The sequence below is a fragment of the Salmo trutta genome, chromosome 36 (assembly GCF_901001165.1).
Source record: "Salmo trutta chromosome 36, fSalTru1.1, whole genome shotgun sequence".
Taxonomy (NCBI): Eukaryota; Metazoa; Chordata; class Actinopteri; order Salmoniformes; family Salmonidae; genus Salmo; species Salmo trutta.
The window spans coordinates 27,943,783-28,087,961 of record NC_042992.1 but is presented as its reverse complement, the minus strand read 5'-3'; the positions used below and the strand labels follow the sequence as shown (position 1 = coordinate 28,087,961).

General features: G+C 43.0%; 1 protein-coding gene across 8 annotated transcripts; it reads left to right on the top strand.

Annotated features, from left to right (window-relative positions):
- Positions 1 to 30,611: 30,611 nt before the first annotated feature.
- LOC115175774 (ras/Rap GTPase-activating protein SynGAP) lies at positions 30,612 to 141,574 on the top strand. Of its 8 annotated transcripts, XM_029735259.1 has the most exons (22): positions 30,612 to 30,962; positions 71,733 to 71,866; positions 75,046 to 75,163; positions 108,497 to 108,591; positions 109,672 to 109,793; positions 110,028 to 110,181; positions 110,369 to 110,467; positions 110,604 to 110,843; positions 110,956 to 111,291; positions 111,427 to 111,571; positions 111,874 to 112,018; positions 112,178 to 112,414; positions 114,170 to 114,371; positions 119,313 to 119,503; positions 119,800 to 120,004; positions 120,214 to 120,831; positions 125,483 to 126,028; positions 126,669 to 126,836; positions 136,890 to 137,101; positions 137,331 to 137,358; positions 139,832 to 140,143; positions 140,810 to 141,574. In XM_029735259.1, exons 1-21 carry the CDS (start codon positions 30,941 to 30,943, stop codon positions 140,132 to 140,134), a joined length of 4,320 nt encoding a protein of 1,439 aa, XP_029591119.1. In that variant the 5' UTR covers positions 30,612 to 30,940; the 3' UTR covers positions 140,135 to 140,143; positions 140,810 to 141,574. The 8 variants fall into 8 exon arrangements, with proteins under 8 accessions (XP_029591119.1, XP_029591121.1, XP_029591123.1 ...); XM_029735261.1 differs by lacking the exon at positions 139,832 to 140,143 and having other exon boundaries at positions 30,613 to 30,962; positions 137,331 to 137,412; XM_029735263.1 differs by lacking the exon at positions 139,832 to 140,143 and having other exon boundaries at positions 30,614 to 30,962.
- Positions 141,575 to 144,179: the final 2,605 nt, after the last annotated feature.

Sequence of the window (144,179 nt, the reverse complement as noted above, 5' to 3'; positions counted from 1 at the left end):
GCTGCTGCCACCACAACTGCAGCCGCTCCTCTGACAGCTGATGCCACTACAACTGCAGCACCTACTACAACTTCCCTTGTAACCACAATTGCAGTCGCTACGACGACAGCTCATGCCACTACAATTGCAGGTGCTACCACAACTGCATCTGCCACTACGACAGCAGCCGCTGCCACCACAACTGCTGCCACCACAAGTGTAGCTGCTGCCACAACAGCATCTGCCACCACAACTGCAGCCGATAGCACAACAGTCCCAGCCAACACAATTACATCTGCCACTACAACAACAGCCCCTGCCACCTCAACTTCCAAAACCACAACTGCATTTTCGACTTCGACAACTCCCAAAGCCACCACAACTGCAGCCGCCAACCCAACAGTATCAGCCACCACAACCGCCACTAAAACACTCGCTGCCACCACAGCTACCATTGCCACTATGACAGCAGCTGACACAAAGACAACTGCATCTGCTGCTAAGACAACTTCCACTGTCACGACAACAGCAGCCGCCACTACAAAAACCACTGTCACCACAACTGAAGCCCACACTAGGACAGCCGGTGCCTCCACAACTTCAGCTGCCATTACAACAGCAGACACTGCCACCACAACTGGAGCAACCACTACGACATCCACAGCCACCACAACCGCCACTACGACAGCCGCTGCCACCACACCTGCAGCCCCCAATACAACGTCCCCAGCCACCACAACTGCAGCTGCTACTACGACAGTCCCTGCCACCAAAACTGCAGACGCAACAACGACAGCCCATGCCATTACAATTGCAGATGCTACAAAACCTGCAGCAGCCACCCCAACAGTACCAGCCACCACAATCAAAACTACAACAGCCACCGCCACCACAACTGCTGCTGCTACAACTACTGCAACCACCACTATGACAGCTCCTGCCACTACAAGTGCATATGCCACGACGACAGCAGCCGCAGCCACCACAATTGCTGCCACCACAAGTACAAACGCTGCCACAACAGCATCTGCCACCACAACTGCAGCTGCCACCATAACAGTCCCATTCAACATAACTGCAATCACCACTACAACAGCCACTGCCACCACAACTGCAGTTGCCACTACCAAAGCCCCTCTCACCACAACTGTAGCCGCAACTACGTCAGCACCTGCCACCACAACAGCAGTTGCCGCAACCACAACAGCATTTGGTATTACGACAACAGCCGCTGTCACCACAACAGCATCCGCCACAACAAAAGCCTCTGTAACCACATCTGCAGCCCACAATACTACAGCAGCTGCCGCAACCAAAACTGCAGCTGCCACTACAATAATAGCCACTGCCACCACAACTGCAGCCCACACTACGACAGCCGCTGTCAAAACAATTGTAGCAGCCACTATAAAAGCCCCCAAAACCACAACTGCAGCTTTTACTACGATAGCCCATGCCACCACAATTGCAGTCGCTACTATGACAGCCCCTGCCACTACAAATGCAGCTGCTTCCACAACTGCAACTGCCATTATGACATCCCCTCTCACCTCAACTGTAGCCACAACTACATCAGCCCCTGCCACCACAACTGCAATAGCCACTACGATAACAGCCACTGCCACCACAACTGGAGCCATCACTACGCCGGCCCGCGTAGTGGTGGCTCCAGTTGTGGTTGCAGTGGCTGGAACTACAAAAGCCCTTGTCTCCACAACTGCAGCTGCTTCTACGACAGCTGCTGAAACCACAACTGCCGCTTCTACCACAAGAACAGCTGCCGCAACCAGAACTGCAGCTGCCAATAGGACAGCAGCCACTGCAGCCGCAACTACTACACCTGCTATCACCAGAACTGAAGCCACCACTACTACACACCCTGCCACAACAACTGCAACCACCACTACGACAGCTCCTGCCACCAAAAGTGCATCCGCTATCACAACTGTAGCCACCACTACAACAGCCGCTGCCAATACAACTGCAGCCACCACTAGTACAGCCCCTGCCACCACAACTGCAGCAGCCACTACGATAACAGCCACTGCCACCACAACTGGAGCCATCACTACGCCGGCCAGCTGCAACCAGAACTGCAGCGGCCTCCACAAGAGCCCTTGCCACCAGAACTGCAGCCGCTCCAATGAAATCTGCTTCAAGCAGAACTGCAGCTGCTACCACAACAGCAGGTTCAACAACCACAACTGCAGATGCCACTACATCTGCAATTACAACTGTAACCACAACTACGACAGCCCCCGCTACCACAACTGCTGCCACCAGAACTGCAGCCGCAACTACGACCGTCCCCGCAACCACAACTGCAGCCTCCACCTCAACTGCATCTGCCACCATAACTGCAGCCGCCACCACAACTGCATCCACCACTATGACAGCCCCCACCACCACAACTGCAGCCTCCACCACAACTGCAGCCTCCACCACAACTGCATCTGCCACCACAACTGCAGCCTCCACCACAACTGCATCTGCCACCACAACTCTAGCCGCAACCACAACTGTAGCCACTACTCCTACAGCCCCCGCCCCCACAACTGCAGCTGCCACCACAACTGCTGCCATCAGAACTGCAGCCGCAACTACGACAGTCCCTGCCACCACAACTGCAGCCTCCACCACAACTGCATCCGCTACCACAACTGTAGCCGCAACCACAACAACTGTAGCCGCAACCATAACTGTAGCCGCCACTATGACAGCCCCCGCCACAACAACTGCAGCCTCCACCACAACTGCATCTGCCACCACAACTGCAGTCGCCACCACAACTGCATCCGCCACCACAACTGCATCTGCCACCACAACTATAGCCACAACCACAACTGTAGCCGCTACTCCTACAGCCCCCGCCACCACAACTGCAGCCGCCACCACAACTGCTGCCACCAGAACTGCAGCCGCAACTACGACCGTCCCCACCACCACAACTGCAGCCTCCACCACAACTGCAGCCTCCACCTCAACTGCATCTGCCACCACAACTGCAGCCTCCACCACAACTGCAGCCTCCACCACAACTGCATCTGCCACCACAACTGCAGCCTCCACCACAACTGCATCTTCCACCACAACTCTAGCTGCAACCACAACTGTAGCCACTACTCCTACAGCCCCCGCCCCCACAACTGTAGCCGCCACCACAACTGCTGCCATCAGAACTGCAGCCGCAACTACGACAGTCTCTGCCACCACAACTGCAGCCTCCACCACAACTGCATCCGCCACAACTGTAGCCGCCACCACATCAACTGTAGCCGCAACCATAACTGTATCTGCCACTATGACAGCCCCCGCCACAACAACTGCAGCCTCCACCACAACTGCATCTGCCACCACAACTGTAGCCGCCACCACAACTGTAGCCACCATCACAACTGCTGCCACCAGAACTGCAGCCGCAACTACGACCGTCCCCACCACCACAACTGCAGCCTCCACCTCAACTGCAGCCTCCACCTCAACTGCATCTGCCACCACAACTGCAGCCGCCACCACAACTGCATCCACCACTATGACAGCCCCCACCACCACAACTGCAGCCTCCACCACAACTGCAGCCTCCACCACAACTATAGCCACAACCACAACTGTAGCCGCTACTCCTACAGCCCCCGCCACCACAACTGCAGCCGCCACCACAACTGCTGCCACCAGAACTGTAGCCGCCACCACAACAACTGTAGCTGCAACCATAACTGTAGCTGCAACCATAACTGTAGCCGCCACTATGACAGCCCCCGCCACAACAACTGCAGCCTCCACCACAACTGCATCTGCCACCACAACTGCAGTCGCCACCACAACTGCATCCGCCACCACAACTGCATCTGCCACCACAACTATAGCCACAACCACAACTGTAGCCGCTACTCCTACAGCCCCCGCCACCACAACTGCAGCCGCCACCACAACTGCTGCCACCAGAACTGCAGCCGCAACTACGACCGTCCCCACCACCACAACTGCAGCCTCCACCACAACTGCAGCCTCCACCTCAACTGCATCTGCCACCATAACTGCAGCCGCCACCACAACTGCATCCACCACTATGACAGCCCCCACCACCACAACTGCAGCCTCCACCACAACTGCAGCCTCCACCACAACTGCAGCCTCCACCACAACTGTATCTGCCACCACAACTGCAGCCTCCACCACAACTGCATCTTCCACCACAACTCTAGCTGCAACCACAACTGTAGCCACTACTCCTACAGCCCCTGCCCCCACAACTGCAGCCGCCACCACAACAGCTGCCATCAGAACTGCAGCCGCAACTACGACAGTCTCTGCCACCACAACTGCAGCCTCCACCACGACTGCATCCGCCACAACTGTAGCCGCCACCACATCAACTGTAGCCGCAACCATAACTGTATCTGCCACTATGACAGCCCCCGCCACAACAACTGCAGCCTCCACCACAACTGCATCTGCCACCACAACTGCAGTCGCCACCACAACTGCATCCGCCACCACAACTGCATCTGCCACCACAACTGCAGCCTCCACCACAACTGCATCTTCCACCACAACTATAGCCACAACCACAACTGTAGCCGCTACTCCTACAGCCCCCGCCACCACAACTGCAACCGCCACCACAACTGCTGCCACCAGAACTGTAGCCGCCACCACAACAACTGTAGCTGCAACCATAACTGTAGCTGCAACCATAACTGTAGCCGCCACTATGACAGCCCCCGCCACAACAACTGCAGCCTCCACCACAACTGCATCTGCCACCACAACTGCAGTCGCCACCACAACTGCATCCGCCACCACAACTGCATCTGCCACCACAACTATAGCCACAACCACAACTGTAGCCGCTACTCCTACAGCCCCCGCCACCACAACTGCAGCCGCCACCACAACTGCTGCCACCAGAACTGCAGCCGCAACTACGACCTTCCCCACCACCACAACTGCAGCCTCCACCTCAACTGCATCTGCCACCATAACTGCAGCCGCCACCACAACTGCATCCACCACTATGACAGCCCCCACCACCACAACTGCAGCCTCCACCACAACTGCAGCCTCCACCACAACTGCAGCCTCCACCACAACTGTATCTGCCACCACAACTGCAGCCTCCACCACAACTGCATCTTCCACCACAACTCTAGCTGCAACCACAACTGTAGCCACTACTCCTACAGCCCCCGCCCCCACAACTGCAGCCGCCACCACAACAGCTGCCATCAGAACTGCAGCCGCAACTACGACAGTCTCTGCCACCACAACTGCAGCCTCCACCACAACTGCATCCGCCACAACTGTAGCCACCACCACATCAACTGTAGCCGCAACCATAACTGTATCTGCCACTATGACAGCCCCCGCCACAACAACTGCAGCCTCCACCACAACTGCATCTGCCACCACAACTGTAGCCGCCACCACAACTGTAGCCACCATCACAACTGCTGCCACCAGAACTGCAGCCGCAACTATGACCGTCCCCACCACCACAACTGCAGCCTCCACCTCAACTGCAGCCTCCACCTCAACTGCATCTGCCACCACAACTGCAGCCGCCACCACAACTGCATCCACCACTATGACAGCCCCCACCACCACAACTGCAGCCTCCACCACAACTGCAGCCTCCACCACAACTGCAGCCTCCACCACAACTGCATCTGCCACCACAACTGCAGCCTCCACCACAACTGCATCTGCCACCACAACTGTAGCCGCCACCACAACTGTAGCCGCCATCACAACTGTAGCCGCCACCACAACTGCAGCCACCACCACAACTGCAGCCGCCATCACATCTGTAGCCGCAACCACAAATGTAGCCGCCACAACGACAGCCCCCGTCACCACAACTGCAGCCTCCACCACAACTGCAGCCTCCACCACAACTGCATCTGCCACCACAACTGCAGCCTCCATCACAACTGCATCTTCCACCACAACTCTAGCTGCAACCACAACTGTAGCCACTACTCCTACAGCCCCCGCCCCCACAACTGCAGCCGCCACCACAACTGCTGCCATCAGAACTGCAGCCGCAACTACGACAGTCTCTGCCACCACAACTGCAGCCTCCACCACAACTGCATCCGCCACAACTGTAGCCGCCACCACATCAACTGTAGCCGCAACCATAACTGTAGCTGCCACTATGACAGCCCCCGCCACAACAACTGCAGCCTCCACCAGAACTGCATCTGCCACCACAACTGTAGCCGCCACCACAACTGTAGCCGCCACCACAACTGTAGCCGCCATCACAACTGTAGCCGCCACCACAACTGCAGCCACCACCACAACTGCAGCCGCCATCACAACTGTAGCCGCAACCACAAATGTAGCCGCCACAACGACAGCCCCCGTCACCACAACTGCAGCCTCCACCACAACTGCAGCCGCCACCCCAACTGCACCAGCTATCACATCTGTAGCCGCCACTATGACAGACCCTGCCACAACAACAGCATCTGCTACCACAACTTTAGTCTTTGACACCACAACTTTAGCCACCATTACAACAGCCCCTGCCACCACAACTGCATTTGCCATTGTAACAACAGTCGCAGCCACCACAACTGCAGCCGCCACTACGACAGCCGCTCCCACCACAACTGAAGCTGCCACTAAGACAACAGCCACTGCCACCACAACAAAGTCTGTCACCAGCACTAGTGCAGCTGCCATTTCGACATCTGCCGATTCCACCACAACTTCAGCTGCCCCCAAAACAGTCCCTACCACCATCACAACTGCAGATGCCATTTAGACAATAGCCACTGCTTCCACAACGGCAACCTCCATTACGACAGTGTTTCCCTACCCTGGTCCTCGACAGTACACCGTTTCTTTATAAAACACCTCATTCAACTTGGTGAAGGTTTGATGATTAGTTGACAAATTGAATCAGATGTTCTGTCCAGAGTTACAGTGTTACCACAGCCCTTGCCACCACAACTGCAGCTGCCACTACCACAGCCCCTACCACCACAACTGTAGCTGCCACTACAACAGCAGCTTCTACCACAAAAGCAGCTGCTGCAAACAACAACTGCAACTACCAGCACAACTGCAGCCACTACAGCCTCTGCTAAAACAGACCCTGCGACCACAACTGCAGCCACCACGACAGCTGCTGCCACCACAGCTGCAGCTGCAACAACAGCATCTGCCTCCACCACAACTGCATCTGCCACAATGACAACAGCAACTGCCATCACAACTGCGTTTTCTATTATGTCAGCCCCTGCCACCACAACTGCAGCTTCTACCACAACACCCAAGCGAAAAAAGTATATTAATGTATACTTAAATATATTACATTAAAATAATATACTTAAAATACAATATGTATTTTTCAGATATATCTTAAGTATACTATACATATAACAATTACACTTCAACACACTTATTAAAAGTGTACTTTATATTCATAGTTTTTTTCAGCCTTTTACTTTCAGCCTTTTACTCTATGCAATCATCACACTTCAATACACTTATTAAATGTGTAATTTAAATTCATTGTTTTCAATCTTTAAGTATAAAATATGTTCACTATCATTCAATTTAAACATAATCATAACTGTACTTCAATTTCAAACGCTTTTATTGTATTTTAGTATATTCATATAAATACACTTGAAGTTGTTTTTAAATTGAAGCATTGCTTTTTTATGAAACTCTGCTTCTGAGTGATCAAGTACACTACGAGTATACAGTGTCTTGCAAAAGTATTCATACCCCTTGGATTGCTTCACATTTTTTGTGTTAAAAAGTGGGATTAAATGTATTTAATTGCCATTTGTTGTCAGCAATGAACTCAAAATACTCTGTAATGTCAATGTGGGAAAGAAAAATAATAAGATTAATAAAAATGTGATAACTAAAATATAGTAATTGCATAAATATTCAATCTTTGTTTAGGCAAGCCTAAATTAGTTCAGGAGTAAAATTTGGCTTAACAAATCACAGAATATGTTACATGGACCCTTCCTCTGTTCCCCATAAATATAACATCTGTAAGGTCCATCAGTCAAGTATTGAATTTCAAGCACAGATTCAACTACAAAGACCAGGGAGCCTTTCGAAAGCCTCATAAAAGGGCAGTGATTGGTAAATCGGTAACAATATCAAATCAGACATTGAATATCTCTTTAAGCATGGTCATTACCACATCCCCTGCCACCATAACTGCAGCTGCTACCACATCTGCATCTGCCACTATCACAGTAGCCGCTACCATCACAAGTGCTCCAAACACAATTGCATCAGCTACCACAACTTTAGTCACTGCCACCATAACTGTTGCCACCACTACAACAGCCCCTGCCACCACAACTGCAGCCGCCACTACGACAGCCGCTGTCACCACAACTGAAAGTGCCATTACAACAGCAGCCACTGCCACCACAACTGCTGCCACCACAACTGCAGAAGATACCACTATAATAAATGCCACCATCACAACTGCAGCTGAGACAACAGCTGCTGCCACCACAACTGCAGCTGGCGAAACAATAACAGCTACTGCCACCTCAACTACAGAAACTCCTAGAACAGCAGCTGCCACCACAACTGCAGATGCTACCACAACAGAAGCTACCGCAACCACAACTGCAGCTGCTGATACGATAACAGCTACTGCCACCACAACTGCAGCCTCCACTACGACAGCCTCTGCCACCACAACTGCTGCGGCCACTACGATAGTCCCTGACACCCAACTGCAGCTACTACCACAACTGCAGCTGCTACCACAACAACAGCTGCTTCCACCATAACTGCAGCTGGTACAATGACATCCCCTGCCACCACAATGTCAGCAGCTGTTTCCAGAACTGCAGCTGCCACTAGGAGTATAGTCACTTCCACCACAACTGAAGCTTAAACTACGACAGCCCCTGCAACAACTGCAGCGGCCACAGACAGCCGCTGCCACCCCAAATGCAGCTGCCACTAGGACAGCAGACACTGATACCACAACAGCTGCAACCACACCTATAGCTGCTACTACAATAGCTGCTGCCACCACAACTGCAGCTTCTACCACAACAGCCGCTGCCGCAACCACAACTGCCACCACAACTGCAGCCACCACAATGCCAGCCCCTGCCACCACAACAGCAGGTGCTACCACATCTGCCACTACGAGAACAGCCACTGCCACCACAACTGCAGCCGCCATAACGAAAGCACCTGCCACCACAACTGTAGCCACCACTATGACATCTGCTGCCACCACAACTTCTGCCACCACTACTGCAGTCGCTACCACAATAATGTCAACTATCTTATTTTTTGGCCGTCATCTCGCGCAGTCCCTGCTCAAATCATGTTCTATCAGCCTGCAGGTTTTCCACTTGAGCCTGGAGGATATCTGCTTTATTCTTCCATTGAACCAATTACTGGTTCATCGGCTTAATTTAATTTACTTGGTAGAACATGCAGTGGCAAGAAAAAGTATGTGAACCCTTTGGAAACTGCTGCATAAATTGGTCATAAAATTGTATCTGATCTTCCTCTAGGTCACAACAATAGACAAACACAGTCTGCTTAAACTAATAACACACAAACAATTATATACGTTTTCATGTCTTTATTGAACACACCGTGTAAACATCCACAGTTCAGGGTGGGAATAGTACGTGAACCCTTGGATTTAATAACTGGTTGACCCTCATTTGGCAGCAATAACCTCAGCCAAATGTTTTCTGTAGTTGCGGATCAAACCTGCACAACAGTCAGGAGGAATTTTGAACCATTGCTCTTTACAAAACTGTTTCAGTTCAGCAAAATTCTTGGGATGTCTGGTGTGCTGCTCTCTTGAGGTCATGCCACAACAACTCAATAGGGTTCGGTCAGGACTCTGACTGGGCCACTCCAGAAGGCGTATTTTCTTCTTCTGTTGAAGCCATTTACTTCTGTGTTTTGGGTCATTGTCCTGTTGCCTCACCCAACTTCTGATGAGCTTCAATTGGTGGACAGATAGCCTAACATTCTCCTGCAAAATGTCTTGATAATCTTGGGAATTCATTTTTCCGTCGATGATAGCAAGCTGTCCAGGCCCTGAGGCAGCAAAGCAGCCCCAAACCACGATGCTCCCTTCACCATACTTTACAGTTGGGATGAAGTTTTGATGTTGGTTTGCTATGCCTTTTTTTCTCTATACATAGTGTTGTGTGTTCCTTCCAAACAACTCAACTGTAGTTTCATCTGTCCACAGAATATTTTGGAACCTGGAACCTCCAGGTGCACTTTTGCAAACTTCAGACGTGCAGCAGTTGTTTTTTTTGGACAGCAGTGGCTTCTTCCGTGCTGTCCTCCCATGAACATCATTCTTGTTTAGTGATCTACCGTAATTTCCGGACTATAAGCCGCAACTTTTTTCCCAGGCTTTGAACCTCGTGGCTTAAACAATGATGCAGCTAATATATGGATTTTTCCCGCTTTCAAAAAAATTTGAAGGCGATTGATCTGGCTGTTGGAAAAGGAAATAGAGCTGCTGCACGGGAGCTTGGTCTCAATGAGTCGATGATAAGACGTTGGAAACAGCAGCGTGAGGAATTGACTCAGTGCAAAAAGACAACTAAAGCTTACTGCTAATTTTTAATTTTTTGTTACAAGCCGTGTTTCGTTAAAGCCTATTTATTTTTGTTACAAGCCGTGTTTCGTTAATGCCTATTTATTTTTGTTACAAGCCGTGTTTCGTTAAAGCCTATTTATTTTTGTTACAAGCCGTGTTTCGTTAAAGCCTGTATAAAGTTAATTTGTTTCAATGTACCGGTGGGCACCTGTGGCTTATAGACATGTGCGGCTTATTTATGTTCAAAATAAAACAAAATACAAAATTCAGTGGGTGCGGCTTATATTCAGGTGCACTCAATAGTCCGGAAATTACAGTACATATCGTAGACTCGTCAACAGAGATGTTAGCATGTTCCAGAGATTTCTGTAAGTCTTTAGCTGACACTCTAGGATTCTTCTTAGCCTCATTGAGCATTATGCACTGTGCTCTTGCAGTCATCTTTGCAGGATGGCCACTCCTAGGGAGAGTAACAACAGTGCTGAACATTTTCCATTTGTAGACAATTTGTCTTACCGTGGACTGATGAACATCATGGCTTTTAGAGATAGTTTTGCAACCTTTTCCAGCTTTATGCAAGTCAACAATTCTTAATCTTAGGTCTTCTGAGATCTCTTTTGTTCGAGGCATGGTTCACATCAGACAATGCTTCTTGTGAATAGCAAACTCAAATCCTTGCTGGCTCATAACAAAGCAGAACGCCTTGCCGTTAACTGCACACACACAGAACTAACATCAACAACATGCATGCTAGTCTTTCATGGTTGAGGGATGAGGAGAAATTGGATACTTCTCTTCTAGTCTTTTTAAGAAACATTTGTGTTTTGAAAATGTCTAACCATTTGTATAATCTATTTGCATACACTTCAAACAGACATACAGTACATACCCCACCAGACACGCCATTATGGGTTTCTTCACAATACCCAAACCAAAAACAGATTGAATGCGTCGCTTAGTTATGTTTAGTGCCATGTCATCCTGGAATTACACAGGCAAAAAGCAAGTTTATCTTTAAAAAACATCTTATATTAAAGCAACTCTCCTCTTTCTAAAGAACTAATTTAACTCTATTGTATATAACATTACAATATTGTTAGATTCTGGGTTAAACTTGGAACATTGTTATAATCAGAAGTTAATGGTTATCTGTAGGAGTCAGATGGCTTTGGAATGTGTAGGGGAGATGGGTGGAGAGCGTAGAATATAACAATGTCACTGAAGGAGAGAGGGTAATGTATATCGTTTACATTATGTCAGGATACGTTATTGTTAGCCATTAGGGATCCTATGGGTGGGTGGGATTATGTAAATGTGATATATATAAATTTGCTAACATTTCTAAAAAAAACATTTTTACTTTGTCATTATGGGGTATTGTGTGTAGATTGATAAGGGAGAGAAAATATTTAATCAATTTTAGAATAAGTCTGTAACATAACAGAATGTGGAAAAAGTTAAGGGTCTAAATACTTTCCGAATGCACTGTATGAGCTGCATGATAGGCTATTGACCATTTGAAAAAGTTGCAAAAAAAGCTTACATTCTGTTCCTTGCCTTAGGCTGCACACCCTGTTCTGACATCAAGTGATCATATGTTCAACCATCAGACTATTCTCAATTGCATCTTGTCTTGACTAATATGCAAAAAAAATAAAACATTTAGAATGACCAATTTTCAAATGGGTAGGAACATGGGCAGGGGAAAAATACGTCATCCAGGGGCAGGGGAAAAATACGTTATCCAGGAGGCAGGGGAAAAATACGTTATCCAGGAGGCAGGGGAAAAAGACGTCATCCAGGGGGCAGGGGAAAAAGACGTCATCCAGGGGGCAGGGGAAAAAGACGTCATCCAGGGGGCAGGGGAAAAAGACGTCATCCAGGGGGCAGGGGAAAAAGACGTCACCCAGGGGCAGGGGAATAAAACGTCATCCAGGGGGCAGTGGAAAAAGACGCCATCCAGGGACAGGGGAAAAAGACATCATCCAGGGGCAGGGGAAAAAGACGTCATCCATACCCGCCTAAAACCTTTTTTAGGTTAAAAGGCTAAGATCACCATACAGCATTTAGGATCAGCAGAAGAGATAGGCGAATCAATAGTTTTTTAATTTATTGATTTAGGTAGCTAGAGGCACACAAAATCCCAGACTTAACACAGGAGTCATGACACTGGACAAGTAAAATGATAAAATCTATTGACTTAGCCACGCATGCCGTTCAAAAATGTATACAAATGTAACAACTTACCATCTTGGTAAGGTTCCTGTTGTTGAATGTCCTTTGCAACTTGCATGATTTCCTCTTTAACAGCAATTCGATTTCTGGCCATCTCTTCATCAATCAAATTACCATTTGCCCACAGAAGGCTCTGCAACATGGTCTCTAGCCTGAAAAATAGAAAGCAGACCCGATTAGTCAAGTGACTTTTTATTTTTTATGTAGCTACAGTGATTCCTCCTTTAAAAATTGTGAGCTTACGCTGCAGGACTTAGAGGTCATTTGTGGTTTAGTACGGTACCCTGCGTCACCACTTCATTGCTCCAGACCAGCGCAAGGGGGAGTTAGAGAACTGATATGCTTTCAGGTCCTACTGTGTCTCTAACTGACAATGAATGGGCGACATAAACCTAATTAGAAACTGATAACTTCAGTATTACTTACTAAAACTGTTGTTACACTAAGGATTTTATTATTTTATTTTGTTTGGATTATTTTGCTCTTATTGTAGTACTGTAGGCCACTCCCGACCGTTCACATTGCACAGAGCCTAAGTATTGCAACTGTCTAAGACACTGCATAGTGTTGCTACAAATGCTGATTCAATACCTGTGCTGGCTCAACTGGGAGACCCATGAGATGACTGTAGGTTTTTGGTTTCTCTAACTCTAAAAACAGAAATAAATCATTCTAAATAACAAATTGGCTTTATTTACAAATTAGTAACAATGTCTCACCTCATGTTTAAAAATGGCCCTTTTCCTCGCTCATTTTACTTTATTTGAAAACAAAATCATCTCCGAAATATACTTTTAAACAAAGCGATTATTATTATTTTTATTAATTTAGAATTATATAAAAGCCTGTTAGATATTCTCACAGATATATTATTAACCCTGTTATTAGCAGGACAATATATTTTGGTCATATTGGTCATGGCTCCCGAGTGGCGCACAATGGGACTGCCTTGAAGTTCTCCAGCTGTATCCACTGAAAGCGCACAACGTTCAACGCACGAGGCGCACGAGGTTCAAGGCAAGAGGGCAGGGGGCACGGGATGGGCCGCAGAGCCGCGCACAGAAGACTGACCTAGCCCATGGGGAAGGGGGAGGGGGTGGTACTGCTATAGGTTTCGGGAGTTTCAGGCTGCTTACCACTCTCTCCCAAAATATATCATCCAGGGCGATCCTCTTGATGGGGCTGTCCATATTTGCAGACTGTGAAATGGCCATTTCTTGGAGACTCCTTCCCCTCCAGGAGACTGTCAAGCATGATGACAACACCACCCCAACGGGTGTTGCTGGGCAGCTTCAATGTGGTGCTCTTATTCTTCTCACTTTGCTTGATGAGGTAGATTGCTGCTATAACTTGATGACCCTTCACATACCTAACCATTTCCTTGGCTCTATTGTAGAGTATATCCATGTTTTTTTAGTGCCATGATGTTCTTGAGGAGCAGATTCAATGCATGAGCAGCACAGCCAATGGGCGTAATGTGAGGGTAGGACTCCTCCACTTTAGGTGAAGCAGCCTTCATGTTCGCAGCATTGTCTGTCATCAGTGCAAATACCTTCTGTGGTCCAAGGTCATTGATGACTGCCTTCAGCTCATCTGCAATATAGAGACCATTGTGTCTGTTGTCCCTTGTGTCTGTGTTCTTGTAGAATACTGGTTGAGGGGTGGAGATGATGTAGTTAATTATTCCTTGCCCATGAACATTCGACCACCTATCAGAGATGATTGCAATACAGTCTACTTTCTCTATGATTTGCTTGACCTTCACTTGAACTCTGTTGAACTCTGCATCTAGCAAATTAGTAGACAAGCATGTCTGGTTGGAGGGGTGTATGCTGGGTGAAGAACATTCAGAAATCTCTTCCAATACACATTGCCTGTGAGCATCAGAGATGAACCAGTTGCATACACAGCTCGAACAAGACATTCATGAGCATTTCTCTGACTACGTTCCTCCATTGAGTCAAAAAAACGTATGATTCTAGGGCCATGAGCTGTTGCTATCGATAAGGTGTCTGATTCATAATTTTCACCTCAAATAGAAGTAGAGGGACTTTTGTCAGAGGTTGCTTGTTGTGAGCACTGAGGGGAACTGTATGCACTTGGCAGGTCATTCTGCATCTTTGTTGCATTCTTCACATATGATTTAGCACAGTACATTTTACATTTTAGTCATTTAGCAGACGCTCTTATCCAGAGCAACTTACAGTAGTGAATGCATACATTTCATACATTTTTTTCCCGTACTCAGCTTTTCCTTCTACATGTCTCCACACATTTTTTATTTATTTTTTATTTAACTAGACAAGTCAGTTAAGAACAAATTCTCATTTACAATGAATTCCTACCCCGGCCAAACCCAGACGCTGGGTCAATTGTGCGCTGCCATATGGGACTCCCAATCACAGCCAGATGTGATGCAGCCTGGATTCAAACCTGGTACTGCAGTGACACCTCTTGCACTGAGATGCAGTGTCTTAGACCACTGTGCCACTCGGGAGCCCACACACCTCAGATAGTGCCCGTGGCATTTTCCTGTAAAGATTCAAGAAAAAAATTGTAAAAAAAAAATAGAACTCCATGTACAGATAGTTAAGCAGTTAGATTAAACAACTCCTTTGTAAGATACATGTTTTAAAATGAAACATGTATGGAAACAGGTGAATTAACACTACTCAGTTAGCAGGCTCAAGCAAGCTAAAACCCACATGTTATCAAAAACTAACTAGCAGAAATTGTTAACAAGTTAGAAATGATTTAAACACACTTTGCTCTAGGCTACTATTTACTAGTTAACAAAACATCATGCATGTCATATAAAATATATTCACCCCACCCCGTATTGTAATCAAAACTTACCAGAAAGCATGTAGTCATTGGCACAGACAGTGTAGTAGTTTGGCTCAATAGCATCTCATTTGTGTGCAAGATGTTGAGAATCATTTGTACATGTGATGGAAGAATGCATTGTGAGGGTTGCAATTCCATTGAATTGTGGATAGTTTAGCCAAAATATGCCACAAGACCTAGAATTGCCTTATGTGTATCCCACAAAAAAAGGTTCACTGTTATAAGCTAACTTTTTTTGATGAATTTAAGCAAAATTCCCCAAATTCCCGGGCTTAACTTTCCATGGTGTCATGGGTGTGTGTACTGGTGGCGAAGTCAGGTGCAGGAGAGCAGAGAGTTGTGAACAGGTGCACACTTTATTCAGGCTGGAGTGAACAAAGAGACAAAAAGGCAAAAGTGCAAAGCGCAAACACTCACCAAAGCTAATGTACCAAATAAACATACAACGTGCACAAACACAGAACATGGAAACATAGCCTGGCGCGTCACAATAACCACATAACAATAAACAATTTCACACAAAGACATGGAGGGGAACAGAGGAATAAATACATGCAGTGTGATTAAGGAATGAAAACCAGGTGTGCAGGGAACAAGACAAAACAAATGGAACAATGAAAAATGGAGCGGCGATGGCTAGAAAGCCGGTGACGTCGACCGCCAAACGTCGCCCGAACAAGGAGAGGAGCCGACTTCGGCGGAAGTCGTGACGCATGGAAAGTTTCTGACCCTTTGCAACCCTACTCATAGCATACATATTGGTGAATCGCTGTGACATGAAATACGAGTGAATGTGTAATAACTACGTAAAAAATTGTATGAACGTATTCAATTATTATGTGAAGTTCAGTCATATTCAGGTCCTCATTGGTCAACTAGCTTATTTGACATGTCAAATAGTGTTATTTGACGTGGATCTTTTTTAACACGAGCCCACCGGATCTCCTCCCAGTCCAAACGAGGGGGTGAAGATCATACAAGAACACTGATCTTCAAGATTCATAGTTTTATTTTTGTCCAATATTTCACTCTCAAAATTACAATTATTTATAGATAAACAACACTTTATGTAGAAGTAACTGGCTACACAAAGTGATACACAAACGTGAGCACCACACAGACAGACAGGGGCAATATTGTTGTAAATGAATTGGCAGATGTGTTACATTTGGGTTTTTAAGCCAATATTGTCTAGGCAGGTGTGGGATAATGTCAATGTGGCTTCGATTGGATAGTAGCCGGGAGCTTGCCGTGTCTGATATTTGAGAGATGTGATTTTGACTGACTGCGATGGAACACCAGAAAATATATGTACTTTCAGAATTGTTTGGCGAGCTATTCATAGGTGGGCTGATAGCTACTGGCAGATTGCGATCTATCTATTATATCTCAAACTAATAGATGTCCAGTCTTAATTATATCACTTTAAATGTGTTCTTCTCCTATTATAAGAACAAGATGTTTGGAGCTATTCAGACATAAACATTTAGATCTTCCCTTCATTCAAGAGACACCTGAAGACATCAGATATTAATCGATTTCAAAATAAACATTTCAAGGTTATCTCTTATTCCTGTGATGCAAACAAAACGAAAGCTTAATGTGAAGATTGGGGTGTCTGGGGGATATGATGATGGAAGGTATTGTTATGTTACAGATATTATTAATGGCACTAAACTCTGTGTGTCCTCTGTATATACACCTAATGTGTTAAATTCCAATGTTCTATTACCTCAAGCACACACTGCTTGAGTGCTTTGACTCTGTCCTCGTTCTCGGTGCTGACTTACATTTAGTTGGTGATCCTACTATAGACTCCTCTAACACTGATATCTCGACTTACACTACCGTTCAAAAGTTTTGGGTCACTTAGAAATGTCCTTGTTTTCCATGAAAACATACATGAAATGAGTTGCAAAATGAATAGGAAATATAGTCAAGGTTATAAATAATGATTTTTAATTGAAATAATAATTGTGTCCTTCAGACTTTGCTTTCATCAAAGAATCCTCCATTTGCAGCAACTACAGCCTTGCAGACCTTTGGCATTCTAGTTGTCAATTTGTTGAGGTAATGTGAAGAGATCTCAGCCCATGCTTCCTGAAGCACCTCCCACAAGTTGGATTGGCTTGATGGGCACTTCTTACGTACAATACGGTCAAGCTGCTACCACAACAGCTCAATAGGGTTGAGATCCAGTAACTGTGCTGGTCACTCCATTATAGACCGAATACCAGCTTACTGCTTCTTCCCTAAATAGTTCTTGCATAGTTTGGAGCTGTGCTTTGGGTCATTGTCCTGTTTTAGGAGGAAATTGGCTCCAATTAAGCGCCATCCACTGGGTATGGCATGGGGTTGCAAAATAGCCTTCCTTCTTCAAGATCCCTTTTACCCTGTACAAATCTCCCGCTTTACCACCAACAAAGTACCCCCAGACCATCACATTGCCTCCACCATGCTTGACAGATGGTGTCAAGCACTCCTTCAGCATCTTTTCATTTTTTCTGCGTCTCACAAATGTTCCTCTTTGTGATCCGAACACCTCAAACTTAGATTCATCTGTCCATAACACTTTTTTCCAATCTTCCTCTGTTCAGTGTCTGTGTTCTTTTGCACATCATAATCTTTACTTTTTATTGGCCAGTCTGAGATTTTTCTTTTTTCTTTTTCTTTGCAACTATGCCTAGAAGGCCAACATTCCGGATTCACCTCTTCACTGTTGACATTGAGACTGATGTTTTACGGGTACTATTTAATGAAGCTGCCAGTTGAGGACTAGACACTCTAATGTACTTGTCCTCTTGCTCAGTTGTGCACCGGGGCACAACTGTTTCTAGCCATTTTGAGCCTGTAATCGAACCCACAAAAGTTGACGCTCCAGATACTCAACTAGTCTACAGAAGGCCAGTTTTTTTTGCTTCTTTAATCAGAACAACAGTTTTCAGCTGTGCTAACATAATTGCAAAAGGGTTTTCTAATGATCAATTAGTCTTTTCAAATTATAAACTTGGATTAGTTAACACAACGTGCCATTGGAACACAGGAGTGATGGTTGCTGATAATGGGCCTCTGTACGCCAATTTAGATATTTCATTAAAAATCAGCAGTTTCCAGCAACAAAAGTAATTTACAACAATAACAATGTCTACACTGTATTTCTGATCAATTTGATTATATTTTAATGATCTAAGTACTAAGGTCTACACTTTTTTTCTTCATATCATCATTCATTCTCACGAATGTACTATATTTTTGTTTCTCCATGTTTTACTCAAATCTATTTCCCATGCTATGATTTTACCTATGCTTATCTCAGACCACAGTCCAGTCCTGATTTCTTTAGAGGTGACGTTTAAACACTTCCCTTTTACAGAACAGAAAGTTTTAAAAAAAAATTACAATTTCATCAAATACTTTCTTGATCAATGTTCAGCATGGTGTCAAAGCCCATATTTTATGGGAAGAAACTAAGTGGGGCTTAAAGAAATCTGTACCTCTTTCTCTTCACACTTAATAAGAAGTGCAATTTGAAAGTGCCTTTAGAAAAATAAATATCCCACCTTGAGTCGCTACAGAAATCCCTACTATAAGAATGACAGACAGAGAAATTAAGCCATCTTGAAGGCTGAATACCAAACTTTTACAAGTTCTTTAGGCAGAATTTCTCCACCTGTGAACAATATAGGAAATGTATGAAAATAGAGAGGGACCTAATAGACTGTTGGCACTAAGACTAAAGCAATCTGAACACCTGGCAGGAATTAAAATGATGATACATTTTTATTAATGAATATAATAAAAATTGTATTTTTACCCCTGCCCCGCATCTGCCTGAATTTCTGCTACAAAGAAGTACAAGACAAGGTTGTCTGCTGTCCCCAGGTTTGTTCGTGCTCTAGCTTGAACCACTAGCACAGGCGATAAGGCAAAATGCTTATATTTTGACATACAGTAGAGGAACAGAACACCGTATTTTGCTTTATGCCAATGATATCTCTCTGCATCTCTCTGACATTTCTAATTCATTACCATCTGTTCTTGTAACGCCCTGGCCATAGAGAGGTTTTTTTTGTTCTTTATTTTGGTTAGGCCAGGGTGTTACATTGGGGTGGGCGTTCTATGTTATTTTTCTATGTTTTTGTATTTCTTAGTTTTGGTCCGTGTGTGGCTCAGCTGAAGTTCGTTGTTGTTGATTGGGAGTCACACATAAGTGCATGTTTTTCCGTTGGGGTTTTGGTGGGTAATTGTTTCCTGTTTCTGTCATTGTGTTTCACCTGACAGGACTGTTTTGCTGTCAGTTTCTTATTTTGTAGTTGTATAGTGTTCCGTTTAATAATTAAATATGATGAACACTAACTCCGCTGCGTTTTGGTCCACTCTCTCTCACGGCAGTCGTTACAGTTCTCAATCTTTTTTGAAGAATTTGAGTCTCTTTCTGGATCCAAAGTAAATTGGTTTAAATCTATTTTACTCCCACTCAGTAAAACTGCCAAATATGTTTCAATACCTTCTCTGACAATTACTTTTGTTTCACCTACTTGGGCATCCAAATCAGACCCACCATTCCTTTCATCATCAAAGATCACTTCAGTGCCTTAGACATAATCAGAACAGTACTAAGTGAATGGTGCCCTCTCCGTGTCACCCTTTATAGAAGAATTTCCGTCATAAGCTAGGTTTCCATCTAATTTAAGACAGATTTTCATGCAAATACTATCAAATCTGCATAACAAAATATGTGAATTTCTCCACCAGAAGTGTGTTTCCATCAGGCACCGTATGTCTTTTCTGAATTTTGATTTAAATAGCAGAGAAGTAGAGAAATATTTAATATGCTATAAGTTCTTGTCCAAGATGTTGAGAAACTGGTCAAAACGGCAGTTGTTTCTGAAAGTTGAGATAAAAGTAGTTGACACAGTTACTAAAACAGCTATATCGTTTGATTGTAAGAAGATATGTCTCTTCTGATTTCAGATTTGACTAGCAGATACGTAGACAAAAATTCCATACACTCTAAGATTCTAGATCTGGGAAAGTGGTTGCATAATAATACAGCCATTTTCACATTAAAGCAAACCTCACCAGGTGTTGGAAGTTGATGGCTGTATTTTCAGTCGGTATTGATAAATGAGTCTAATCCTTGATGCTGATTGGTTAAAACCACGTTCCAGCCAGTGTCTATTTCACAACTTACCACCGGATAAGACTATGACGTTGAAATGCCTTTTTACTGTTCCATCTCACTGCACAATTCACTGTCTCATCAGACCAGCCAGGCAATTTATAACCTTAATTTCCACTGTAAAAAAATATCTAGACAATAGCTCCCTTTGCTTTGGCTAGCATTCGGTTTGGAACAGCGGAGATTTGTAAAAACGTTGCTGTCTGTCTCTCCGACCTTTGCAATATTGTTTCAATATTAAAATACGATCTCCACCATCCCATAGAAAGTGAACATGTCCTAACGAGACAGACAGCAAGTTGAGCTGGTCGTCATAGCACCATACAATAACTTTCAGTTGACTGGCTAAATGGATACTCTGTTATGAAAATGTATGAGTGAAACATTTCTTTTGATCTTTTTGATGACTATGAGAATGGGAGAAAGGGATAAGGAACAAGATGACAATACCCAGGCAAGCAGATTTGGGGGATAGGCCTACTGCATTGAATGACCCAGAGCAAACCGTAATGAAGAAAACACCGTTAGGAACACAAACTGGGCTGTGCGGTGCTTCGAGGGCTGGCTAGCAAGTAATGAAAAACTAAATGACTTCAAAACTATCACTAAGGAGGAGTTTAAAAACCTTATCCGACAGTTTTATGGAACTGTACAAAATGGGAAGGGGGAGCAGTACAGCAAAAGTAGCTACCTAGCACTCCAGAGTGTGCTTGAATGGTTTTTAAATGACCCACCCATCGGTTGCAGCTGGTGCCTTATGAAGGACACAGAGTTTACCACCACGAATCGTGTATTTCTGGGCAACATCAAACAACTAAGATGACAAGGAAAATGTATCACAAACAGCCACCCTCTCATCACCAATAAGGACATGACCCAGCTCCGAAACTCACAGGTTCTGAATCCCGGTACACCAAGGGGGCTGGACCAGAAAGCGTGGTTCGACCTCCAGTTACATCTGGGTTGAAGAGCAAAAGAGGGGAACTGACAACTAAAACCCAAATCATTCCTCTTAAAAATAGACGAGAATGGTCTAGCACCAACATTTTCTAAGTAAAGATTTAATTTTGAGTGAAAACGCATGCCGAGATCTACCACTTTTTTTTTTACATGACTAAAAAAATCGTAAATCGTAAGCCTATGCAACATGAACACATTAAAAACAGTACTGTAGCAATGAGACCAGTTGTTGTATTACTTGTGAGGCACAGCTGAGTGAGCATTAATTTCAATAATTAGCTTTTTATTTTACTGGAATGATGATGCCTGCATCTGATGGTCAGAGGAGGAAGAGGGAAGCAGACTCCGCTCTCCCCCGCTGACCAAAAAGGGACACAGCTGATGGTTCAAACATCCAGCTGATGGGGAAACTCAAGAAGTGCCGCATTATTTCTGCCTCATGCACAAATTCATGTTGTTGCTCCTATGAACAGCGAAAGTGAAATATTCCTTGATATTAAAAAAGACCCAAGCCACTAATAATAACAACACAAGCCTATCGATACAATATCGATACACAAATTCATACTCATTCGTTACAGTGCTGGTTGTAGTGCGAGTGGAAGTAGGAAGAACAAAGATTTTATTGCTTATAAAAGTGTTGAATAAAAATTGTTGACAGTGCTGAATACGAACTTAACTCAAAAACAGCAGCTCTTTATTCGTTGACAGTCACTCTCTAGTCATCGTTTAACTTTTTTTTCAAATTTCACAGAATTAACTTTGCTGTGTCTTTCTTTTACGCAAGCTACGTTACTGCAGACATGGTAATCTGAACCATTCGATTGGCCAGTGGTAGGCCTATAGTGCACTTGATCTGCTCTCCGGACCCGCCGGGAAGGCAGAGTGGGTACCTTCAGACAACTTCGCCTACCCGGCGCGCAGGGCAGCTGAATCGGGTACACCTACCGCCAACAGTCGACACTGGTCTAAATTATTTTGTTCATAGCCTGTTTGTTATTTTTAAGTTGCAATCACAATTACTGGAAAACAATATTATAACTATAACAATGCATTCTCTCTCTCAGATATTCCACTCTCGCATATAACGAGACCACAAAGAATGATCTGCACCCAATGGAGAAGAGCAGGGAGTCCAAGAGGGGATTCATGTTCGATCAGCCAGGGTACCCACTATGCCCGGTGGCATCACTGCCCGGAGAACACCCCTGCATTTTATCTCCACCCAAGGAGAGGAGAGTGCATCAGGGACTCAATCTGGTACAGGTCAGAGCCGAAGGGTGTAAATTATCTGTCAGCACTGCTACCCAAGATCTCCAGGGCCACAGGAACTGCTACGTAAACAAACACAGCATCAGAACAACTACAGTCTAGAAACTGTCCAATGCTGGTTTAGATACGAAGGAGATCATGTCAGTGAGTAGGCATCGGTGTGAAAGTTCACTTCAGGGCTACTGGCATCCCTCACTTACGGACAGAAACATTGGAGCAACATCCTTGCTGAAAACAAAGAGAACACCGCAGCACCATCAACACTGAAAAGGCTGAAGCAAGGCAGCAGTTCTAGTAGCACAGAACCTGACAGACATGTCAACCAATTAAATCATTTTCAAATAAAATAAAATGTTATTTGTCACGTTTTGTAAACAAAAGGTGTGGACTAAAAGTGAAATGCTTACTTTCAGGCCCATCCCAACAATGCAGAGATAAAGAAAATCGATAAATAATAGAAAAGTAAAACACGTAATAATAGATACACAATGAGTAACAATAATGTGGCTATATACAAGGGGTACCCGTACAGAGTTGTTGTGCATGGGTACAAGGTAATTTAGATAGATATGTACAAACACTACATGACGAAAAGTGTGTGGACACCTGCTCACCGAACATCTCATTCCAGAATCATGGGCATTATTATGGAGTTGGTCCCCCCTTTGCTGCTACAACAACTTTCACTCTTCTGGGAAGGCTTTCCACTAGATGTTGGAACATTGCTGCGGGGACTTGCATCCATTCAGCCACAAGAGAATTAGTGCGGTCGGGCACTGATGTTCGGCGATTAGGCCCACATTCCAATTCAACCCAAATGTGTTCGATGGGGGGTTGAGGTCAGGGCTCTGTGCAGGCCAGTCAAGTTATTTCACACCAATCTCAACAAACCATTTCTGTATGGACCTTGCTTTGTGCACAGGGGGACTGTCATGCTGAAACAGGAAAAGGCCTTCCCAAACTGTTGCCACAAAGTTTGTCTAGAATGTAGAATCGTGTAGCTGCGGGGCTTACAGAAGTCTGAATTTCTTATTGCCTAATTTTCTAGACATCAATGTACAGCAACATTTTTAGACAACACTGCAGAACACCCGCCACCTGCCATATTCTCAGCTGTGGGGCTAACAAGTCCCGAATTTCATATCATTTTCAAGACATCAATGTAGCAGTAAAACAAATATCACAATATCGGAATATACTTCAAATAAAATACATCAATGTAGGCTACAGCAGAACACACATGAGAATATATAGGCGTCCTATATAATATGAAGCACATATTCAGATTACCTTCACAGTACTGAACGAGTTTGTAAAGGAAAAACATTTCCTACTTTAGTTTTCAAAACCTCCCACAATGACTCTGCCCATGTCAAGTCCATTTAACTCCTGAAAGTCAACTTCTTGCTCAAAGCCATACACAGGTGTCCTGTGGCTGTGACGTTTAACATCCTTCTAAGGCTGTTCTGAAGACTCTGGCTGTAGTGTCTATTTTTTCAATTTGAGTGTTAATTAACTATAACCTGGGTGTCCGCTTTAGCCTTCCTGCCACCAAATGCAACTTGTTTCGGGCATGTTCAAAAACCTTTTTTCTGAGAGCTCGTTGTTATTGTTTTTTTGTTTTCTGAGGCATAGGATGTTAATTTACTGTACAACCCACCCACTCTTTTACTAGCGTAATCCCTCCAGTCGTTTCTAGACCCAAGCTCCCTACCTTTTTGCATGTTGTACAGCCCAACTTCAAATTCTGCATGACAAGCCAGGGGTTACACGTTTGCTTGTTCTTGAACAGGCTACGTACTGTAACATGATTGCGTAGGGACGTCTTCACTAACAAACCACCACTACCTAGACCTGTGTCAAGATCAGTTACTTACCCCACCGGCCCTCCCCATAACCTCTATATAGAAATAAGAGAGCAGGTCTGGAATCAGTGTGGCAGGATAGGATGATTACACAAAAAGATCACTGTGCTTTTACATTATTGTCTTTCTGAGGGGCGGGATAAATAACGAGGAGGCAACTTGATTTAATGCTGATCGCTTTTATTAAAATGTCTACAGTGCGAACAGTGAAACAATTAATAAATCATGCCGCAAGAGGTACTGGATCCGGGAAAATAGGTGCCGGAACAAACAAAGTCAAATCTGAGAAGTGCTGGATCCTGCTCAAATTAAGCACTGACCATAACAGCACTTACAGTTGACCAGGGACTGGTCCACCCTGGTCTTCCCCTTGGAAGAAATTTGACGAATTGATAACTAGAAATAAAGTGACAGATAGTAAGCAGTAGCATGCAGTATGTGATGAGTCAAAAAAGGTTAGTGCAAAAATGGTCAATGCAGATGGTCCGGGTAGCTATTTGGTAAAATTATATAATTAACTATTTAGCAGTCTTATGGCTTGGGAATAGAAGCTGTTCAGTGTCCTGTTGGATCCACACTTGCCGTGCGGTAGCAAAGAGAACAGTCTATGACTAGGGTTACTGGAGTCTTTGACCATTTTTAGGGCCTTCCTCTGACACCGCCTGGTAGAGAGGTCCTGGGTGGCAGGAATCTTGGCCAAACGCACTACCCTGTTTAGTGCCTTGCGGTTGGAAGCCGAGCAGTTGCTATACCAGGCTGTGATGCAACCAGTCAGGATGCTCTCGATGGTGCAGCTGTAGAACCTTTTGAGAATCTGAGGACCCGTGCCAAATCTTTTCAGTCTCCTGAGGGGGAAAAAGCTTTGTCATGCCCACTTCACTACTGTCTTAGTGTGTTTGGACCATGATAGTTTCTTGGTGATGTGAACACCAAGGAACTTCAAGCTCTCAACCTGATCCACTACAGCCCAGTCGCCCCCGTGACAGTTTTTAGGGTCTTCCTCTGACACCATTCAGGATGATGTACAGATAAATGTGACATACAATGAGTATGGCTTGGCTGGCAACAATCCAATAGAATGAACAACCAGCCGGCTTGGGTGGCAACAATGCCAATCGACATTACGACCAGACGGCTTGGGTAGCAACCCTAGATTTGTGTAGGGACTATATAAACTCAGCAAAAAAAAGAAACGTCCTCTCACGGTCAACTGCGTTTATTTTCAGCAAACTTAACATGTGTAAATATTTGTATGAACAGAACAAGATTCAACAACTGAGGCATAAATTGAACATGTGACTAACATAAATGTAATAATGTGTCCCTGAACAAAGGGGGGGTCAAAATCAAAAGTAACAGTCAGTATCTGGTGTGGCCTCCAGCTGCATTAAGTACTGCAGTGCATCTCCTCCTCATGGACTGCACCAGATTTGCCAGTTTTTGCTGTGAGATGTTACCCCACTCTTCCACCAAGGCACCTGCAAGTTCCCGGACATTTCTGGGGAAGAATGGCCCTAGCCCTACCCTCTGATCCAACAGGTCTCAGACGTGCTCAATGGGATTGAGATCCGGGCTCTTTGCTGGCCATGGCAGAACACTGACATTCCTGTCTTGCAGGAAATCACGCACAGAATGAGCAGTTTTGCTGGTGGCATTGTCATGCTGGAGGGTCATGTCAGGATGAGCCTCAAGGAAGGGTACCACATGAGGGAGGAGGATGTCTTCCCTGTAACGCACAGCGTTGCGATTGCCTGCAATGACAACAAGCTCAGTCCGACGATGCTGTGACACACCGCCCCAGACCATGACGGACCCTCCACCTCCAAATCGATCCTGCTCCAGAGTACAGGCCTCGGTGTAATGCTCATTCCTTCGACGATAAACGCAAATCCGACCATCACCCCTGGTGAAACAAAACCACGACTCGTCAGTAAAGAGCACTTTTTGCCAGTCCTGTCTGGTCCAGCGACAGTGGGTTTGTGCCCATAGGCGACGTTGTTGCCGGTGATGTCTGGTGAGGACCTGCCTTACAACAGGCCTACAAGCCCTCAGTCCAGCCTCTCTCAGCCTATTGTGGACAGTCTGAGCACTGATGGAGGGATTGTGCATTCCTGGTGTAACTCGGGCAGTTGTTGTTGCCATCCTGTACCTGTCCCGCAGGTGCGATGTTCGGTTGTACCGATCCTGTGCAGGTGTTGTTACACGTAGTCACTGCGAGAACAATCAGCTGTCTGTCCTGTCTCCCTGTAGCGCTGTCTTAGGTGTCTCACAGTACTGACATTGCAATTTATTGCCCTGGCCATATCTGCAGTCCTCATGCCACCTTGCAGCATGCCTAAGGCACATTCACTTAGATGAGCAGGGACCCTGGGCGTCTTTCATTTGGTGTTTTCAGAGTCAGTAGAAAGGCCTCTTTAGTGTCTTAAATTTTCATAACTGTGACCTTAATTGCCTACCGTCTGTAAGCTGTTAGTGTCTTAACAACCGTTCCACAGGTGCATGTTCATGAATTGTTTATGGTTCATTGAACATGCATGGGAAACAGTGTTTAAACCCTTTAAAATGAAGATCTGTGAAGTTTTTTGAATTTGAAAGACAGGGTCCTGAAAAGGGGACGTTTCTTTTTTTTCCTGAGTTTATCTTGGAAGGATGAAATGGTATGAATAAATTCGTAAAAAGAATCATTATTTCAATATGTTGGGAGCCATGGTTTGGAGGATTTGTTAATCAGTTTGGCTCATTGGACAGGTCAAAGTCTATGTTTTAAGTTGTTAAGTGGTGTGGAGGTGTTTCGCAATACACTGTAGATGTATGTGTTCCAGAGTAGAGAGTAGAGAGTGTTTCAGAGTAGAGAGACCCACAGTAGCTACTGTAAATGAGCACTGGCAGTGTCTGCTCTGGCAGTTAGGAAGGTGCAAGTTACCTGAAAATGTGTATCTTACAGTGCACCACATTCATGCATTTAGCTGTTGAAATAAAAATAATTACCAGGGGATGATGTCCCCAGACCCCCCTACTGATTTTGAGCTAAGCCCCCAACATCTTAAAATCGCTCCTGAACAGGAGATGGTGAACACAAAAACAGGTTTGAATAGTGATGGTAAACCGAGGCTTTTTGAAGCCTTTGGGGCTTTCACCAAATTGTGCCAAACGATGGTTTATTACTCTGAGCTTTTAACACAATGCATTTTAGTGACATCTGCTGGTAAGCAATAAAAAGCAGTGTTTATGTTCATATATTCATTTTTTCCACAATATTCATCAATTCTCTGTGGCACAGTGGTTAGTCGTTGGTGTTAATAGCTTACAATCGGCTCCCATTATAAGTTTGCAACTTACATAATGCTTCCCTGTTTCGCTGTGAATCTCATTTTTTAGGGGGTACAAAAATGTATCTACAGTATGGCATTATTTAGGATGCTTAAAGAGATTCTCCGGTACTTTTGTATAGTTTTAGCCAGTAGTTCTGAAAGTATTGCTCACAAGCCAAAAGCGGTCCCCTAAAATTGCTTACTACGTCACATATGTGCAGATATGTGCACCACGCCATTGCTCTCACTCTCGCTTTGCTGTGTTTGCATCTTGCTAGCTGTCACTCAAATGGCGAGGAGCTGAAGCTCATTGGCTAGAACTCAAATTTCTAGCGGGCTGGTCAACATGGGGTGAAGATTTAGGGAAAATGGTGTAGTACAGCTTTCAGAAAAACAGTCACTTTCAAACTAGTGATTTCGTGGCTATTTGAGGTAAGACAGAAATTCTGCTCATAGCATGCAGAAAACTATTTTCAAAATAATATGCCTTGCCCCATTCCCTGTCTTCTGTGAGTGTCCTATTGTCCCGACTCTACCTGCTGAGCTACCATTCAGGTGACACTCCATTGTAGGCCTAAATATGGTGTCCAGTAGAGGTCAGTGTTTGAAAGCAATTAGAATCTGAGAAAGCACCAGAACAAAGTTAAAATCAGTAGGATATCATATTTTGCAATACATGGGCTGCATTCCAAACAGTTAACAGACACACCCTCTCCCCCTCAGCCCTCAAATGAAGTGGAAACTTCTGATGTCGTATCATGACGTCTGACGAGTTTACACTTGCAGAGCAAGGGGCGAGGGAGGAAGGAATTCATTTTAAATGGACCGCCCTTGCCCGGAAATGTGTCACTCATTCATCCCGCGACGATTGTGTTTTCAGTCACCGGTAGCTTGTGGGTGCTTTATATGCGCTACAGTCAATTATGATTGCATGTCTTCTTATATTAACTATATAATTATTAATATACGCCTACTGTGTGATAGCTAGCACATTAATTAGCTAACTAACGTTAGCCTGCCTAGCTGGAACTTCTGAAGAATAAAATGTTTTATTTCTACAATTTCCAAAAGCTAACCAAACAAAAACGTTTACGAGAAGTGTTTGTGTATTAGTAACACAATTTCTAACTTATTTGCATTCGTTTTTACATACACTTGTATGTTGACTTCATATTGATGTTGAGGTTCTAAGTTTTGGCAGACTTTTCTTAGCGGATGTACAATCATCGCGAATTGAATTATTGGCCGTTTCAGGCCACGAAGTGAACATAATTGTACACTCGCAAAGTCGGCGGGGCTTACGTTGCAAACCTCCCTTGCTTGACTAATCTTTTGGACCACGACAAATATGGCCGCCAGGATTCCCCCAAGGGCATAAGGTGAGGGTAAGTGGACAAGGGTGTGTCTTTTGAGTTTGAAACGCAGCCATGAAAGACCATGCAATCAAACGAATCTTCAGACTTCCTTGATCACGTGATAATGTTACTTTTAAACTAGCATCCATTCTGTGTTAGATCTGTAGTGCATTTGTGTTTTGGAGCGGTGGAGAAAGAGTGGGCAAGCTCGATTCGACTTGAGGATGGTGCAGCACAGTTCACATAGCCACAGTTGTTGTAGTGTAGGATATCTACAAATGTGTAGCCTACCACAACATTAGGAGAGGGGAAAACATAAAAACAGGGGAGTTTGAGTAGCCTCTAACCCCTCCCCGCAATCATGCAATCTACTTTCACTGGTGGTTGGTAGGTTATAAACTATTTAAATCCTTTAAAAGTTTAAATTAATGAAGTAGGTATTTAATTACATAAATTACCTCCATGCTTAAAGGGACAATCTGCAGTTGCTACATACATTTACTTAGAAATTAATGGTATGTACCCATTGATTAGTGAAGAATATAACTTATTTAAATCTATCATGAGCTTAGTTCCAGTGTCATACCCCATCAAAACCCCAAATATGAGCTTGTTTTACTCAAATGTTTGTAAACAAAGTAAATATAAACAAACACTATATAGACTCAAAACATGTTTTAAACTATACTTTTGATAGCATGTATTTCTCCAGCCCTGTCCCTCAGCTTTTTACCGAAACGGGCAGGGAGTCCGCTTTGCTACTGTTATTGTAACCGCTGATTACCGCTTTAATAGGAACTGAGAGAAAAGAGACGTGAAATTATAATAGTCAATAGTATTACACATTCACACTACCCGCCAAGCTCCCGGGCACTATTTTGAAAGTGCGTGTGTGTGCCAAGCGTATGAGCGTGCTTCTACGAGAACGCGGAAAATAGTTTAATTCAATGGGATTAAATTAAATGGGCATAGACTTTGTTCTGAGAACGATTAAGATAACATATAACGTGCACTTGGTAGCCTAATGCATTGCACACGCAACCGCTGAAACGCTCCACCTCTTCTTGCTTCTCTCTCCCACTCACTTCGGCTCGTGTGACATATCCTATTTCTATGTAGACTACAATTTACATGCATTGATGTTTATGTCCTTTACTCAATCGTCGGAAATGGTTTCCAAAGGAGATGGACTGAGTCATTTTTATACATTGCTGTTGTATTTTGTCAGTTAACGGTACCTAGGCTTTGTGCGATCATTATGTAGCTGTCTAATTAATGGAATTTCTATACTGACGAGATTGAAAGTGCTGAGAGCTTGCTCTCGGTGACTCCGATGTCTTTGGACAATGTCCTATGTCTCTTCGCAAGGTAAGATACCCAGATATTTAACAGCTCTTACAATCACGCTCCCTCTCGTTGCCTCATCACCCACAGAGAATGAGTAAGTGGTACAGTGCAGGTTGCGAGATTGTTTAGCGCTGTATCATTTTGTAAGGTATAAAATCATCGTGTTGCTGGGTCAACTGGACTATTTGATTTGCTGTTGATAGTGGTGGCCAAATGTTGTGCGTTTATGCACTGTAGCTGAATTGTTACAGTATTTCTTTTTTTTTTAAATGATATGTCTTCTTAACTATTTCAGTTGATGGAAACACTGAGTGTGTGACTAGTTGGTCCTGAAATACTCTGAGATGATTATACAGCATTAAATGTACTTGATGTTCTAATAGTGTGTATAAGTCGGTCATTATTCAATTATTGATTCGAAATGTGTTTTTTTGTCAATGCACAACCTGACCCTTTCGACAGTGCACTTCTCATTTGTATGGGGGAGCTGTTGGCCTCAGAGTATTTTACTAAAGCCTACGCCAGCCACTGCACTGCACACATAGTGTATTTTTAGATTTCAAAATAGCCCAACGGTGAAAAGTCGTGGAATTGAGGTGAGAATATTTGGAGCACGGGGTCATAGTATTACACCGATAAACTGAGGGTCATTTAAGTTCGTGTTTTGCATAGCCCAAACAAATGAAATCATTTCATATTTCTTAAATATGGATATACATAGGATCAAGCTGATACAGGTTTGTGTTATAGCTTTGGAATTTAGTAGTCACAATGTTGGACTGTTAATCGGAACTGTGTATCTGCTTTGTATTAATTTCCTGTTGTAAATATATTGAGATCTTATTGTCACTGGACTAATTGCTTAATCACCCTAGGCATAATTAACATAACTTTCATTCATAGCACATTAAGGAAATCAAAAGGCCTTGATCAGTAAGAACTAATTTGTTTAGTTCATGAAATATACCATTAATCATCTTAAAGTCCATATCAATCTTAGTCTGAGTACTCCCCTCCACAAAAAAAACCCCAGAATAAACATTTACCAATTTAACTTGATTGAGAATGGAGAACATTTGTTATTTGTAAACTGACAAATAATAGCTTGGTTCCTTAACACTTGAAAGAGCAAACATGCAACTTCACTCAGCTTTTCTTTCATGTTTTGTCATTCTGGAGACATTCATTTGAATATATAATGATCTCAGCTCATCAACCGAATTGTCAAACATGTTTGCCCCAAAATATTTTGACATTATATGGATTTTATAGATGACTGGAGACATCAACATTACTGTATGTGCTGTAACCCAATCATTGAGTTTGTTGCTGTAATGCACAGGTACTTCCTTGCAAGTTTGCTTAGCTTTGAGAAGTTCACTTTGACCCTTAAAGTGTCTCATTAGTGTATCAGAAAAGATGTTAGGAATCCTGATACAATTGTTTTTAGGACTAAAACCACTCCTAGTTTTAGATTAGGGTGTTGAATTATGTTATGAAACTGTTAGGACAGTTCATTAGGTGTGATATTTAGATTTTGGTTAACACTTTATTTGAAGGGTACTTATTATAAGGATGTCCTAAAGCAGTGGTATACAAACTTTTTCAACTGGGACCCCATTTTTTTTTTGCCTGAATTTTTCTCGACCCATTTTTTCACAAGAATTTCTCATGACCCCAACCCAGATCTAATGACACAACCTTAAAGTCATTAAATGTATATTTTTACATCAACAAATAACCTTCAATTCATGGCATTTTAATTTCTTATCAACATAAATACATTTACTCAATAAAATTGTATTTTTATTTGCAATTTTTGTTTTGGGGTGGGGTTGGCAAGCCTACTGCAGTTCCCCGAAAGCCCAGTAGGGGTCGCAACCACGACTTTGAATACCACTGTCCTAGAGGGATACTTCACTCAAATGACAAAACTACTTACAGAATTTGTTTCCTTATACTTAAAAAAGAATGGTCAGAGATGTTTTTTTCTAAGACACATTTGCAATAAAACAATAATTCCTAAATTCGTTGTACAACACAATGATTAAGGTTGTAGCATTGTTTTTTAACTTGACTGGGCCTTTACAAATGTATTTGTAATCGTCCATTTACCAAAATCCATTAGGCCTACTTGTAAAACCCTATCAGAGTACAAAATGTGTATGCTTAAGCACAGCAGAGTTCTAGAATATTGGACCGTTAGCTTTCGTACTTTTCGAATTTTCGTCGCTGCTCAAGCAATTTCTCCACACATTCAAATGAATAGAGGCGTAAATGGAGCCGCGTTGGTTGGTAATATTGGGGAGGTGCGCAGTCGGGCTGTGTGGTCTCAAACGTCCCTGCGTCTGTGGACTCTGAATTACTCTTAATGAGTTACTCACCCTGTGAAACAAACCCAGTGTGTTCCATTTTAGCTAGAGAGAAAAGGGAATGTAGTTTTGGTCCTGTGAGATGCAGAAAATAGTAACCTGTCCTCGATTCATAGATAGACTGAAAGGAATGTAATAGCCCTTAGGAAATGCATCATCACTTCCCTGGCACACACCCCAACACACCCACCCCTTTACTGATACAGGATCATGCACACACAAAGAAACAGTTTCATGCATACACTAGACTGGAGTAAATATAAGATTGTCAGTTGAAACCCAGGGCTGACTGAGGGAATCTGAGGTGTGAGGCGGAAGGTTACTGGTTTTAGACACGGGTCCCCATGTAGGGTGACCACATTTAAAATACCCATCTCATTATAGAATATGTATAAAATGCATCTTCCAATTGCAACCTCTGCCTATGCCCACACATATTGTTTCAATAACATTGTCTATTTTTAATACCCTCAAACATAAAGTTAGGCAGACCTCATTTCAAAATAGGCCATCATCCCTGTCAATTGTGAACAATAATTATTATCACATTTTACCGGTGAAACGTCCAAACTAACTTCATCTGCATGCCAGTCATTTGATCTCAATCAGTTTCATGGGAATATGCATTAACATCGTCTTGACTTAATGTTTCATAAACAAATTAGAGCAGATGGTGTTAAACTATAGCTTAGCCTACAGCCTTCCTGTATTTTGTTCAAATACAAGCACATAATGCCTAGTGTGGCGCTCAGTTGTTTTGGCCGCATGCGAAAAAAAGTGACTATTCAGTTAACCATCCTAAAATCTCATGAGAAATTAGGTGTTGTTTTTGATGTAACAGTAAAGTTATACTATTGTATTATATTTGTTTATGTTATGTAGAATACTGATGTGATATTCCAAGACATTGATTCCGCTTTGATCTAACTTTACTAAACGAGCACCATTGTTAGAAGTGGCGTAGAGACACTCCGGTGCTCTCCAGCAGCACAACAGTGGAAGTCAGTGTCGTTTAATTTGAGCATGGCCTTATTTCTATTACAACATATTGGATGACTGTCATTCACATTCCATTCACCCTGTTCAATGTAACATCAATAGGTTTAGGCTACTACATGATACTCAAATTTTCCCTATAACCATCATGAGGTTGCTACAAATGAATTAAAGTTTACAACATAGGTGCACACAGGTTGAGAGAAAAATGTACTTTGAAATTGAAGAGTTCCAGTGTTGTGTTGGATAGGTAGCCAGCTAGCTAACATAATATCCCTCTGTTTGAGCCGGGTGTTTGAGTAGACTAAACTAGCTCGCTAGCCGCATTTGCTAGCTAAGTAAGTGAAAGTCTGAGTGAAAAAAATGATGAAATATAGCTATCTCTCTGGCTTCTCTTTCATTTTTGAATAAAATAATTTGTTCAAAACTGTTCAACTATTGTCGTTCTCTCTCTTTGAGTCAACTTCTCACCACATTTTATGCACTGCAGTGCTGACTAGCCGTAGCTTATGGGTTCAGTACTAGATTCATTCTCTGATCCTTTGATTTGGTGGACAACATGTTAGTTCATGCTGCAAGAGCACTGATAGGTTGGAGGACGTCCTATGGAAGTTGTCATAATTACTGTGTAAGTCTTTGGAAGGGTGTGAGAACTTGAGCCTCCTAGGTTTTGTATTGAAGTCAATGTACACAGAGGTAGAAGGAAGCTTGCTGTCCTCCGGCTACACCATGGTGCTACCCTACAGAGTGCTGTTGAGGCTACTGTAGACATTCATTGCAAAACAGTCTGTTGTTGATCAATTATTCGGTGACGTGAATATATTTAGTATAGTTTTTTCTAAAAATGATATATATTTTTTTAAATTGTAAAACATTTAAAAAGTTAATTACTGAGGAGGATGGTCCTCCCCTTCCTCTGAGGAGCCTCCACTGCACTACACCCCTGCTCCCACTGCACTAAACGAGCTAATTGAAGCGCACCTAGCTTACTCTTTTGTCTTGCATAAAATTTGGTGATGCAGCAATGAGAGACCACATGTGTCTGTTTAATGAAAATCTGGGAATACACTACATGACCAAAAGTATATGGACACCTGCTCATCGAACATCTCATTCCAAAATCATGGACATTAATATGGAGTTGGTCCCCCCTTTGCTGCTATAACAGCCTCCATTCTTCTGGAAAGGCTTTTCACTAGATGTTGGAACATTGCTGCGTGCCTTGCTACCATTCAGCCGCAATAGCATTAGTGAGATCTGGCACTGATGTTTGGCGATTAGGCCTGGCTCGCAGTCGGCTTTCCAATTCATCCAAAGTAGTTTGATGGGGTTGATGTCGGGGCTCTGTGCAGGCCAGTCAAGGTCTTCCACACCAATCTTAAAAAAACATTTCTGTATGGACCTCACTTTGTGCACAGGGGCATTGTCATGCTGAAACAGCCTTCCCCAAACTGTTTCCACAAAATTGGAAGCACAGAATCATCTAGAATGTTTTATTTAACTATGGAAGTCAGTTAAGAACAAATGCTTATTTACAATGACAGCCTAGGAACAGCCTTGTTCAGGTGCAGAACAACAGATTTTTACATTGTCAGCTCAGGGATTTGAACTAGCAACCTTTCAGGTATTGGCCAAGCACTCTAACCACTAGGCTACCTGAATTTCATTATATGCTGTAGCATTATGTAGACTTTTTCTACTGTATTATTGACTGTATGTTTGTTTAGTCCATGTGTAACTCTGTGTTGTTGTGTGTCGAACTGCTTTGCTTTATCTTGGCCAGGTCACTGTTGTAAATGAGAACTTGTTCTCAACTAGCCTACCTGGTTAAATAAAGGTGAAATAAAATAAAATAAAAAATTAAGATTTCCCTTCACTGGAACTCAGAGGCCGAGCCCAAACCACGAAAAACAGCGCCAGACCATTATTCCTCTTCCACCAAACTTTTCAGTTGGCACTACGCATTGGGGCAAGTAGCGTTTTCCTGGAATCTGCCAAACCCAGATTCATCACTCCGAGTTGTCCTTATGTTAGGTCCTGATCTGGCTATGCCAACTGGTTGTGGGCTACACTAGTTCATTTAGCAGACAAGATTTGCTTTGGAATTCCGTGGCATTTTTTATATTATTTTATAGTATGAAGAATACAATTGAACAAAGCTGAATAAAATATTAATATTTATGCGCACATGCTGCTATTCTGTGTTCAGCGGCCAATAAAGAAATAGGTACTCCTATATGCTTAATTTAGAGTTATTAATGTAACTTAGTTGATCGAAAAATGTTGGGCTATGTCTTTAGATTTTTAATACATTGATGCGATTCTAATGATGATTGGAAAAAATTGCTGGAAAGGCATGAGCTCTGCTTTGTTTTTTTTGCGCAGACTGTACACACTTCATTAGTTTCCCATTCACAATTTGACAAGCACTTGATAATGCCTCAAATTTCATGGCGGCATCCCCTTTGTGGCCATAATGCACCCTAAAAAAATCCATGCCCTTGCCCCGGAGTGCTGCATTGTGCCCTTCTCCCTGAGTGCCGCGCGCTCCTAACTCTCTATCATGTGATCTGGTCTTTCTCACAGGATACAAGTGAAGACAGACACATCAGGACGCAACTGCGCGCGTCCTTATCAATTTACGAGGTGCATATTGAAGATATTGGAAGAACTGTCCACATTTACTTTTCGTCAGCTCACAAGATGAGTAAGTCTAACGAACAGCAAAACCACTAGCCTATATCAATCTACTATCCCCTATAGTAGTTGACCTATTCTATTCTGTGTGAGAAATGAAAATTCCAAACATTGTCTGGGACAGTTGTGGGATGCAATAGATCCCAAATTAATACAACCACTAGCATCAAAAAAAACGTTTTACTCAATTCGAAGGAATTGCCCGTAGAACCCAGAGACACGATTGTGTCAAGGCACAGATCTGGGGAAGTGTACCAAAACATTTCTGCAGCATTGAAGAGCCCCAAGAACACAGTGGCCTCCATCATTCTTAAATGGAAGAAGTTTGGAAACACAAAGACTCTTCCTAGAGCTGTCCATCCGGCCAAACTGAGCAATCGGGGAGAAGGGCCTGGGTCAGGGAGGTGACCAAGAACCCAATGGTCACTCGCACAGAGCTACAGAGTTCCTCTGTGGAGATGGGAGATCACTCCAGAAGGACAACCATCTCTGCAGCACTCCGCCGATCAGGCCTTTATGGTAGAGTGGCCAGGTGGAAGCCACTTTTCAGTAAAAGACACGACAGCCCGCTTGGAGTTTGCCAAAAGGCCCATAAAGACTCTCAGACCATGAGAAACAAGATTCTCTGGTCTGATGAAACCAAGATTGAACTCTTTGGCCTGAATGCCAAGCATCACATCTGGAGGAAACCTGGCACCATCCCTACGGTGAAGCATGGTGTTGGCAGCATCAAGCTGCAGGGATATTTTTTAGCGGCAAGGAGTGGGAGACTAGTCAGGATCAAGGGATAGATTAACGGAGCAAAGTACAGAGAGATCATTGATGAAAACTTATTCCAGAGTGCTCAGGACCTCAGTCTGGGGCAAAGGTTCACCTTCCAACAGGACAACAACCCTAAGCACACATCCAAGACAACGCAGGACTGGGTATGGGACAAGTCTCTGAATGTCCTTGAGTGGCCCAGCTAGAGCCCAGACTTGAACCCGATCAAACATCTCTGGAGAGACCTGAAAATGGCTGTGCAGCGGCACTCTTCATCCAAACTGACAGAGCTTGAGACGATCTGCAGAGAAGAATGGGAGAAACTCCCCAAATACAGGTGTGCCAAGCTTGTAGCGTCATATCCAATAAGACTCAAGTCTGTAATCGCTGCCAAAGGTGCTTCAACAAAGTACTGAGAAAAGGGTCTGAATACTTATGAAAATGTGATATTTCCATGTTTTATTTTTAATACGTTTGCAAAATTTTCTAGAAACCTGTTTTTGCTTGGTCATCATGGTGTATTGTGTGTAGATTTGATGAGGGAAAAAAACTATTTCATACATTTTAGATGAGGCTGTAACGTAACAAAATGTGGAAAACTTCCGAATGCACTGTATAGGCCTATGGGCTAGGCTACATGAGGTGTACAACTATAATTTTAAAAAAGGCGCAAAAAAAGGCATCATTTACAAGTCATAATATATCATCTTGTTTTTACATATACTAAATAATATATGTGTGAAATTTGTTTTGATTTAGAATGGACCATTATCATGCACCTGTATCGAAACAGGGGCAGCGGGGGAAAAAAATACATGTCATCTATGCATTTAAATAGTGAATGGAGGATGGTTTTCCGGTGGTTAATTTTCATGCCAGCCAGGTAGGCTATACTCCTGTTGTAAATATAACAATGTGCTTAATATTAGAAAAGTTGAGAAATACATATAGTATGCCATGCCTATAGAACGCTGATGGGATCCTCCTCTTTTTAAGAGAGGCCATCACTGTTTTCTTGCGCAATTGCATAGCCTATAGAAATGTTGCACAACATGAGCTCATGGTCTCTCATGAAGTGTTTGATTCGATTTTCAAACACATTTGCATTGATGTCAGAGTGATTACAGGGACAATAGAATGCTGAGTACCAGGCAGTTAGCAAGTTTGGTAGCCTACTAACAACCAGCAGCAGCATCAGAGCTTGGAGAAGCCTAATTACCATGACTAAACAGTCACGTGGAATTTGACTGCCTTCATGACTCGTGACTGCCAGTGTGGCGGTAATACGGTCATCGCAACAGCCCTAGTCAGAGTAGCTAGTGAGACAGTTGTATCGTGAGTACTGTGTGTCAGAGTAGTTTAGGTCTTGTGATGAAATGTCATCTGGCTAACTAGCAAAGCTAGCCTTCTGTTTCCCACCCCTGCACTGAATATGGACCGCTATCGCATGCATGTGTTACTCCCACTCCCAGAACTCACACACACCCACACACAGACACAGAGAAGAGCAAGGACCACTCTTGTTCTTGTTCATCTAGTCCCATTAAGGAACGAAGCCCAGGCCTGCAATGTAGTAAGATACTTTTTACATTTCAGAGCTCTCAATAGTAATAAGGGGTACCCCAGGTTTTTCAAGTTTGCAACCGGTTTTACTTCATTGAATGATTGTTTTTTCTGATGGTGAATTACTGAGTTTACTATGACTTTATAAATTCTAGTTCTTCTGCATGATACCATACTGATTGGTTCTGTTAATGATTGAAGCCTTTTCTCTTGCATGATCCCATACTGATTGCTTTTGTTTCTAAATTGTAGTGTTTTACAATATACCATTTGGGTTTATTAAGAGTTATATGCCTTGCATTTGATTCCATTCTAAATAGTTTTATTTCTGTATATACAGTGAGGGGGAAAAAGTATTTGATCCCCTGCTGATTTTGTACGTTTGCCCACTGACAAAGAAATGATCAGTCTATAATTTTAATGGTAGGTTTATTTGAACAGTGAGAGACAGAATAACAACAAAAAAATCCAGAAAAAACCATGTCAAAAATGTTATAAATTGATTTGCATTTTAATGAGGGAAATAAGTATTTGACCCCCTCTCAATCAGAAAGATTTCTGGCTCCCAGGTGTCTTTTATACAGGTAACGAGCTAAGATTAGGAGCACACACTTAAAGGGAGTGCTCCTAATCTCAGTTTGTTACCTGTATAAAAGACACCTGTCCACAGAAGCAATCAATCAATCAGATTCCAAACTCTCCACCATGGCCAAGACCAAAGAGCTCTCCAAGGATGTCAGGGACAAGATTGTAGACCTACACAAGGCTGGAATGGGCTACAAGACCATCGCCAAGCAGCTTGGTGAGAAGGTGACAACAGTTGGTGCGATTATTCGCAAATGGAAGAAACACAAAATAACTGTCAATCTCCCACGGCCTGGGGCTCTATGCAAGATCTCACCTCGTGGAGTTGCAATGATCATGAGAACGGTGAGGAATCAGCCCAGAACTACACGGGAGGATCTTGTCAATGATTTCAAGGCAGCTGGGACCATAGTCACCAAGAAAACAATTGGTAACACACTACGCCGTGAAGGACTGAAATCCTGCAGCGCCCACAAGGTCCCCCTGCTCAAGAAAGCACATATACATGCCTGTCTGAAGTTTGCCAATGAACATCTGAATGATTCAGAGGACAACTGGGTGAAAGTGTTGTGGTCAGATGAGACCAAAATGGAGCTCTTTGGCATCAACTCAACTCGCCGTGTTTGGAGGAGGAGGAATGCTGCCTATGACCGCAAGAACACCATCACCACCATCAAACATGGAGGTGGAAACATTATGCTTTGGGGGTGTTTTTCTGCTAAGGGGACAGGACAACTTCACCACATCAAAGGGACGATGGACGGGGCCATGTACCGTCAAATCTTGGGTGAGAACCTCCTTCCCTCAGCCAGGGCATTGAAAATGGGTCGTGGATGGGTATTCCAGCATGACAATGACCCAAAACACACGGACAAGGCAACAAAGGAGTGGCTCAAGAAGAAGGACATTAAGGTCCTGGAGTGGCCTTGCCAGTCTCCAGACCTTAATCCCATAGAAAATCTGTGGAGGGAGCTGATGGTTCGAGTTGCCAAACGTCCGCCTCAAAACCTTAATGACTTGGAGAAGATCTGCAAAGAGGAGTGGGACAAAATCCCTCCTGAGATGTGTGCAAACCTGGTGGTAAACTACAAGAAATGTCTGACCTCTGTGATTGCCAAGAAGGTCATGTTTTTCAGAGGGGTCAAATACATATTTCCCTCATTAAAATGCAAATTAATTTATAAAATTTTTGACATGCGCTTTTCTGGATTTTTTGTTGTTATTCTGTCTCTCACTGTTCAAATAAACCTACCATTAAAATTATAGACTGATCATTTCTTTGTAAGTGGGCAAACGTACAAAATCAGCAGGGGATTAAATACTTTTTTCCCTCACTGTACTGAATTAAGCCCAAAGGTTATTTGTACTGTCCAAATAAGATCATGTATTCCAATTTCCTTAATTTGGTTATTTTTTAGTAAACAGATGAAGTCGGAAGTTTACATACACCTTAGCCAAATACATTTAAACTCAGTTTTTCAAAATTCCTGACATTTAATCCTAGTAAAAATTCCCTGTTTTAGGTCAGTTAGGATCACCACTTTTTTTAAGAATGTGAAATGTCAGAATAATAGTAGAGGGAATACTTTATTTAAACTTTTATTTATTTCATCATATTCCCAGTGGGTCAGAAGTTTACATACACTCAATTAATATTTGGTAGCATTGCCTTTAAATTGTTTAACTTGGGTCAAACGTTTCTGGTAGCCTTCCACAAGCTTAGGTTGGGTGAATTCTGGCCCATTCCTCCTGACAGAGCTGGTGTAACTGAGTCAGGTTTGTAGGCCTCCTTGTTCGCACATCCTTTTTCAGTTCTGCCCAAAAATGTTCTATAGGATTGAGGTCAGGGCTTTGAGATGGCCACTCTAATACCTTGACTTTATTGTCCTTAAGCCATTTTGCCACAACTTTGGAAGTATGCTGTGTGTCATTGTCCTTTTGGAAGACCCATTTGCGACCAAGCTTTAACTTCCTGACTGATGTCTTGAGCTGTTGCTTCAATATATCCACATAATTTCCCTCCGTCATGATGCCATCTATTTTGTGAAGTGCACCAGTCCCTCCTGCAGCAAAGCACCCCCACAACATGATGCTGCCATCCCCGTGCTTCACAGTTGGGATAGTGTTCTTCGGCTTGCAAGCCTCCCCCTTTCCCTCCAAACATAACGATGGTCATTATGGCAAAACAGTTCTATTTTTGTTTTATCAGACCAGAGGACATTTCTCCAAAAAGTATGATCTTTGTCCCCATGTGCAGTTGCAAACCGTAATCTGGCTTTTTTATGGTGGTTTTGGAGCAGTGGCTTCTTCCTTGCTGAGCGGCCTTTCAGATTATGTCGATATAGGACTCGTTTTACTGTGGATATAGATACTTTAGTACCTGTTTCATCCAGCATCTTCACAAGGTCCTTGCTACTGTTCTGGGATTGATTTGCACTTTTCACACCAAAGTACGTTCATCTCTAGGAGACAGAACGTGTCACTTTCCTGAGCGGTATGACAGCTCAGTGGTCCCATGGTGTTTATACTTGTGTACTATTGTTTGTACAGATGAACAAAGAACCTTCAGGTGTTTGGAAATTGCTCCCAAGGATGAACCAAACTTGTGGAGGTCTACAATTTCTTTTCTAAGGTCTTGGCTGATTTCTTTTGATTTTCCCATGATGGCAAGCAAAGAGGCACTGAGTTTGAAGGTAGGCCTTGAAATACATCCACAGCTACACCTCCAATTGACTCAAATGATGTCAATTAGCCTATCAGAAGCTCCTAAAGCCATGACATCATTTTCTGGAATTTTCCAAGCTGTTTAAAGGCACAGCCAATTTAGTGTATGGAAACTTCTGACCCACTGGAATTGTGATACAGTGAAATAATCTGTCTGTAAACAATTGTTGGAAAATGTATTTGTGTCATGCACAAAGTAGATGTCCTAACTGACTTGCCAAAACTATACTTTGTTAACAATAAATGTGTGGAGTGGTTGAAAAACGAGTTTTAATGACTCCAACCTAAGTGTATGTAAACTTCCGACTTCAACTGTATGTGGTCACCTCTGTTTTACATCCTACAATGCTCAGTTACAGTAGAGGCACAGTAGTGGGGTTACATTAGCTAAATAGTTAGCATGATTTGCTAGCTAGCTGTTGTGCTAGCTAGGTAAAGTAAAGACACTGCATTGACACTCGGCAGCCAGCTACTGGCATCTGCTTCATGGAAACCAGTCCATTTTGATTGAATTATAATGTTAGTTCCTACAGTGGCCATGTAGCTAGCTTGGTAAAGCATTTAGTGTTGTGTGCATTGTGCTGCACTTACTACCCCATTCGTTTCATCTGGAGTGTGTGTGACTGCCTTGCTCAGTTAACAGGCTAATGTTAGCCAACTAGCCAGCTAGCTAACTAAGAAGCTAGGGCACATAATCAAACCTATTCAAAAAAAATCCTTCAAGCACAAAACTCCTTAGCTAGATGTAAAATATGTAAAGAATTACTCTAGAAAAAAAGACGTAGGGCCCTATTATGCAGCATTATTGTTTTAGTTAGAACAATTCTGATGAAAAGGGTGTGGATTAGACCAGAAAAAATTGCCCTATTTCTTTCTTCTTCTCACACCTGTTGGCTCCCCCATGTGGAGGTTCGTGCTCTATGATTGGCTCAATGTCAAGTTGTGGGCCACTGTCGAGCATTGTGATGTAGAAACAGCAGGTTCGTCTGTACCACGTCAGTACGCAGCAGGTACATATTTTGTTCTAGCAGGAGAAGGAATGGCCTCCTACTCTGATAATAATTATCGGCAGTCTGATTCTCGGTCTTACTGCTTAAGGAGCCGTCAAGACCTGCATTCAAATAGTTACTGTTTTCTTTCAAATACTTGAAAGATTTAAATTACTCTTTGAATCCAGGTCTGGTGCCAGCCATCCAGTACTGCCATTGTGCAGTACTGATACTCTGAATGATTGGCTACGAAAATCCAACTGACATTTACTCCTGAGGTGCTGACCTGTTGCACCCTCGACAACCACTGTGATTATTATTATTTGACCCTGCTGGTCATCTATGACCATTTGAACATCTTGGTCATGTTCTGTTATAATCTCCACCCGGCACAGCCAGATGAGGACTGGCCACCCCTCATAGCCTGGTTCCTCTCTAGGTTTCTTCCTAGGTTTTGGCCTTTCTAGGGAGTTTTTCCTAGCCACCGTGCTTCTACACCTGCATTGCTTGCTGTTTGGGGTTTTAGGCTGGGTTTCTGTACAGCACTTTGTGACATCAGCTGATGTAAGAAGGACTTTATAAATACATTTGATTGATTTTGGCCTTGAGAAAAGCATTTAACCCCTAACTACAACAGGGGTAGTGCTCTGAGACCCCAGCCTGTTGTGTGTCAGGGGGTTGGAGACTGTGTTTTTTTTGTAGAAAATATTCCCTAAGACTTTTATTTTATAAACTGCTCTCCACTGATAAATATGTTATGAGGGGCCTCCCGGGAGCGCAGTGGTCTAAGGCACTGCATCGCATTGCTAGTTGTGTCACCAGAGATTCTGGGTTCGAGCCCAGGCTCTGCCGCAGCTGGCCACGACCGGGAGGCTCATGGGCAACGCACAATTGGCCCAGCGTCGTCCGGGTTAGGGAGGGTTTGGCTGGCAGGGATACCCTTGTCTCATTGCGCACTAGCGACTCCTGTGGCGGGCCGGGCGCAGTGCATGCTGACCAGGTCGCTAGGTGTAGTGTTTCCTCCGACACATTGGTGCGGCTGGATGTGCGTTGTGTCAAGAAGCAGTGCGGCTTGGTTGGGTTGTGTTTCGGAGGCCGCGTGGCTCTCAACCTTCGCCTCTCCTGAGTCCGTACGGGAGTTGCAGCGATGAGACAAGACATTAACTATTACCAATTGGATACCACGAAATTGGGGGTAAAATAATAAAAAATAAAAATAAATAAATAAATGTGTTATGAATGATACTGCAACACTCAAAGGTGTCATGCCTCGTCATGAAGGTGTTGTGAATTCCTTATGTATACAACCTTCAAATAGTGTTACCACCAAAGCTCACACAGTCATTCATCCTGTGTACAAACAGTATGCAGTAGAGGTCTTCACTGGTCCCTCAGAACCTGAATACTGACCCGAACCGGGATCCAAATGGGTAAAATAAAATGCGTCCCTCCAGGTTGGGTCCTGTTTGACTGTCACGGGTCTCTGGTCTATGTAACTACAGCTGATATACCCAAGTTGATCCGACCATGGCTCTGCATAGCCTATATCTTATTTTTAAGGCAATGTTTTTGACTTACAGTAGGCCTGGCCAACAACAACAGAAAAGACTAGTGTCTGCCACATTGATTTTGGTGATATAATCTACATGCATGCATCAGTTGACACAGCACCTTTTGAACACCTTGTATTATGGAGTTTTGAGATTTGTCACTGGATGCTCCTCACACATAATTTCTTATTGTATTTTATAAGGCTATAACTAGTAAACGTACCACTGTACCTCTGTTCCTTGACCCAGACCAGCCATGGTTCTTATAACCTCAGATCATCCCAACTACACAGTAAATCATGGATAGTTGAAATCACAGTGTTAAAGAAATGTGGGTTAAATTGACACTTCTGGGAGTTATCTTAACCCTCGAGACCCTTGAGTTAGTGTTCATAACTCGAGTTGATTGGGACAGAGTATTTTTAACTCCATTAAGAGTAACCAGAGACAGGGAGTTAAATCTATGGCGTTATCCACAGATATGGGAGGGGCCTCATTGACATAGTTCCCAGCATGCTCTGTTGCAAGTTGATTTTTGAAATTGTTTGTTATTGATTTTATGCTACACAAAAATAAGAAACATACATTTTTCTAAACTAATCCAATCTGTAAATGGTTGGATTTATAGCACCGTTAGTGACATAGTTGTTACAGTTTACACTTTGTAGGTGGTCTCCAAATACTGTATTTTCGTCCCTACAATGACAGGTATTTTAAATGCTATATGTGGGTAATGTAGAAGTGCTGGATATCTTCCTGCAATTTGGATTCCAATAGAGATTCGATATCACATTGCAAACCACTATGTGACATATTAAGAAATATTAAATTAAGGCTAAAGACACAGTTTTTCAGGTCAGGATGACAAGGCCTACATGTATTTACTATGGTGGTGGGTATTTATTTATATTTATGTTTTTAAGCGCTAAAGTTGTTTTGAATGGATCAAATATGCCTCCCTTCGGAAAGAGGTATTCTAACATCAGTGAAACATTCTGGTTTAATAAAGCTGAAATGAAATAAAACAAATTCCGTAGTGTGGAGTTGCTTTTGTCATGGCCTTCTATTGTTTCACACAAGCTCTTTCCTGTTGCAAATCTGGCCACTTTCTTATAACCTTTGGTGAGAATGTCAGATCACTCCTTTTAAACAGTACCCTATGTCAGTCTGTTCCACCCTACTTTCACCTCTGCAAAGCAGTCATGTAAACTCAGCAAAAAAAGAAACGTCCTCTCACTGTCAACTGCGTTTATTTTCAGCAAACTTAACATGTGTAAATATTTGTATGAACATAACAAGATTCAACAACTGAGACATAAACTGAACATGTTCCACAGACATGTGACTAACAGAAATGTAATAATGTGTCCCTGAACAAAGGGGGGGTCAAAATCAAAAGTAACAGTCAGTATCTGGTGTGGCCACCAGCTGCATTAAGTACTACAGTGCATCTCTTCCGCGTGGACTGCACCAGATTTGCCAGTTCTTGCTGTGAGATGTTACCCCACTCTTCCACCAAGGCACCTGCAAGTTCCCGGACATTTCCGGGGGGAATGGCCCTAGCCCTCACTCTCCGATCCAACAGGTCCCAGACGTGCTCAATGGGATTGAGATCCGGGCTCTTCACTGGCCATGGCAGAACACTAACATTCCTGTCTTGCAGGAAATCATGCACAGAATGAGTAGTATGGCTGGTGGCATTGTCATGCTGGAGGGTCATGTCAGGATGAACCTGCAGGAAGGGTACCACATGAGGGAGGAGGATGTCTTCCCTGTAATGCACAGCGTTGAGATTGCCTGCAATGACAACAAGCTCAGTCCGATGATGCTGTGACACCCACCCCCCCAGCCCATGACGGACCCTCCACCTCCAAATTGATCCCGCTCCAGAGTACAGGCCTCTGTGTAACTTTCATTCCTTTGACGATAAACGCGAATCCGACCATCACCCCTGGTGAGACAAAACCGTAACTTGTCAGTAAAGAGCACTTTTTGCAGCCCACTTTTTGCCAGTCCTGTCTGGTCCAGCGCCGGTGGGTTTGTGCCCATAGGCAACGTTGTTGCCGGTGATGTCTGGTGAGGACCTGCCTTACAACAGGCCTACAAGCCCTCAGTCCAGCCTCTCTTAGCCTATTGCGGACAGTCTGAGCACTGATGGAGGGATTGTGCGTTCTTGGTGTAACTCAGGCAGTTGTTGCCATCCTGTACCTGTCCCACAGGTGTGATGTTCGGATGTACCGATCCTGTGCATGTGTTGTTACACGTGATCTGCCACTGCGAGGATGATCAGCTGTCCGGCCTGTCTCCCTGTAGCGCTGTCTTAGGCGTCTCACAGTACAGATATTGCAATTTATTGCCCTGGCCACATCTGCAGTCCTCATGCCTCCTTGCAGCATGTCTAAGGCACGTTCACGCAGATGAGCAGGGACCCTGGGCATCTTTCTTTTGGTGTTTTTCAGAGTCAGTAGAAAGGCCTCTTCAGTGTTCTAAGTTTTCATAACTGTGACCTTAATTGCTACCGTCTGTAAGCTGTTAGTGTCTTAACGACCGTTCCACAGGTGCATATTCATTAATTATTTATGGTTCATTAAACAAGCATGGTAAACACTGTTTAAACCCTTTACAATGAAGATCTGTGAAGTTATTTAGATTTTTATGAATTATCTTTGAAAGACAGGGTCCTGAAAAAGGGATGTTTCTTTTTTTGCTGAGTTTAGTAGAGCAATGGATGCAATCAGATGTACTGTACATAGATCTTTTTAGGCGAATGTGTTACAGATTTTATGTATTTTTAAAAACATTTTTTAACCTTTATTTAACTAGGCAAGTCAGTTAAGAACAAATTCTTATTTACAATGACGGCCTAGGAAGAGTGGGTTAACTGCCTTGTTCAGGGGCAGAATGACAGATTTTTACCTTGTTGATTCGACCTTTCGGTTGCTGGCCCAACGCTCTAACCACTAGGCTACCTGCCACCCTCAAAGATAACAGATAACCTTCTGATTTATACTCCCTCAATTCATTAACAACTAAGTGGTCACAATTAAGTGGTCTGTGGTTCGGCTGCCCAATAAAACCTGATTCAAGTGGCCTGGCCATTGGTCTTGGGCAGTGGAGTGTATTCATCGATGCCAAGGGAAGCTAGGCTTCCCCACAAAATGTACCCCCCAAAATAATTAATCTTTCATCTCTCTGTGTTTTCATAATTTTCCTTCAATTCGTAAGAAGCTGAGTGTATCTCACTGAAGAAAGCATCTGAGCGAGCAAAACAGCGGCCCTCTGTCTCTCTATCTGATGCTTTCTGATCATAAACAGTATGACGTTGTTGCCGCCCGTAGCATTGAATGCATGGGAAGCCAGCGAGCATTTGACCTCCCTTGATTAAAAAAAGTATAAAATAATAGCAAATCAGCCTTGCGCTAAACTGAGTGAGCTCAAATCAAAATCAAATCAAATCAAATCAAATTTATTTATATAGCCCTTCGTACATCAGCTGAAATCTCAAAGTGCTGTACAGAAACCCAGCCTAAAACCCCAAACAGCAAGCAATGCATGTGAAAGAAGCACGGTGGCTGGGAAAAACTCCCTAGGAAAAACTCCTGAGAAAGGCCAAAAACCTAGGAAGAAACCTAGAGAGGAACCAGGCTATGAGGGGTGGCCAGTCCTCTTCTGGCTGTGCCGGGTGGATATTATAACAGAACATGGTCAAGATTTTAAAATGTTCGTAAATGACCAGCATGGTCAAATAATAATAATCATAGTAATTGTCGAGGGTGCAACAAGCACGTCCGGTGAACAGGTCAGGGTTCCGTAGCCGCAGGCAGAACAGTTGAAACTGGAGCAGCAGCATGGCCAGGTGGACTGGGGACAGCAAGGAGTCATCATGCCAGGTAGTCCTGAGGCATGGTCCTAGGGCTCAGGTCCTCCGAGAGAAAGAAAGAAAGAGAGAAAGAGAGAATTAGAGAGAGCATATTTACATTCACACAGGACACCGGATAAGACAAGAGAATACTCCAGATGTAACAGACTGACCCTAGCCCCCCGACACATAAACTACTGCAGCATAAATACTGGAGGCTGAGACAGGAGGGATCAGAAGACACTGTGGCCCCATCCGATGATACCCCCGGACAGGGCCAAACAGGCAGGATATAACCCCACCCACTTTGCCAAAGCACAGCCCCCACACCACTAGAGGGATATCTACAACCACCAACTTACCGTCCGAAGACAAGGCCGAGTATAGCCCACAAAGATGTCCACCACGGCACAACCCAAGGGGGGGGCGCTCAACTGTGAATGGTCCTGGTGCACCAAAAAAAGTTTCAAGGGAAGCCAGTTTGGGTTTGGTTTCACTCCTATCGTGGACAAAATACATCAGCGATAGAAACAATTTGAATTGTTGCATCTTGTTGTGTTGTTGTCCTCCGGTGGCTAGCTAGCTAAAACATGCTCTTGAGCTGACTGGGAATAGACAAGGATGTCATCAAGATAGACAAACACAAACCAGTTCAACATGTCACAGAGCACGTCATGGAGCTTGAAAACTATTACGGACTTGAAAGGGAAAGCCAGGTGTGAGCTGCCCAGTGACGCGAGCCTACCAGATGAGCTAAATGTCTTTTATGCTCGCGTCGAGGCAAGCAACACTGAAGCATGCACGAGAACACCAGCTGTTCTGGATGACTGTGTGAAAACGCTCTTGGTAGCCGATGTGAGCAAGACCTTTAAACAGGTCAACATCCACAAAGCCGCGGTGCCAGATGGATTACCAGGACGTGTACTCAAAGCATGCACGGACCAACTGGCAACTGACATTTTCAACCTCTCCCTGACTGAGTCTGTAATACCTACATGTTTCAAGCAGACCACCATTGTCCCTGTGCCCAAGGAAGCGAAGGTAACCTGTCTAAATGATTACCGCCCCGTAGCACTCATGACGGTAGCCATGAAGTGCTTTGAAAGGCTGGTCATGGCTCACATCAACAGCATCCTCCCAGATACCCTAGACCCACTCCAATTCACATACCGCCCCAACAGATCCACAGATGACGCAATCTCAATCGCACTCCACACTGCCCCTTCCCACCTGGACAAAAGGAACACCTATGAGAGAATGCTGTTAATTGACTACAGCTCAGCGTTCAACACCATAGTGCCCACGAAGTTCATCACTAAGCCAAGGACCCTGGGACTAAACACCTCCCTCTGCAACTGGGGTGTGTACTTATTCCCCTCCTGTACTCAAATCAAATCAAATCAAATCAAATGTATTTATATAGCCCTTCGTACATCAGCTGAAATCTCAAAGTGCTGTACAGAAACCCAGCCTAAAACCCCAAACAGCAAGCAATGCATGTGAAAGAAGCACGGTGGCTGGGAAAAACTCCCTAGGAAAAACTCCTGAGAAAGGCCAAAAACCTAGGAAGAAACCTAGAGAGGAACCAGGCTATGAGGGGTGGCCAGTCCTCTTCTGGCTGTGCCGGGTGGATATTATAACAGAACATGGTCAAGATGTTAAAATGTTCGTAAATGACCAGCATGGTCAAATAATAATAATCATAGTAGTTGTCGAGGGTGCAACAAGCACGTCCGGTGAACAGGTCAGGGTTCCGTAGCCGCAGGCAGAACAGTTGAAACTGGAGCAGCAGCATGGCCAGGTGGACTGGGGACAGCAAGGAGTCATCATGCCAGGTAGTCCTGAGGCATGGTCCTAGGGCTCAGGTCCTCCGAGAGAAAGAAAGAAAGAGAGAAAGAGAGAATTAGAGAGAGCATATTTACATTCACACAGGACACCGGATAAGACAAGAGAATACTCCAGATGTAACAGACTGACCCTAGCCCCCCGACACATAAACTACTGCAGCATAAATACTGGAGGCTGAGACAGGAAGGATCAGAAGACACTGTGGCCCCATCCGATGATACCCCCGGACAGGGCCAAACAGGCAGGATATAACCCCACCCACTATGCCAAAGCACAGCCCCCACACCACTAGAGGGATATCTACAACCACCAACTTACCGTCCGAAGACAAGGCCGAGTATAGCCCACAAAGAACTCCGCCACGGCACAACCCAAGGGGGGGGGGCGCCAACCCAGACAGGAAGACCACGTCAGTGGCTCAACCTACTCAAGTGACGCACCCCTCCCATGGACGGCATGGAAGAACACCAGTAAGTCAGTGACTCAGCCCCTGTAAAAGGGTTAGAGGCAGAGAATCCCAGTGGGAAGAGGGGAACCGACAAGGCAGAGACAGCAAGGGTGGTTCGTTGCTCCAGCCTTTCCGTTCACCTTCACACTCCTGGGCCAGACTATACTTAATCATAGGACCTACTGAAGAGATAAGTCTTCAGTAAAGACTTAAAGGTTGAGACTGAGTCTGCGTCTCTCACATGGGTAGGCAGACCATTCCATAAAAATGGAGCTCTATAGGAGAAAGCCCTACCTCCAGCCGTTTGCTTAGAAATTCTAGGGACAATTAGGAGGCCTGCGTCTTGTGACCGTAGCGTACGTGTAGGTATGTACGGCAGGACCAAATCGGAAAGATAGGTAGGAGCAAGCCCATGTAATGCTTTGTAGGTTAACAGTAAAACCTTGAAATCAGCCCTTGCCTTAACAGGAAGCCAGTGTAGGGAGGCTAGCACTGGAGAAATATGATCAAATTTTTGGGTTCTAGTCAGGATTCTAGCAGCCGTATTTAGCACTAACTGAAGTTTGTTTAGTGCTTTATCCGGGTAGCCGGAAAGTAGAGCATTGCAGTAGTCGAGCCTAGAAGTAACAAAAGCATGGATTAATTTTTCTGCGTCATTTTTGGACAGAAAGTTTCTGATTTTTGCAATGTTACGTAGATGGAAAAAAGCTGTCCTTGAAGCAGTCTTGATATGTTCTTCAAAAGAGAGATCAGGGTCCAGAGTAACGCCGAGGTCCTTCACAGTTTTATTTGAGACGACTGTACAACCATCCAGATTAATTGTCAGATTCAACAGAAGATCTCTTTGTTTCTTGGGACCTAGGACAAGCATCTCTGTTTTGTCCGAGTTTAAAAGTAGAAAATTTGCAGCCATCCACTTCCTTATGTCTGAAACACAGGCTTCTAGCGAGGGCAATTTTGGGGCTTCACCATGTTTCATTGAAATGTACAGCTGTGTGTCGTCCGCATAGCAGTGAAATGTAACATTATGTTTTCGAATGACATCCCCAAGAGGTAAAATATATAGTGAAAACAATAGTGGTCCTAGAACGGAACCTTGAGGAACACCGAAATTTACAATTGATTTGTCAGAGGATGAACCATTCACAGAGACAAACTGATATCTTTCCGACAGATAAGATCTAAACCAGGCCAGAACTTGTCCATGTAGACCAATTTGGGTTTCCAATCTCTCCAAAAGAATGTGGTGATCGATGGTATCAAAAGCAGCACTAAGATCTAGGAGCACGAGGACAGACGCAGAGCCTCGGTCTGACGTCATTAGAAGGTCATTTACCACTTTCACAAGTGCAGTCTCATTGCTATGATGGGGTCTAAAACCAGACTGAAGCGTTTCGTATACATTGTTTGTCTTCAGGAAGGCAGTGAGTTGCTGCGCAACAACTTTTTCTAAAATTTTTGAGAGGAATGGAAGATTCGATATAGGCCGATAGTTTTTTATAATTTCTGGGTCAAGATTCGGCTTTTTCAAGAGAGGCTTTATTACTGCCACTTTTAGTGAGCTTGGTACACATCCGGTGGATAGAGAGCCGTTTATTATGTTCAACATAGGAGGGCCAAGCACAGGAAGCAGCTCTTTCAGTAGTTTAGTTGGAATAGGGTCCAGTATGCAGCTTGAGGGTTTGGAGGCCATGATTATTTTCATCATTATGTCAAGAGATATAGTACTAAAACACTTTAGTATCTCCCTTGATCCTAGGTCCTGGCAGAGTTGTGCAGACTCAGGACAATGGAGCCCTGGAGGAATACCCAGATTTAAAGAGGAGTCCGTAATTTGCTTTCTAATGATCATGATCTTTTCCTCAAAGAAGTTCATAAATTTATTACTGCTGAAGTGAAAGCCATCCTCCATTTGCGAATGCTGCTTTTTAGTTAGCTTTGCGACAGTGTCAAAAAGAAATTTCGGATTGTTCTTATTTTCCTCAATTAAGTTGGAAAAATAGGATGATCGTGCAGCAGTGAGGGCTCTTCGATACTGCACGGTACTGTCTTTCCAAGCTAGTCGGAAGACTTCCAGTTTAGTGTGGCGCCATTTCCGTTCCAATTTTCTGGAAGCTTGCTTCAGAGCTCGTGTATTTTCTGTATACCAGGGAGCTAGTTTCTTATGACAGATGTTTTTAATTTTTAGGGGTGCAACTGCATCTAGGGTATTGCGCAAGGTTAAATTGAGTTCCTCGGTTAGGTGGTTAACTGATTCTTGTCCTCTGACGTCCTTGGGTAGGCAGAGGGAGTCTGGAAGGGCATCAAGGAATCTTTGGGTTGTCTGAGAATTTATAGCACGACTTTTAATCTTCCTTGGTTGGGGTCTGAGCAGATTATTTGTTGCAATTGTAAACGCAATAAAATGGTGGTCCGATAATCCAGGATTATGAGGAAAAACATTAAGATCCACAACATTTATTCCATGGGACAAAACTAGGTCCAGAGTATGACTGTGGCAGTGAGTAGGTCCAGAGACATGTTGGACAAAACCCACTGAGTCGATGATGGCTCCGAAAGCCTTTTGGAGTGGGTCTGTGGACTTTTCCATGTGAATGTTAAAGTCACCAAAAATTAGAATATTATCTGCTATGACTACAAGATCCGATAGGAATTCAGGGAACTCAGTAAGGAACACTGCATATGGCCCAGGAGGCCTGTAAACAGTAGCTATAAAAAGTGATTGAGTAGGCTGCATAGATTTCATGACTAGAAGCTCAAAAGACGAAAACGTCATTGTTTTTTTTTTTGTAAATTGAAATTTGCTATCGTAAATGTTAGCAACACCTCCGCCTTTGCCGGATGCACGGGGGGTATGGTCACTAGTGTAACCAGGGGGTGAGGCCTCATTTAGCACAGTAAATTCATCAGGCTTAAGCCATGTTTCAGTCAGGTCAATCACATCAAGATTATGATCAGTGATTAGTTCATTGACTATAACTGCCTTGGAAGTGAGGGATCTAACATTAAGTAACCCAATTTTGAGATGTGAAGTATCACAATCTCTTTCAATAATGGCAGGAATGGAGGAGGTCTTTATACTAGTAAGATTACTGAAGCGAACACCGCCATTTTTAATTTTGCCCAACCTAGATCGAGGCACAGACACGGTCTCAATGGGGAAAGCTGAGCTGACTACGCTAACTGTGCTAGTGGCAGACTCCACTAAGCTGGCAGGCTGGCTAACAGCCTGTTGCCTGGCCTGCACCCTATTTCATTGTGGAGCTAGAGGAGTTAGAGCCCTGTCTATGTTCGTAGATAGGATGAGAGCACCCCTCCAGCTAGGATGGAGTCCGTCACTCCTCAGCAGGCCAGGCTTGGTCCTGTTTGTGGGTGAATCCCAGAAAGAGGGCCAGTTATCTACAAATTCTATCTTTTGGGAGGGGCAGAAAACAGTTTTCATCCAGCGATTGAGTTGTGAGACTCTGCTGTAGAGCTCATCACTCCCCCTAACTGGGAGGGGGCCAGAGACAATTAATCGATGCCGACACATCTTTCTAGCTGATTTACATGCTGAAGCTATGTTGCGCTTGGTGACCTCTGACTGTTTCATCCTAACATCGTTGGTGCCGACGTGGATAACAATATCTCTATACTCTCTACACTCGCCAGTTTTAGCTTTAGCCAGCACCGTCTTTAGATTAGCCTTAACGTCGGTAGCCCTGCCCCCTGGTAAACAGTGTATGATCGCTGGATGATTAGTTTTAAGTCTAATACTGCGGGTAATGGAGTCGCCAATGACTAGGGTTTTCAATTTGTCAGAGCTAATGGTGGGAGCCGTCGGCGTTTCAGACCCCACAACGGGAGGAGCAGAGACCAGAGAAGTCTCGGCCTCCGACTCCGACTCGCTTAACGGGGAGAACCGGTTGAAAGTTTCTGTCGGCTGAATAAGCGACACCGGTTGAGCATTCCTACAGCATTTCCCTCCAGAAACCATGAGAAAGATGTCCGGCTGCGGGGACCGTGCGAGGGGGTTTATACTAACGTTACTATCTGTACTTGCTGGTGCCACAGACGCTGTTTCATCCTTTCCTACACTGAAATTACCCTTGCCTAACGATTGCGTCTGAAGCTGGGCTTGCAGCACAGCTATCCTTGCCGTAAGGCGATCGTTCTCCCTGTACTCCCTGTTCTCCCTGTACTCCCTGTTCACCCATGACTGCGTGGCCAAACACGACTCCAGCACTATTATTACGTTTTCTGATGACACAACAGTGGTAGGCCTGATCACCGACAATGATGAGACACGCTATAGGGAGGAGGTCAGAGAACCTGCAGTGTGGTGCCAGGACATCAACCTCTCCCTCAATGTGAGCAAGACAAAGGAACTGATCGTGGACTACCGGAAAAGGTGGGCCAAACAGGTCCCCATTAACATCAACAGGGCTGTAGTTGAGCGGGTCGAGAGTTTCAAGTACCTTGGTGTCCACATCATCAACGAACTGTCATGGTCCAAACACACCAAGACAGTCGTGAAGAGGGCACAACAAAACATTTTCCCCCTCAGGAGACTGAAAAGATTTGGCATGGGTCCCCAGATCCTCAAAAAGTTATACTGCTGCACCATTGATAGCATCCTGACCGGTTGCATCACCGCCTGGCATCTGACCATAAGGCGCTACAGAGGCTAGTGCGTACGGCCCAGCACATCACTGAGGCCAAGCTTCCTGGACCAGGACCTATATAATAGGTGATGTAAGAGGAAAGCCCATAAAATTGTCTAGAGACTCCAGTCACCCAAATCATAGACTGTTTTCTCTGCTCCCGCACAGCAAACGGTACCGGAGCGCCAAGTCTAGGACCAAAAGGCTCCTTAACAGCATCTACCCCCAAGCCATAAGACTGCTGAACAATTAATCAAATGGCCACCGGACTATTACATTGACCCCCCCCCATTTGTTTTGTACACTGCTGCTACTCGCTGTTTATTATCTATGCATTGTCACTTCACCTCTACCTACATGTACAAATTACCTCAACTAACCTGTACCCCCGCACACTGACTCGGTACCCCCTGTATATAGCCTAGTTTTTGTTATGTTATTGTGTTACTTTTTATAATTTTTTTTACATTAGTTTATTTGGTAAATAGTTTTTCTTAACTCTTCTTGAACTGCACTGTTGGTTTAGGTCTTGTAAGTAAGCATTTCACCATAAGGTCTACACTTGTTGTATTCGGCAAAGAAAGTTTGATTTGATTTGACAAGGGCCTGGAACACTGCGGGAGCGTTGGTCATACCAAATGGCATAACCATGTACTCGTAGTGTCCGCTAGCCGTGTTGAAGGCTGGCTGTCTTCCACTCGTCTCCTTTCCGTTTCCGAACCAGGTGGTAGGCATTCCAAAGGTCCAACTTCGAAAAGATGGTCACCCCCCTGCAGAGGCTCGAAATCCGAGGAGAGGTAGCGGGTAACGATTCTTAACAGTGATGTCATTGAGGCCCCGGTAGTCGATACATGGGCACAGGATGCATGAGGCTGAAGGCCGCATGATCCCGGCAGCTAGAGAGTCCTCAATTTATACCTCCATGGTCCTGGACAGACAGGGGATAAAGCCACCCTCGAGGTGGTGTGGTGCCCGGGAAGAGGTCAATAGAGCAATGGAAGGGATGTGGTGCGAGCCTTGTTGAAAACCTCCCGGAGGTCCTTGTGCTTCGCAGGTACGGAGGAGAGATCTTAGGCTTTACTCAAGCCCGCAGAAGGACGTCCCAGGGCAGGCTGAGCCGCCTTAAGGCAATGTGCGTGGCAAAATGGGCTCCAACCCAGTATAGGACCAGTAGCCCAGTCGATCAGGGGGTTGTGCCTCTGGAGCCATGAAAATCCCAAAACCACAGGTGCATGAGGAGATTCAATTAGTAGAAACTGTACAGACTCACTGTGGTTACCCGACACTCGCAGGTTAATGGGCACCGTACTGTGAGTGGCCCTGCCAATGGAGCGTCCAACCAAAGCTCTGGCGTCCATGGGAATGGAGAGGGGCTGAGTAAAGATACCCAGCTGAGATATCAGGCTTGTGTCCATGAAGCTCTCGTCAGCCCCAGAGTCAATGAGCACCCGGAGAGATTTAGACCAGTCACCTCACAGCAGGATAGTGTAGAGAGGAGTACGAGAATAGGAGTTTGGAGACTCCCTGTATGACCCACAAGTGTACCCATACTTACTGATGAGCCTGATCTTTTTACTGGACAGGTGGAAATGTAATGTCTTGTAGTACCACAATACAAGCAACTGTTGGAGCTTAGCCTGCGTAAACGTTCACTAGGAGACAATATAGCCCTGCCCAGTTGCATGGGCTCAGGAGAAGATGAGCCGGCAGTCACAGATGATCCTCGAAGGGGCTCGGGTGATTTCGAATTCTCTCAGGAATGCAGGCGTCGGGGACTTCCGAGGTTCTTCGGAGGTGAGGGTGAAACCGTGGACGAGCGAGTGTGGCTGAGAACAGATCTCCTCTCCCTCCTGCGTTCCCGCAGGCGCCCATCGATCCTTATTGTCAAGGCTATGAGGGAGTCAAGGTCCCTGGGTAACTCCCGGGCTGCGAGTTCATCTTTGATTTCCTCCGATAATCCATGAAGGAAGGTATCGAACAGAGACTCCAGGTTCCAGGCACTCTCGGCAGGCCAGCGTGCGAAAGTCTACCACGTAGTCTGCCACACTGTGGGAGTCTTAACGCATACAAAGTAGCTTCCAAGCCGCCTCCCTCCCAGACACAGGGGAATTGTACACCTTCATTACCTCCACCACAAAATCCTCCAGACTAAGGCAAACGGTGGATTGTTGATCCCACACCGCTGTAGCCCAAGCGAGCGCCCTTCCAGACATCAGCGTTAGAAAATATGCTATCTTTGACCGATCCGAAGGGAACGAAGAGGTCTTTAGCTCAAAGATGAGGGCGCACTGGGAGAGAAACGCCCGGCAGGTTCCAGGATCTCCAGCATAGCGTTCTGGAGGAGTTAAGCAGAGTTCTCGGGGAGCCAGGATAGGCTGGGGAGAAGCATCGCTAGTAGCAAGGTTACTGAGCGCCCAGGAGGTTTCCGTTGTGGCTTGCTCCGGTAATGAGTTGAACATATGGTCATGGCGTTCCTCCAAGGTATGGAGTCCCTCCATAAGGTTCTGAAGTAGCTCCTCATGTCTCCCAATGGTGGCTCCTTGCAGGGAGACAGCATTGTGGAGCTGGTCTGAGTCTGCTGGATCAGTCATGGTTCGTACTTTCACGACTCAGGATATGACCCAGATGCAGACACAGGAGGCGGATAGTACAGTTCTCAGATGATTTATTATAACACAGGGTCAGGTAAAGGGCAGGTCGAGGACAGGCAAAGGTTCGTAATCAGATCAGAGTCAGGCAGGTACAGACGCCAGGCAGGCTAGGGTCAGGGCAGGCAGAATGGTCAGAACCGGGAAAACTAGGAAACAAAAACTTGAAAAACAGGAAAACGGGAAAACACGCTGGTAAGACCTGACAAGACAAACTGGCAACAGACAAAGAGAAAACGCAGGTATAAATACACAAGGGATAATGGGGAAAATAGGAGACACCAGGTAGGGGGTGGAGACAAGCACAAGACAGGTGAAACAGATCAGGGCGTGGCAAACATGAAAGAGAGGAGGAAGGCATTGGTATTTCTCTACAAGTAGGGTGAGTCAACATGTTTTTCTACTTTGCACAAACGAACACACACACACACAAATCAGAACCATGGACAGCTACATCATATTTAGCCTAAATTGTTTTTGGTATCTTTTAGTTTTCACTGTTTTAGACTTAGCAGAGGTAATTTGATGATGTTGAAGTTGAAATGGTGTTGGAATAGTGGATGCAGCTCCTGTTTTCTTTGTGACTTGCAGTAAGTCTCCATAGTTCTAAATTGTTTAGTAGTCCAAAAATGTCAGAAACATTAAATCATTCTGTAGGTCATGTGACAGTTTGTTACATGCAATATGCTTTGTGGACTTCACTGGACAGAGGTCGCTCTCCGTTTTTGTGATGAAACAAAGGTGTGGTTGAATTTCTTACTGTCTCGGCCTTAGGCCTTTATATCAAGGTCTCAAGGCATATGAGCTAACAGGTTATAAAGCAAACAACACAATTATCACAACACATGTTGTAATATGGCTTTTATTTCAGTCGTGAAGAGAGCACAACAAAACCTATTCCCCCTCAGGAGACTGAAAAGATTTGGCATGGGTCCTCAGATCCTCAAAAGGTTCTACAGCTGCACCATCGAGAGCAACCTGATGGGTTACATCACTGCCTGGTATGGCAACTGCTTGGCTTCCGACCGTAAGGCACTACAGAGGGTAGTGCGTACGGCCCAGTACATCACTGGGGCCAAGCTTCCTGCCATCCAGGACCTCTGAGTTAGAGGAAGGCCCTAAAAATTGGCAAAGACCCCAGCCACCTTAGTCATAGACTGATCTCTCTGCTACTGCACGGTAAGCGGTATCGGAGCGCCAAGTCTAGGTCCAAGAGGCTTCTAAACAGCTTCTACCCTCAAGCCATAAGACTCCTGAACATCTAATCAAATGGCTACCCATACTATTTGCATTGCTCCCCCCACGCTGCTGCTACTCTCTGTTATTATCTATGCATAGTCACTTTAATAACTCTACCTACGTGTACATATTACCTCAATTACCTCGACTAACCGGTGCCCCCGCACATTGACTCTGTACCGGTACCCCCTGTATATTGCCTCGCTATTGTTATTTTACTGCTGCTCTTTAATTATTTGTTACTTTTATTTATTTATTATTTTTTTAGGTATCTTTAACTGCATTGTTGGTTAAGGGCTTGTAAGTAAGCATTTCACTGTAAGGTCTACTACACCTGTTGTATTCGGCACATTTGACAAATACAATTGGATTTGATTTGAATTCCAGCCTTGGTCGGTTGATCTGTTTAAGATTGAACATGAGGACTTTTTTGGCACGAATTTCCATTGATGACTGTAAAGGAGGACTTCTACATCATACCCCATTAGCGTTAGTAGTGGATTTGACCATGGTCGTGATTTGAAGTAGATCAATTGTTCTCAGGTGTGGGTGTGAGTCTGTGAGAGCAGTGTGGACAGTGCTGTGGTGCTGAAACGGTTCAAACTCCCTAGACACTGGGCAGCACTTAAGGACATCATTGTGGTGCTGAAATGGTTTGAACTCCGTAGACACTGGGCAGCACTTAAGGACATCACTGTGGTGCTGAAATGGTTTGAACTCCCTAGACACTGGGCAGCACTTAAGGACATCACTGTGGTGCTGAAATGGTTTGAACTCCGTAGACACTGGGCAGCACTTAAGGACATCACTGTGGTGCTGAAATGGTTTGAACTCCCTAGACACTGGGCAGCACTTAAGGACATCACTGTGGTGCTGAAATGGTTTGAACTCCCTAGACACTGGGCAGCACTTAAGGACATCACTGTGGTGCTGAAATGGTTTGAACTCCCTAGACACTGGGCAGCACTTAAGGACAGCGGAATGGTGCTGAAATGACAGCCTCGACATACAGATAGATACACGCATTCAAAAGTGTGAATTGGAATCTGACTTCTTGATAACACTTTATATTAAGTTACCCTAAATACAATGCGGAAGCTACTACAGTAACAACATTGTACAACATAATTGTTCCTTAACTGGATAGTAATGGATTTGAGCTGTTTCGGTTGTGCAATTACTCAATATATTGCTATGCAATTTACCTTAGTATTAAGTAACAAAATGTTAATACGTTGTTACTAGTGTAATTACAGTGTTACTACACATGTATAAAAGCAACTTCATTTGGTGTTACCGAATTCCCTGAGAATTGTGTGTGTTCCCAAAGGTAGTATCCCCTACTGGCCTATGAATACAGTGCAACCCATTCTGCTACTTTACAAATGCATCTTTCTTAATTTCTCCTTGAAGTAATCGATATGTTATGACTGAATAGATGAGAGTTTAGTAATGGAACCCTTGCTTACACGTATACAACTGTATTAGATCAGTGATTACTTAAAGCAGTGTTTCTCACTTAAAAAATGTTGTCTATGGCCTGGTTTTAATGCTTTTGACAGAGCATAATTTCCTCTCTTTGCTTTTTCAATCCATTCCTGTGGGAACATCACGGTGTGTACATTTTTATTTGACCTTTAGTTGAATCAGGTATGTTAAGTGCTGTGGTATAATGAAATTGTGCACGCCCCTGTATTGAATGTATTGATAAACACAGACTTAAAGGAAAGGTAGAGAGAAGGATGCACTGTAGACTTGTTCAATTCAGGTCATACTGGCTCAGGCAGCATTCTCATTGCATGACAGAGAAAATAGAGAGTGTGGGAGACAGTGAAATACAGGGAGCGAAGGGGAGGAAAGGGAAGGAAATAGGGACAGATGGGTAAAGAGAGAGGGGGAGGGGTGAGCCATAAGGAGAAAATATGATTGTGACTATGAAGCAGACCAATGTTTCCTGTGTGTAGTGGTCAAGGTTATCAAAAGCCCACACAAAACTACAGTGGTGGAATATATACTTCCTACTTTTTGGATCTGCAAGGCCTCCTCATAGTGCATGTGAAATTGTACATTTAAAGACTATAGAGGACAAGAATGGGAGGGGACTAGTCACTATTCCTCGTGTGTCAGGGTTACCATGGAGAAAAAGTGGGGGCTTCTCTTAAAAAATAGTGCCCTCCTTTCCTTCAGTTCCTACCCCTACTATATCTCTCTTCCACGTTTTCCACTGTGTTGTCAATGATTCACAAACCTCCATTTCCCCTTTAGGTAGCTAGTTCTATCAGATGTTCTCTTCTCTTCTTCTCATGTGGAACGCTAGTCCTATCCTCCTCACCCATTTTCCTCTTTCCATTTTTCTTTTCATTCTGCTTGGAATCTCTCGCTCTATCCTTTGCAGATCATCTGTCCCTCCAGCAGTCCCTTACGGTCTATTCTTTACTCAGTTGCCATGGCGATGAGCTGGGGGCGTGTGTGTGTGTGAGTTAGAGAGAGTGAGGGAGTGGGTGTTGCGGAAGTGACATCGATAGAGCTGAATTTTTGCTTCCTGTGCACTCTCTCTATTTCTGGAGGTGCAACTTTAACAGTGCACAAAATATAACACAGTCAAGTTGTATACAGTATTGCAGTCTCGTTGAACTGGGATTGTAAATCACCTTCCTCCAAGTAGGAGGCTAATAATTGTGTTGCTTGGCTGTCCTCCCAGCACAATGAATGCATGGGCAAATTATAGAAATGGTTCTCTATTCTATTTTTATCATTGTCATCCGACCAACGGAGAATTAAAACTAAAATGAAATGTCACATACCTTTCCATAAAAAATCATTAGGTTTGCTATATTGCCAAATACAATATGCAAGAGTATGTCTGTTTTATTAATGTTAATGTTAGTTTCGTTGTGCATCCCTGTCTCCTAGATTTGGGCATAAGCCCATGTGATATGTCGCGAGCATCACACTGGTCAGGTACATACAGGCCTATTGGTTAACGTTAAAGGTGCACTATTTATCCTTTTTACAAATTGGTATGTGAAGAATACTGCTTATACAACTTATTATATGCACTGAACAAAAATATAAAAGCATCATGCAACAATGGCTGTGCAAAGCTGCTGGTTATTGGCGGGAACTGTAACATGCTGTTGTACACGTTGATCCAGAGCATCCCAAACATGCTCAATGGGTGACATGTCTGGTGAGTATGCAGGCCATGGAAGAACTGGGACATTTTCATCTTCCAGGAATTGCGACATGGAGCAATGCATTAATATGCTGAAACATGAGGTGATGGTGGCAGATGAATGGCATAACAATGGGCCTCGGGAACTCGTTACGGTATCTCTGTGCATTCAAATTGCCATTGATAAAATGCAATTATGTTCATTGTCCGTAGCTTATGCCTGCCCATACCATAACCCCACTGCCACCATGGGGCACTCTGTTCACAATGTTGACATCAGCAAACCACTTTCCCACACAGCGCCATACACACTGTCTGCCATCTGCCGGGCACTGTTGAAACTGGGATTCATCCATGAAGAGCACACTTCTCCAGCGTGCCAGTGGCCATCGAAAGTGATTATTTGCCCCCTGAAGTCAGTTACGACGCCAAACAGCAGTCAGGTCAAGACCCTGGTGAGGACGTCGAGCAAGCAGATGAGCTTCCCTGAGACGGTTTCTGACAGCAGAAATTATTTCGTTGTGCAAGCCCAGAGTTTCATCAGATGTCTGGGTGGCTGGTCTCCGACAAGCTCGTCGGTGAAGAAGCTGGATGTTGAGGTCCTGGGCTGGCAGGGTTTCACGTGGTCTGCGGTTGTGAAGCCGGTTAGATGTAGTGTCAAATTCTTTAAAATGACATTGGAGGGGGCTTTTGGTAAAGAAATTAACATTCATTCAAATCTCTGGTAAAAGCTCTGGTGGACATTCCTGCAGTCAATTGCACGCTCCCTCAAAACACAATTTGTGGTAATTTTGTTGTGTGACAAAGCTGTGCATTTTAGAGTGGCCTTTTATTGTCCCCAGCACAAGGTGCACCTGTGTAATGATCATGCTGTTTAATCAGCTTATTGATGTGCCACACCTGTCAGGTGGAGGGTTTATCTTGGCTAGGGAGAAATGCTCACTAACAGGGATGTAAACAAGTCTGTGCACAAAATTTGATAGAAATGTTTATTTTATTAGGCAAGTCAGTTAAAAACAAATTCTTATTTTCAATGATGGCCTAGGAACAGTGGGTTAAATGCCTTGCTCAGGAGCAGAATGACAGATTTGTACCTTGGCAGCTCAGGGATTTGAACTTGCAACCTTTCGGTTACTAGTCCAATGCTCTAACCACTAGGCTACGCTGCACTTTTTGTGTGTATAGAACATTTCTGGGACCTTTTATTTCAGCTCATGAAACATGGGACCAACACTTTACATGTTTATTTTTGTTTCCGAATATTTAAGCAATAAGGAATGAAGGGGTGTGGGTATGGCCAAGATACCAGGGCTAAGGGCTGTTCTTATGCACAACTTAACGCCGAGTGCTGGATACAGTTCTTGTGGAAATATACCACAAACACACGAGGTGCCTTATTACTATTATAAACTGGTTATCGGCGTAATTAGAGCAGTAAAAACAATTGTCATATCAGTGGTATATGGTCTGATACGGCTCATTCGGAAAGTATTCAGACCCCTTGACTTTTCCCACATTTTGTTACGTTAAAGCCTTACTCTAAAATGGATTAAACTAAAATAGTTTTTCCCCTCATACATCTACACACACTACCCCATAGTGACAAAGCAAAAAGAGGTTTTAAGATTTTTTTGCAAATGTATAAAAAATATACATATCATATTTACATAAGTATTCAGACCCTTTTCTCAGTACTTTGTTGAAGCACCTTTGGCAGCGATTACAGCCTTGAGTCTTCTAGGGCATGACGCTACAAGCTTGGCACAACTGTATTTGGGGAGTTTCTCCCATTCATTCAAAGATGTTTGATCAGGTTCAAGTCTGGACTCTGGCTGACCCACTCAAGGACATTCAGAGACTTGTCCTGAAGCCACTCCTGCGTTGTCTTGGCTGTGTGCTTACCGTGGTTCCTCAATTAAAAGTTACGAGCTTATACTGCGACTGTTTGTGGTAGATGGTGGCATTCTGTCATTGCACCACACTATCACAAGGGGGAGTTAGAACGCTGATCTATCAGTAGTCTGAACTTAAATGTCCTGCATCAGGCAACAACAACAAAAACTGTCGGTGGTCCTGGAGATAAGAGAAAACTTGGGTAAATACAATGGGGGAATTTCACTTGACATGTGGACTGATGATTTTCCCAAAAATAGGCACAGTGGGCTTTGATTTCTCTTCCCTCTAAAAACAGAAATGAATCATTCTAAATAACAAACTGGCTTTATTTTCAAATGAGTAAGAATATCTCAACCCATGTTCAAGAATGGGCATTTTTCCTTTATTCAGATTACAATCGTTCACTTTTGGTTATTTGAAACGAAATCATCTCCAAAATATCGTTATTTTTTAAAACAAAGCTATTTTTATTATTAACCCTGCCTATTAATTATATAACTAGGCTACCTGCCGCCCCTTAGATATTCTCACAGATCAGATTTGCTCTAACGAAAAATGCCCCTTAGATAGTCATTTAGAATCCTCCAATCCTCTAAATGTAATTATTGGTGGCGAGTCATGTCATTGGTGGAAAGTCATGCGGCATTGGCGGAGATGAAGAGGACGAGAAACGAGATGGAGTCACAATCCATGCCAGGCAAACATGCAGATGATTATTTTAGAAAACTAAAGGTATTTTGGTTTCAGTGCATTTTCTTTTAAAAACATGTTTATAGCCTATCAGTGTGTAGGCATACTGTGTAATAAAATCAATAATTGTGTACTAAAAACGTGAATGTGTTTTTGCAGAGCATACAACCATGCCGACAACCATCCTTGGAGATCAGTGGACAAAGGGCTGGACAAAAGAATGCATGGTTCCACAGAATACCAACTGGGATGAATCCCGAGGCAAATGAGGCTTCTTCATCAAGATCTTCATGATTTCGTTAATAAAATAATGATTAAAACACTCTCAGCAGCTTTGATCCATGCCTGCGCCTGCAGGGCCCAAAGGTCTTTGTTTGTCAGAAAAATCATTGGGTCGAAACTACAGAACAGTAATAAACAAGAGAATTAACACATGGTTAATGTTCTGAGAAAAAAAAATATATATATATATATATTTTTTTTTCTTCAGAACATTAACCATGTGTTAGTTAACCATGTGTTAATAACATTAACCATGTGTTAATTATAAATATATATATATTTTTTTTTTCTTCAGAACATTAACCATGTGTTAATTATAAATATATATTTTTTTCTTCTTCTTCAGAACATTAACCATGTGTTAATTCTCTTGTTTATTACTGTTCTGTAGTTATAGTTATATTTATATATATATATATATATATATATATATATATATATATATATAAATATAACTATAAATATAACTATAAATATATAACTATAAATATATAAATATAACTATAAATATAACTATAACTATATATATATATATATATATTGGCCATGGCTCCCGAGTGGTGCAGCGGTCTAAGGTACTGCATCTCAGTGCAAGGCATCACTACAGTCCCTGGTTTGAATCCAGGCTGTATCACATTTGGCCGTGATTGGGATCCCCGCAACAAGCAATAGCCTACCCACGTGTGGTCAACTATTTCAGCACCGTTTCGCGCTGCTCTGAGACAAGCAAGACTTCTTAATTAATAAACATATACATTTTTTAAACATTTTTGTTTTAATTAAAACTGCATTATAATTGTGTAAAAGACCCATAGATATTCATTTAGAATCCTCTACATTTAATTAGATCTACTACTGTACAAGGACATTTTATGGATCTGCCAGTATTTTCATTTAGAGATTCTGGTAAAGAAATGTGTATGTAGAGGGGTAACTTTCTTCACCAGTTCTCTTACCATTTTGTTCAATTGTGTGCTTAGACTACCAGTTGCTGTAACTGTAATGTTAACTGTAATGTTATTTCTCACAATATTAAAACGTTCAAATGCATTCATGAATTAAATCGCTTTAGCCGCCATGTTGCGGTTCATCTGATGAAGGATTGACTCGATCTATAAGCCCAGGACAATATTAAAATGGGCAACAAGATACACTACAAGAAAGGGAACACATATATAACCGTAGAAAATGGTTTTAGGTAGGAGGGTCATCTAACAAGTGCAGATCGGAGGGCCATCAAGCGAAACAAACCAATGAAGCATGGGTAAACAGTAAACTCTCTGAGGACTGGGTAGGGTAGGAGGCCCACGCCTTCTGCCTCTCCCTTCCCTTGGCGCGAGGTTGTGGGCCGGGAAGGTCGGGAAGGTGACTTCGGCTCTCACCCGAGCTCGGATCCCCGCATCTCCATGTCGCCTGGGCTGCGCCCCGTTTACCCATTAGGCGTGGCCGCATGGTGCACCCCCTTTCCCCATTAGGCACGGCCGCATGGCGCACCCCCAATATCAAGGTGCACATGGGCCTATTTATAAAATGATTATGAATTCAGAGGGCAGAAATTATTAAATATTAAAGCATGAGACCTCTCACTAAAGGCATCATACAAAGGTTATACGCATGGAATATAGCAATAAGAATGTCAGTTTAATATGCAGTGCAGATCACCTCCTATAACCCTTCTCAGATTTTTAAGAATTGTGTGTGTTCAATTATTTGTGACACTGTGGCATTTAAAGCATATTGAAGATAGAAGCAATAGGATTTGAAGCAATAGCCTACCCACGTGTGGTCAACTATTTCAACACCGTATCGGGCTGCTCTTAGACAAGCATGTGGACTGGTCTTGATAAATTAATGAGATTTTTATTTTCACTGAATCTCCGTTTTGGTATTGGTTAGACTACAATTAGGGTGTGGAAATGTTTGGATTATTTTGCTCTTAGTACTGTAGCCTACTCCCGACCGGTCATGTTGTACATCATCATATTTTCCTAATGGAAAGCCTGAGGGTTTAGTTTTTCGTTTTTTTTGGGAATAGAAACACCATAATATTAATCAAATGAATTACTCTAAATTTCTTAAAATCAATCTCATATACTATGTTCTTACAAAAAAAGGTTTTAAATTCTCTAGTACGGCCAATATTAAAGACTGTCAAATGCTTCTCAAAGATGCCCTCTGGCGGTCAAACTAGCACCAGCTAGCATTAATGGCAACAATGGCTGACACTTAAATAATGTGCCATAGAATTCTGCGGCAGTGTGCTGCTGTATGACGCAACGTTTACAGGAATAACCACTGTAGGGTCATTGTCCTGTTTGAAGGTGAACCTTTGCCCCAGTCTGAGGTCCTGAGCGCTCTGGAGCAGGTTTTCATCAAGGATCTCTCAGTACTTTGCTCTGTTCATCCATCCCTCGATCGTGACTAGTCTCCCAGTCCCTGCCGCTGAAAGAATCCCCACAGCATGATGCTGCCACCACCACGCTTCACCATAGGGATGGTGCCAGGTCTCCTCCAGACGTGAGTCTTGGCATTCAGGCCAAAAAGTTCAATCTTGGTTTCATCAGACCAGATAATCTTGTTTCTCATGGTCTGAGTCCTTTGGGTGCCTTTTCACAAACTCCAAGCGGGCTGTCATGTGCCTTTTACTGAGGAGTGACTTCCGTCTGGCCACTCTGCCATAAAGGCCTGATTGGTGGAGTGCTGCAGAGATGGTTGTCCTTCTGGAGAGTTCTCACATCTGCTGTACACAGAGGAACTCTGGATCTCTGTCAGAGTGACCATCGGGTTCTTGGTCACCTCCCTGACCAAGGCCCTTCTCCGCCGATTGCTCAGTTTGACTGGGCGGCCAGCTCTAGGAAGAGTCTTGGTGGTTGCAAACTTCTTCCATTTAAGAATGACGGTGGCCACTGTGTTCTTGGGGACCTTCAATGCTGCATAAATGTTTTGGTACCCTTGCCCAGAACTGTGCCTCAACACAATCCTGTCTCGGAGCTCTACGGGCAATTCCTTCGACCTCATGACTTGGTTATTGCTCTGACATGCATTGTGAACTGTGGGGTCTTATATAGACAGGTGTGTCCCTTTCCAAATCATGTCCAATCAATTTACTTTACCACAGGTGGACTCCAATCAAGTTGTAGAAACATCTCAGGGATGATAAATGGAAACAGGATGCACCTCAGCTCAATTTCGAGTCTTTTAGCAAAGGGTCTGAATACTTATGTAAATAAGAGAGATATATATATATATGTCACGTTCGTCGTAAGGATGGGACCAAAATGCAGCGGGAATGTGTATGCTCATCTTCTTATTTATTAAAGAAACGAAACAAAAGACTTAAACAAAAACAACGACAAAAAACAGTCCTGTGAGGCACACAGCTACAGATGGAACAACTACCCACAAACACAGTGACAAAAACCCCTTACTTAAATATGGCCTCCAATTAAAAGCAACGAAGAACAGCTGCTTCTAATTGAAGGCCAAACCAAAACCCTGAACATAGACATAGACTAAATAGACACAGACATAGAAATATACTAACATAGAACATTGCCCATAAAAACCCGAAACACACTAAACAAACACCCCCTGCCACGCCCTGACCAAACTACAATACCAAACAACCCCTTTTACTGGTCAGGACGTGACAAAATATATATATATATACACTGCTCAAAAATAAAGGGAACACTTAAACAACACAATGTAACTCCAAGTCAATCACACTTCTGTGAAATCAAACTGTCCACTTAGGAAGCAACACTGATTGACAATACATTTCACATGCTGTTGTGCAAATGGAATAGACAACAGGTGGAAATTCTAGGCAATTAGCAAGACACCCCCAATAAAGGAGTGGTTCTGCAGGTGGTAACCACAGACCACTTCTCAGTTCCTATACTTCCTGGCTGATGTTTTGGTCACTTTTGAATGCTGGCGGTGCTTTCACTCTAGTGGTAGCATGAGACGGAGTCTACAACCCACACAAGTGGCTCAGGTAGTGCAGCTCATCCAGGATGGCACATCAATGCGAGCTGTGGCAAGAAGGTTTGCTGTGTCTGTCAGCGTAGTGTCCAGAGCATGGAGGCGCTACCAGGAGACAGGCCAGTACATCAGGAGACGTGGAGGAGGCCGTAGGAGGGCAACAACCCAGCAGCAGGACCGCTACCTCCACCTTTGTGCAAGGAGGAGCAGGAGAAGCACTGCCAGAGCCCTGCAAAATGACCTCCAGTAGGCCACAAATGTGCATGTATCTGCTCAAACGGTCAGAAACAGACTCCATGAGGGTGGTATGAGGGCCTGACGTCCACAGGTGGGGGTTGTGCTTACAGCCCAACACAGTGCAGGACGTTTGGCATTTGCCAGAGAACACCAAGATTGGCAAATTCGCCACTGGCGCCCTGTGCTCTTCACAGATGAAAGCAGGTTCACACTGAGCACGTGACAGACGTGACAGAGTCTGGAGACGCTGTGGAGAACGTTCTGCTGCCTGCAACATCCTCCAGCATGACCGGTTTGGCGATGGGTCAGTCATGGTGTGGGGTGGCATTTCTTTGGGGGGTCGCACAGCCCTCCATGTGCTCGCCAGAGGTAGCCTGACTGCCATTAGGTACCGAGATGAGATCCTCAGACCCCTTGTGAGACCATATGCTGGTGCGGTTGGCCTGGGTTCCTCCTAATGCAAGACAATGCTAGACCTCATGTAGCTGGAGTGTGTCAGCAGTTCCTGCAAGAGGAAGGCATTGATGCTATGGACTGGCCCGCCCGTTCCCCAGACCTGAATCTAATTGAGCACACCTGGGACATCATGCCTCGCTCCATCCACCAACGCCACGTTGCACCACAGACTGTCCAGGAGTTGGCTGATGCTTTAGTCCAGGTCTGGGAGGAGATCCCTCAGGAGACCATCCGCCACCTCATCAGGAGCATGCCCAGGCGTTGTAGGGAGGTCATACAGGCACGTGGAGGCCACACACACTACTGAGCCTCATTTTGACTTGTTTTAAGGACATAACATCAAAGTTGGATCAGCCTGTAGTGTGGTTTTCCACTTTAATTTTGAGTGTGACTCCAAATCCAGACCTCCATGGGTTGATAAATTGGATTTCCATTGATTATTTTTGTGTGATTTTGTTGTCAGCACATTCAACTATGTAAAGAAAAAAGTATTTAATAAGATTATTTCTTTCATTCAGATCTAGGATGTGTTTTTTAAGTGTTCCCTTTATTTTTTTGAGCAATATATATATATATATATATATATATATATATATATATATTATTTTATTGGCAAAAAAAATAAAACTTTTTTGCTTTGTTATTATGTGGTATTGTGTGTGTAGATTGACGAGTAAAAAAAGTATTTAATCAATTTTAGAATAAGGCTGTAAGGTAACGAAATGTGGAAAAGGGAAGGGGTCTGAATACTTTCCGAATGCACTGTATACCCCAGCCTTCAGCCAATCAGCATTCAGGGCTCGAACCACCCAATTTAAAATCAGTTAAATATTTTTGGTGAGCCTTGTCCAATCCAGAACAGCCCATTGGGTCAGGAGCCAGTTTCTGTATCGTGAGGCAGCACATAGATACCACTGTCTTTCTATCTCATGAAAGCTTATGAATTGAGGATAGGTCTATTTTATTTTTAAGACAATCCGTAACCCTGATTGCCAACTCTATTTACGGCAAACTCTGCTGCTACCTCCTGGAGAAAATAATTGTATTTTTTCTGCCACTGCCACTCTACCACTGTTAATTGTGCTATTGATCCCAGTTTTTGTTAAAATGTTTCAATTAACAAATTCCTCTTATCTCATTCTTAGATGGAATTTGTGCCTCCCCCTTGTCCTCGCGGCCCCAGACACCTTCCAATGGCCTGGCTTATGATCCCCCGGGTTGGAACCCATGTCGCTCGATGAGAACTGGGAGTCAGCGCTACATGTTTGACCAGGAGGAGGTAGGATGAATACCTCCATCTTGTTCACAAGAGACAAGCACATGCAGGACATGGAACACAACCACAGTCCTGCTGATTTTCATTTCTCCCTAGCTCTTAATTGGTCAGTGAATCTATTTGATTGACTAGACTAGAGAGTCCACATTGATCTCTGAAGTATTTACCTATATGGGTATGGTGCACCTAACCCCTGTTTGGATCGGAGTGTTGTCCCTAACCAATAAAGGTACAGTTTGTTTAATATAGATCATTTGAGTATCCAGACTAGGTCCTACTTTATTCTGTTACCTATTAAAGGTGATGTGTTTAAATGTTATAACGCTACTGGAGAGTCCATACACCAGACTACCTAGGTCTTTATCAGTCTAGGATTGAGAGACAGGGGTGAGAAACAAGGTACCGCAGTGGCAGTTAGGACAGGTTGTATTGAATGTGGTGTCGTATGGGCAGCCCAATTTTGATCTTTTTCCAACACTAATAGTTTTTTGCTTTTTGACCTATCAAATCAGATCTTTTCACATCAGAGCTCATTTTGAGCTGATCTGATTGATCAAAAGACCAATTAGTGAAAAAAATATCAGAATTGGGCTGCCTGGGTAAACGCAGCCATAGAGATCCACATCAGATCCCTAGCTTTGTTTAATTATTCAATTATGTTTCTATTAAATTCTATACGTTTCCATTAGATCCAAGTGGGGGTTATTGAATTATTTTGTTAATAAGACGTGTCTCATCAAGTGGTTATGAACATATTTAAGGAATTGCTGTTGTAAAGAACAGCAAGCATGTTATTGTATCATACCATTTTTTTACATTTGTTTTTGTATTATCTTTCCCCCCCATTTGAAAGTCCTATTTTACAGCTCATACATATACAGACTGATGAAATTAGTACAAGCTAAAGCATTGATGATGCAATGCAGTATATCAGTGTTTTATTAGTTTCGATTAGGACAGTGGAAGTGGACAAATTTGTGGATTGAAGTAATTAATCAAAAACAGTTGCTAATTGAAAAAATAAATATATTTCCGCTCTGGGTAGACGCAGCTTAATACAACATGGGGCAGTCCACATGTGAGAGCTGATGTCCCAAAACTAGCCACTGGAGGGAGACATTATTCAACAATACAATGAGGTATTGTACTATTTAAATTACAGTAGTCTTGCAAAGACCCCCCCCCCCAGTCCTCCAAAAAGTGTCCGGGAGACACTTTTTTGTTATTGTAAATTGAACCTTATATGATCGTAATCATTGTTTTAGGGTTAGGGTTTACTATGAAAATGAGCGGAATCCCTCTTACCTTTTCCTTTAGCGTGGATGGGATGGGGGATTAATCTATTAATCTATTGATCTGAGTACATAGCACTAACATTGATTATAGTTCATTACTAATTATAGTTATACAAAACATCCCCAATATGTTTTAGTCACTGCACGTACTGGGGTAGTGCATTTAAAAAATCTGTGCAAGACTATACCAGTGAATAAAGGAAAAAAGCAATTGAACTTAGATTCAACTTAATAGATCTTAAGTCAATTGGGATGACAATTTGTCATTGCTAACGTTACCATTGCTACACTTTTTTATGTGTTTTGTGCTACTTACTATGACACAGTATTACAATGCCAATGTCACTGGTGGCTCACATCACCTGTCTGTGGAAATACCTGTGGGAGAAGGTATTTCACACCACTCGCTTGTCCTTTCACTGTCCCTTAGCCAAGGTCTCTTTGCCCCAGCTAACAACAGAACCCACTAAACATAATGTACAGCAGCTCTTCAAGTTCAATGAGGTTGTGCTGAGCCATCTACTTTTCTCTCAATGGTATTTCATGATGTCAAACAACTATGTATAGTAAAATGATCTCCGTGCAATATGTCAGATGTAATATGTGAACTCAATGCAATATCTGGGAAAATGTACTAGTGTTTATAGAGAGGATAGGGGACATAAATGAAATATGACATTTAATACAGTATGTGCTGCATGGTTTTGGAGGTCGCCGTAAATTACAGTATATGATAAATGAATATTTTCAGATACAAGGTCAGTAGTACTGATATTAAAGGGATATTTGTATCTCTGAAGTGTACATAGTTGCTAAAGAGACTTGAGTTGCCTCCGCTGTCACAATTTCATAATGTAATTGACACAAGACTGATGGTTAGTAATACAATGAATTACGTTAAAGCTATGGTCTGGAATTTGGAAATCTGTTCAATGGTCATTTAAATGAATGGATATTTATTTACAGATTAATTCCTGAAGAATATAACTTAGAAATGCATCATGAGCTTAGCACAACCTTCTTTCTATATAATAACCCACATAAGGTATACAATGACATAAGGCTCTACTGTTTAAAAGCAACAAAAACATAAACAATGTACATTTTCTAAATGTGTTAAACGATGATGTAGATGTCACAGACTGTCAAGCGTTTGTGCTGTCTATGAATTTGAGAAGGGTTACATTTCCCTCTCCCCATCCTAAAGGCTGTATACCGATACACATGGCAGTTTATTGTTTTATTAAATACCACAATGTAGCTTTAATCCCAACCTTCTATTCACTTTGTTAACTATTTGTGTCACACAGAGACAAAGTGCTTCTGGGTAAGGCTTTGCGTGTTCAAAAGGAACTTGACCTTTCACCTCTGTAAACCACATTGGGAATGTGTTGTTTTAGCCTATACTTTAAGTGTGGCTGGAAAATGCCCTTGGTCCTTGAGACAGTCAACTCTCAAAGGTTTAGATTTCAGGAGGGGAGGTTTTCAGTTTTGAGCTTTATTATGTTAAATGCTGTACATATATTAAGTCATATGAAGGTAACTGAACATTTTACACCATGAAATGGACATAAATAAAATAATAAAAACATGTAGCAGTGTTACACAACTAACTTTTTCTTATACAGCATATGCTCTGGTTTGATATGATCATTTAGCATAAATGAAATTATCCATTTAGCATAAATTCAATTATTTAAGATCCTGTGCAATCACTTTTTTATTGCAGGACAACAGCTAAAGAAAGTGAGGCTTTAGTGCCCAACACCAGTAATTTCTACAGTATGTAGGGGAGGTGCTAGTAGGAGGGATGAACGGGCGTGGAGTGACCAAGGAACAATCTGACGAATTGACTTTGACCTCTCTGACCCTCTGTTCCTGCCATAGGTTCACCCTTTACTAATGCGCGAGCGTCGCTCAGGCTCTCAGCGCAGTGAGCGCACCAAGCTGCTCCGAAGGACAGTCAGTGTGCCGGTGGAGGGGAGACATCAACACCCTGAGATAGGTATGTAGAACATATATCCCGAAAAGATGTGTACTGGATTACAAAGTGAAAAGTATGTAAATGCCTTCCAGTTCAGTAGCACCAATTCAAATACATAGTTTTTGTTTTTCTGGGTATCTGCAGGCTCTCGTTTAGTACATGCATGCTTGCAGTTCCCAAGCCATTGTATTTGTTAGGAGTCGATTTAAATACACCACTATGAAAGCATACTGTTGGTTACTATTCGGCTTTGCATTCCTTCTCTGTGCCTTTTTATGTGTCAATCAAATCAAATGATATATTATAAACCATCAGTAGCTCACAGTCATGGTTATACCTCAGATAAATAAGAAGTGCCCACTTGCAGTTTGTAGTCTTTTGTTGTTGAAGTGATGCATTGACATGATACACTACATTATGTCAAACAACAATTTGACCGTATTGGTATTGGTCAGGTTCAAAATATTATAAAATATTTCATTATACTATTGTGCTGGAAGCATAGAATAGTTTAATTATTTAAATAGATTTGTAATCAAACTGCACCATGAAACATGTTTCATGATGAAGAAATGCGTATGGAAAACAATAATTTAATGAATTTCGGAATGAAATGCCTATAATTGTGCCTCTAAGAATACATCTATTGGCTTTGTTGATACAACTGTTAATACTCTGTAGCCTGTACATTAGTTGGAGGGTCGTTCCACCAATGCGGTGCCTTTTGATAAATCTAATTAGCATAACAAAATAATCCCTATAAAATGTGTCAGTTTAAATCCAATCAAATCAAATTGTATTTGTCAAACGTGTCGAATACAACAAGTGTAGACCTTACAGTGAAATGCTTACTTACAAGCCCATAACTTACAATTCAGATTTTAAAAAAATAAGTGTTAAGTAAAAAATTGAAAATACAAGTAACAAATAATTAAACAGCAGCAGTAAAATAACAATAGCGAGGCTATATACAGGGGTTACCGGTACAGAGTCAATGTGCGGGGACACCGGTTAGTCAAGGTAATTGAGGTAAAATGTACATGTACAGTAGTTAGAGTTAAAGTAACTATGTATAGACAATAAACAGAGCGTAGCGGGTGGAGGGTAATGCAAAGAGTCTGGGTAGCCCTTTGATTAGCTATTCAGAAGTCTTATGGCTTGGGGTTAAAATCTGTTAAGAAGCCTTTTGGACCTAGACTGCAGTAGCAGAGAGAACAGTCTATGACTAGGGTGGCTGGAGTCTTCCTCTGACACCGCCTGGTATAGAGGTCCTGGGTGGCAGGAAGCTTGGCCGTACGCACTACCCTCTGTAGTGCCTTTTGGACAGAAGCCGAGCAGTTGCCATACCAGGCTGTGATGCAACCAGACAGAATGCTCTCGATGGTGCAGCTGTAGAATCTTTTCAGTCTCCTGAGGGAGAATAGGCTTTGTCGTGTCCTCTTCACTACTGTCTTAGTGTGTTTGGACCATGATAGTTTCTTGGTGATGTGGACACCAAGGAACTTCAAGCTCTCAACCTGATCCACTACAGCCCCGTCGATGAGAATGGGGGTGTGCTTGGTCCTCCTTTTCCTGTAGTCCACAATCATCTCCTTTGTCTTGATCACGTTGAGGGAGAGGTTGTAGTCCTGGCACCATATGGCCAGGTCTCTGACCTCCTCCCTATAGACTGTCTCATCATTGTCGATGATCAGGCCTAAGCTAGAGATATGTTTGTTTTTTTGCATTGGATACAACTCAATCCACCGCATCCACCGATGTTGCACCTCCGCATCTGCTGTGAAATGTGACAGAGCTAGTGGTGTTGTTCAGATCATGAGACATCCCAATACTCGGTCTTCGCAGAAAAAGAATCTGTAGCGTCCAAACAAACTATTATTCCTCTGATGAGACTTTTCATGATCACAGTGTTCCCCGTTTTGCTGTACGACCCCCACAAGCGTCTTTGGACTCGCCTGAAGTCGATACAGCCAATCTGCTTACTTCTGTCTGTAGCGTCTGAACAGTTTGGGCTACAAACTAATATCCCTCTGTGGAAAGTAGAGGCTCTTATGAACACGTACATGTCTGAAAGTCCCCCGGTATCAGTTGAAAACATTTATGGAAGTACAGTATATACAGTGCTTTCGGAAAGTATTCAGACCCCTTACCTTTTTCCACATTACAGTCTTATTCAAAAATGTATTAAATGTGTTTTTCCCCTCAACAATCTACATACAAATACCCCATAATGACAAACCAAAAACGTTTTTAGACATTTTTGCTTATGTATTTGGTTGAAGTGCCTTTGGCAGAGATTGCAGCCTCAAGTCTTCTTGGGTATGACGCTACAAGCTTGGCACGCCTGTATATGGGAAGTTTCTCCCATTAATCTCTGCATATCCTCTCAAGCTCTGTCTAGTTAGATGGGGAGCGTCACTGCACAGCTATTTTCTCTCCAGAGATGTTCGATCGGGTTCAAGTCCGGGCTCTGGCTGGGCCACTCAAGGACATTCAGAGAATTGTCCTGAAGCCACTCCTGCGTTGTCTTGGCTGTGTGCTTAGGGTTGTTGTTCTGTTGGAAGGTGAACCTTTGGCCCAGTGCTCTGGAGCAGGTTTTCATTAAGGATCTCTCTGTACTCTGCTTCGTTCATCTTTCCCTCGATCCTGACTAGTCTCCAAGTCCCTGTCGCTGAAAAATATCCTCACAGCATGATGCTGCCACCACCATGCTGCACTGTAGGGATGGTGCCAGGTTTCCTCCAGAAGTGACTCTTGGCATTCAGGCAAAAGAGTTCAATCTTGGTTTCATCAGACCAGAGAATCTTGTTTCACATGGTCTGAGAGTCTTTAGGTGCCTTTTGACAAACTCCAAGTGGGCTGTCATGTGCCTTTTACTGAGGAGTGGCTTCCGTCTGGCCTCTCTACCTTAAAGGCCTAATTGGTGGAGTGCTGCAGAGATGGTTGTCCTTTTGGAAGATTCTCCCATCTCCACAGAGGAACTGAAGAACTCTATCAGAGTGACCATCGGGTTCTTGGTCACCTCTCTGACCAAGGCCTTTCCCCTGACTGCTCAGTTTGGCCACGAGGCCAGCTCTATGAAGAGTTTTGGTGGTTCCAAACTTCTTCCATTTAAGAATGATGAAGGCCACTGTGTTCTTGGACACCTTCAATGCTGCTGAAATGTGTTGGTACCCTTCCCCAGATCTGTACCCTGACACAATCCTTTCTCTGAGCTCTACAGATAATTCCTTCAATCTCATGGCTTGGTTTTTGCTCTGAAATGCACTGTCAACTGTGTATATAGACAGGTGTGTGCCTTTCCAAATTATGTCCAATCAATTCCATTTACTACAGGTGGACTCCAATCAAGTTGTAAAAAGGATGATCAGTGGAAACAGGATGCACCTGATCTCAATTTCGAGTCTCATAGCAAAGGGTCTGAATAGTTATGTAAATAAGTTATTTCTGTTTTTTTACTTTGAATAAATGTGCAAACATTTCTAAAAACCTGTTTTCACTTTGTCATCATGGGGTATTGTGTGTAAATTCAAATATTTAAAAATATATATTTTAGAATAGGGCTGTAATATAAGAAAATGTAGAAAAAGTCAAGGTGTTTGAATACTTTCTGAATGCAATGTAAACCGCTGTGAAATATATTTTCCATTAACAAAAATTTTGTATTTTCAGCTGTTTGAAGCTGGTATACAAAACCGAGAGTAAAAGACAAAAACAAAACTTAAAAACGAGAAGCATAGAAATAGTGCACATAGAACAGACCTACCGCTTCTTAGACTTGCTTTCTATGAGAATGACAGATGTATAACTTGAATTTTGTAACTTCAAAAGTTACATACTGTCACGTCCTGACAATAGAAAGATGTTATTTTCTATGGTAGAGTAGGTCAGGGCGTGACAGGGTTTTTTTCTCTCTCTATGTGACCTATTTCTATGTTCATGTTCTAGTTTTGTATTTCGATGTTGGTTTTGTTTGGGATGATCTCCAATTAGAGGCAGCTGGTCCTCATTATCTCTAATTGGAGATCATACTTAAGTAGGGGTTTTTCCACCTGGGTTTGTGGGAGATTGTATCTTTGAATCAGTGTATGTTTCACCTCTGCGTCACGGTTTGTTGTTGGAACGACACACACGCTGCATTTTAGTCCGCTCATTCCTACGACGAACGTGACACATATTACAGCTCTAAGTACCAAATAAAGTAACAATATTAATGATTTCATCTTAAATCAGCCATGAATCCCCTGACAGGGAAATAGAAGCTTGTTGTATTCAACAGGGAGGGGCAGTTTAAGCAAGATTAAAAAAGGCTAGAAATGTTTCATGTTGTCTATCTATGGGTAACAGGGTTGATGAGTCATGCTTGACTCACTCAGTTTTCCACCACAAAATACTAGAAAATGGCCAAAAATAGTAGAACCAGATCACCTGCTTATACGCTATGATTTGACTATTAGATGTTGAATGTTTCTTTTAAAAAATATGAAAATAAGGAATAGTTTCACGATATTAAAATGAGAGTTCAGTTCACATGAAAGAGTTGACCTTAAAATTAGGAAAACATATATACATATATTTTACCTTGTCCATGTGGTCAATAGTCATTGACTATAACAGACTTTTAAAATTCAATGTTTGTAACGCTGGACGTCGTGGGTGTGGAGTCAGGCGCAGGAAACAAGAGCGTTTACTATAGTGCTTTATTAGAAGCACCACCAAAAAGAGTATTCACCCAAAATACAACAGGGCGTAATCAAAATACAGTCTCATACAAAAACACGTTCCACTACACAACACACAGTGTGAAAGAACGAAACAAGCCCATCTAATAACTAAATAGAACACACGTGCAACAAATAAAGGCAAAACCAACAGAATAGGAAAAAGGGATCGGTGACAGCTAGTTGTCCGGTGACGACGACCGCCGAGCGCCACCCGAACAGGGAGAGGAGTCACCATCGGCAGGAGTCGTGACAATGTTGGTGCACAATTTCTACTTAACATATCAAATGGACCCAAAAGACACGCGTTTTATTGAACGAACGACCCTGGTACATTTGTACATACTGAATTAGAGATACACTGTATTTGTAGAAAGCAACGTTTTCAGATTTATCTAGTGCCCCATGGAATTGGCTGGTGGTGGTAATGTGCAATTATGAGCATTAACACTTTTTCTAATTCACCAGTATTTGTGAGTGGGTTTCACAGTGGGACTGCAATATGTAATCATGTAATTAATGATGGAGTGAAGAAGTTATTTTCCCACATCAACAATTAATGCTGGCTATTTTATTAGTGGTTCACAAATTCTTCACCTTTAATTGTCCTGTTATTCTATGTAGATGAAATGCTTTTGGCTGTCAGCTAAATGGGTTTTGTTAAAAACACAGCTTCTGAAATTACATAACATGATCTGAATCCAGAGTCCCAATACTCAGGGAAAAAGTTTTAAAAAACGAAGATGTGACATGGGAACCACTTCCATGCATGTTATTGCAACTTGACTACAGCCTGTCTCATTTTTACCCTACTTTAAACCAAAACGCATTTACATGGTTCAAAGTTTTGCTGATTTCACATTGAATTGATGTCCGCCAACAACAAACTAAACATTGGACTGAGGTCTGTGCCCAGTGGGAGAGCATTCAGTTCTGCCTTAAAAAGCATTAAGAACAGCTGCTCTTGCCATGACATAGTGACCAGGTGAATACAGGTGAAAGCTATGATCCCTTACTGATGTCTCTTGTTAAATCCACTTCAATCAGTTTAGATGAAGGGGAGGAGACAGGTTAAAGAATGATATTTAAGCCTTGAGACAATTGAGACATGGACTGTGTATGTGTGCCAGTCAGAGGGTGAATGGGCAAGACAAAAGATTTAAGTGTCTTTGAACGAGGTATAGTAGAAGGTGCCAGGCGCACCGCTTTGTGTCAAGAACTGCAACGCTGCTGGGTTATACATGCTCAACAGTCTCCCGTGTGTATCAACACTTGTTAAGTAATTGTTAAGCATTTACAATTGATTAAATGTAGATTGTTTGTCACTGGCCTACACATTGTCAAATGTTTTACAAATTAATTACAAATCAAAAGCTGAAATGTCTTGAGTTAACCCTTTATGTTATGGCAAGCCTTAATACGTTCTGGAGTATAAATGTGCTTAACAAGTCACATAATAAGTTGCATGGACTCACTCTGTGTGCAATAATAGTGCTTAACATGACTTTTGAATGACTACCTCATCTCTATACCCCACACATGCAATTATCTGTAAGGTCCCTCAGTCGAGCAGTGAATTTCAAACACAGATTCAACCACATAGACCAGGGAGGTTTTGCAATGTCTCGCGTTGGCTGTGATAGGAGAAAACTGAGGATGGAACAACAACATTGTAGTTACTCCACAATACTAACCTAATTGACAGAGTGAAAAGAAGGAAGCCTGTACAGAATAAAAATATTCCAAAACATACATGCTGTTTGCAACAAGGCACTAAAGTAATTCTGCAAAAAATGTCTCAAATCAATTAAGTTTTGTCCTGAATACAAAGTGATATGTTTGTTTTGTGGCAAATCCAATGCAACATTACTGAGTACCACTCTCCATATTTCAAGTATTGTGGTGGCTGCATCATGTTATGGGAATGCTTGCAATCATTTTTCTGACTTGGGAGTTTTTCAGGATAAAAAAATTTTACGAAATGGAGCTAAGCACAGGCAAAATCCCTAGAGGGAAACCTGGTTCAGTCTGCTCTTCACCAGACACTGGGAGTTGAATTCACCTTTCAGCAGGACTATAATCTAAAACACAATGCCAAATCTACACTGGAGTTGCTTACCAAGAAGACAGTGAATGTTGGCCGAGTTACACTTTTGACCTAAATCTACTTGAAAATCTATTGGAAGACCTGAAAATGGTTGTCTAGCAGTGATCAACAACCAATTTGACAGAGCTTGAAGAGTTTTGAAAAGAACAATGGGCAAATGTTGCACAATCCAGTTGTGGAAAGCTCTTAAGAGACTTACCCAGAAAGACACTCTGCTGTATTTACTGCCAAAGGTGCTTCTACAAAGTAGTGTGAACATTTTCTAAAAACATGTTTTCACTTTGTCATTATGGGGTATTTGTTTTATTTATTTTTTATTTAACCTTTATTTAACTAGGCAAGTCAGTTAAGAACAAATTCTTATTTACAATGACGGCCTACCTCGGCCAAACCCTATCCTGGACGATGCTGGGCCAATTGTGCGCCGTCCTATGGGACTCCCAATCACGGCCGGTTGTGATACAGCCTGGAATTGTGTGTAGATGGGTGACAGAAAATATACATTTTACCCATTTTGAATCTAGGCTGTAACAACAAAATGTGTAATAAGTGAAGGGGTATGAATACTTTCTGAAAACACACACACACACACACACACACACACACACACACACACACACACACACACACAAGCAGCAATCATTATTGGATTTGATGTCCAGGACTCTTGCAGTTGCAGCGCAAGAGAGAAGAACACCATCACAAGTTTTACACATCAACAGTGTACCGTGATCGGTTTGAATCTGTACTTTAACAATATCATACAATGAATTGGACCCCGTTTGTGAAAAAAAAGCAGCTCTCGTGCCAAACGAAGTACTACACTGCCCGTTTGAAACTAGATTGTATGAAATGCATACAAATCAAAACGTAACTATACATCAGTTCAAACATGCTCTCTCTCTCGTAATGCATGAATGCTTTTATACTTTTACATCAAATACAAGTTTTGATGAAATAGGGTAATGCCCAAATCGAATGTGAGTTTTTTGTCTTGATTAACTTTTGTCTTAATCAGCTGACAAGTGTCCTTGTGTCCCACTGAGCTTACAAACTACCCAGTGCAGTCCTTGTTTTAGTAGCAATTACGTAATCAGGCACTTTGAATAGTCCAGGAGATCAGGAGATGAGCACCGATAAGCCTTGATATGATAATAGGCAATATGTGTGTGTGTGTGTGTGTGTGTGTGTGTGTGTGTGTGTGTGTGTGTGTGTGTGTGTGTGTGTGTGTGTGTGTGTGTGTGTGTGTGTGTGCGAGACACATTTAAAATAATGAATTATAATATAGTGGGGAAAAGAGTTCAGTCGAAGAAAATAAAATGATACTGCAACATCACCGAGGTCAGATCTCATCTCTCTCCTGATGGTAACCATGGTAATAACCAGGCTGAGGTCTGTTAAATAGTAAGAGATTTTTCTATGACTCTTATGTGGATGCTGTTAAAAATATGTGTTGGTCTGATGTGATTAATGAGGTTCATCCAGACACTGCACTTGATGCATTTATGAAATTGCTTCTTCCAATTATTTATAAACATGCACCTGTTAAGAAACTGACTGTTAGAACTGTTAAGGCTCCATGGATTGATGAGGAATTGAAAAACGGTATGGTTGAAAGAGATGGGGCAAAAGGAGTGGCTAATAAGTCTGGCTGCACATCTGACTGGCTGACTTACTGTAAATTAAGAAATTATGTGACTAAACTTAACAAAAAGAAGAAACTGTATTATGAAGCTAGATCAATGATATAAAGAATGGTGGGAAAAAAGTTTGTTGTACTTTTAAATGAAATTATGGGCAGAAAGACAAATTCAACTTCATCTTTCATCGAATCAGATGGCTTATTCATTACGAAACTATTTGATGTTGGCAATTATTTTAATGATTATTTCATTGGAAAAGTGGGCAAACTTAATGCAGAAAATGCCAACAACGAACAGTGAACCATCGTATTCATGCATAAAAAAACTAATAATGAAAGAAAAGCATTGCAAGTTTGAATTTTGTAAAGTTAGTGTGGGAGAGGTGGAAAAATTATTGTTATTGATCAATAATGACAAACCCCCTGGCATTGACAACTTAGACGGAAAGCTACTGAGGATGGTAGCTGACTCTGTAGCCACTCCTATCGGTCATATCTTTAATCTGAGCCTAGAGGAAAGTCTTTGTCCTCAGGCCTGGAAGGAAGCCAAATTAATTCCACTACTCAAGAGTTGTAAAGCGGCCTTTACTGGTTCTAACAGTAGACCTATAAGCTTGCTGCCAACTCTTAGCAAATTGCTGTAAAAAATTGTGTTTGACCAAATACAAAGCTATTTCTCTGTAAACAAATTAACAATAGACTTTCAGCATGCTTATAGAGAAGGGCACTCAACACGTACTGCACTGACACAAATGACTGATGATTGGTTGAAAGAAATTGATAATAAGAAGATTGTGGGAACTGTACTGTTAGATTTCAGTGCAGCCTTTGATATTATTGACCATAACCTGTTGTTGAAAAATCATATGTGTTATGGCTTTTCAACCTCAGCTCTGAATCCACAATATGGCAATCTATCTAATAGAACTCAAAGGAAGCTTCTTTAATGTCAAACATGTAAAGTGTGGTCTACAGCAGGGCAGCTCTCTAGGCCCTCTATTCTTTTCTATTTTTACCATTGACCTGCCATTGGCATTAAACAAAGCATGTGTGTCCATGTATGTGGATGATTCAACCATATACACATCAGCAACCACAGCTAATGAAGTCACTGAAACTCTTAACAAAGAATTGTAGTCTGTTTTGGAATGGGTGGCCAGTACTAAACTGGTCCTGAGCATCTCTAAAACTAAGAGCATTGTATTTGGTACAAATCATTCCTTAAGTTCTAGACCTCAGCTGAATCTGGTAATGAATGGTGTGGCTGTTGAACAAGTTGAGGAGACTAAATTACTTGCCGTTACTTTAGACTGTAAACTGTCATGGTCAAAACCTATAGATTCAATGGTTGTAACGATGGGAAGAGGTCTGGCCGTAATAAAGAATGCTCTGCTTTTTTGACACCACACTCCAAAAAGCAAGTTCTGAGGCTAGTTTTCTCTAATCTTGATTATTGTCCAGTCGTGTGGTCCAGTGCTGCAAGGAAAGACCTAGTTAAGCTGCAGCTGGCCCAAAACAGAGCGGCATGTTTTGCTCTTAATTGTAATCAGAGGGCTGATATAAATACTATGCATGCCAGTCTCTCTTGGCTAAGAGTTGAGGAGAGACTGACTGCATCACTTCTTCTTTTTATAAGAAACATTAATGTGTTGAAAATCCCAAATTGTTTACATAGTCAACATACACACAGCTGACACACACACTTATCCCTCCAGACATGCCACCAGGGGTCTTTTCACAGTCCCCAAATCCAGAACAAGTTCAAGAAAGCGTACAGTATTATATAGAGCCCTTATTGCATGGAACTTCCTTCCATCTCATATTGCTAAAATAAACAGCAAACCTGGTTTAAAAAAACAGATAAAGTAACACCTCACGGCACAATGCCTCTCCCCTATTTTACCTAGATAGTTTGTGTGTATGCATTGATATGTAGGCTACGTGTGCCTTTTTTTAAAATTATGTAGTTCTGTCTTTGAGCTGTTCTTGTCTATTGATGTCCTGTATTATGTCATTCTGTATTATGTTTCATGTTGTGTGTGGACCCCAGGAAGAGTAGCTGCTGCTTTTGCAACAGCTAATGGGGATCCTAATAAAATACCAAGTACCAAACCGTTCAGATTTATTTTTTTACACCAAGATCGCTCACGCGCTCCATTTTCCTCTATATTTTCCTCCTCTTCAAGTAAAAAATCTCCTTTTGTGCTGCCTGCAGATAAAAGGGAAATAATCAATGGCATACAGTATGGTTGTCATGGAAACTGGGAATACTGATTTATCCCCCCCGTGGCTGGCTTGGTTGGATCCAGGAACCATGATTGGCTAGTACAGTCTCATCTTTAATAAACTGCTGTAGAACACGGAACAGGTGGTCAGAATACAAATTGTGTAGTTATGTGTTCATTCAAAGATGCATGGAATACGAATCCTTCAGTTTAGTGAGTATTTTGTTTAACAAAATGCCATCTGCATCAGTGGTTGAATGAAGAGCTGTATATTTAGACTTACTCTACCCATTGTTGATAGAAATGTAGGGCATGGAGTTTGCTTTCAATTCATTCACCATTCCAACTCCAAACTTCATAGAATCAGCCTTTAGGAAAAGTCTATCTCTGAAAATGCTTAGCATTTTTATTTTCATGGTGTGGCACCATGTGGGGTGAAGTGCTGCTGCTACAGAGCTACTAGGTTCAGAGAGGCAACATTTGTGTGGCAGTGGTCTTCAAACCTGGTCCTCGAGACCCCGGATGTGTAGGTGTTCTAGCAACTGATCAAGCCTTTGATTGGTTAAATCAGGTTTGTTATTATTGGTCTTCAACAAACGGCTGCAAATCCAGTTGATCTCCAGGCCTAGGGTTGATCAACACACATCTGTGGGTAATAAATAAAGTACACATTCTGCAGCTGGAGGAGCGTCTTTTGAACAGATATAGATTTCCTACGTAGTCAGATATGATTTATCAACACTGTTGGTTGGTGTCCTAAGCCAATGCCTCAATGCAAATGTCTAATTGTCAGTCTTCTTTAGAGGACGTAATACATATAAATGACTGAGGAGTAAAACAAATATAAAGGTCAACTGACAGTATGCCATAGCTGCCAATATATCACCATATAGGCATATGTGGGTTCCCAGGGTCCCAGAAAGCTCCCAATGTTCCCAAATGTTGGGCACATGCACATCATTTGAAACACAATTGAATGCTTTAGTCTTGGGAGAGCTGTTTTACTTGGCTAAAAATGAATGTGTAGTTGGTAGGCTGTTGTCTGGTTCGTTTGTGACCATTTAGGCTACCACGGTTTACCGTGCATCCTGTAAGCCTATAGCGCAATTGCGCCCATGCTTACCACACACTTCCCCCTCTCTCGTAACCTCTTCTTGTTATGCTTCGTGTGTGTGCGCGCGCCCCCCGGTCGTCGTTGCAAGCGATAGAGGGAGAGAGAGCGCGCGCGCCAAAGAGAGAATATAATCGAGAAGGAACGATTTCACCAATCACCACCGCCTCTTTCTGACAATTTGCATCTCAATCCTCTCGTTGCAAGTGACAGCTAGATGAAGCGCGACAAAACAGATTGGCGACAATGTATACAACATAACCTATGCGGACACCATCGATCAATCCATCTCTCCAAGCTACAAATAAAGTCTGACGCAGCACCATAGAAAAATAGATTTGACAGTAGAACGGAGGGAGCATCAAAGCTGAATCTCATTTGAATTAACCAGTTAATTTGGAATGTGATGCATTTACATGTCGGTTTATTGGACTTCAGTGAGGGGATGACAGACTACGGACGTGTCCTCAAGTCTTCCCCGCTGCTATCAGCAAACAAAGTGTAGCCTACGAATTGGAAAATATTCCATGTTTTACGCATTTTCTGGATTTGGGGCATATACGCGCATTGGAAAGGTATAGGCTATCTTTTCTTTATTGCTGGACAGACGTGGTGTGTAAACGCGCATAGCCTGAGCACGATGATGCATTCGTAGTCTAGTTGTTGGCATACACCCTACATTTCTACACACGTTTCTGCATGTATGATAACTCTGGCCTTGTCATATCAATTAAAGTAGGGGTGATGTATGATACGCATTTAATATTGACACATCGTTCTGTGAATTTCAATCACATGTGTGATGGCATTCAATAATTATCCGTTTCTTTCACAGAAATACTGAATGCATTTGACAAACAATTGACAGATGAACCTACCTGATCATTGATCATTAGATTGATAATTAGGCTATCAGAGAGTACAACTAGGCCTATGTTTAAATAGAACGCCAGTTATGGTATTAAAGAGTAATAGGCTGCAAAAATAATCACAACAAAAAGATGAAAAAAATCAGCCTCAGAAGAGATTCTGTAGGTTACCGAGGAAACTGCAAAGGGATCGCATTTCAGCTTTGTGGTTGTAAGACAGTCGGAAGAGAAGGAGCCGGGGGAAAAGACCAAGGAGAGGCCGCGGCCAAGGAGCGTTCTGTGGGACTGCACGACAAGGAGCTACCGCTGCCAGCACTGGAAAGCGTGGCTTGGGGTTGGTGGAAGAAAGAATCGAATAATCGTGAGACGTCATAACAATCATTATAACAAAACACATCACGATATCTTTTGAATAATACCATATTTTTGATTGTGTTAAGAGGTGTGGCAAGCAGCCATTTCTAAATTAACATATTTTAACAAAGGCTATTTATAATATGTATGTTGTATAACTAATATTTATCATTTAAAGACTGTGTGCAGGTATATTTGAATAATCCAGTCTCTGTGATAACCTACTTGTATTCTTAGTTGCACTGACGATATAGCATTGTAATAAGGGGATGTTTAGAAATACATTACCACAGACACAAGATAAGTCCATGTCACAAGCAGCACAAACTCACTTAAAACAGTATCCTGTTAATGTTATTCTCTAAAATCTGCACACTGATAAGAACTGCCAGAAAGATGATCAGCCTTATGACTCCTTGTCCTCAACAACATGTTGGCAAAAGACATATGCTTACTTCACAGAGAGCTATCTTAATTTATTCAAAGTATATTATCATAAATGCAATTGCACACACATCTACAGAAAAGGTGAACATTTTCAAATGCATACTAATTTGGCTTAAAACGATGAGATGCACACACTCCTATTCCTGTCCAATGTGATGTGAAGAGTACCACTTTGGTAGTGATAAAGGAGTATGGATATCAGGCACCTTTAAGTGTCTCAAATGTGGTCACATAGATTGCTGTTAAGCACAAGCTAACTTAAAAAGGAGAGGACCCTATACCCTATTACTGGACACATCTCAGCCCACACCCTCAACCTGTGTTGTGGACCAACTAAACCTGGAACCTCTTTAATATAGTCAACCTTAGCCGGAAGCGACCTGGAAAACTAACCCCCCTGCCTAAGCAACTTGGAAATCAACCTTAACTCTGCTGACTCCAACTCACCCAGTTATCGAGCTGCAGTACTTGGAAATCAACGACTCGCAACCTGACGTTTGGGTAAGGCCTGTAAATCTATCAGCGTCTTTGATTATTTGTCTTTGTAATCCTCTCCAATGTTGAACGTCAGAAGTGTCATGTCCATTCTAAATGAGACTGACTTGTAACTTTAAACCGTAATAACACTGAAGTTCCAATTGCTCGACAAGTGCCCTGTCCAGAAACAACACCTAGCTCCTACCCCTATGGCCATGTTGATCTGAATTAAGTTAATAGGTATACGTTATATGGTAGTAGCTCCTTCGCCCTCTGGTATGCTAGATGGAGCTGCTACCAAATGGTTTTACCTGTCCAATTCCTTCAGATCTACATGAAGTTCCCAGGGATTGTTTCTGGACCGGGTCGTGAGCTGTTGTGAAATGGTGAGGATACAGAACAGAAATCTGGATTAATACAAGCTAATAAGGGGCCAGGGATGGGGCTGGTCCCCTTGGAAATTTGGACGTGGAATGTATGTTACTGATTGCTCTAAAGATTTATTGTAACAATAGTTTTGGCATTGGCCATGCATGCCATGTTGTACCGTTCAGAGGCTACCTGAACAGTCACATCACATCTTGATTTGTTGTTGGAGGACCTGAGGCCCACAATATTGTTATTACCAGTATCTCTTCCCGGTTAATGTATTGTAGCCAATGATGTAGTGGAGTCTTTTTTTATTTGGTGAATAGCTTTATGCACTTATTATGCTAAATTAGCATTGTTAGTGTTAGCCTTTGTTTCTCTGCCACCTTTATATACCCACCTTTTTACCTCTACATCCCTGCTTGTAACGCTACATACATACAGTATACTTAGGTCCTTAGTTTGTTCCTGTTAAAACGCTAGCCTTACCGTTTCCACATTTTGGCCAGAATTAAATAATTACAGATGGTGGATTTTCCACAACTCGTTCTCAGAAGTGTTTGACTTGCACAACAGTGTGTCCTGGATTGGAGGGAGTTGACACTTGATTTAGCAATAAGCAGTCCCATTCCGTGAGCCGGATGACTTTCCAGCCAGGTTTGCCATCCGCACTGAATAGGTCACAACATGGGACAGACCATTTCTAAACTCACTAGGTCCGGGATGTGCTGCTGTGCAAATCAAGGGCACTCCTGATAGCATAGTTGTGGAAAGTCCTCCACACTCAATGATAGCGTTTGGAAAATACATGAGTTCCACATCTTATTGGCTGCTAGTCAAAGAATTGCTTTGAACTTTTGCCATCAAGATGTCTATTGATGTCGTGTTTCCAAATGTAAAGCTCCTCTTATCTGACTCAGTTTACTCCCTCATATAGCATAAGCTTTGTACTGTACCTAACAGATTTGAAACCGAAATTAGTGTGTGCAGTGAAAACTTCAAATGGACAGTTGTCATGGTAACAATAGAAAAAGGGGCGCGTAGGGAACAGCATTAAGGCAGATAGAAGCCTACAGTAGATGCTGTGGCAAACTCCTGCAGTATTTTTGTTTTTCACACATCAAATTGTTCATTAAACACTAATCAAGAATGTTTGAGTGTAGTTAGCTACAGATGATGTTAATTAACCCGAGTCTAAGCCTCTGGCAATATCTACTAAGCTACTAACATTTAGACTTTTTTAAGATGCTTATAAGATGGATCATTCAGCTATTTGATTTGGAATTGTAGGACTCCTGTAGATATCCAAAAGAAATATAAAACAATTATTTGATGAAACATTGAATTTGGTATTACTGCTGTTAGCACATATTAGCATTGAATAACACATTCATACAGGGCAAAAAATGTAGTCCAAAAATGAATCAAACTGAAGTACGATTTGAAGTGTTGAAATGCATCTGAGAGATATAGGAAAGCATCAGAGACGGGGAAAAAGGTTACATGTGCAACCCTGGTTCCAAAAAAAAGCATATTCAGCACAATTCATTTTTACCGAACAAGTCACAGATGAGCTGTGAATTGTATAGCAAAACGGACGACATGTTCGTTGCAAATCCTGGGCTCATACCATTCAGACTTTACCGACGTTTTTGTGAGAAGACTTGTGCAGAGTTGGCACGTCCACGGGACCGACTTTAGACAAGTCCTTTGAAGCTTGTGGGCGTCGTAGAGCAGAATAGACTACATGTTTCTATTTGTAATAGTCTCGGCTTTTCAGAACAGGTTATAGTTATATAATAGTTTCATGCTCAAATCCCTCTGACTATACAGACATTTTCGTGAGAAGACCTGTTTTGGGGATGTCTCCTGGTCTCACAAACACCGATGTAGCTTCCTTCATCCATTGTTTATTGCGCAACAGCCAGAAAATTAGCCATAGTAGTACGGCGCCCCTGGAGCAAATTAGGGTTAAGTACCTTGCTGAAGGGCACATTGACAGATTTTCACCTTGTCGACGTGGGTATTCGAACTAGAGACTTTTCAGATACAGGCCCAAAGCTGGTCAGCAAAAGCCGGAAATATTTTTGAAAAGGCCTTGTATTCCGATGACTTCTTAAAAATAAAGATTTAGTCTCGGTAACACTTTACTTGACACCCAGTGTCATAACAGCTGACATGACGTTTCATAACCTGTCATAATATGGTCATAACACTGTCATGACCATATATAATTACACCCATTGTGACATATATTGCGTTAATTTATGGCTGGTTATGACACCTACATAGGAGTGTCAAAACCCACATTTAATCAAATGAGTTATTTTCCCTGCCAAGAAATGTCCTTTCATTTGTAGGCTTGTTTCTTAGATCCTTTGTTGTTGTTGGGTCTGTCATGTACATGCCCTTATGTCAGTCATCAGTCAAAAAGAGAATGTCTTGTCCTGCTCCTCAAATCTGCTCCTGCATTCAGCCCAGTCTTCAACAACAGAGCATTGGGGTAGGTGCATGTGTGACATCAATGTGTGCGCAATTACAATGATCATTTAAGATGGTCAATTTCATAAAATGTTATGTAACATAAACATACTGTTGAAACTTAGGCTATGGTGTAATGGAATGTTTGGCCTTGTGAGGTAGGTTTTGAGGGTTTATGACATATTATGACATGGTTATGACTGTGTCATAAGGTGTTATGATGCTGGGTGTCAGGTAAAGTGTTACCAATATTTCAAACTTATGCACAGAGAAACACATGTGAAAGGGCTATTGTGTACTTCCCAAACACCCACTCTCAATCTTCCTTGCTCTTCCCCGATCTCTCTTTTTATCTCTGTCCCTTTCTCGCTCTCTCTCCCTCTCTCTTTCTCTGTGTATCAGTTGGCTGGAAGCTGTTACCACCCACACACACTCCGGCCTGACATAAAATGTACATTCAGAATATAAGCACGCACACACACGCGTACACGCACACACGCATACACACACACAGATGTTCACAACGATGCAATCACACACAGACAACGTTATTTCAGTGTTTAAATATTTTGTTGTGTGATATGTAATAATGCCACAGCAAGTGTCATAAGGCATGTGTTTTCACTAGGATACCAGTTGTGTGTTTTATTACTGTTCCATGCCTCTAGTACAAGGCCCTGTGCAAAGCTATTTGATTTGTGTGAGAAATGCACTCTCATTTGCACATTTTGTGTCCGTGTGTGTGTGTGTGTGGTATGTTGGTGCGTATTTACTGTTGTTTTGTCCTGGAAAATTAACATGTTTGTAACTCTCAAGTCTCTTGCTCCAAATGTATTAGTTGTGCCGATGTCTTATGGTTCAAGTGGAATTTCTTGGAGTTGTTACCATGGATACCAAACAATGAGCTGGGATCTGGAATAGAACATAGAGAGAGAGTGAGAGTTGAATATTGCAAATGTTGAACCAAATGGACAAGTGCCAAATATACAGTATACAACCGATATTTTCTCTTTCTTTGATGTACATGTCAGGCGACGTTATAAACCCATTGCCGAGAGAACCGGGGCCTCCCGACCTATCCCGAGAGTCGCCGGAATCGGCTGAGTCACTGCTTCCCGAGCCTATGCAAATAGGTAAAGCTGGGCTATCGCCAGAGGAACGGCAATACAGGATCAACACGAAGAGTTGTCTGTATAGCGGGACTCTTAGTCATTTTTAGTCCTCTTGTCCTTTATAAGAGATCAGGCTCACTGGTAGGAGCCCTGTTCGTGCCATTCTGCTGTGTGGTAGCCAGTCTAAATCTCTCCGGGTCCTCATTTAGCCTGGGGCCTATGAGAGTTTTTTGGACGCTACCCTGGCTTCCAAGCTGAACAGCCCCTCTTTACTCCCATGGAGGTTAGAGCGCTGGACGGGCGCCCTATAGGCCAGGTCACTCACATTACCACTCCCATCAACCTACGGGTGTCAGGGAATCACAGCGAGACTATTCAATTCCTGCTCATCAAGTCTCCTCAGATTTCTGTGATATTGGGATTCTACTGGCTCCAGTGACACAATCCCCTCACCGACTGGGCTGCTGGTGCCATCGTGGGCTGGAGCAGGTCCTGCCACACTCATTGCCTGAAGTCAGTTCTGCCTTCCCCGGGACGTCTTCCTGGGGGCTTGGAAATTTCCCTGAACCTCTGCCATTCCCGCAGAGCACCAGGACCTCTGGGAGGGGTTCAGTAAGGCCCGGGCCCGGTGTCCAAGAAGGTCAAGTCTGAGGTGCTGGCACGCCGCTATAGTGCCACGGCTACACCCCCGAAAGCCGAGATCTTTCCCCCCGCTCCCAGATCAGGTGTTGCCCATTTTCCCCATTATCCCCTGTGTACTTATACCTGTGTTTTCTGTTTGTCTGTTGCCAGTTCGTCTTGTTTGTCAAGCTTACCAGCATTCATCCTGTCAGCTCATGTCTTTTTCCCTGCCTCTCTTTTTCTCGTCCTCCTGGTTTTTGACCCTTGCCTGTCCTGACCTTGTACCCGCCCGCCTGACCACTCTGTACCTTTGCTCCACCTCTGGATTATTGAACTGGGTTACTGAACTCTGCCTGTCCCTGAGCCTGCCTGCCTTGACCTGTCGTTTGCCTGCCCCTGGTGTTACAATAAACATTGTTACTTCGACACGGTCTGCATCTGGGTCTTACCTTATCCTGATAGAGACTGCTAACTGAGGAGTGTTAATTCACCTGTTTCCATACATGTTTAATTTTAAAACATTTATCTTACAAAGGACTAATTTAATCTAAGTGCTTAACAATTTATCTGTACATGGAATTGTATTTGTTTTTTTTACTCATTTCTTTCTAATCTTTACAGGAAAATGCCAATTGCACTCTCTGATGTGTGGAGACTTTTCACTGCAGCTAATGTAGAAGGAAAGCCTGTGTACATTTGCAAATACTGTACCAAATCATATGTGAAGAATGCAACAAAGATACAGAATCATCTGGCCAAGTGCATAAAGTTCCCTCAGCGCTCACAACAAGCAACCTCTGACAAAAGTCCCTCTACTTGTATTTGAGGTGAAAATTATGAATCAGACGCCTTATCGATAGCAACAGCTCATGGTCTTCCTGGAATCAAAAGTTTTTTTGACTCAATGGAGGAACGTAGTCAGAGAAATGTTGATGAATGTCTTGCTCGAGCTGTGTATGCAACTGGTTCACCTCTGATGCTCACAGGCAATATGTATTGGAAGAGATTTCTGAATGTTCTTCACCCAGCATACACCCCTCCAATCAGACATGCTTTATCTACTAATTTTCTGGATGCAGAATTCAACAGAGTTCAAGTGAAGGTCAAGCAAATCATAGAGAAAGCAGACAGTATTGCAATCATCTCTGATGGGTGGTCGAATGTTCGTGGGCAAGGAATAATTAACTACATCATCTCCACCCCTCAACCAGTATTCTACAAGAGCACAGACACAAGGGACAACAGACACACCGGTCTCTACATTGCAGATGAGCTGAAGGCAGTCATCAATTACCTTGGACCACAGAAGGTATTTGCGCTGGTGACAGACAATGCCGCTAACATGAAGGCTGCTTCGTCTAAAGTGGAGGAGTCCTACCCTCAAATCACACCCATTGGCTGTGCTGCTCATGCATTGAATCTGCTCCCCAAGGACATCACTGCACTGAAAACAATTGGTACACTCTACAATAGAGCCAAGGAAATGGTTAGGTATGTGAAGGGTCATCAAGTCATAGCAGCAATCTACCTCACCAAGCAAAGTGAGAAGAATAAGAGCCCCACATTGAAGCTGCCCAGCAACACCTGTTTGGGTGGTTTTGTCATCATGTTTGACAATCTCCTGGAAGGGAAGGAGTCTCTCCAAGAAATGGCCATATCACAGTCTTCCGATATGGACAGCCTCATCGAGAGGATCCTCCTGGATAATGTATTTTGGGAGAGAGTGGTAAGCAGCCTGAAACTCCTAAAACCTATAGCAGTAGCCATTGCACGGATTGAGAGAGACAATGCCATCCTATCTGATGTTCAGACTCCGCTTGCAGATGTAAGAGAATCAATCCGTACTGCCCTGCCCACTTCACTGTTGCTCCAAGCAGAGGAAACTGCAGTTCTGAAATACATCAAAAAGCGTAAAGACATCTGCCTGAAGCCCACACATGCCACAGCGTACATGTTGGATCCCAAGTATGCTGGCAAGAGCATCCTGTCTGGTGCAGAGATCAACAAGGCCTATGGTGTCATCACTACCATGTCTCGCCACCTTGGCCTGAATGAGGGCAAGGTTCTTGGCAGTCTGGCGAAGTACACTTCCAAGCAAGGGCTTTGGGATGGAGATGCAATATGGCAGTCGTGCCAACATATCTCATCAGCCACCTGGTGGAAGGGACTTTGTGGATCTGAGGCTCATTCCCCTTTTGCCTCCATCATCCTCCAAATCCCACCAACATCAGCCGCCTCAGAGCGCAACTGGTCCTTGTTTGGGAACACACACACCAAAGCACGCAACAGGCTGACCAATACAAGGGTTGAAAAATTGGTGGCCATCCGGGTAAATTTGAGTCTTTTTGAGCCTGACCATTTTTTCATCCTCGACAAGGTTGGAAAGTGACAGTGAAGATGAGGCCTCAGAGTCTGATGTTCAAGAGGTGGACATTGAGGAGGTCCAGGGAAAAGACATGGAAGCCTGAGAGGAAGACAACCAAAGCTTTAGTTTCTAGACTATTATTTTACAGATGTATGTTGAAAACGTTTTTGGGAGATGCGATGGATCATCGGGGATCATTCAATATTCCCTTTCTTTTGTTGTTCAGTAAATTTATCCCATGTGAAGAGTCAACTCATTTAATTAAAGTTGAATTCATAACTAAATAGTTTTTTAACAGTTCTACATAATTCATGGGTTGCACCTCCGCCATTGTTAACAACATTCTACAGATGCCGCAGCATATTGATGTCCGACTGATGGTTAATGCTCAGTCTTTCTGAACAGGGGCTAATGACTGTTCAGACAAAATTACACAATAGAGGCCTGGAAATACGATGACATTGCTAAAGTAGACAAATAATTAGTAGAAAACAACATTGGCATCATTATGATGTCAACAAGTTTACTTTAGAGAGATGCAATGTTGCCATGAGCTAGCAAAGTTTGTCAGAAATAGCTAGCAAAAATGTTGGCGCTCTCCCCTCAGTCTTAGCTAGCTAGCAAATATTATAATGCATCTAAAGTCAATCTGGCGACATCACAATGATGACAAAAGCTTCTACTTCTAATTATTTGCTCCCTTCTGCCACAGTCATGCACTTTTGATCAAATCTTCATCAGCTATTGAGACCGCATTGAGTAGATCCCGTGGGGGATAGATCCTGAATCTTCTCATTGCCCCCCAACAAAATTAACCTACATTTAGGCTAGTGTTTATATGTGTATTTCACACTAACCTCAATATGTGTTCATGTCAACTGCATTACAGTTCAAAACTACTTTGACTACCACCACCGATTTCTCTATGCTAATTATGCTACCAGCTTATACAAACAGGAGTTAGCATTTAGCAGTCACTTCTAAACCTGAAAACAAGTTCTAAATGTTATGCAGTGAAAACAGCCAAATATATCCAAATCAGACTTTAGCAACCACATTGTGGGCCTGTTACAATACATAAATCATGACGGATATGATGAATATGCACTTTGTTAGATCAGATTTGTTGAATGTGTGGCAATCCGGCGTCCTTCTTCTATGGTCTACATTCCATTGACCTCTTTGTAGAGTTGTAATGACATGAGCTGCACATTTGAACACAAACATTTCAATTCATAACGTTACCGTAACGTTGTTATAAATGTGTATAAGGCCTCAGAAACACAGGCCTGTATTTAATCAAAGTAATCTCTGGTTAACAAACAAAATGTCATTATTGAAGTGTAAGAGATCTATTTCAAGTAATGCAGTTTTATTTTTGGCTTTGTTTCACTCCACAAACATTATTTAGGTGGGCACAGAAACGTCTAAAATAATAAAATAATAGATTCGTCTAGCAGGCAGTACAATCCATTTTAGAAAGGTGTTTAGATAATTACTAGTAGTGTTGCTCATTAAACAATGCATTAAAAGGGAGAGCTTACTCTCAATGGAAAATACATTGAAATTCCGTAACCTGCAGGCAAACAAACTGTAATGAAAAGTCTAATGAAAACTGAGTGACGGGCTGACAGCACATAATGTTCCTAATCAGTGGCGAATTTATAATCTAAATCTTGGTGGGACAAACTATTATAATTTTTTTTTGATGCATGCCAGCAAAGCCACTACAAAACACAACACTAAAAAATACATTAGTTGCACTTTAATGGTGGTAAATGGTGCCCACAAACTGTTAGGGACTAGATAAAGCTGTCCCAACAGCAGAGCTTTCTTTTCAGCACCAAGGGAGTGAATCCTTACTAATAAAGTGAAACTTTCTAATAAAAAGAATAAACGAACCGTGACGACGATGCAACTACACATAAACAATATCCCATAACCCACAAGTGGAAAACAAGCTACTTAAGTATGATCCCCAATTAGAGACAACGATTACCAGCTGCCTCTAATTGGGAATCATACACAATCACCAACATAGAAAAACAAACCTAGAACCCCGCATAGAAATAATAAACTAGACTAACCCCCCAGTCACGCCCTGACCTACTCTACCATAGAAAATAAAAGCTTTCTATGGTCAGGACGTGACAACAACATACACTTAGTATTACTTTCTTAGCTGTGGTATACATATCTCCCTGGCATATTACATCATTTATGCAGCAGCATACAATACATTTTTGGACTGACCTTGTTGTGCTGTGCTCACTTGAACCGGAAGGTGGCGCGGTGGTCCTTGTGGGAAAACTTTGTCATCAAACTTTGTAATCAAAGTCTGGCATTCTTTGGATTTATAGTGCTTTCAAGACAACTGGGAACTCTGAAAAAATCAAGGTTGAATCATGATGTCAGTGATCTTCATGGACTACAGGAGAAGGTGGGCCAAACAGGCCCCCATTAACATCGACGGGGCTGTAGTGGAGCGGTTCGAGAGTTTCAAGTTCCTTGTTGTCCACATCACCAACAAACTAACATAGTCCAAACACACCAAGACAGTTGTGAAGAGGGCACAACAAAACCTTTTTCCCCTCAGGAGACTGAAAAGATTTGGCATGGTTCCCCAGATCCTCAAAAAGTTATACAGCTGCACCATCGAGAGCATCCTGACTGGTTGCATCAGCCCCTGGTATGCTCGGCATCTGACCATAAGGCGCTATAGAGGGTAGTGCATACGACCCAGTACATCACTGGGGCCAAGCTTCCTGCCATCCAGGACCTATATAATAGGCGGTGTCAGAGGAAAGCCCATAAAATTGTCAGAGACTCCAGAGTCCAGTTTTCTCTGCTACCGCACAGCAACTGGTACCGGAGCTCCAAGTCTAGGACCAAAAGGTTCCTTAACAGCGTCTACCCCCAAGCCATAAGACTGCTGAACAATTAATCAAATGGCCACAGGACTATTTACATTGACACCCCCCCTCCATTTGTTTTGTACATTGCTGCTAGTCGCTGTTTATTATCTATGCATAGTCACTTCACCCCTACCTACATCTACAAATTACCTCAACTAACCTGTAACCCCGCACATTAACTCGGTACCGGTACCCCCTGTATATAGACTCGTTATTGTTATTTTATTGTGTTACTCTTTATTATTTTTTACTTTAGTTTATTTAGTAAATATTTTCTTAACTCTTTTTGAACTGCACTGTTGGTTAAGGGCTTGTAAGTAAGCATTTCACGGTAAGGTCTACACTTGTTGTATTCGGCGCATGTGACAAAAACAGTTTGATTTCATTTCAGGTCGGAGCTCTAGAAAGAGGCCCGAGTTCCCGACTTCCAAGTTGGTTGACCGTTCAAAACTTATTTTCCCAGTCGGAACTCGTTTTGTCCCTGAGTTCCCAGTTGTCTTGATCTCACTGAAGTCTGAGATTTCCCAGTTCCGAGTTTCCAGTTGAATTGAACGTGGCAGAAGTCATGCTGGATTGACAGCATTGCTAATGTATTCAAACGTTTCTGGCCCTTTAGTGTTTATCCTTTTAAGATTGGAAAATAATCCCTTAAACCCAGACTTGGACCACACCCCTACCGCACTGAATAGCAAGCTAGTGATTGATTTGCAATGCTTTCAGTTAGCCACTAATTCCTTCCAAACCATTCATTGCTGAATTTGCGATTTCCAACTTGTTGTGCAATGTCCAACGGCCGATGTCCACCGATTCGCTTTATGTATAATTTCTCTTCATATGACAAGGATTGCAAAGGATTTGCCAGTAGATTGTCGATGTGATTCATGACAATGACTGCTTGTCTAGCTTGCTAACTAAGATTTTGTCTAACTTGCTAGCTAAGATCAGTCCATTCAAAGCTACGGTAGATATAACGTGATTTTTCATCATTTTATCTGTGGCCAATGACCTTGAGCCTTCTAGGATGGGCACTTCTAATATAACTCTATGGCAGCACCCAAGGGGCTTGAATTTTCTAGATCTCCCCGTAGATTTTTTTGCGGTGACGTAGTGTCCCCATGAGTAACAGAACACTGAGCCAATAACGGCGCAACTAGAGAACATTACCAAACCCTACGCTCCATATTTTCCGCTGGCTGCCCCACCATTACAGAAAGCACTGAGCTAGGCTGAAACACTTGCATTTTGGAGCTGCCTTACTCAACTAAGCAAAAAAGAGACCATGTTTGTATGCACCTTTATTATTATATATTTTTTTACATTGGTTGGAAACTGATATATGACACGTATTAATGCCAAAATAATATGCAAAACATGCACACACAAAAAAATATATAGAGAGATTTCTTTTTGCTAAACATGTGGGGCTCAAAACAGGTTTGGCTTTGCCCCACCTGCCCTGAATGAGGGGTTGCTACTGTTCCTAATGTACTAAAACAGACAGGACAGACATGGTCACTTTCTGAGAATGAGTGTATGACGTACAGTATTTTGTGCATTGATTCACAGATTTTTGGTATGCAGTTTTCATGTTTTTTGGGCCTGGGTTTCAAGTGGTCTTAAACTGTACAGTAAAATAGAGCCTCCTACTCAATCAATTGTGTTTATTTTTGGCCAAATTCTAAAATCTCTGGTTCTCCATCCCCTACAATATTAGCAGGTACGTTTGGGTAGTTAAGGCTGTTCAGTGAGCTCACTTGGGCATAACTTGTTCCTGTGAGCAGGTCTTCTACCATCAACTTTTAAGATCTTGGTACTAAAAGTAAGCACTTAAAGCCTGAAATAACTGTCTGGCTGGTTGCACTGAATAGCACTTTTGTCCTTGTTTTGGAAATGTGTTTATTTTTGTCAAGAAATGCTACTCAGGGCAATGAGCTGTTATGTAGCTTTTACGGGAGCCAGGTGACACTAAGTTCTAAAATAATTGCTCTGAAATGACTCATGTTCTCCCAATATAAATCCTTATGTGAATTGGCTGTATGTGACTCAGTCTCTACATTCCTGCAATATTTTGGCCTGTTTGAGTCATTAGGACACATATAGACGTAAATAATATGTTATGAAATCGAGGGTATTCTTTCCAGGCCATTTCTGACACTAGGTAGTGGAGTTTACAATCGTCACTGTAGAAATATGTTCACCTAAAGCCGGGTGTACACTAGACGACATTCAAAATCCTAACATCGCTGAGCCTCTCACATTAAACGACCACCTTCCAGGTAGTTTTGTCTTGCTAACGTAGTGTTGCTCACAATAAATGAAGTAGCACAGACTGGGGTCACACACTGCAAGGTTCTTGACTTGGTCGTTAGGATTCTCGATACCATCCTGCCTCACAAGAACTATGTGATGATGTGATTAGATTTAACGTAGCTACAATGAGCAGTGGCTCAATGCAGCCCCATAAACGTTTTCAGTCAGACCTTCACGCATGCCATTCAAAGTTTAAATATCTGGCCAACATTTTGAATTTAATAAAATGTATTGTGAACTACAGAGCTGTAATGATTTGACACTTTGGCTTTGTTTAAAGGAAATTACAAATGCATACCATGTAGTCATCACTCCTGCTCGAAAGTCTACAAATTCTGGGTGATGCGAAACAACATCATTATCTCACTGACATTCTTCTCTGGAGAGCTCTTATTGGCTATTCCTGATCACAGTTCTCAAAACTTGTCGTTGCACATCTCACACTACAAGAGCATTGCAGATCAAAATCAAACATGTTTGAAAATATCGGGACCTCTGGGACTGCTCAAAGACGAGATCGGTAACCCTCTGACCAGAGTCTCTGACCAGCTCACATTAAACGGGTGTCGGTGACGGCCGCTGCCCTGAGTAGACAACGACATGGGGATTTTGTCTCCGATCTCAAAAATGTGTCTGTAACAGCTAACCGTTTAGTGTACACCCGGTTTCACCAGGGTGAAATCCTAGGCTGTTAGAAAATATATTTTCCACCGTTCCAGCTGTGTGAGATTGAGATTGAGGAGAATGCTTAACATTTTTAGATAGAAATGTATGGAAAACAAGGTGGATCTTTGGTGATGCTGATTTCATCTAATGTTGTCCAAATATAATATGAAAATAATGGTCTATGGCTCTATGGTACTTAGGATTTTGTCTGCTTTGAGTCACACTGTGGCAGGGACGTTCAAGGTAGTTCTAAACGGGGCCTGTGTAGTTTGATACATTCACTTTGGCGCACGACCTTGGGTTGCATTAAAGTATACCTCTCGTCTTTTTTCATACATAGTTTTGCAACGCAGCCACAAAAACCTGCAAGCCAATGAGAATGTTTTAGTGCTGACAATTGCAGTGACAATTTTCCTCTTTCCATGTTTAATCATGTTCTAGGATGATGTGGTGATTTTTTTCTTCTCCCTCATAGAATGTGCTCATGAATGCCTTTTATATTACCAACTCATATTGAAGGACACATAAATCCATATAATAGTTTATAATCTTAAGCACTTGTTTCACAGTTCACAACACCTGATTGCCCTCGGCAAGATTAATTATGTATGTTGAACGTGTATGAACTTTACTGGGCTAATAATTGGTGACTTAGTTAATTAATTCATTTGCCTACTATTTCAAATTAATGATGTTGTATAAGGGCATCAGAAATAGTTTTTATTCAAAGAGAACAATTAACTTCAAACTCTGATTAGTAGTTTAGCATCCGTTCATCAAGTCTGACACTACATCACCAAAAGTATGTGGACACCTGCAAGTCGAACATCTCATAACAAAATCATGGGCATTAATATGGAGTTGGTCCATTCTTTGCTGCTATAACAGCCCCCACTAATCTGGGAAGGCTTTCCACGAGCTGTTAGAATCTTGCTGTGGGGACTTGCTTCCTTTCAGCCACAAGAGCATTAGTAAAGTCGGGCACTGATGTTGGACGATTAGGTCTGGCTCCCAGTCGGTATTCCAATTATTCCCAAAGGTATTCAATTGGGTTGAAGTCGGGGCTCTGTGCAGGCCAGTCAAGTTCTTCCACAAAGATCTCGACAAACCATTTCTGTATGGACCTTGCTCTGTACATGAGGGAATTGTCATGCCAGAACAGGAAAGGGCCTTCCCAAACCATTGCCGCAAAGTTGGAAGCACAGAATCGTCTAGAATGTCATTGTATGCTGTAGCTTTAAAATTTCCCTTCACTGGAACTAAGGGGCCTAGCCCGAACTATGAAAAACAGCCTCAGACCATTATTCCTCCTCCACCAAACTTTACAGTTCTCCAGGAATCCGCCAAACTTAGATTCGTCCATCAGACTGCCAGATGGTGAAGAGTGATTCATCACTCCTGAGAACACGTTTCCACTGCTCCGGAGTCCAATGGTGGCGAGCTTTACATCACTCCAGCCCAAGCTTGGCTTTGCAGATGGTGATATTAGGCTTGTTGTGTGGCTGCTCGGCCATGGAAACCCATTTCATGAAGCTCCCGACAAAAAGTTATTGTGCTGACGTTGCTTCCAGAGGCAACTCATTAGTGAGTGTTGCAACCGAGGACAGATGATTTTTACATGCCATGCACTTCAGCGCTCGGCTGTCCCACTCTGTGAGCTTCTGTGGCCTACCACTTCGCGGCTGAGCCGTTGTTGCTCCTAGACATTCCCCCTTCACAATAACAGCACTTACAGTTGACCGGGGCAGCTCTAGCAGGGCAGAAATTTGATGAACTGACTTGTTGGAAAGGTTGCATCCTATGACGGTGCCTCGTTGAAAGTGGCTGAGCTCCTAAGTAAGACCATTCTTCTGCCAATGCTTTTCTATGGAGATTGCAGGGCTGTGTGCTCAAATGTATACACCTGTCAGCAACGGGTGTGGCAGCAGAATCCACTAATTTGAAGGAGTGTCCACAGACTTTTGCGTATATATTGTATTATACTTATTTTTTTAGTTTTTTGGGGGGGTTGATAGCAGAATCCACTAATTTGAAGGAGTGTCCACATACTTTTGCGTATATATTGTATTATACTTATTAGTTTCGTTTTTTGGGGGGGTTGATCAGCTTTACTATTGCATATATATTGTCTGCATCATTTCCAATCCCCCATATATTTTTGGGGTAAAAATATATAAAATATATATACAGTGCATTCGGAAAGTATTCAGACCCCTTCCCTTTTTCCAAATGTTGTTACATTACAGCCTTATTCTAAAATGTATTATTTTGTTTTTTTCCTCATCAATCTACACAGAATACCAAATTATGAAAAAGCGAAAAACTGTTTTTATACATTTTTGCTAATTTATTACAAATAAAAACAATCATAACTTATTTACATAAGTATTCAGACTCTTTGCTATTAGACTCCAAATTTAGCTCAGTTGCAACCTGTTTCCATTGATCATCCTTGAGTTGTTTCTACAACTTGATTGGAGTCCACCTATGGTATATTCAATTAATTGGACATGATTTGGAAAGGCACACACCTGTCTATATTAGTTCCCACAGATGACAGTGCATGTCAGAGCAAAAATCAAGCCATGAGGTCGAAGGAATTGTCCGTAGAGCTCCGAGACAGGATTGTGTCGAGGCACAGATCTGGGGAAAATGTCTGCAGCATTGAAGTTTCCCAAGAACACAGTGGCCTCCATCATTCTTAAATGGAAGAAGTTTGGAACCACCAAGACTCTTCCTATTTCTGTCTGCCCGGCCAAACTGAGCCATCGAGGGAGAAGGGCTCCAGAGTCAGAGTGACCAAGAACCCGATGGTCACTCTGACAGAGCTCCAGAGTTCCTTTTTGGAGATGGGAAAACCTTCCAGAAAAACAACCGTCTCTGCAGCACTCCACCAGTTAGGCCTTTATGGTAGATTGTCCAGACGGAAGCCATTCCACATTAAAATGCACATGACAGCCCGCTTGGTGTTTGCCATTGGTGTTTGCCAAAAGGCACCTAAAGGACTCAGACCATGAGAAGCGTCACATCTGGAGGAAACCTGGCACCATCCCTACAGTGAAGCATGGTGGAAGCAGCATCATGCTGTGGGGATGTTTTTCAGTGGCAGGGACTAGTGGACTACTCAGAATCAAGGCAAAGATGAACAGAGCAAAGTACAGAGAGATCCTTGATGAAATCCTGCTCCAGAGCACTCAGGACCTCAGACTGGGGTGAAGGTTCAACTTCCAACAGGACAACTACCCTAAGCACACAGCCAAGACAACGCTGGAGTGGCTTCAGGACAAGTCTCTGAATGTCCTTGAGTGGCCCAGCCAGAGCCCGGACTTGAACCCGATCAAACATCTCTGGAGAGATCTGAAAATAGCTGTGCAGTGACGCTCCCCATCCTACCTGACAGAGCTTGAGAGGATCTGCAGAGAAGAATTGGAGAAACTCCCCAAATACAGGTGTGCCAAGTTTGTAGCGTCATACCCAATAAGACTTGCCAAAGGTGCTTCAACAAAGTGTTGAGTAAAGGGTCTGAATACTAAATGTGATATTCAAGTTTTTTTTAAATTAGACATTAGCAAAAATTTCTTTAAAAAACGCTTTGCTTTGTCATTATGGGGTATTGTGTGTAGATTGATGAGGGAAAAAACTATGTAATAAATTTTAGAATAAGGCTGTAACGTAACAAAATAGGAAAAAAGTTGAAGGGTCTGAATACTTTCCCAATGCACTGTACATTGAGTTCTATCTGTCAAGTAATTTTTAAACCAGTTGCATGCAGCCTGGTCTAGGCCAATTGATGAAAGCCTCGGAATTAGCAGTGAGTGATCAACAGTATGGAAAGCCTTTGACAGGTCAATGAAGAAGGCAGCACAATGTTGCCTTTTATCCATACAGTTAACCACCTCATTTATAACTAGGGATGCAGCAGAGATGATGCTATGACCTGGTCTAAAACCTGACTAATGGACATTTAGAATACATTTCAAAGATCTTAAGTGAGAATTAATCAAGGATTCTAATATTTTAGCTAGGCAAGAGAGTTAGGCTGATAATTATTTAGGTCACAAGGGTCACCAACTTTGTGAAGGGGGAGTACATGGGCTGCCTTCCAAACCTTGGGGATAGTACCAGATATAATTGTCAGGTAAAAAATATGGGTTAATGATTCAGCAACCAGGGGGACAGAGAGCTGCATCAATATTGATCAAGCATATCAGCTCTAGTGGATTTTTTACCTCAATCTAAAGCAAGGCATGTAGCACATCACAAATAGTTAATTGTTGGAATGAAAACAAAGATTCACTAGAAGTTGACAGGTTAAGCATCGAGTCAGCTAGAGGCTGGCAGAGGGAAGAGCAGTTGATTGACTGACCAGGGTCAACTACACCACCGTTTCTCTCAAATAAAAAGCCTACCGAGACAAAATTATGATTAAAAGCATCACTTATCCCATTCTTCTCAGTTATGATGCCAAAGTCAGACAGAACTTGCTTAGGCAGGGAAGAAGAGGAATTTGTATGCTTCAGTGCATTTGCTGTTTTCCAACATTTTGAAGGATCACCAGCAGAGTCAGAAAAAGTAGCTTGATTTAGCTTTCTTAATCGAGATATTACATATGTTTCTTAAATGTCTGAAAGATTGCCAGTCTACTACACAGTCAGATTTCCATGCTTTGGCCCAAGCCTGATATCTCATCTGAATGAGCTCTGATCACTCAGAAGAAATCTTTGACTCTGAATTGTTTAAAAGGTGCGTGTTTATCTGCCAGAGGAATAAATATTGAGGAGACATTTTCTAGAGCCAACTTAGGGTCAGCTATACAGGAGACAGTGGCTAAATCAGAGTAGAACATGTCATCTTGAGCAGAAAACAGGATTTTGCTGATTCGTATCTCTAATACAAACTATGGGACAATAATCGCTGAGATCGTATGAGAATACTCCACTAGACAAGTATTTATGGGGGTTATTAGTAAGAATTAAATCAAATAATGTTTTTCACATTTAACTATGTGGGATTTGATATCAATTAAGTCAGATTAAAATCAATGCATCTATCTTAAATTGATCTGAGGCCGGGGATAGCCAATCCAGATTCAAATTCGAGCAGAGACAGTTATATTTTTCTGATAATCTACCTCTACCTCATATTGCACAATGTTTCCAATACAGCATAGGATTTTTTTAGATGTAAATTACAGTTGCGTATTAGTGTGTGTGTGTGTGTGTGTGTGTGTGTGTGTGTGTGTGTGTGTGTGTGTGTGTGTGTGTGTGTGTGTGTGTGTGTGTGTGTGTGTTCGTGCATGTATCTATGTATGTATACAACCTAAATAAGGGATTGCTTTTAGGGTCTGTTATTATTACTTAATTGATTGATATGTATCAACTCACATTAAAATGCGTAGCCCTTCTTAGAGAAATGACTAGCAGGGGAAATTTGTTAGACAGCAGGATGAAAAGAAAAAGAGAAGGTACAGAGGAGAGGGGAGGATGACAGAGAGAAAAAGACGAGAGGAGGGGGAGTACACCACTGGAATTATGTAAAAGAGTGTGTGGGAGAGAAGAACAGATGAGAAGGAGAGTGAGTATTTATAGTGCCTTAAGTATTCAGAAGGTTACCATTGCTCTACTGGGAAACTGAGGAAAATGTCAGATATTGACTGTCCGCTATTAAGGGGGAAATAAAGGGGGTGTGGGTGTAACCATAGGAATTGAATTGGTAGAAAATAGCTTGTTTGTTTACAGTCTGGCAACCATCTTGTTGGGGTGGGTTGAGATATTTAATTTACCATTGCTTTAACCAACAAAGTCGATTACTTTATGTTATAAGTTGTATAGTAGTAGAGTAGAGGGAGTGCTATTCATATATAATTGATCATATGATTATATAGGTATCCCCCCAGTTGGCTAGCCAACTGAAGCTCCCTCAGTCGCTTGGCTCGATGGAGAGGGGGGCACAAAAGCGTTGACGCAGAGGATAATTCTCATCTGCCCATACGCCAAGGAGTACTTTCATATAATCTGCCCGCCAGTTGGTGGTTATTTTCCATGTTCACGTAATTTTGCTGGTGGCCTACTTTCGTATCTGCTTCTGAATGTAGACATTTATGATGTGGACATATAGCTAGCATTTCGTCATTGTGTAGCTGACTGTACTTGTGATTTCTTCATCGTTTATCTTGACCGCACCCCTTCAAACCTTTGGCACGACTAGGGAATGGAGGACAGGGCCAGGCCATAGGCCTGATGTGTGCGAAATAAGCACAGTAAAATGTTCAGATAGAACAAACATGCCTCTCTGACATTTAGAATTAGTAGTCACATCAGCTCTATTCTTGACTGTTAAATCTGCAACATTCTACAACATTTGCCTGCTGAACATGGCCCAGACAAAATATGCACCCAACTGATGAGCAAAACAAACAGGCACTACCATGCACTGGCTCACCTGGAGATATTTTTTGTTTAGACTATTCTTGCACTTTTTCCCATGGTCAGAGTAAATATTAAGTTACAGTTCCAGACTGGACTTAAGGTACTTGGGTTCCTTATCTCTCTCTCTCTCACAGAGCACACTCGCGCTCGCAGGAAGAGCATTGCCACTGCGAGACAGCCAAGCATGGAAACCCCTCCCACTGCCCCCCCACAACCCTTCAGACAACAAGTAAGTACTGGAACATGCTACATTACCTGTCATTTCCACTTAATCCAGGCCTTACAGTAAAGTTCTACCCACCCATATTAGCTTCACTTCCTGCTCTCTAGCATTATTCTCCCTCATCTCCCTGTTCTCTTCTGTACAGAGTAGATTCAATAATAGTAATAGGTAGTAGGCTAACAGTAAGTGGTGGAACAAGTACCCAATTGTTATACTTGAGTTAAGGTAAAGATACCTTAATTTAATGGAAAATGACTCAAGTAAAAGAAAAAGTCACCCAGTAAAATACTACTTGAGTCTAAAAGTCTAAAAGTATTTGGTTTTAAGTATTCTTAAGTATCAAAAGCAAATGTAATTGCTAAAATATACTTAAGTATCAAAAGTAAAAGTAGAAATCAAATCAAATTCCTTTTATTAAGCAATCCAGACGGCAGCATTTTCTTGTTTTTTAAACATTTACTGAGAACCAGGGGCACATTCCAACACTCAGACATAATTTACAAACAAATAACAATTTTCCAGTCCTGCTGAGCATTCAAAATGTAAGAAGTACTTTGGGTGTCAGAGAAAATGTATGGAGTAAAAAGTACATTATTTTCTTTAGGAATGTAGTGAAGTAAAAGTAAAAGTTGTCAAAAATATAAGTAGTAAAGTAAAGTACAGATACCTAAAAAAAACTACTTAAGTAGTACTTGAAAGTATTTTTACTTAAGTACTTTACACCTTTGCATACAGTAATGGTACTAATTTACAGATTCCAAATTAAAAGTTCACCAGTTAAAAGTACTCCTCCAATTGAGTTTTCGAGTTTTCAAATAGGCTTACACCATCCATCTTAGTGACTGAATCGGCATAGCCCACTGAAACAACATTATTGAATGGACATTGATGCTTTACCTGAAGCCCAATAGCCTCCTCCAGTGGCCATCAGTACCATAACCATCACCACCACCAACAATAACATGGACACGTGCTAGCACTGATTTTGCAGATAGCACCTATTTTGAAGGAAGGGTTTAATGATTCCATTATTTATGGAATGGACGTCCCCACCTGTGTAATAGTCTCCTCTGCTGTCCCTAACAGAGCTTCCTCAGTCGAAAGTTGAAGGGCTCCATCAAGAGGGCAAAGAGCCAGCCCAAACTGGATCGAACCAGCAGCTTCCGCCACATGATTCTACCCCGTTTCCGTAGTGCTGATCAGGAGAGGTAGCTAACACTTTCCCAAAAGTTTGCATGTGTGACGTACACTTGTGGTTCCTATTCTATACTCTGTAATGCTTTATTTTACACTCCTTTTCTTTTCAGTTTTTTTTGCCTGGTGTTTTCTAATATGTACAATATATTGTAACAGTGGTTACTTTTGTGCCAAATTATTTTTAGAAGTTCTTGTTTCAAAGCACTGTTACCGTAAACACACCCTCTCTCTCTATCTCTCTTTAGGACCCGTCTAATGCAGAGCTTCAAGGAGTCCCACTCTCACGAGTCCCTGCTCTCCCCTAGCAGTGCAGCGGAAGCTCTGGACCTCACGCTGGATGAAGATGCTGTCATCAAACCTGTCCACTCCAGCATATTGGGCCAGGAGTACTGCTTTGAGGTGTGTGCACTGCTGGCAGAAGAATAGAGGATAGTATCTCTCCTAATATTACATCTGAAACAGTTATTACAGCTGTGTCTTCCCAGTTGATGGGTAAAGGTGATAACAATTGATCAACTGTTACACACTAACACGCAACAAACAATATAATTTATGAATTGACTTCCATGGGTCTGTTTGACTGCAGGTGACCACCATTTCAGGGACGAAATGCTTTGCCTGCCGCTCAGCCGCTGAGAGAGACAAATGGATTGAGAATCTACAAAGAGCTATCAAGCCCAACAAGGTGAACAAATAGAAAGGACCCTGCTTGCAGTCCACACTCAAAATGCCTTTTTTGGCATAAAAATTGTAAGATCATCTCCATTAGTTTCAGCAGTCTTCACCTCTCTCTCACTCTGTCTCCAATGCTGCCATTTTAGGACAACAGTCGAAGGGTGGACAATGTGCTTAAGCTGTGGATCATTGAGGCCAGGGACCTTCCGCCTAAGAAGCGGTACTATTGCGAGCTGTGTCTGGATGACATGCTGTATGCACGCACCACTAGCAAGCCGCGTACGGACACAGTCTTCTGGGGCGAGCACTTTGAGTTCAACAACTTGCCTGCCATTCGCAGCCTACGCCTGCACCTTTACAAGGAGACAGACAAAAAGAGACGCAAGGTCTGTGTGTTTCTCTCTATGGTGGTTGTATTTCTCTTTGTCTATCTTTGTGTTTGCAGAGTTACTGAAATATTCCTTTCTATTCTATTCGCCATTCTGTTCTCTAACCTAGGAGAAGAGCACGTACCTCGGCCTGGTCACTATCCCCATATCGAGCATCACAGGCAGGCAGTTTGTGGAGCAGTGGTACCCGGTGATCCAGCCCAGTGCTTTGGCTAAGGGTGGCGGTGTAGGCGGTGGCAAGGTCATCAATGCCTCAATCCGCCTCAAGTCCCGTTACCAGACCATGAGCATCCTGCCCATGGAGCTGTACAAGGAGTTCGCTGAGTACATCACCAATAACTACCGTACGCTGTGTGCCGTGCTGGAGCCTCTGCTCAGTGTCAAAAGCAAAGAGGAGGTAGCGTTCGCGCTGGTGCACATTCTCCAGAGCACAGGCAAGGCCAAGGTAGGACGGAAGGCACTACAGCAGGGGTGGCCAAGCACTCCTGTTGGAGAGTAACCCCTTTCTAAATGTTTTGCAAATGTGTCTGCTGTACAATGTGTTTGTGTTGTTTGTTTGAGGAGCATGTTCTTTTTTCAGGACTTCCTTTCAGACATGGCGATGTGCGAGGTGGATAGATTCATGGACAGAGAGCATCTGATCTTTCGAGAGAACACCCTTGCTACTAAAGCCATAGAGGAGTACCTCAAATTGATAGGGCACCGGTACCTCAAGGATGCCATAGGTAAAACTCTAGATTATTTCATTGTATACCAATACCTGTGGAAAATTACCTGAAATGATCAAATCCAGACATGGTTTCAAAGATTATTTGAAATCGATCAAATACTTTGAGTGTTTGCTTGACCTTGACTGGAGTGCCAGGTGAGTGGAGTTTGCACTTTTAAGACTTTTTTATTGAACAGGCAAGCTCAATCAAGCACAGCTAAAGTATTTGAAATTATGAGTGACAATGATGTTGATGAGAAGACTATGATGAAGAAGAAGATATTGATGGGGATTAATGAACCGATGTCTCGTTGACAGGGGAGTTCATTCGAGCATTATATGAGTCAGAGGAGAATTGTGAAGTGGATCCCATGCGCACTCCACCGTCTGTCCTCGCCGACCACCAAGCCAATCTCCGCATGTGCTGCGAGCTGGCACTCTGCAAGATTGTCAACTCTCATTGGTCAGAACTTCTTCCACATGACTATGCCATTGTACAAATTTGTCAGTAACATAGCATCCTTTCAAGTATGGTGGGGTGTTTGTCCCCCCCCCCAAAAAAAACATTTGCAATGGAAAATAAAGTGATATTCTGTCCTTCTGTCCTACCCTTTCATTCTAGTGTGTTTCCGCGGGAGCTGAAGGATGTCTTTGCCTCTTGGAGGGTCAGGTGTGCCGAGCGGGGAAGGGAGGACATCGCAGACCGCCTCATCAGCTCCTCCCTCTTTCTACGCTTTCTGTGTCCCGCCATCATGTCGCCCTCTCTCTTCAACCTCACCCAGGAGTACCCCGGAGAGCGGACATCCCGCACTCTTACCCTCATCGCCAAGGTGGTGCAGAACCTGGCCAGCTTCTCCAAGTCAGTCACTACTTTCCCTCCCATCCAGCCTTCCCTTTATTTTATCATTGTGTTTATTTTAGCCTTCCCTCCCATTCAGCCGTCACTTTCATTTACCATTAACTTTATTTTTAGCCTTTCCTCCTATGTACAATTTACTAACACATAGCCTTTCCTTTCTTTTAGCATTCTCTTACATTTAGCCTTTCTTTTAACATAACCTTTATTTTAGCCTTCCCTCACATTTAGCCACCCCTCACCTGTCCTGTACAAAATAACTGAATACATTTCCCCAATTTATTCAGTATGTCCACTACCAATCAATCCTCGATAAGTCATTATCTATGTCCTCGACCAGTTACTCTTCCAGGAACCAATCCATTCACTATTTCCACAACATTACAATGGGGTCATAAATGCTTATGCCTTGCTTAAATCTTACTATGCATTATAACTGCATCATAATACATTATATCAGTCAGCATGAAGTAAAGTATTACCAATTGTTTTTGTTCCTTTGGGAATGGTGAATGAAGAATTCATCCAACATGATTGCCCACAAACAAGATGATTGTGCACAAAAGTGACAGTAACAGCTTTTAATCTCACAAATGTTCAGAGGGTGGAGAAGTCTGTCTACACAGAAATTATTTGTTTTACCCATGTTCTTGTCACATTGTAGACAAGGATAAAGTATGAATAAATCAATTCTCCCCCTCACCATCACCTGTTTTTTGTACTGTATCCTTCCATCTCCTCACCTGCTCTTTCATTCTTTGCATTTTCACACTGTCTCTCTCCCCTCTCTTGTTATCTCTCCATACTCCGTTATCTCTATTTCTCTGTACTCTATACTATACACAGTGCCTTCGGAAAGTATTCAGACCCCTTGACTTTTTCCACATTTTGTTACGTTACAGCCATATTCTAAAATGGATTTTAAAAAAGCAGCAGATCTCCACACAATACCCCATAATGACAAAGCGAAAACTGTTTTTTAGAGGTTTTTTGCAAATGTATTAAAAGTAAAAAACAGAAATACCGTTTTTCAGCGGCAGGGACTAGTGGACTACTCAGAATCGAGGCAAAGATGAATGGAGCAAAGTACAGAGAGATCCTTGATGAAAACCTGCTCCAGAACACTCAGGACCTCAGACTGGGCATTCCAACAGGACAGCAACCCTAAGCACACAGCCAAGACAACACAGTAGTGGCTTTGGGACGAGTCTCTGAATGTCCTTGAGTTGCCCAGCCAGAGCCCGGACTTGAACCCGATCTAACATCTCTGGAGACCTGAAAATACCTGTGCAGCAACGCTCCCCATCAGACCTGACAGAGCCTGAGAGGATCTGCAGAGAAGAATGGGATAAACTCCCCAAATACAGGTGTGCCAAGCTTATAGCGTCATACACAATAAGACTCGAGGCTGTGTAAGGGTCTGAATACTTATGTAAATGTGATATTTCCAGGGGGTTTTCTTCATAAATTAGCAAACATTTCTAAAAACCCATTTTTGCTTTGTCATTATAAGTTATTGTGTGTAGATTGATGAATTAAAAAAAACGATTTAATACATTTTTGAATAAGGCTGTAACCTAAGAAATTGTGGAAAAAGTAAAGGGGTCTGAATACTTTCCGAAGGCACTGTATCTTGTCCCTTTCTCCCTCAATCTTTCACTGTCTGTGGGAACTTCTTTCTCTCTGTCCCAGTGTCTCTCTTCTTTCCCCTACTCTCTCTATATGCTCCCTCCACACTGCTGTCTTTTCTCCCCTCAGGTTTAGTGGCAAAGAGGATCACATGTGTTTCATGAATGAGTTTTTGGAGATGGAGTGGGGTTCCATGCAGCAATTCCTGTACGAGATCTCCAACATGGACACGGGGAGCAACGCCGGGGGCTTCGAGGGCTACATCGACCTGGGCAGGGAGCTGTCAGTGCTCCACAGCCTGCTGTGGGAAGTCATGGCCCAACTGAGCAAGGTAATGTGGAATGTAACCTCGTCCCCAGGCTATTGTGCACAGTGCATATAAGCCTGGGACATCAACGATTCAAAGTTGGCCTTAGTGGGAGTGACAATAGAATTCTATGAGATTGACCTTAATGAGTAAAGTATTTGTCTTCCATTAATTTAAGTGAATCACACGACTGTGAAGCGTGGTTCAAAATGGAACTTGCGGTGCGCACAAGACATGTAGGGTTAGGGGAAGGTGTTGTGGTAGATGATTGGTTGGTCGATTAAGCCGATGCCTACATTTCTCCCGTTCTTTCTGTATAATTGGATAACGAAGGCCAAATTTAACACGTTGGTCCACCAGACTCTTCGTGCATTTGGGTGGAAGTGTCTGGGAACGAGATTATTTGGAATGTGACCGTCTAGGTTCGAACCCTGGTCTTTTGCACACCACACACATGCTAAGCCAGCTAATCTGAAGCCTGGTCATAGTTTTCAGGTCTCAGGCAAAGTTAGTCATCACTAGGGATGCAATGGTAGTGGGCCCACGGTTCGATATGAATCGCGGTTTGTTGGCCACGGTACCGGTATCATTTAAGGTATCTTTATATTTAAGAAAAATGTTTAAACAATGAACTCTTTATTTGCCTATAGACAAATAAAACTTTCCATTCAGGCCTGGTTTCTGTCTCTACTGTATGAAATCAAGGGGAGAAAAACGTTCAAATGAAAAGTGCTTCTTAGCTTTGACAACCTGTAGCTCTTCATCTCCCAATCCAGTACATAATGAACCGTCACAGTGAGGTATCTGAGTTGCTCTGGAGGTCCAACTATCAGTGGAGAGATCTAGATAGGGTGTCTGTGTCAATTCCTTTTCAATTTCTCTCTGTGATGTTTCATAGAGTTTGGGAATTACTTTGCTGCTGAAATGTGTGCCGGAGGGAACATTGTAACGCGGTTAAATTTTTTTCATCAGGTGACGAAATCCCGAGTCAGTAACCACCGAATAGGGCTCAAATCTTTGGCTATGAATACTCCCACTGCTTTTGTTATTTCTTTGTTTTAATTAATTTATCGCGAATTGTTGTTGGAAGGCAGCAGCGAGAGATTGTTGTGTTTTCGCTAACGAGTGGACACTCCTTGCTCCAGCTCCACCTGCAAGGGATACGGCCGAGTGATGGCGACATAAATGACACATCATGTTAGATGTGTTTCCACTCGAGTAGCCGACAGTGGCAAAGCAATGCTTGCAGACTGTACTTTGTTTATGGTCTTCTTACCCTCTTCATCGTATTGAACGCTGAATCCAAAATGTTCACACACAGCGGATTTGAAAGACGTCGGTGCCTCTTCAAATTCAAATCCAAATTCAAACAACAGAAATCTCATAATTAAAATTCCTCAAACATACAAGTATTATACACCATTTTAAAGATAAACTTCTTGTTAATCCAACCACAGTGTCCGATTTCAAAAAGGCTTTACGGCGAAAGCATACCATGCGATTATGTTAGGTCAGCGCCTAGTCACAAAAAAACATACAGTCATTTTCCAGCCAAAGAGAGGAGTCATAAAAAGCAGAAATAGAGATAAAATTAATCACTAACCTTTGATGATCTTCATCAGATGGTACTCATAGGACTTCATGTTACACAATACATGTATGTTTTGTTCGATAAAGTTCATATTTATATCCAAAAATCTGAGTTTACATTGGCGCGTTATGTTCAGTAATGTTTTGCCTCAAACATCCGGTGAATTTGCAGAGAGCCACATCAATTTACAGAAATACTCATCATAAACTTTGATGAAAGATACAAGTGTTATACAAGGATTAAAAATAAACTTCTCCTTAATGCAACCGCTGTGTCAGATTTAAAAAAAGCTTTACGGCGAAAGCACACCATGCGATAATCTGAGTACAGTGCTCAGCCACCAAAACAAGCCATACAGATACCCGCCATGTTGTGGAGTCAACAAAAGTCAGAAATAGCGTTATAAATATTCACTTACCTTTGATTATCTTCATCGGAATGCACTCCCAGGAATCCCAGTTCCACAATAAATGTTTATTTTGTTCGATAAAGTTCATCTTTATGTCCAAATACCTCCTTTTTGTTTGCGCGTTTAGTTCACAAATCCAAATGCACAAAGTGCGGGCACTAAGTCCAGACGAAAAGTCAAAAAAGTTCCATTAAAGTTTGTAGAAACATGTCAAACGATGTATATAATCAATCTTTAGGATGTTTTTATCATAAATCTTCAATAATATTCCAACCGGACAATTCCGTTGTCATTAGAAAGGAAAGGGAACGGAGCTCACGCTCACGGCCGCGCACGATAAACAACTCATGGCTTTCAGCTGAGCCACTTACTGTGAGTGGTCTTATTCTCTCCCCTTTCACAATAGAAGCCTGAAACACTGTTGACATCTAGTGGAAGCCTTAGGAAGTGCAATCTGACCCCATTTACACTGGATATTGGATAGGCAATCACTTGAAAAACTACAAACCTCAGATTTCCCATTTCCTGGTTGGATTTTTCTCAGGTTTTTGCCTGCCATGTGAGTTCTGTTATACTCACAGACATCATTCAAACAGTTTTGGAAACGTCAGAGTGTTTTCTATCCAAGTCTACTAATAATATGCATATCCTTGCTTCTGGGCCTGAGTGGCAAGCAGTTTACTCTGGGCACGCTTTTCATCCGGATGTGAAAATACTGCCCCCTAGCCCAAAGAGGTTAAGGGGGAAGGGGTTGCAGTCACTACATTTTGAGGCATTGCTGTGGAGTAGTTTGTCAGCCCTCAGGAGCCCCCTAACAGCCACAACCTGCACGTCTGGTTCTGTGTATCTGAATGTACAACGTCCGTGTAGTCTGCAGTACAATAAGCAAGTTTTGGAAATTATAGGAAAAGGACAGGCATACCATAATTCCGCGGGGCGTACCGAATGGTTCGATAACATACTGTGTACCGTTGCATCTCTAGTCATCACCCATGCCATTACATAAAGAAAATACTGTCGCTCCATCACTTTTCAAAAAACGCACATGAACCAAAGAGCAAAAGGAAAATTAGGACACAGGAAGTTAACTTAAAAATACTTATTTATTTTTAAAAACAACATGTTTTGGTATATACTGTACCCTTCCTTGGGATATTGCATCCTAAGTGCATTGGTTTTGATAATAACAAAACATTTTTTAGGACAAATTCCATTGTCCTCCAAGAGTTGCTGAATATTTTCCCATCTCCAGCTGATCAAGGTAACAGCAATGCTACACCTGGCCCCAAAAATGTCACGGCTTGAGCCACGACTAATTACACTCCTGCTGTTGTCAATGCTGCCCACTACACTGGCAGCATGAGGAGGAGCATGGCAGCAGCAAGGCATAAGGCATGCCTTTTATCATTAAAAAAACATGTTTTTAGCTATTTTCTGCTATTTTTGCATCTTTGAAGTATAAAAATAAATATCAAGTGGCTGTACTACAGATATAATACGCTTTTCTTCTGCTGATATACCTCCTGCTACTGGTTTCCCTCCGCCACCCCTTTACGCCTCTTCTCTCACCACCTCTTGGCTGAAATCCATTTGTATTTTCACTCTCTCCACTACTGCTGTTCACTTGGCTGAATTCCATTTATATTTTGGCTCCCTCCTCTCTGTTCACTTTAAAATGGTAGAATCCATTTTAGAGAGAGAATGCAAATGATGTGGAGCACTGGTAAGTATTTTTTTTATTTTTTATTTCACCTTTATTTAACCAGGTAGGCAAGTTGAGAACAAGTTCTCATTTACAATTGCGACCTGGCCAAGATAAAGCAAAGCAGTTCGACAACATACAAAAACACAGAGTTACACATGGAGTAAAACAACATACAATCAATGATGCAGTAGAAAAAAATAAGACTATATACAATGTGAGCAAATGATGTGAGATAATGGAGGTAAAGGCAAAAAAATGCCATGGTGGCAAAGTAAATAAAGTATGGCAAGAAAAAACACTGGAATGGTAGATTTGTAGTTTGAAGAAAGTTAAAAGTTAAAATATAAATAATATAGTGCAAAGGAGCAAAATAAATAAAATAAATAAATACAGTAGGGGAAAAGGTAGTAGTTTGGACTCAATTATAGATGGGCTATGTACAGGTGCAGAGATCTGTGAGCTGCTCTGACAGCTGGTGCTTAAAGCTAGTGAGGGAGATAAGTGTTTCCAGTTTTAGAGATTTTTGTAGTTCGTTCCAATCATTGGCAGCTGAGAACTGGAAGGAGAGATGACCAAAGGAGGAGTTGGCTTTAGGGGTGACCAGAGAGATATACCTGCTGGAGCGCGTGCTACAGGTGGGTGCTGCTATGGTGACCAGTGAGCGGAGATAAGGGGGGACTTTACCTAAGTATAATATAAGTGAAACTGAAAGGGGTGTGAACGAGGGGAAGGGGAAATCACTTTTAATTGTCTGAGAACACAAAACAGGTGATAGCAATATGGTTGACATCTGCTTTTGCCTGCTCAGTTCCTTCACCTCAGTGTAGATGAATGAGAGGAAAAGAAGCCACTCTAGACTATTGAAATGTAGCCAGTCTCTCCATGACCCCTGTATCCCAATTCTCTGTTCTTTCTCCAGAGATTTGCATGTATGCACTCCTCCCCAATCATTTATAAGCATTGAAATTGGTGGAGGCATGGGCTAGATCAGGGTTCTGGAGGGCTGGTAGTTAATTGCACCTACCTGGTGTCCCAAGTCTGAATCAGTCCCCAATTAGAAGGAAAGGATGAAAAGCAGGTGTTTTGGCCCTCCAAGACCGGAAATGAATAGCCCTGCGCTAGATAGAGGTTCCACCACATTTCTTATAACCCTATTTTCCTTTTAAATACACGAATGGAAGTGAATGAGTGCACCCTTCGCGAGAAAGGACACAATTGGGGATAAACTGTCCAATCTTTTCATTGTACTTTGTCTCCCAGGATGCTATTCTGAAGCTTGGCCCCTTGCCACGTCTGCTGAATGACATCAGTGTAGCCTTGAGGAACCCCCAGCTCCACCGGCAGGCCAGCCACCAGCCAGACAGACAGCAGGACAGGCTCATCACACGGCCTTCCTTCAATCGCATGGTATCATCTGATTTCCAGAGCCTCATGATGCGGGATCTCAACAGGTAACTGCTCCAAGCTTAAAGGCACAATCTGTGTAAGATTGGCCATTTCAATTGATACGTATTGATTATTGAAGAATGTAAATTATGAATGCTTCATTCATTTAGTACTGTTTCACCCTTATCATAATCCAACAGCTATTATTGTACAATTTCATTGTTGTCATTTGAGTCTTTGTAAACAAACAATGTTGACGCAAAGAGGAGTGAGGTGTGAGCCTAAAATATACACTATAGCTTTCAAATACAGCCCCTGACAATGGTAATAATGATAGATAATGGTGATGATCCTCCTCCAGCTCAATAGACATCTCCCGTCTCCCCTCCCCAACCTCGGGATTATCTGGGGGTGGGGTCCTCTCGTCTCACGTCAGCATGGGAAGCTTTGCGGAACGAGACCCCCGCGGTTCAAAGGACGTTTTCTACGTGACCCGTCCCCCTTTGGCTCGGTCCAGCCCTGCATACTGCACCAGCAGTTCTGACATCACTGAGCCAGACCCAAAGGTAAACTCCAATGCAATGATTTATTGCCACTAGCAGCCATTAATGAATTGACTACCAACAACATTGAGTTGGACACATACAGTATATTACAACTCCTAATATACCTCACAATTTAGTTATGAATTATCCCAATCACTAAATAGTGAACATTTTTGGGTCATAAGGGATAATAGGTTATTCCAGTTGACAGGTTATGTTTTCTCTCTTAGGTCCTCAGTGTGAACAAAAGCGTGTCCATGATGGACCTGCAGGACTCACGCATGAACAGCATCTCCAACCTCCATTCGGTGGGTGATATGCTCAACTCCTCCCAGGCCTCCATTGCAGGCCTGGGCCACAGTTTCGGGAACCTGGGAGGCCCGCTTCGCATGGGAGGCCACATGTCCACCGGTGGCTCGGGGGGCTCTGGTTTGAGGCTGAGCCAGATGGGGGGACCCCTCCACCAAATGGGGGGTCCCACCGACTCTCTCTCCCAGCAACAGCAGCATGCGGCGGCTGCCATGCACTTCCCCCTCTCCTTCCAGAACCCCCTCTTCCATCTGGCTGCCGACGGCCCTCGGGGTCAGCCTCACAGTCGTCCTCAAGCCCAGCCGCCTCCCCCTCCGCTCCTGCTGGCCCCAGAGCTTGACAATGCCCACCACCAACAGGGCTACATGCGGGCTTTCGGCCACGGCGGCTTCTCGCGCAGCGAGGATCTGTCGGCCCTGCGGCCACAGAGCAGTCTGGTGCAGCCCAGTATTGTCCACTCGCACAGCTACAGTGACGACTACACGCGGCAGAACCAGAACGCTGAATACGCCCGGCGCCAGCTTTCGCTGCAAGTGCAGGTCTGTATTCCAGGAAAATCATTTAATTTAAATATAACTTCATTCGTTTCCGGTAGCAGCATTTCAGATGACACTGTCAGTGCACGATAACAAGAATACATCTCTTCATACTAAACATACGCCACACAATGTATGTAACATCTTATGTAGACATTACATTTGGCAATCAGTCTGTTGCAGTGATAAACCCAATCATGGATTTACATTGATATTTCATAGAATTTCTAAATAAATGTATAAGAATGAAGTCACCCAGTAGTCACTTTTTAGAGGCATTGATAGTGAAATGTATCAGCCTATTGTTTGTAGTGATGCACCAATATGAAATTTTTTGGCCGATACTGATATCCGATATTTTCCTTGCCAAAATAAAAACCCTGATACCGATAAGCGATATTTAAAATTTTAGCGGCCTTTTAAGCATTCTAGTACAGGTAAATAGTTAACACACACATGGAAGCAGTGGTCTAAGGCACTGCATCTCAGTGCAAGAGGCGCCACTACAGTCCCTGGTTCGAATCCAGGCTGTATCACATCCGGCCGTGATTGGGAGTCCCATAGGGCGGTGCACAATTGGCCCAGCGTTGTCCGGGCCAGCATTGTAAATAAGAATTTGTTCTTAACTGGATTGCCTAGTTAAATAAAGGTAAAATAAAAAACGAAATTACTGAAACAGATGTCGTTTTGCTATGTTTTTGGGGAAGTCCATTATTTGCATCCATGAGCTAGCTAGCTTTTTTATGACCAGCAGTGTAGGTGCGCGAGACAACTTTACCAGCATCATAGCATACGTATCGATGAATCGTTGTGACATATGAAATACAAGTGATAGTGTAATCAATGTGTAATAATTACGTAAAAAATGTATGAACCTGCATTCATATTCAGGTCCTGATTGGTCAACAAGCTTATTTGACACATCAAATAGTGTTATTTGACATGCAAAGACCCAAACGGCATTCCATAGAAATCCTGGTTGAGAATGAAACGACTGAACAAATGAACAATGAAACAACACAGCAAGTAAGTGAAAGAAATAGGTTTTAATTATGTTTTACTGGTAATGGATGTAAATGCCAACAAAATAACTTTTTGGTCAGTGTGGTGTGTGTGTGTGTGTAACCTTTATTTAACTAGGCAAGTCAGTTAAGAACAAATTCTTATTTACAATGACAGCCTACCAAAAGGCAAAAGACCTCCTGCAGGGACGGGGGCTGGGTTTAAAAATAAATAACATATAAATATAGGACAAAACACACATCACGACAAGAGAGACAGCACAACACTACATAAAGAGAGATCTAAGACAACAACATAGCAAGGCAGCAACACATGACAACACAGTATGGTAGCAACACAACATGACAACAACACAATAGCAAAACAACATGGTATTAGCACAAAACATGGTACAAAAATTATTGGGCACAGAGAACAGCACAAAGGGCAAGAAGGTAGAGACAACAATACATCACGCAAAGCAGCCACAACTGTCAGTAAGAGTGTCCATGATTGAGTCTTTGAATGAAGAGATTGACATAAAACTGGCCAGTTTGAGTGTTTGTTGCAGCTCGTTCCAGTTGCTAGCTGCAGCTAACTGAAAAGACGAGCGACCCAGGGATGTGTGTGCTTTGGGGACCTTTAACAGAATATGACTGGCAGAACGAGTGTTGTATGTGGAGGATGAAGGTTGCAGTAGATATCTCAAATAGGGGGGAGTGAGGCCTAAGAGGGTTTTATAAATAAGCATCAACCAGTGGAATTGCGATGGGTATACAGAGATGACCAGTTTACAGAGGAGTATAGAGTGCAGTGATGTGTCCTATAAGGAGCATTGGTGGCAAATCTGATGGCCGAATGGTAAAGAACATCTAGCCGCTTAAGAGCACCCTTACCTGCTGATCTATACATTTTGTCTCCGTAATCTAGCATGGGTAGGATGCTCATCTGAATCAGGGTTAGTTTGGCAGCTGGGGTGAAAGAGGAGCAATTACGATAGAGGAAACCAAGTCTAGATTTAACTTTAGCCTGCAGCTTTGATATGTGCTGAGAGAAGGACAGTGTACTGTCTAGCCATACTCCCAAGTACTTGTATGAGGTGATTACCTCGAGCTCTAAAGCCTGAGGTAGTATACACACCTGTGGGGAGAGGGGCATTCTTCTTAACAAACCACATTACCTTTGTTTTGGAGGTGTTCAGAACAAGGTTAAGGATAGAGAAAGCTTGTTGGGCACTAAGAAAGCTTTGTTGTGGAGCATTTAACACAAAATCCGGGGAGGGGCCAGCTGAAAATAAGACTGTATCATCTGCATATAAATGGATGAGAGAGCTTCCTACTGCCTGAGCTATGATGTTGATGTAAATTGAGAAGAGTGTGGGGCCTAGGGGTACTCCCTTGGTGACAGGCAGTGGCTGAGACAGCAGATTTTCTGACTTTATACACTGCACTATTTGAGAGAGGTAGTTAGCAAACCAGGCCAAAGACACCCTCAGAGACACCAATACTCCTTAGCCGGCCCACAAGAATGGAATGGTCTACTGTATCAAAAGCTTTGGCCAAGTCAGTAAAAATAGCAGCACAACATTGCTTAGAATCAAGGGCAATGGTGACATCATTGAGGACCTTTAATGTTTCAGTGACACATCCATAACCTGAGTGGTTTTCCAGAACTTCTTGGGGTTAGAACCACAGAGAGAGAACTGCTCCTTAAAGTAACTAACTTTGGCCTTCCGGATAGCCTGAGTGCACTTATTTTTCATTTGCCTGAACGAGAGCCAGTCAGCCTGAGTATGCATGTGTCGAGCATTTTGCCAAATGCAATTCTTGAGGTGGAGTAACTCTGCTTGATCACGGTCGAACCAGGGGCTGAACCTGGTTTTAATTCTCATTTTCTTTATGGGGGCGTGTTTGTTAACAATACCACTGAAAATATCAAAAAAGAAGGTCCAAGTGTCTTCGACAGAGGGGATCAAGCTGATTCTATACCAGTTTACAGAGGCCAGTTCATGAAGGAAGGCTTGCTCATTAATGTTTTTTAGCAATCGTCTATGACAAATCAGGACAGGTTGTTTCACTGAGCAGCCATTACAAACACAGGCTGTAAAACAGTGATCACTAAGGTCATTTGCGAGGATAACATCAAGAAGAGTAGCCTTTCCTGGGTGTTTGGAGTTATACCTTGTGGGATTGGTAATAATCTGAGGAAGATTTAGGGATGACATAGCTAGGTGACATCATCTAAAATAACCCTAATTTATAAGACAGTTCTTATTTGATTAATGGTGGTCGGACCCATCTATGTGAAGCTAGCCACAATAAGAATTAACCACAATAGTGGACTTTGCGGTTAGCCTTCAAAATAAATGTACGGCATTATTCTACTATTTGTATTAATTTACTTCACTGTCAATTACATTATATTTTGAAGGCCAACCGCAAAATCCACTATTGTGCCTAATCCTTATTGTGGCTAGCTTCACAACACATAACCCGGTCCATTTGAGCCAAACTAGCCAGATGAAGCTAGCTGGCTGCTTATAATGTTGGCTTTGGGCAACAGGGTTAAGTAGCTGGCTAGCTATCTATTTTCATGAACTGAAGTTCAATTTCAATAGGCAAACATCAAGTGGCAACCTAGCTAATACTTACTCACAAGGATTCCTAAATCATTAATAAGAATAATGAAAATTACTGCAGTTTCTACTGGTCATTGTTTTCAGGCTGGTTGTTTTGGTGTTAGCTAGGTACCAAGCTAAAGCTAGCTACCCCAGAAGTCGCGGTGGAACAACTTATGCTTTATTATCAACGTGGTTTTGAAAACACATCGTTTGTGGCCGGTGTTTGCTTGTTTGAAGACTTTTTTGTACAGTTTTGACAGTGCTACTCTATCTTTTCTGACACGCCAAGACCCAAGCAGCGTTCCATAGTGTGTATGTCGTGAAGCTAATAGCAATGATGCTATTACTGTGTAACTCTGGTAGGCCAACATCTGAAAAATAGCGCAATTGGTCGTGTGTACCGGTGAGCGACCATATGGCAAAAGCCAACATCACCCACGACAGAGAACGGATGATTGTCAAGGGCAATGAATTCCATTATCTTGGTGTTAATGGATTTTACCTTTGAGTTGTCTCGCTGAAATGTTCTTACTCTTTCAAATGACTGCTCGATCCACACAGCAGACATTGTGGGCTAGGTTAGGAATGCTGTGTTGCATGTGTGGCGCAAAATTTTACGTGGCGACATTACGTCATGTACCTACGTTATATAGGTATGCACGGTAGCTTTGACATCGGTTTTTAAAATCGGCGTTAAACTAGACATCGGGCCGATACCGATGTTGGCATTTTTAGCTAATATCGGCCGATTCCGTTATGTTCACCGATATATCGTGCATCCCTAATTGTTTGTATGAGAAGATGCTTGAAAAACAAGTTAGACAGGCATGAACAAAAGAGGGATTGTCCAATTAAATTGACTTCACAACCATTCCTCATCTCCTTCCTCATTTCTCCTCTTACACTCTCCCTCACTCTCCCTCTCCTATAGTATTTGATCTCAAATACCGTATCTTCTTTTTATAAATATTTCCTGCCCTCCCTTCCTCTGTCTCCCTCTCTTCCTTTTTCCGCCCACCCTCTCTCTCTCAGGAGAATCTCCAGCAGCAAATTCTTATGGGCATGACCCCTCAGACGGCGACAGGCATGGGCACTCCCACCTCCATGGCCACTCCCCCTTCCACTGTGCACCCTGTCCGTCATGGCTCCATAGCACCGCCTCCCCCACAGCGCCTCAAATCCCAGCTGTCCATCAGCCCCGGGGCCACCTCCACCCCTCCCAAGGCCCGCCCCCAGAGCAGGAACCTCCTTCTCCAGTCTCCCGATTCCAGCTTTGGCGGCAGGCAGCCCTCGCCACAGCAACAACAGCAGCAGCAGTTGTCCGTAAAACAGTCTGACAGCCCAGCCCCTGGTCTCCCGCGCCAGTCGAGCTCTGCCAGGGACGGCCAGGGGGCACCACAAGAGGGCAACGGAGAGACCACAGACACCCCGACTAAGAGCACCAAGCAGCCTCAGACCACAGACACCCCGACTAAGAGCACCAAGCAACCTCAGCAGCAGTCCCAGCAGCAGCAGCAACAGCAACAGCAACAGCAGCCTCCGCAGCAGCACCTGCTCAAGCCCACAGTCAATAAACAGGTATATTGCTGGAACACCATGGGCTCTGTGTTGGGACACCTAGGACTTGAGACCGTGTTAGTCCACAGAGCTAAAGCCTTGGCATTAGCTCTGGGAGCTAAAATGAGTCTAGAGGTCTCAGCCAAGGTTACACGTCACAAACCACCTTGGCTACATTTATTCATCAGAAGGGAGGGGTCACTGAGGAAGCTTAGCCTTTGTCACATCTTCAGTGTCATGAACATGTAATTTGTGTTAGATTTTAACCAAATCTATATTTGGTCCCAGTTCTCTACACGATGCACATTATGTAAAATTATGTAATGTAATGTAAATGTAACATCAAATACAATCTGATTATGTAATGAAGGCTATTGTTTGAACATTATTGTATATTGTCAAAATCTAAGGACTTGTCCAAAGGCAAGTCCAAAGAGATACATCTTGAAGATGGATAGCCACCTAAAAAGCACAGAAAAGTGTTGCTGTTTTATCTAGTAATTTAATCTATCTGCCGTCAACTCTTAACAGGTTAGAACACATCACAAGCTTTCCTAAATACTTTCTGAGATAGGAGAACCTTTTAGTCTTAATAATGTTGATAGCATAATAATGTGATTACTGAGCCTCTTCCTGTATCATCTTGCCTCTTTGCTTTCAGGTTTCTCAGTCCCCCTCCACCCTGACACCCAACGAGCGCACTGTGGCCTGGGTGTCCAACATGCCACACCTCTCTGCCGACATCGAAATATTGCGTAGCTCATCGAACCTTGAGGACCTCAAGCTGAAGGAGTACTCCAAGAGCATGGACGAGTCTCGCATGGATAGGGTGAGCCCATTTTTGGGGGGGATGAGAGCCTCTCTGGTAAATAAAATAAGGTTCCTAGATTATAAGGGAATGTCTTTATCTGATTTTCATTTGGTTGTAGGGTAACATTTGACCCCCAGCATTATGTTCCAAGAATTTTATGACAAGGTCAAAGGAAAACTTTCACTCTATGTCATAATTTCATGTTGCAGGATTGGGACCTGAAAATATTGCTAGACTGTTCCTTGAATTAAATGTTCCTTGAAGAAAGGAATGCAGGTAGCCTAGCGGTTAAGAGTGTTGGGCCAGTAACCGAAAGGTCACTGGTTTGAATCTGCAAGGTGGAAAGAGCTGCTGTTCTGCCCTTGAGCAAGGCAGTTAACCCCCACCAACTGCGGGGGGCTGTCTTAATCGATGCTATTGGCACAGTTGTTGGGGGTTAACTGCCTTGCTCTCTCATTTAGAGGGTTGGGTTAAATGTGGAAGACACATTTCAGTTGAATGCATTCAGTTGTGCAACTCACCAGGCATCCCCTTTAATTAATGTAATTCCTCACCTAACAGATGGTTCATACTTTTCACACCGTGTGAAAGTGGGGACTACGGTGCTACAGTTGGGGAATAAAGTGTATTGTAGGAGCTCTGAAACACCTAATACTGTACCCGGCTCCACAAGGGGGCTAAAGGGGGCTTACCCCCTCAGTTCAAACGTGTACCCCCTCAGCATTAGTTTTATATCCCTATATAAAAATAGCAAAAAAGTTCAAATGATTGAGTGACAGGTTGGCTAAAAAAATAATCGTTTTCTACGCTGCGCTTTCAGCACAATGGACAGAGTGCACCACGGTGTGTGTAAGGGGGCTATGGAAAGCAACTGGGGCGGTTAGGTGTGACTCCTTTGGGTTTCCATAAAAAGCAGGAAAAAACGTTTCTCATCTCTGTGGTAGGCTCAGTGAATAACATAATACGCCTCTGCCTGTAATATTCTATTTGATTTATAAGTGCGGGGTCAAGTTTACCAGTTAGGCCATGGTGAGGATGCCGTGTTGGAGGCCAAGCTGTCTCCTTGCTCTTCTGCTGTTCCTATGGAGGGTGCTCTGCACGAGTGTCTGCCCTATGATGGGGTGTGTGAGGTTTTCATCCCGACACTGACTGACACTGAATTGATTATGACCAAGCTCTCTCAGGAGCCTGGAGAGGAGAGGGTGTGGTCTGACCCTTTCCCCGGGCTTGGAGAGAAAATGACTGCACCACAAAATGTTCCTCGGTGTGTCACTGAAGTTATTTCACTGCTGGGGTGTCTGGAGATAACCCCAGTGTCTACTGTGCATCGTTCGGGAGAGAATGCTCCCTTACCTACTTCAACAAAGGCCAATGCGGGTAAGTTTGTGCCCCCGCATCGCCAAAAGGTTAGAGGACAGTATTTAGGGCCTGGGCAAAGTGTTCATCTGCCTCCGAGCAACTGCTATGATGTTCCTTTATTTGCTCCGCCAATCTACATTCACCAAATGGACATACCATGTTGGTAAATATGGAAAAGTGACCACTGCTACATCCTGACAATGTTTATGAGGTTACTGACTTTTTCCACATGATGTTACGTTACAGCCTTATTCTAAAAAAAGTATTTTTTTTTTTTATTCCCTCATCAATCTACACACTATCCCATTATGATGAAGCAAAAAAACGTTTTTAAAAAACAGTTTTGGTAATTTATAAAAAAAAACCTGAAGTTACATTTGCATAAGTATTCAGACCCTTTACTCTGTACTTTGTTGAAGCACCTTTGGCAGCGATTACAGCCTCGAGTCTTCTTGGGAATAACGCTACAAGCTTGGCACAGCTGTATTTGGGGAGTTTCTCCCATTCTTCTCTGCAGACCCTCTCAAGCGCTGTCAGGTTGGATGGGAAGCGTTGCTGCACAGCTATTTTCAGGTCTCCAGAAATGTTCGATCTGGTTCAAGTCTGGGCTCTGGCTAGCCCACTCAAGGACATTCAGAGACTTGTCCCATAGCCACTCCTGCATTGTCTTGACTGTGTGCTTAGGGTCATTGTCCTGTTGGAAGGTGAACCTTCGCTCCAGTCTGACATCCTGAGTGCTCTGGAGCAGGTTTTCATCAAGGATCTCTCTGTACTTTGATGCGTTCATTAGTCCCTCGATCCTGACTAGTCTCACAGTCCCTGCCGCTGAAAAACATCCCCACAGCATGATGCGGCTACCACCATGTTTCACCGTAGGGATGGTGCCAGGTTTCCTCCAAACGTGAAGCTTGGCATTCAGGCTAAAGAGTTCACTCTTGATTTCATCAGACCAGAGATTCTTGTTTCTCATGGTTTGAGAGTCCTTTAGGTGCCTTTTGGCAAACTCCAAGCGGGCTGTCGTGTACCTTTTACTGAGGAGTGGCTTCCGTCTGGCCAATCTACCATAAAGGCCTGATTGGTGGTGTGCTCCAGAGATGGTTGTCCTTCTGGAAGGTTCTCCCATCTCCACAAAGGAACTCTAGAGCTCTGTCAGAGTGACCATCATGTTCTTGGTCACCTTCCTGACCAAGGCCCTTCTCCCATGATTACTCAGTTTGGCCAGGCGGCCAGCTCTAGGAAGAGTCTTTGTGTTTCCAAACATCTTCCATTTAAGAATTATGGAGGCCACTGTGTTCTTGGGGACCTTCAATGCTGCAGAAATGTTTTGGTACCCTTCCCCAGATCTGTGCCTCAACACAATCCTGTCTCTGAGCACTACGGACAATTCCTTTGACCTCATTGCTTGGTTTTTGCTCTGACAGCTGTGGGACCTTCTACAGACAGGTGTGTTTTTCCAAGTCGTGTCCAATATAATGAATTTACCACAGGTGGACTCCAATCAAGTTGTAGAAACATCTCAAGGATGATCAATGGAAACAGGATGCACCTGAGCTCAATTTTGAATCTCATTACAAACGTCTGACTACTTATGTAAATAAGGAATTTTTTTTTTTTTTATATATATATATACATCTGCAAAAATGTCAAAAAACCTGTTCACTTTGTCATTATGGGGTATTGTGTGTAGATTGCTCGTTTAAAAAAATACATATTTTAGAATATGGCTGTAACGTAATAAAATGTGGATAATGTCAAGGGGTCTGAATACTTTCCGAAGGCACTGTATGTGTGGGGAAGGTGTCTCGAGCATAATTTTAAATGTTGAGACCAGAATAAAGGCAAGAGGTGTGTGGCAAAGATGCGCTAGAGGCTCTTCTCTCTCCACTATTGCTAACTGACTCCCACCAACTATTGGTCATCCTTTGTTTCATTGTGTGAATTGTTTATCAATGTTTATCAATGGCCCACAGGCATGGTGCCAGGACTTTTTCTTTCCCGGTGCTAAGGGAGGACTTGACCAATACATTGGGGTGCTAAGGGAGGACTTGACCAATACATTGGGGTGCTAAGGGAGGACTTGACCAATACATTGGGGTGCTAAGAAAATAGACGATTTTCATGACTATTTATAAGTGCATTTATTCCATATGCATAATCAGACAACTGTGCATTGGTAATATTGTTTCGGATGAAATGGCTATCACTACTTCATAATATCCAAAGTGCAGCCACAATGAGAATTGTGTCACGTCCTGACCAGCAGATGGAGCTAGTGTTTTAGTTTTGGGGTCAGGACGTGGCATGTTTGTGTTGGGAATGTTTGTGTGGATGATTGGGACTTCCAATTGAAGGCAGGTGTGTATAGTTGCCTTTGATTGGAAGTCCTATATAGGTGTGTGTGTTTTTCTTTGGGGTTGTGGATGGTTGTTCTTGCACTGCGTTTGCATAGCCTGTGAGACTGTCCATGGTGTGAGTAGCATTTATTGTTTTGTTTTCTGGTGGATGCTTTGCCTTTTACCAATTAAAAGAATGAGTGTCCACACTTCCGCTGCGCCTTGGTCCTTCTCTCTCCCGTACGACTTATTCTGTGACAGAACCACCCACCTACACAGGACCAAGCAGCGGAAGAAGGCTGGCGAGGACTGGGAGACCGAGAGGCACCCCCAATAATTTTTTAGGGGCGGCACAAGGGCTGTGTGACGGGGCAGGAGCTGCCCGCCAGTCAACAGTCGCCAGAGCTGCCCGCCAGTCAACAGTCGTCAGAGCTGCCCGCCAGTCAACAGTCGTCAGAGCTGCCCGCCAGTCAACAGTCGTCAGACCTGCCCGCCAGTCAACCATCACCAGAGCTGCCCGCCAGTCAACAGTCGTCAGAGCTGCCCGCCAGTCAACAGGCGTCGGAGCTGCCCGCCAGTCAACAGTCACCAGAGCTGCCCGCTAGTCAACAGTCGTCAGAGCTGCCCGCCAGTCAACCATCACCAGAGCTGCCCGCCAGTCAACAGTCGTCAGAGCTGCCCGCCAGTCAACAGTCGTCAGAGCTGCCCGCCAGTCAACAGTCGTCAGAGCTGCCCGCCAGTCAACAGTTGTCAGAGCTGCCCGCCAGTCAACAGTCGTCAGAGCTGCCCGCCAGTCAACAGTCACCAGAGCTGCCCGCCAGTCAACAGTCGCCGGAGTGGCCAGACTGCGCTGAACTGCCGGAGTGGCCAGACTGCGCTGAACTGCCGGAGTGGCCAGACTGCCCTGAACTGCCGGAGTGGCCAGACTGCCCTGAACTGCCGGAGTGGCCAGACTGCCCTGAACTGCCGGAGTGGCCAGACTGCCCTGAACTGCCGGAGCGGCCAGACTGCCCAGACTGTCCCGAGCTGCCAGACTGCCCAGACTGTCCCGAGCTGCCAGACTGCCCAGACTGTCCCGAGCTGCCAGACTGCCCAGACTGTCCCGAGCTGCCAGACTGCCCCGAGCTGCCAGACTGCCCCGAGCTGCCAGACTGTCCCGAGCTGCCAGACTGCCCCGAGCTGCCAGACTGCCCGAGCTGCCAGACTGCCCAGACTGTCCCGAGCTGCCAGACTGCCCAGACTGTCCCAAGCTGCCAGACTGCCCAGACTGCCCCGAGCTGCCAGACTGCCCCGAGCTGCCAGACTGCCCAGACTGCCCCGAGCTGCCAGACTGCCCTGAGCTGCCAGACTGCCCAGACTGTCCCGAGCTGCCAGACTGCCCCGACAGCCAGGAACGGCCTGCACCTGAGCCACCTCCAGGATAGGTGGGTTGGGGAGGGAGGGTGTAGCACAGTGTCGTCAGTGACGGCAGCCCCCCTCCCTTCCCTCCCTTATTGTTTAGGGGTTATTGTTTATGGGTTTTTTGTTGGTGTTTTTCTGTTGGTAGGTGCATTCCGGGGACTGCACCTTGATGGAGCTAGTGTTTTAGTTTTGGGGTCAGGACGTGGCATGTTTGTGTTGGGAATGTTTGTGTGGATGATTGGGACTTCCAATTGAAGGCAGGTGTGTATAGTTGCCTTTGATTGGAAGTCCTATATAGGTGTGTGTGTTTTTCTTTGGGGTTGTGGGTGGTTGTTCTTGCACTGCGTTTGCATAGCCTGTGAGACTGTCCATGGTGTGAGTAGCATTTATTGTTTTGTTTTCTGGTGGATGCTTTGCCTTTTACCAATTAAAAGAATGAGTGTCCACACTTCCGCTGCGCCTTGGTCCTTCTCTCTCCCGTACGACTTATTCTGTGACAAATTGCAATGCATTCAGCCTATGCCTGTTAACTGTGCACACACTTGTAAAATGAACTGGCTATCATCACAATCTTAGCGATTTATATTTCTATTGCAAAAATACTTGTAGGCTGACTGGCCGACAATATGCATGCGTCTTCTTGTTCCATCCAGATCAGCGCGATTGATTCATGTTCCCACCACCGGACAGGCGCTCTCTGTCAATAAATAAAAGGCCTTTCAGTTACTCACCAAGTGTTGTTTTACAAAAGGACGATGTTGTGGTTCAGTGCAAATGAGTCAATAATCTTCTGGGCATCCAGGGCCTTGGTTCTTTCTGTGTGTATGGACAGGAAGGCAAGGTTGCTGGGTCGAGGGTTTGCCAAGTATTTCATTCTGTATATCATGATGCCTGTATTTAGTATTTCTGGGATTATCTGAGATTTTCTGTGCAACTATTTTGTTGAATTTGTCTATGACCTGTAAAAGTTCAAGGAAGTTTCCCTGGTTGACAGCCATGTCGTTTTCTATATCTCCTCTCTGTGAAAGTCCCTGATATGCAGTGTAAAACAATGAATCCACAACTGCTCTCATATACTCTCTGTTCTCTCAGACTATTTTCGAATGTCCATCACTTAGAGCATTGCATATTGTTGAGCCAGACTCTTCCTGAATAGTCCACTCATTCCACGCTGTCATTGCATATTTATGCTCCACACTAGCATTGTGTGTCTTGAATGAACTTGCCGCCTTCTTCCAGTTCTGGTAGCCATCGTGGGTAAATGCCACCTTCTCGCCACCTTAGTTTCCTGGAGGTTGAAAGGGGCGGCATGCAAAGCTGAAAGCACAGTCCTTTGAAATAGAATATTCCATCCATTTGTAATCCTCATACCATCTACGATTGAAGTAGCGATCCTGCTGTCTAATTTTTGTGGCTGGATAACGCCGAAGAAGAGGGAGCCTTGGTTCTTCAACAGGTGACTGGCTTAAAACAGAGGCAGCGGTGGCTGTGCTAAAAGTGCAGCTAACGGTGGCTGTGGAGCAGCTAGCAGCGTCTAACTGCTCTGGTGCTCCCTCACGTCCTGGCTCACGACTCATCTTACTTATCTCCCTCTTAATCTTTTGCCCCCTCGGAGACAGGATCTGGGTCTGGATTTTCATTTTCTACCCGCACTCTTCTCTTGATCAGAAAACGGTCCATTGCAACGGGGCGAGATGGGCGACAAGCTAGCTAGAAGTTAGCTCACATAACGTAGCCTAACGTGCGCGAGCACACACACCAGACCCTGGGGAAAAGGCCTCAATGAAACTGATATTAGGTTAAATGTGAAGAATACATTTGCCTCTGTTAGACATCAAGTATCTTATTATTGTATATGCCATTGTAAGCTACCATTTGATACAATAAATATGTTGAAATGACGATATCACTGGAGTCATTGCAAATCAATGTATGCCACTTGTGTAGCCTACCTGGAGCTGGCAAACCAATTGAATAAATATCCTATTGTAACCGATGTGAAATGGCTAGTTAGTTAGCGGTGGTGCGCGCTAATAGCGTTTCAATCAGTGACGTCACTCGCTCTGAGATTTGAAGTAGGGTTTCCCCTTGCGTTGCAAGAGCCGCGGCTTTTGTGGCGCGATGGGTAACGATGCTTCGTGGGATGTCAGTTGTTGATGTGTGCAAGGGTCCCTGGTTCGAGCCCGGGTTGGGGCGAGGAGAGGGACGGAACCTACACTGTTACACTATAACTTCAGTTTATTGTTGTTGTAGCCTCGTGTTATTATGCAAATATTAATGGACATGTTTAGTTAATTAATTGGAAATTATCAAAGCTCTATCGCAATTGCCGATCAGTTTTTAGAACATATTAGATTAGTAGTCAGATTAGGCTACAGGTATGTTAGGTTCGTTCCTTTCCACCTTGTCAATCATCATAGGCTCATTGGTGAAATTAGCATTATGACAATATCTTCAAAAACCTTTATTAATGCAATTGCAGACTGAAGTTGACAAACATGAACATAGCACGCATGTTGCTGAGTAAATTCTGGATCCAACAAAAGGTCTCCAGTTGTTTTATTAAACCTTAAGTCGCGCCCTGGTGATGTCACTGCTTACGTCATCATCCTCTACTCCTGGGACCAGAACCATGCCTACAAAGCTGTAGAAACAGGGCCTTTATTGTTAGCTAAACACTTAGCAGTAAATGTCCCCTCCCCCCAAAGTTGATTTATTGTGGAATGTTTGCCTAGTCTTCTCTCCTTCACTCCCCTGCAGAGTTCTGTCTAAGTCACACATTTCTAAGAGGGGCCTCTTTATAATGAGGCAGAAAGAGAGAGAGAGAACTAAAATACAAATGTAGAACAATACTAAACTTCTACTGTGAATATATATATATTGTTAATCCGTAATCTAACACCCTATAAATGTAAGGAGGGAGGGGTCTTATAACCCCTCCCCTTCTATTAATAAAACATAAGCATAATCAATTATTCTAATACATCAAACATTTGTACAGCCCCAAATCATGACCGCTAGGTGAATCCTGACAGGTCAAACAAATCATAAAAAATAAACACTGGTTGTTGTTGACAAGCATATTCAGTTCATATAAATTACATATTGTTAATATTTAGTTCTGGGATCGAAATTATGACCCCATCCTCAGTAGCCTATTCCAGCAGGCTATTGGGAAACACAAGCACTTCTTACCTCTTAATCGCCTGCTATTCATGTCAAATAAATGAGTCAGTTAATTTGTACTAAGCAAACTGCTAAATTGTTCAGTTTACAGCTTGCCTACATCTTGTCTAGGCTACTGTAGACTATCTGAAATGAGATGTAGGCCTATCAGGGGCTATAGGCTACCTGCCTTTATCTAAGCAAACCATGGCAAAATTGAATTACAATCATGAACCCAGATTCTAGTTTGTAGCCTATGCCTATTGAAATGACAAGTCAATATCGCAAATGGGCCATTTGAAGTCTTAACATTTCACACATAATAACAGCAAAAATGCTAGAAAATAGTCTAATATACATTTTTATGTTCATCTAAGTTTTTCTTGTTCACAGATTTCGAGATCCTCTGTCCAACTTTCATCACTCAAACTTTCCTGTCGGATTTATCTATAGTTATGCACATGTGCAAAAGGGATTTATTTACAACTATAAACCTGGTTCGAGCACTGAATGCTGATTGGCTAAAAGACTATGTAAATCAGACCATATAACATGGGTATGACAAAACAGTACTTTGTATGGTTCTAATTATGTTGGTAACCAGTTTATAATAGCAATAAGGCATCCCGGGGTTTGTGGTATATGGCCAACATACCAGGGCTAACGGCTGTATCCAGGCACTCTGTGTTGCGTCATGCTTAAGAACAGCCCTTAGCCGTGGTATATTGGCCATATACCATACCCCTTTTGCAAATGATTTGGTGAGATTAATAAGGGCAAATTATCTTTTCTCTTCCCAAGTTTTCAAATTGCTTTATTACGTCATGTCATAGCTTGCAATAATTATTATTTTGAGGAACCCCGAATTTTGCTTCTAACGTTGTTACAAGTTAAATATTAATTCTTAATTGGCTCGATAACGTTATGGAAAAAGGGCTATTGTATAAATATGGCAACTCCTCTCATGCTGTGAATAAAATAATTTGGGCTAGTTTTCAGGCCTTTTGGGCAGGTTTTGAGCAGTCATTGGGCTATAATTGTTTGCTTGACCTGACAACCCTGTAGTTAGTTCACTTTTGGGTAACTCAAGGGGAGGCTGTATCTGAGCCTGATAGACCCTACCTGTGCTTTATTGGTTAAGACTGGTTTTGCCTAAAGAGAGGCTTTTTCTTTTGAAAACTGACATTTTGAAGTCAGAACATTATGTACAAAACATTAAGAACACCTCTTCACATGACATAGACTGAAAAGGTGAACCCAGGTGAAAGCTATGATTCTTTATTGATGGCACTTGTTAAATCCACTTCAATTAGTGTAGATGAAGCGGAGGAGACAGGTTAAATAAGGATTTTTAACTCAGTATTAGGAAGGTGTTCTTCATGTTTTGTTCACTCAGTGTATTTCTATATACCACTGTCATCTTTGAAACACCAGCGCTGTGTAAATAAATCCAACACTCATTTGCACCTTTACACGCCTGCCTCCTGCTGAATCTTTGTCCTTACGACTGTTAGAAGTCCCATATTTTACGCTGATACAGTGCAGTGGAAATGGGCGCCAGATTTCGCGCCAGCCTGTCACTTAAAAAGCACTGAATGATCTCGGAATCTCTGCATTTGAACTTAGTGTTTATTGTGATGTAGCGTGATATAAGCAGAATTCAATAGAATTCCAATGCAAGAACCCCAAAAAGGTTTGCCCCCTTGTCGATTACAACTTCCCCCTTAGTCACGTTATACTTGTGCCAGGGTCTGCCTAATACATGCTAGAATTCCAGAGCATTGATCTCCCTCCCCTGCCGTCTGTCTGCCAGGTAAAGGAATACGAGGAGGAGATCCATTCTCTGAAGGAGCGTCTGATAATGTCCCATCGAAAGCTGGAGGAGTATGAGCGCAGGATGCTTTCACAGGAGCAGCAGACCAGCAAGATCTTATCGCAGTACCAGAACCGGCTGGACGACAGCGAGCGCATGCTGAGGCAGCAGCAGCTGGAGAAGGACAGCCAAATCAAAGGCATTATCAACAGGTGAGCTCAACCAAAACAAGACAAGACAGAAGGTTAATGTCTGCTTGCTCACTTGCCTAGATAGAATTGACTTTGAATGCATTTACTTTTGTGGGAATTTCAATTCCCCGAACATCATATCTGTTTCCATAAACAGAAAGGCTAATGTTTGGAGGCCAAATGGCAGAAAGAAACTGAATCGTGGTTCTGTAGCTTTTTCTAAAATAAAAAATGTCTCCTTCTTTTCCAGGCTGATGGCTGTGGAGGATGAGTTGAGAGTGAGTGCCATTCCTGAAATTAAGCCCAGAATGTTCAGAGAGCAGATCTGTCAGGTCTGTCCGTTTGTCTGTATGGCTGAGAGTGTATTCTAGTCTCTATGAGTCTATGGTGTGTACGTTGACATGGTTTAATATGGATTCACTAGTCTGTCATATGTGCCATTTTTACATTATTAGTGGTAGCATGTGGCATTTGGAAACCTGCTACTCTGCAACGTGTTTACCCAGATATGACGGGCTTACCCAGATATGACATACCTGTGGCAAAGAAACAGTGACATAGTTAACCTCATAAAGGGCCTTGATAACTCATGGACCCAACCAAGTTTCTCAACACCAGCTTCCCCTTTGAGAAAACCATGCCGAAACAAATAAAACGGTGTTCACTTTACATTGATGAATTTGTTTACTTGACAACATACTATATTGCACCATGTCTATTCCGTCCTACAGTATGTAAGCTGTTGAATGTCTGTCTGGGCACAATGTCTCTCTACATTATCTCATTTTTACCACCACTGACAAAAGACAGTTTCAACCACTGCATATTGAGGCATTTCTTACTCAAAGTTGGTGTAAATGGCATCTATGATGGAGTGGACTGGCAGTATAAGGTTGAATGGTGTGGTAAGTATTGGGGTGTTGCTATGCATTGCAGCATATTCGAGTCCTAGAACATGGAGTTTTATCAACTGGACAACTTTTGATTGGTTGAAGGTGATCCAATCCCTGACCAGTTTGTTTTGCAAAATGCCCCTTATTTGTAGACACAACCAGTTTCAATGAAAGCATGGCTAGACTGAACCAGTGTAGTGAAATAATATTGAAACCGAGAGATATTCAGTTTGGATCCCAGGCTAGCTTTCCCTTGATCCAGCTACATGGTCTTTCTTGCACACTGTATAGTGTGTATGGTCAGGGAATGTAGAGCCCTGGCATCTATATGTTTATTTGTAAAAGTATGCAACACTCCATTAATGAAATATACCCTCTACATTTCTGAAAACTAAATGCCTTAAGTAGCTGACCCTGGTACAACTGTATTAACTTGTATTTAGTCATATGAAATGTTTTCATCTTTCAAAAGCGAGAGGCTCAATGTGTGAATCAGAAAGAAGCTGCGGTTTGCACTGATTTTGTCAGATCAACACTGACAGTGAACAGGGTTGGGGGAGAAACTAGGGTTGGGTTCTTTGCTGTCTGAATGGTTGCAAAGAGGGTTTTCTTCTTGTTAGAGGGTTGTGGGTTATGTTTCCATGTAGCATGATTTCCCATACCGTTGTACCTGTGATTTAGTTTGTTGTTTTATTCTAACTGTGTTTCCATATTGTGTTTATGTTCATCAGTTCTTTTGAGGTGGTGGGGTGAACACATGATCAACCCTATTTGGTACTAACTAGCATCTTTTTTTCTGAGAATGTATTGATACATCTTTGCAGGAAATAATGAATTGAACATACATGTCTTTTTTAAGTCTTACAGAGTGCATGACTAATGGTAGTTTTCTGTGCATCCCTGTGTTGAGGATGAGTTTGGGGCATCTGCCAGATGCCTGAAACAGTGGTTTTGATTGATCATGAGCATGAGTTTTTGCTGATCCCAAACAGAGGTTAATCATGACACTTGTATTGTATTATTTGAGAAAGGATAGGAGCAGAAGCAGGGAGAGTAAAGGGAGTACAAATGTGAAGGGCTCATGATTGAACCGGGATCCCCGCCGTGGGGGAACGTATATGGATTCAAAGGCGAGAGTGTTACCCACTCAACCAGACTCCGGGACCACGTGACACTTTTCGTAACTTGGCCATTTCTAGCTTTACTTGTTCAGTGTGTATGAGGCCACAGTCTGCAGTGAATTAAGGCAGCCAACACTGTTAGGGTGTCACTGATATGAAGCCCATTGACAACTACATTTTCTCAAATTGAAATGACAAACACTGACTTATCAATCCCATTACATGAAGGGAAAGGTCACTACTGCCACCTTAGGCTATAGTCCCTCTGTATTGCTTCAGACAAATGGTTGGACTACACCTGGGTTGTGATCATTAGGGCATACATTAGAAAATGTTTTGCAACGGAAAATGAAAAATAGCTTTTCTTATTGGATAAGTCCAGGTATATCAGTCCGTCTTCTTCCATTGGGTACCTAATGAACAGGACCCTGTTTCTCAACCCTAAACCCCCACCCCCCCGGTCTCTGTCCTGTGCTTTCTTGTGGGGTCTTTCTTTTATTTCATCTCTGTTGGAACTTCACATTCCTCTACTTTATAACCCATTTTTCTTCTCTCCCTTTCTGCAAAACTCCCCCCCCTAACCCCCTCCTCTATCCCCTCCTGTGTGACGTTCTCTCCCCACGCGTTCTCCTCTATCCCCTCCTGTGTGACGTTCTCTCCCCACGCGTTCTCTTCTGACTCCCTCCCACCCACCATTCCGCCTTTTCTCCTCCCTCCCTCTATCTTGCTATCGATAGGAAGAGGACTCTTCCTCTCTGGGTTCAGCAGACCCCCATGGTCTCCCCGGAGGGGGGGGAGGGACGGCCACTGCCAGGCCCGGGGTCTCCTTTTCGGGCGTCTCCTGTGCCAGCGCCCCTTGGAATGGAGCCCTCCCTCCCGTCCCACCTCCCCGCCTACACGTCAGCCACAACGGGGAGCTCCGTGGCAACCGAGCCTACCCCTCGACTACTACCATGGCTACGCCAGCCAGGAGCACGGCATCTTGGACCTCGGCAACAGCAACATCAGATCCAAGCTTAACCGGCAGGAGAGCAGTCTAATAACGAAATGTGATTACTAAAACGAGTCAAGTTGAGAGAAGAGTTTTCACACCCAGAACATCCTCTTGGCTATGTTCCTCCTTTTGGCCTTTTTTCTAAATAATCATTAATTTACTTGATAGGGACAGATTCAGTGACAACATTGACACATCGATTTGGCAGATGCATTTCACCGTCTTGCTTTAGCTTGCGCTAATTTCCAGCATCAGTCACTAGATGGGCTTTGAAATAATATGAATTGGTTCTCAATGAAGAAACCTTGTTGAATAAAGGTATAATAATAAAGTGACATATTCGTTTTAAAGACTAAAGGAGCCATACTCCGATGTTTAACAGGTGATCCAATAATGGCGGTTATGTCGTTTTTAATCAAATGGGCTTATATCAGTTCTTAAGGTTTACTAATTTACTAATTGTAAATCATAGTTAATGACATGTGGATTGGAAAAGCTTATTTGTATCTCTTTATTTGCCTCTTTTTTGTAATGAAACTAGGGCTTCCATGCTCTCTGTGTGTGTGTGTGTGTGTGTGTGTGTGTGGTTGCTAAATGTTCAACTCTGTATTTTGAAATGTATTTTGACCAACAAATTGCGGCCTATAATAACTCAAAGATTCTTGTTATTATTTCATCCATTCCCCTTTCACCATTTTCATCTTTCCCTCCCTTCCTGCAGCCAATCCAACCGTTTTATGGAGGACACCCTGGAACCTGACTGGCACATCAAATGTGGGCGGAGCTGAAATGGGTCCAGGCTTAATCCTATTGGCTGAAACATAGAAGAGGTCTGCAGTACACGGCTACTCCAGATCTTGATTCCCCCTCAACAAGCTGAGCTTTTGGAAAATTCAAAGGGGGGAGGGTTCTTTACATGCTAACACACCTTCTCCACTCCCTCATGCATTTGCTCTTTCTCTTTCTCTTTGCAATACCACTCTAAGTCTTGACCCTGGCGACAATCAGTTCAGTATGAGCGGTGCTGTTTACAGTGTCTACGTGTTGCAGTGACCCATTCACGGGTGATGAAACATTGCAATATCGAACCTGTTGTTTCAATTTTAATAGGTATGACAAAGCACAATACTGAGAAAGAGAAAGAGAGACTTTGGGGGATCCAAAGACCCCCCCCCCCCACCTCAAATAGTCACTTCACTTAATTAATTCCCCTGTGACACACCTGCTACACTGAACGCGTAACCCAGCGGGTAGAATTTTTGATAACAGAGCTAGTGCCTGCGTGCCTGTCGTGGAAACATGCTGCTTACGCCCAGGTTTTATTGAAAACAAGGGGAGCATCTCATACCCGGTAAAAGTAACGCGTCCAGTGTAGCAGGCCTGTTATCCTGTCAACCACCATGGCTCCAATGTTTTATATGTTCTTACTATTAAATTGATACCCTCTCATTCCAGATGGTGAATGAAATTAAAGCATAATGCACAATACTGACCCTGTTCTCAGACTATCTACAGTATCAGTCAAAAGTTTGGACACACCTACTCATTCCAGGGTTTTTCTTTATTTGTACTATTTTCTACATTGTAGAATAATAGTGAAGACATCACAACTATGAAATAACACATATGGAATCATGTAGTAAACATAAAAGTGTCAAACAAATCAAAATATATTTTAGATTTGAGATTCTTCAAAGTAGCCAGCCTTTGCCTTGGTGATAGCTTTGCACACTCTTGGCGCTCTCTTAACCAGCTCCATGAGGAATGCTTTTCCAACGGTCTTGATGGAGTTCCCACATATGCTGAGTACTTGTTGGCTGCTTTTCCTTCACTCTGCGGTCCAACTCATCCCAAACCATCTCAATTGGGTTGAGGTCGGGTGATTGTGGAAGCCAGGTCATCTGATGCAGCACTAAGCACAAACCAGATGGGGTGGCGTATCGCTGCAGAATGCTGTGGTAGCCATGCTGGTTAAGTGTGCCTTGAATTCGAAATAAATTCATGTGCGGTGATCATCCGTTCACCTGCTCCGTGTCTCAGAAAGACACGGCGGTTGGAACCAGAAATCTCTAATTTGGACTTATTAGACCAAAGCACAGATTTCCACTGGTCTAATGTCCATTGCTCGTGTTTCTTGGCCCAAGCAAGACTCTTATCCTAATTGGTAGTGGTTTCTATGCAGCAATTACACCACGAAGGCCTGATTCACGTAGTCTCCTCTGAACAGTTGATGTTGAGATGTGTCTGTTACTTGAACTCAGTGAAGCATTTATTTGGGCTGAAATTTCTGAGGCTGGTAATTCTAATGAACTTATCCTCTGTAGCAGTGGTGATTCTAGGTCTTCATTTCCTGTGGCGGTCCTCATGAGAGCCAGTTTCATCATAGCGCTTGATGGTTTTTGCGACTACACTTGAAGAAACGTTCAAAGTTCTTGAAATGTCCCGCATTGACTTTATGTCTTAAAGTAATGATGGACTGTCGTTTCTCTTTGCTTATTTGAGCTGTTCTTGCCATAATATGGACTTGGTCTTTTACCAAGTAGGACTATCTTCTGCATACCACCTCTACCTTGTCACAACACAACTGGTTGGCTCAAACGCATTAAGAAGGAAAGAAAATCCACAAATTAACTTTTAACAAGGCACACCTGTTAATTGAAATGCATTCCGGGTGACTACCGCATGAAGCTGATTAAGAGAATGCCAAGAGTGTGCAAAGCTGTCATCAAGGCAAAGGCTGACTACTTTAAAGAATCTCAAGTATAAAATATATTTTGATTTGTTTAACACGTTTTTGTTTACTACATGATTCCATGTGTTATTTCATAGTTTTGATGTCTTCACTATTATTCTGTAATGTAGAAAATAGTACAAATAAAGAAAAACCCTTGAATGAGTAGGTGTCTAAACGTTTGACTGGTACTGTATATCTCTGTAATGCCATGAACATATTTCTCTACAGCCTAATTGTTTCCTCCTTTTCCTTATTCTATTCTTCTCTATCTCTACACGAGAGGAAATAGTAAATATGCACAGCCCTATGTTTCACAACAGAAGGACAACAGGTCTCGATTTCTATGTAATCTGGATACAATTACAACCTATGGAGCTGGGACATGTGGACATTGTTTTACTTTTCCTACGTAAGTGTTTTAATGATATGAATTACTCACCTGGACATGTGTGGTGTTTGTTTCTTTGAAATTATATCCCAGTTAGATTTCTTTACATCGTGTACAATTCCTCTGGACCACTTTGCTTTTGTACGTATGGGTCCTCCTCTTCGAGATGGAAAGAGGAGGTTTTTACCTGCTTTGCCTCCATCAAAGTCTGGGACACACTGCCCTCTTGTGGCTGTAGTATCAATCTGCACTAGGTAGGGGAGGAAGGATGTTTCCTCAAATGGTGCTCAGCTATGGAGCTCATGTCTGGCTGGGGATCAGGAATGATACAATTGTCATGAGTGACCTGTCCCAGTTGAATTGACTCCACTCTCTCACCTTGGACTCGTGCAGATTCCTGGACTCTAACCTTCAGGTCGTACTCACCTCCCCTTGTCATCACAGAGGGGTGTGGCAGAACAATCGTCAGATGGTATTACTTAATGTCTCAATTGAATGGGTGTATCTGTTCTTTGTATATATATATATATATATACACACACACACACTACCGTTCAAAAGTTTGGGGTCACTCAGAAATGTCCTTGTTTTTTAAAGAAAAGCACATTTTTTGTCCATTAAAATAACATCAAATTGATCAGAAATACAGTGTAGAGATTGAAGAGTGACGAAGGAGACTGGGATGCTGGCCTTCTAGGTAGAGTTCCTCTGTCCAGTGTCTGTGTTCTTTTGCCCATCTTAATATTTTCTTTTTATTGGCCAGTCTGAGTTATGGCTTTTTCTTTGCAACTCTGCCTAGAAGGCCAGCATCCCGGTGTTGCCTCTTCACTGTTGACGTTGAGACTGGTGTTTTGCAGGTACTATTTAATGAAGCTGCCAGTTGAGGACTTGTGAGATGTCTGTTTCTCAAACTAGACACTCTAATGTACTTGTCCTCTTGCTCAGTTGTGCACCGGGGCCTCCCACTCT

Coding starts and splice junctions, on each gene's coding strand:
- LOC115175774 (XM_029735259.1), top strand. CDS start 30,941: ATGTCCTATGTCTCTTCGCAAG. Junction 112,415..114,169: donor AACCTGGCCAGCTTCTCCAA/GTCAGTCACTAC, acceptor TTCTCCCCTCAG/GTTTAGTGGCAAAGAGGATC. Junction 119,504..119,799: donor ATGATGCGGGATCTCAACAG/GTAACTGCTCCA, acceptor ATCCTCCTCCAG/CTCAATAGACATCTCCCGTC.